Source organism: Taudactylus pleione, unplaced genomic scaffold, assembly GCF_031769625.1.
Source record: "Taudactylus pleione unplaced genomic scaffold, aTauple2 ptg000314l, whole genome shotgun sequence".
Classification (NCBI taxonomy): domain Eukaryota; kingdom Metazoa; phylum Chordata; class Amphibia; order Anura; family Myobatrachidae; genus Taudactylus; species Taudactylus pleione.
In genome coordinates this window covers 10,427,707-10,558,162 of record NW_028284715.1, presented here as the reverse complement: position 1 = coordinate 10,558,162, position 130,456 = coordinate 10,427,707, and the positions used below count along the sequence as shown (strand labels likewise).

The following is a 130,456-nucleotide window of genomic DNA, read 5'->3' as shown; positions in this document are numbered from 1 at the left end:
TGGCCCTGATGACTGTCTCTATGCCACCTTGTGGTTCGACCTGGTTAAGCTGTACCACGTGAGGACTAATTACCACCAGCCCCTCTACTGCCCAACTCACTTAACATCCTGTATACTCATGGCCCAGTGTACTCCCCGTGTACAGTCTTGGTTATATACATATATACATCATACCATTTATAAAGTTATGGACCCCAGCGTTCTTCCCTGGTCACTATGTCAATAGGTCTTGTTCCCAGACACACTCGGCTATACTCTGCTAATAGGGTATGGGCCCAGTACACCAGTCTGATAATAGATTGAGACCAGCCATAGACTCAGCCTAGCACAAGTGGGATCTGAACCAAGGCCGTCACCGTGCATGATTCCAGCTGTCAAAAGTCCATATTTCTACTTCAGGGTCCATAGGGTATCCACAGGATACCTTGGGGTATAGGTGTGACGTCAGTCGCAGGGCACCAAAGAGTTAAGCTTTCAGCCTCCCAGGATGCACTAGGTCCCCCTCCTATACCCCGCCCCCGGGCCAAGGCACCTCAGTTTAGTTTGGTGCCCGGCCGGCGTCGGGTGCACCTGTCGGAGTGGGGGCTAGAAGAGCCCCTGAAGCTTTCTTCAGTGCAGCTGTGGCTGCACATCTGGATGTACAGCATGGACAGTCAGTCCTGACGTCCATGCTGTCTTCCCTACACCCCCGCCAGTACCAGAACGCCGGTACCGATCCGGGGATGCTGGTGAGCATCTGGGGTCACAGCTAGCGGTGACCCCAGATGTTCCGGACCATGGCCGGCTCCAAGGGGGACAAAGGTAAGCAGCGGGGTCCCGCGGTGGGTCCCCGCTGGTCACATGGTCCTAAGTCCCCAGGCAGGGGGCTCCCTGGGGACTGGCTGCAGCGTGGAGCCAGGTACTGAACCTGCGCTTTCCACTACCCCCTGGGACAGCGGACCGCAGCAGAGCGGTAGCGCTGCGGCGTCCCAGGGGTTAAATGCATGTCAGGGGAGCGCGCCTTCCCTGTCTCACAGCCGGCGCCTCCCCCGCTGCACACAGCCCTCTCTGCACTGTGCTGACTGGTCCTGTGTCAGCGCTCCTCCCCCAGGCCAGCTTCTCTCTGCTCCTCGGCGGCCATCTTCTCTGCAACGCATGGTGAACGCTGCTGGAAGCCGGGAAGGAAGCATCGTGGTCTGGGTCCCCCCGCATACCTCTCCTCCGCTGTGGCTCAGGTCTGTGTATGCAGCGCTGTGTCCTACCAGGCCCTGTGTCTGTGTAGTTGAGTGATCAGCGCTGTTACTGCAGGAATTGTTATTTCTCTGCATTGTATGTGACTGTGCTAGCGCTGCTGCCTGTAACTTTATCTTCTCAAAACTGTCAGCTTTATTACTGTCCCTGTTCTTTCTGCTCGTCGCACCTTGTGGCTGCGATCCTGGAAGGTGGACGCAGATTCCAAGAAAGGTCTGGAAGCGTTGCCGTTTACCGGAGAAGTTCTCTTCGGTCCGGATCTGGATAAGATTGTGGCCATGCTGGCGGCAGCCAAATCTGCTTGTCTCCCGTCGGCCGCTGCTCCTTCTGGTTCTGGACCATCGTCCTTTCGGTCATCTAGGGCCCAGGGCAGGCCCAAACCACAGTCGTTTCCTCGACAGGCTGGCCCTAAGAAATCGGTCAAGCCCGGAAACAGGCATGGAGTACCAGACGTCCGGCCCCCAAGCCAGATGACAAGCCTGCGGCCTGCCGGTCCGGGCCTCCCTTTGGGGGATCCCAGGGTGGGAGGCCGTCTGCTGCAGTTCTCCCGGTGTTGGTCGTTCACTACGACAGACACTTGGGTTCTGGAGGTGGTCTCCCACGGGTACGCCCTCTCCTTCCGGCACAGACCCCCGGCTCGATTCTTCACCACGGGTCTACCATCAGACCGGAACAAGGCTACGGAGCTGCTGAAGGTATTGCACACTATGCTCCAGGCTGGAGTTATAGTGCCTGTTCCATTCTCCCAGAGGGGCCAGGGTTTCTATTCAAATCTATTTTTGGTACAGAAACCCAATGGGTCATATCGTCCGATTCTCAACCTCAGAGCACTCAACAAGTCTTTGCGGGTCCCGAAGTTTCGGTTGGAGACCCTACGGTCCATCATTCTGGCGCTGGAACCTGGGGACTACATGGTGTCATTGGACATACAGGACGCTTACCTGCATGTCCCTATTCTTTTGCGCCATCAAGAGTTCCTTCGGTTTGCAATCCACAGCGACCACTTCCAGTTTCGGGCGTTACCTTTTGGCCTGGCGACAGCACCACGTGTTTTCACCAAGGTGATGGCGGTCATGGCGGCTTCTCTGCGGCTGCAAGGAGTCCGCATGTTGCCGTACTTGGACGACCTGTTATTGGTGGCAGGATCTCCAGAGCTCCTGTTACACCACTTGGACCTGACCATTGCACTGCTGCAACGGCACGGCTGGCTAATCAACTGGCAGAAGTCCACTCTAATCCCGTCTCGGAGGATTCTGCATCTTGGAGCCTTATTGGACTCGGGACAGCAAAGGATCTTCGTGACGGAGGACAAGATCTCTGCTTTACAGTCAAGGGTGCGCAGTTGTCTGCACAGCCGCCGGGTGTCCTTACACTCGGCGATGAGGTTACTGGGCTCCATGGTGTCGGTGTTCGACATGGTGGAATACGCCCAGTTTCACTCCAGACCTCTGCAGCACCTGATCCTGTCCAAGTGGAACGGGCTGCCTCAGTCTCTGAAGTTCCAGACGATTGTGCTCACCCCGGAGGTTCGCCTGTCCCTTGCGTGGTGGTTAAAGACGACCCACCTCAACAAGGGACGTCCGTTCTGGGTTCCAAATTGGGTCCTGTTGACAACGGACGCCAGTCTTCGGGGCTGGGGAGCAGTTTCGGGTCCACACTTGTTCCAGGGCAGGTGGACGCCGACAGAAGCGGAGCTTCCAATAAATATCTTGGAACTCCGTGCGGTCTTCAATGCTCTCCTGCAGGCACAGCGGTTTCTCCAGGGTCACCCGGTGCAGGTCCAGTCGGACAACGCTACCACCGTGGCCTACATAAACAGGCAAGGAGGAACTCGCAGTCGGGCGGCTCTCGTAGAGGTCTCTCGGATCCTGGTTTGGGCGGAGCGCAATCTTCCGGCCATATCAGCGGTCTTCATCCCGGGAGTGCTAAATTGGGAGGCGGACTTTCTAAGTCGCCAGGACGTTCATCCAGGGGAATGGTCCCTGCACCCGGACGTTTTTCAACTACTGGTGGACAGGTGGGGTCTTCCAGAAATCGACCTCATGGCGTCCCGGCACAACAACAAGTTGCCGGTGTACGGGTCTCGCACAAGAGATGAAGGGGCGTCTCTGGTGGATGCTCTGTCCGTCCGGTGGACGTTCCGGTTCGCATACCTGTTCCTTCCGGTCTCCCTTCTTCCACGGGTAATCCGGAAATTCAAACAGGAAGGAGGGACGCTCCTGTTGATAGCTCCCGCGTGGCCCAGACGGCACTGGTTCTCAGACCTTCAGGGTCTGTCCGTGGACAGTCCTCTGCGGTTGCCGCTACAACCGGACCTTCTGTCTCAGGGTCCTTGCCTTCACCCGGACCTGACTCGGCTGTCTTTGACGGCGTGGCTGTTGAGACGGCCATGCTGAGGTCCCGGGGGTTTTCCAGCTCTGTGGTGCGTACCATGTTACGAGCTCGGAAACCGTCTTCCGCGAGGATATACCATCGCGTGTAGCATACGTTCTTCCAGTGGTGTCGACCGAGAGGTTATGCACCGCGGGAGTTTCGTCTGTCTCGGATTCTCGCCTTCCTGCAAGCGGGACTAGATCATGGGCTTCGCCTTGCTTCTTTGAAGGTACAGGTTTCGGCCCTATCTGTCTGGTTTCACCGTAGGATTGCTACAATCCCGGATGTGCGCACCTTTATGCAAGGTGTTCTCCGTATTCAGCTGCCCTTTGTTCCACCTGTGGCGCCTTCTGATTTGGATGTGGTCCGGAGGGCTCTCCAAGGACCGCCGTTTGAACCACTGGGCTCAGTGGATATTAAATGGCTAACAGCTAAGACTGTTTTCCTTCTGTCCATTGCTTCGGCCAGACGTGTTTCTGAGTTAGGGGCTCTTTCTTGTAGACCCCCTTTCTTGGTTTTTCATGGGAACAGGGCAGTGCTCCGCACTCGGCCCGAGTTTCTTCCCAAAGTTGTTTCCCAGTTTCATGTTAACGAGGAAATAGTTGTTCCGGCCTTTAACTCACCGGGTCTTTCCGTGGGTGAGGCCTCTTTGGATGTTGTGCGGGCCTTAAGGACTTATGTTGACCGCACTTCTTCGTTTAGGAAGTCGGACGCTTTGTTTGTCCTCTATGGCTTCCGTAAAAAGGGTTGGCCTGCTTCAAAGCAAACTTTGGCAGCCTGGATCCGTATGGCTATTTCTGAAGCTTATCTTCATGAAGGCCTACCGGTCCCTCCTTCTCTGAAGGCTCATTCCACTAGGTCTGTGGGTCCTTCGTGGGCAGCTCGACGTGGTGCCTCGGCAGTTCAGATCTGCAAGGCTGCTACGTGGTCTTCTGTCCATACCTTCGTGAGGTATTACAGGTTTGACACCTTCGCCTCTCAGGATGTTTCCTTCGGGCGGCGGATTCTCCTTTCTGCACAGGAGCGTCCCCACCCTTAAAGGATACTGCTTTGGGACATCCCCAAGGTATCCTGTGGATACCCTATAGACCCTGAAGTAGAAAATATGAGATATGGTAAGAACTTACCCTTGTTATCTCTATTTCTACGAAGTCCATAGGGTTCCACAGGACTCCCGCCCTGTCGCACCTGTGCTGCAGATGGGCTTTGCTCTGGTCACCGGTTTTCCGTCTCCCTCTGGTGAGAATGTGATTCTTGTATGTGTCCAGATCTTTGTTCTCTCTCTTCCTTCTCCTCCTCCGGCCTATGGCTTGGTAACTAACTGAGGTGCCTTGGCCCGGGGGCGGGGTATAGGAGGGGGACCTAGTGCATCCTGGGAGGCTGAAAGCTTAACTCTTTGGTGCCCTGCGACTGACGTCACACCTATACCCCAAGGTATCCTGTGGAACCCTATGGACTTCGTAGAAATAGAGATAACAACGGTAAGTTCTTACCATATCTCATATTATTTTTGGTGTGGAACAAGTCGATACCAAAATCAACAGGACGCAGTGACACAGAATAAGAGGGTCTGAGTGAGTACAGACAGACCCTTATTCACCTGTATGACAAATTTACAGTGCAGGGATCAGCATGAACATGTTATAGATATAGAGGTATTTTCCAGGACAAGTACCGCAACAGCATTAAGGACTGGTATACTTGATAGGCTGCGGCCGTTTAACAGCCTTGAGGGCTGATGAGGAGTAGCAGCCTTGAGGGCTGGTAAGCCTTTTGTAAGATGTGGCCTATGGGCCGTGAAGCAAGATGCGGCCTTTGGGCCATGTAGCAGCCTTGAGGGCTGGTAAGCCTTAGCAAGATGTGGCCTTTGGGCCGTGAAACAAGAGGCGGCCTTTGGGCCGTGAAGCAAGATGCGGCCTTTGGGCCGTGAACCAAGATGCGGCCTTTGGGCCGTGAAGCAAGATGCGACCTTTGGGCTGTGTCGCAGCCTTGAGGGCTGGTAAGCCTTGGCAAGATGTGGTTGTTGTGCGATTCATGCCACTGAGTTGACACAAGCGGCAGTACACTTGATTGCGTACGCTGGGGCGCTGATGTGCGACTTGTGCCGCCGGGTTGACACAAGCAGCAATACGCCTGATTGCGCACTCTGGACCCTGGAGTGCGGACCGTGCTGCCTGGATGACACAAACGGAAGGAGACTGGAAGGCGGACCGTGCTGCCTAGATGATTCAAAGAGCAGTAGACTGGAAGGCGGACCGTGCCGCCTGGAAGACACAAACGGCAAGAGACTGGAATGCGGGCCGTGCCGCTTGGATGACACAAATGGCAGGAGCAATACTAAGCTGACGGGAGAACTGGATACTCAACTGAAACAGGAGTCCAACACCAGAACCGGAAACACGTGAAACGCTGTCACCGGCATCTGAGCAGCTTTCGCACCAAAAGGAAATAGGCACAGGAGCCAATCCAGATCAGACCAGGAATGACGGACAGCTGATAGGAGGAGTTCAGTGAATAATCGCCTAGCGTTCGCATCGGCGGCTTGTGACAGAACATTGAGAAGATGACAGGTGCAGAAAATTATGCTACATGCAGTGTTGGACTGGGGCATGAAGGGTCCACAGTGTAAATGCCATGTTAGGCACCCACTGAAGGGAGGCGGTGGAAAGTTGAAGAGGTGTGGCCAGCCGATTGAGGGGAACGGCTAGTCATCAGTGGGACAGAAGTAAAGAGAATAATTTCCCAAGGACAGAGGCGGATTCAGGTCTGGCAACAGAAATCTTGGGGCCCGGCACACTTAGGCCCTGACTCAGAGCCGGACGCTCTGACAGAGCGCTCGCTCTGAATCAGGGCCATCCTTATCTTTTTTAAGAGCGGCCTCCTGGCCACTCGCATAGCTGTGGGTGACCACCCACAGCTATAGCGAGCGGCCAAATAGATGGTCGCCATGGTCAAGACCATCGCGACCATCGGGCTTGCGACGAGACCCTTGTGGTAGAGTCTTGTTGCCGCAAGCCCTGGAGTGCCTGTGATGTCAGTGGGGCCGGCTCCAGACGGTAGGCGTTCCCATGGGAACGCCTCCGTCTGGGCAGCCACGCCCCCGGCACGCCCACCAAAGGGGGCATGCTGTCACCCCCCACGACAGCACGCCCCCTTTGTAGCGAGACCCGGAGCGACGGCTTGGCCGTCGCTATCCGGGTCTCGCGCATGGCATGCGCACGACGGAGACGGCTCCCTCGTGCGCATGCGCACTGGGCTAACATCGACCCGCTGAATCAGGCCCTTAGATCTCTGGGGCCACTAACCCTCCCAGTGCCCCCTCCTCCAAACACACATACTGGGTCCATACACACATGCACATGCAATTATTACAGATAGAGAAATGCGTGCGCACACATACATATACTGTACACACACGTTAAAAATGACAATAACATAGTCACATACCTTCATGTTGAGGCAGTGGACTTTGGGTGCGATAGGGAAGTTGAAGGAAGCTGATGGTGGAGGAGATCAACAGGAAGGAAGCTGGAGGGGTGAGGTGCTGGAGCAGGGTGCAAGGGGATGAGGGCCCAGGAGGAGGAGCACCAGCCCCTGCATTCGACTTGGGAAGGTATCAGTGGGTGGGGCTTCAGCAGGACGGCTGCTGTAACAACACAGCAGCTGTTTAAAAAGTTTTATTAGGTGCCACTGCCCCGTTTTTTTCAGCCCCTGATCCTTGGGGCCCCTCTGATCGTTATGGCCCAGTATGGTTGTCCCTCCGTCCACGGCCTGGCCGGATTAAGAATATTTAAAAAAAAAAAAAAAAAGAGTTCTTGTTAGTTACATTATTGAGTACAGCAACATGTGGGGCATACTGAACTTCTATACAATAATACAGATAATATACAATAATACCGATAGTGTGGTATTCTAGTTGTAGTTTATACCCAGATAAGTAATCATTTAAGTCCAGTCCCCTGAAGGGAAAGTTAGAAGCCCCCTGATCCAACTGTCCTTGAAGTTAGGAAAAAGTCCTGAGTCATACATGCCTACACTCCCGGAAGTTGCGAGAGGCCCCCGGGCATCCCTGGAAGTGTAGGCAGATCTCCCGCATCCTGCCCACTTCCTAGTGAATCGGCACATCAAACCTGACAACGTTGCATGCAACCACGAGAGCGCGCATATCACACTCCAAAAATATACTGGTAGGTTAATTGGCTCCCAACACAAATTAACCCTAGTGTGTATGTGTGTGCGCATGTGATAGGGAATATAGATTGTAAGCTCCACTGGGGCAAGGACTGATGTGAATGGGCAATTATTCTCTGTAAAGCGCTGCGGAATATGTGTGCGCTATATAAATAACTGGTAATAAATAAATAAATATGTGCAATTTGGCCAAATCAGCATGACACCGCTCCAGTGTGTACCCAGCTTCAGACTTTTATGATATTTGCACAGATTTGCTGAAAGGATTAAAAAAAAAAAAAAAAAACAGCCACATTAACTTTAATAAATAACGTGTTTGGTTAAGAAAGACCCAATCACAAAAAGTTAAAATGCATCATTACTTATGTGAACTGCAGAAGCCAAAGTACAATCCATTACAATGTTAAGGGGACATCCATAAAAGAGTCCTTCAGCTTCCATGGAGCAATTTCATGTAGAGAATTCATTCCATCCACTCTCCAAACAAAATGTAGGATACGTTTTTGTATTATGGAATACATTTATGTTGTGAACAATGGAATCCCCCCTCCCCCATGATAGGAGCACTGGAGCAGGGCCACAGCTCCTTACTTAAGATGGTCATACACTAGACCAACTTCATCCAACTAGTTGGCTGGTTGGAATGAAATCTGGTAATTTATGGGAGCAAATGACAATCACAAATAGGTTACATTTGCTAATACATTACCAGATTTTCATTCCAACCAACCAACTAGTTGGATGGTTGGATAAAAGTTGGTCTAGTTCTAGTGTATGGCCAGCATGACACACACTTACCGAGTCCTGTTCTGTATGGTGCTACAGGGGCAGACTCTGCCTGGCTACAGATGGCTCACATCAGTCAATGTGACAGGTTGAAGCTTCTTATGGGGCCCATATATATCAACAATCACACATTTAAAAAAAAAATAATTCACAGATTCTGCTCCCCCCCCCCTCCGATCTACCAATTCTCCAATCCAGACTAGAAAAAATAAAAACAAATGTTCCCCCAGCACACTGCAAAAGACCAGAAATAAGATTTGAATGCCGCATGATTATAGAAATCCAGAGATCTTTGTTGCATATATTTGCAGAGATATGTTTAAGCCAACCGGGTCGCGTCAAGGCTTCTCTGTAGCGGAGGTCCCTAACACTACATGGTAATAGCACCCACTTTGGGTCATATAATTGCATACTGTTATGCCTCATGATAATAGCACATACATCAATATATCTAAGTTGAGAGTCAACTTACCTGGAGGTACCCCAGAATCCTCTAAATCAGGGGCAGATCTATGGGAGACAATGGAGGCGCCTGCTGTTGGGTGCCAGCACTGAAGGCGCACCTCCTCCATTGCCCATAATATAGTCACCCCGCTTAAGGCTATTTTATATTAGTGTTTTTGTGCATATGTACTACATAGATAGATATGCACAATATATATTTTCCCTTTTTTTTAGGGGGGGCACCAAATTAAAACTTGCCTCTGGGCATCTGGGATGAACTTACACCACTGCTCCAAATAGCACTATAGGAACCAGCATACCCTCCCAATGTTGGTTCAATCCATGCCTCTCAGAACTGTAATACAAAATAGTGGCTGCTCAAATCAACTTAATGGCCCTTCACATGTGCTTGAAAAGGGAGGGGTTTAATCTAGACTAGAAAAAATAAAACAAATATATGTTCCCCCACCTCCCAGCACACTGCAAAAGACCAGCAATAAGATTTGAATATTACATGATAATAGAAATCCAGAGATCTTTGTTGCATATATTTGCAAAGATATGTTTACACACCGGGCCGCATCAAGGCTTCTCTGTACCCGAGATCCTTAACGCTACATGATAGTAGCACCCACTTTGGGTCATATACTGTAATTGCATACTGTTATGCCACAAGATAATAGCAGAGGTCCCTAACGTATTTTGCAGTGTGCTGGGAGGAACATTTTATTTTTTTTGTAGTCTATATTAATCCCATCCGTTTTCAAGGGGATGCAGTCAAAAAGCCGGCGGTCGAAATGCCGACCGCCGACTACTCGACTGTGAAATCCTGGCAGGGGACTAATGACAGGTGTCGAAATCTTGACGCCTGTCATACCTACGACAGGAGCCCGATGCCCGGCATACCTAACGAAGCCGAGCGCCGGGTACGGACAGCCACGCGGGGGGAGGGGGGTTTAGGTTAAGGGCTCCTGGGGGAAGGACTTAGGGTTAGGCACCCCCCCAGGAGGGTTAGGCTAGGGGAAGGGATGATTAGGTTTAGGCACCCCCGGGGGAAGGTTAGGGTTAGGCACCCCCCCCACGAGTGTTAGGTTTAGGCTGTGGGGAGGGGGGTTAGGTTTAGGCACTTACGGGGGCAGTAGGGTTAGGCACCCCTAAGGGAAGGTTAGGTGGGGGAGGAGAGGGTTAAGGATAGTTAGAAACTTACCTTAGTCTGGATCCTGCTGTTCTGCTTTCCAGCATAGGTATAACATCCGCCGGGTTAACATCCGGCGGTATTTCATACCGATCCCATTTTCAAGCACCTGTGAAGGACTATTAAATTGATTTCAGCAGCCACTATTTTGTATTACAATTCTCCAGTCCACCAATATGTGCCCATACATTGACAATATTTTTCAGTGATTTGCAGATCTATTTTCATCCAAAGATCAGATCTGCCAATCATGAAAGTGCCCAATTTACTAGTAAAATACTAGGAACAGCCTGCAAATCGGCTGATCGTTAACATACTCTAGCAATCTACAGCCCAAAACTAAGCATAGCTCCAAACTAAGCAGCAGAGTTAAACTCACCCCCTAACCAATACCCCAAACTTAGCAGCACCCAGAGACACTCTCCTACCCAGTGGAAGCTCCAGAGGGGGTCTGCAGCACAGTTCAAAATTCAAATAGTTGAGTCACACCAACCGCCAGCGAGTCCCAGCCAGTGATGTTTTGCTTTGTTTGAAATTACAGTTGGTGTGACTCCCCTATTTGAATAATGAACTGCTCTGGAGCAGCCACTGCTCCTACCTATCAACACACCAACCTCAGCAGCACCCAGAGGGGCATGTGTATGCATACACCAACCGCCGACAAAGGTGGCTTTCTGGGTGTTAATTTACCCTTGGGGGGAAAGTAACTTTCTCGGATATAGCGGCATAAGGCATTCCATTTGAAGAGAATTTACTAACCTCTGGGGGAGATATAACAAGTGAACAATTGTACTTACAATTGCTTAAATGAAAGAAAAAGGAAGTGGATTACTTCCTTCATGGAATAACACTCTCTGACTAATACCAGGACAAACAGATCCTGAGGGGGTTCAGAATAAAGAACACCCCAACTATTGGCAAATACAATCAGGAGTTCTGCAGAAAAATGGGTGACTGTCCTTAATATATGCAGCTTTGATTTAATCCTGCTAGTAATAGAGGAATCAACTAGAGAACTGAAGGGTATTTAGGGGGAGATTTAATAAAGCTTGGAGAGAGATAAAATTGGAGATAAATAGCACCAACCAATCAGCTTCTAACGGTCATTTTCAACACAGCCTGTAGAATGACAGTTAGGAGCTGATTGGTTGGTGCTATTTATCTCCAATTGTATCTTTCTCCAAGCTTTATTAAATCTCCCCCTATAATAGAACATCTTTTGAACAGTCCCACCTGCAGCAACTGTCTGGTGACCAGTCCACTAATTGGATTGAAAAGTTACAGTCACAAAATCGACTCCTACAGAAAAGAGCTCATCGAATTAAAGAGACACAAATCAGAAACGGTTAATCGGGTCTATAGCTGGTCCACCAACAATGTCACTAAACCTCAATTCAGGAAGGCGACATCCATTAGATACAGACACATTGGGGGGTACGGATTCCTCCATCAGTGAGGCAGAATGTGCCAGGGGAGCAAAATCTTTTTCTCAGAGACCCTCTTTAGGGGTGAAAACCCGCGCTCAGTGGGACATTACAACAGAAAAAGCACCAGGCGAGGGCAGCAGTGGAAGAGGCAAAAGGGGTGGACGAGGGAAGAGAACCTAGTGTTCAATTTATCCATCAGACATTTAACTGATGATGAAATAAGTTTTCTCAACAAGGGACTCTTATGTACCAACATCCAAATTCAATAAATTTCAATGGATGATTGATAGTTCACGCCTCAATAGACAATTAAGACTCAAAGAACATTTTGGTGAACCCCTCCAACAGACCACCTTTGAAGGCCTAGTTCCATTCGCCCTACTTCTAACTTTGACCACATCTCACAAAATGCCTCCATCAAGTATTCTTCAAGAATGTTGGACACGGCTGTTGAAGAAAATCACAAAGCCACCAGCAACACCCACCCCAACTTATAAGGATAAAAGAACAACCTTATTCAAATTAAGTCACTATACAGACATTGTCATTAGACAAGCTGAAAAGGGGGGGGGGTGGCATTGTTGTACAGGATTTGGAAGCTTATAAAAGGGAAATTTATTCCCAATTTGCGGGTTACAGCAGTCGACAAACAACTCACAACAGATCCTACTACTGCCTTTAAAAAAGAATTAGATGGTGTTTTGCAAGAGGCTGCCATAAATATATTTTTTTCCATCAAAGTGCTCAAAGCTCTTCAGGAGGAGTGTCCTAAAGTACCGATATTATACACCATACCTAAATTTCATAAAAGCATCGATAAACCACCTGGACGCCCCATAATTTCAGCGAGGGGGTTCCCTATATTATAAAGTTTCAGCCTACTTGGATTATTTTTTGCAACCAGTGGTGCAGGCACAACCATCATTTCTACATAGCACTACAACTTTTTTAAACAAATTAAAAAGTGTTACCCCAGTACCTGTAGACAGCTTTCTCTGTACACTTGATGTCGCAAGTCTGTACATGAATATACCCCATGACGCAGGCTTGGAAGCGGTCAGGTGCTTCCTCACCAACAGTAATCTGTATGAAGGTCTTGTTATCACACTTTTTGTCCATCTTCTTGAACTGACTTTAAAGAGGAACTACTTCCTGTTTGATAATAAGTTTTATCTGCAATTACTGGGCTGTGCGATGGGGTCCTGTGTGGCCCCGTCATTCGCTAATATATACATGTTCGAAATGGAACAGAAATTCTTCTTCTCTGATTCACGGATTGCCAACAATATTTACCTACACCAGCGATATATTGATGATCTGGCTAGGAACTAAAGAAGAATTCATCTCAACCAGGGAATGATCAACGGATTGGATGAACACATTAAGTTCACCTGGGATATCAATCCCACGAAGATACTTAGATGTGTTAGAGACCAAAGAGGGGTCAGCTATTCACACCAGCATCTTCAAGAAACCCACCGATAGGAACACAATTCTAAGGGCGGAAAGCCACCACCCTTAATCCCTAAAACCATTCTCGCAATTATTGCGTGTTCACAGGATTACTGCTGATCCCAAGGTTGCGGACAAACTCATGGATGATATGATTCAAGAATTTGTCAATAGGGGTTACTGTCGCAAAAATGTACTTACGATTAAAATGAAGGTGTTATTGATTCCACAAGTGGAGCCCTTGACCTTTTCCAAGAAAGACACCAAACCCAAAAGATTTACCTGGGTGAACCAATTTAGTCAGTTGAGTACTGTCGAAGCCGGATGATTGGCTGAGACTATGAGACTAGATATTAAGTTAATATCGGGCGACGCCATCTTGCGTCGTTGGCATTAAACCATTGTGTGCGATGCTATATGCTATTAGCATCGTGCGTCTGCATTGCTACCGCATATTGTTCAAAGTCCTACCATACCCCATACGCACATTAAATAAAACATAAAATATACAAGACGCACAGTGCACAATTGTCAAAAGCACTGTAAACAAACGCACCACGCATATTAGCGACTATACGCAATATCCTCACACTTACACATACCAAAACTTATAAAAAGGTTCCTCCACATTAAAAGCTAAATATTAGAGGTTTTATTAGCAAATACTTATGTTGTGAAATGTAAGGTATACGATATTTAAGGTATATAAGCTAGTAGACATATCATGTTTGGTACCATTCTAAACCACTGTTTATTTGCAGATTTCCGGTTCGACCCGCAAGGATATTGCATCATGCGTTCACAAGATATGAACTATATGAAAATAGTGGTTAGAATTTGAAATTGTATGAAGTGTTTTTTTACTAGTTTAAACCAGTTCTTCGGCGGGAAAACCACACAAAGCAACATCTGAGGAACTGGGACCCCTAGTGATGCTATATGAGCTGTCCAATGACCTGCATCGTACCAGAATGTCCAGGAGCCAGACCCAATGGAAATCCGTTAACTTGTTTCTTTGTTCGGGGAGGGTATATAGCTTGCGTACTGGTTCTAGTATACAGCCATTCTCTTTGGATGACCACAGGCTTCTGGACTGATGACTGTATGCTGGGACCAGTGCGCATGCGTATGTATTGGGCTGTATCGTATATTCTGTATTTAATTGTCTTTGCGCTAATTGTGCTAGATGAAAGCATGTACTTTTCTTTTATTACAATAAGAACTTTTGTGCATTGGAACCACAATTATTGTCTGGACAGCAATCATTTCACTCTAGCAACTTAAGGGTATTCATAGTACAGAGATCAACAGATCTGCCAAAAAGCTCTGGAACATAGTGACAGAGAATCCGGCTTTACTAGCCTTAAAAGGTAAAAAATGAATGCCCTGTTACAAAAGACCATGGAACATCAAAGGACTGGGTGGTGATTAATTACATCTCTGGACCAAGTGCTAGTCACTTCTTGTCTAAAAAACCAGGATGCTATCGTGCAGCTACTTGGAAACGGGGGATACCTTTGCTCATCCACATTCTGGAAAAAGGTACCGCATCAGACATATACTTACACCTCTAAATTCGTGGTGTACATTATCTGCTGTCCGTGCGGGCTGGTGAACGTGGGTAAAACCACACGCCAGTTCAAGGAAAAAATGACGCTTTACTGTTCCGCTATCAGAGCTGCTCTGGACGGTAAAGACCAGGATCAAGCAGTTGCACACCACTTCAAAGATCTTCGCCATGGTTTGGCAACTTTGAAATATAAAATAATTGATTGTGTGCCTACGTCCATAAGAGGCGGGGATAGAGCCCAAGCTCTTTTGCGCCTTGAAGCTAAATGATCCACACCCTGAACACGGTGGCTCCTGCTGGTCTCAATGAATCATTTACACCAACATGTTGCTATTAAGGTTTGTCATGGTTCATTGTACAAGTGATCAATATATAAGGAGTATGGGTTACTCTGGATAGGTAGCCAGTACTATAGTTACAATTATGTGGAAGATATTTATCTCTTTGTATTCTAATACACCTTATATAGTTTTCTTTATTTTTTTCCACAGTTTACTCTGTGCTGAGCTATAATATCATGGTGCACATAGCACCTATGGATAGGGATGGATCTACTATAATAGCGTAACATTGTCCTTTACGAGGATGTACCTCTTGTAGTCTTTTGCGCATCAGTCTGGTTCATGTTTGCATTTGATTTTTGTTTATTTATATTTATTTTTCTCTTTCTTATAGGTTTTATTGTATATTTGTCTATGTACTTCTGTAAATTTTATGTATTGCTCTTTTTCACATTGGTTATGTACCTTCTTTTTACGTTTGTTATTTTCTTTTTGTCTTTGCACCTACATTGTTTTTATGTATATGTTTTCTTTCACATTACTTTCTCTTGATTGATTAATGTCTGGTTTACTCGCGGCAGTGCAGTACCTTGCATCCGCGATCACCAGTGTTTATGTATTGCTGTGGTTGCCGGGGGCGTGGCTGGTTGACGTCCCAGGGAGGTTGTCTCCAGCACTGGGAGTCATGGAACCTAAGCTAGTTGTCTGGTACACGGTTTACCGCTAGGTGCTTGTTAGGGTACTGGCCGGGCCGTGGGTAACGTCATAGGAGTGCGCATGACGCCGCGTGGTGCCGGGCCATCAGCTAACAGCTGAAATCAGTTCACTGGTTAAGTATATGGCTATAGAAGGTATTGTTTGTTCACATTTATTTATGCCTGATGACGGTATTGTAATAAAACTGAAACGTTGCAAGTGGTTGCAGTTTTTTCTTTGTTGATATGTACCCTTGAGTGCCAACCCTGTTCAAGACTGTATAATATATATATATATATATATATATATATATATACACATATATATATATATATATATATATAATTTTTTGATTTGTTGGATCATAAAGTGTCCGCCCCAATTTTATATCGATGCAATTCCACAGAAATTTAATTTATTGACTTGTAAAAAGAATTATTACAAAAATGCATGGATGGCCAAATCAATATATTAGAGCTTTAAAATAACAGTTTAGTCCAACAGCAAGTACAATATATGTAGCAAAGAAGGCATTAGGGAACATTTACAGACAGACCTCTATACATATAAGGTACAGTATATAATACAGCCACGGAGAAACCATTATATTAGGAGCGTGCAGAATTGACATTGGTTAAGTAATGAGAAAATCTATATTTGATTCATTTAAAGACTGTACAATCATAATCAGTGCATAACAGCAATAATATTGGTGGAAATTTTATTAAATTATCGATAACAGGTAAAAGAATAATATTAAAACACTGTTATAGGTTGAAGTCAGCCGCCTCAAACACATCGCTTTCCTTTACGTAGGATAAAAAGGAATCCCTCTTCTTGGGGACGTCATGCTATGGGAAAAAATAGAAATAAATTAAAATAAGCGGAAAACATATCCTATCAAGTATAAATCTAACACATTTAGGGCTCGATTTATTAACATTATTTTTATTAAAATAAAGTGAAAAACAGTGTTTTCACACCCTTTTCACATTATTTTAGTATCACCTAAAGTTACTAAAGGGCAATTGGAGTAGAATTTGTCCAAACAAATATAGTTCTGGAGAGATTGCCATGGCAACTGTAACTGCCCTTCGTCGAACTGTTCCCCCTGCAGTACCAGGAGTTACTTTCCTGTCTGGTGGGCAAAGTGAGGAGGAAGCCACTATTAATCTGAATGCAATCAACAGTAGAATTTGTAAAATTCTACTCCAACCCCTAAGTATCACTTATTTTTAGTAAGCAGATCGCATTTCCCATAATTGTAATGGGAAATGTGATCTGGCCAAAGTTACTAAAAATAAATTGTGAAAAAATACTGGGGAAAGCCCTGTTATAACATACCTCCCAGCATGACCCTCTCCAGGAGGGACACAATGCTCTGGTCCTGGACTTCCCTGGTAATTTATGATTGGTGGAGGCTCCAGAGGTGGGGCTGCAGCACAGTCCAAAATTCAAATAGGGGAGTCACACCAACTGCCAGTGAGTCCGAGCCAGTGATATTTGGCAGGGTGTGAAATGACAGTTGGTGTGGCTCCCCTATTTGAATTTTGAACTGTGCTGCAGCCCCACCTCTTACCAGGGAAGTATGTTATAATAACGCCACCTGGGAGGTGGTGTTATCCAGGGTCTCCCCCGGTTACCAGACTCCTGCTCCGCTCTAACAGGCAGAGCAGAGCCCAGAGCTGGCCTCAGTGATCAGCTGTGTGGTCTAAACAGACCACACGCTGATACACTGTGAAAAAAAACAAACAACTTACCAGAGTCTAGGGCCAGTGATCAGTGCTCCGGTGATGTCCTCCCTCCGGTCAGCTGGTCTCCCCATCCTGCACTGGGGCCCGGTTGTCACCTGACCGGGTCCCAGTGCAGGATGGGATGTCACAACTGACCGGAGGGAGGACATCACCGGAGCACCGATCACTGGAGGTAAGTGTAATTAAGGAAGAGGGGGTCGTGATCACGGGGGGCGGGGCTTAGCAGCAGCCGGTTGGCGCATGCACTCATCACAGTATTTTTTGCGAAAATACCGTGATAAGGCTGCGGAGGGAATTCGCAGGGACAGAGCTTTATCGCAAGCTCTGTCTCTGCAAGGGATTTTTAGTAAATCCCTGTGATATTGCCTATATTGGTAATATCACACTACAATCTGCATTCAAAATGCGGATTGTAGTAAATAGAGCCCTTAGGGTGGGATGTACTAAGCCTGAAAATGCTACCAACACTACTGTATGAAAAGTTTTTTGACATTTGGATGCATTTTCATTTGTACCAAGCTCCGTAACTTGGACCCGGTGGGTAACGTCATCTTTATTATGTACGTGCAGCACGGTTGGTGTAACGGTTAGCATTACTGCCTCACCACTGAGGTCTTGGGCAGGGTTCCTACAGGTACTCTGGTTTTCTCTCACAATCCAAAAATATACTGGTAGTAGGTTAATTGGCTCCTGACCAAAAATGAACTGTAGTGTGTATGTGGTAGGAATATAGGGCCTGATTCAGACCCGCTTGTGAGCCCTCGCAAGCGGGTCGATGTTGGCCCAGTGCACATGCGCACGACGGAGCCGGCTCTGTTTGAGCCGAAAGCTCTCTAGGGCTTGCGGCAACGAGACCCTTTCCCAAGGGTCTCGTCGCAAGCCCGATGGCTGCGATGGTCTTGACCATCGCGACCATCTTCCTGGCCGCTCGCTATAGCTGTGGGTGGTCACCCACAGCTACACGAGCGGCCAGGAGGCCGCTCTAAGAATCAAGAAGGACGGCCCTGATTCAGAGCGTGTGCTTTGTCAGAGCGTCCGGCTCTGAATCAGGGCCATAGACTGTAAACCCCACTGGGACAGGGACTGATGCAAATGGCCTAATACCTGTAAACCGCTGCAGATTGTGTGCGCTACATAAATAACTGGTAATAAATACAGATTATACAATACACAAGACTTTGTGGAATTTGTTTTGGACAGATTTGTCCATAGCAGTCAGTTAGCGGAATACCCCAGTGCCTGCAATGGCTGCTATTACTGTGGTCTGCAGCTACAGATAAAGCATTCATTTATCTTACCACGCACTCCAACTCTCAGCCACAGTCCAAATAGCCAACGGATTTCGATTGAGTTATTGTCTGGCATCAAGGTAGTTTTTAAGCCACATATAATTTGATATTGGCGACATTGGCTGGCATACTGCAGCAACAGTGGTCAGTATTATCCTGCAAGGATGTAGTCAGCATCTGACAGGATGTTGCCGGTCACAATACCAACAGTGGCATCACGACTGTCAGAATCCCGACAGATTGCAAAGGTAAGTATTAGTGTCAGGGGGGAGACTTAAGCTTATGACCAACGCGGGGAAATGATACTAATTATACCATTTGAATGTATATATCTCTCTGGAGTCAGGGAGTTTACTACTATTTCAGGGAGTCTCAGGGAGAGTTGGCAAGTATGCCCGACAGTCAGAATCCCTACAGATTTCTGTAAGTATTATAATAACCCTCCCCTCCCGCAGCCTGACCCTCCCTCTAACTCTAAAGCTGGCCACACATCTAAAGATTATCTGTCCAACCAGCCAACTAGTTGATTGGTTGGAATGAAAACCTGGTAAGGAATAGGAGTAAATGACAATCAGCAATTTGCCCCTAAATGCCAGAAAACAGATGAAAATGGTCGTCAGACAAGTTTGTTAAATGTTTGATCTAAACAATTTGTTCAAACAACAGTTTATGTCCATTTTCCGGTGTTTGGGAGCACATTGCTGATTGTCATTTGCTTTCATACCTTACCAGGTTTTCATTCCAACCAATCAACTAGTTGGCTGGTTGGACAGATAATCTTTAGATGTGTGGCCAGCTTTAGAGTTAGAGGGAGGGTCAGGCTGCGGGAGGGGAGGGTTATTATAATACTTATAGAAATCTGTTGGGATTCTGACTGTCGGGCATACTTGCCAACTTTCCCTGAGACTCCCTGAAATAGTAGTAATCTCCCTGACTACAGAGAGATATATACATTCAAATGGTATAATTTCCCTGCATTGGTTATAAGGCACAGTGATCCCTATGGCTACTAGTTTTCTGTAATATATCAGCGTGTTTTTCATCAACAAGTAGATCTTACTAATTGCTTTGGGGCTCATTTACATTTGGATGTAAGTCAGTTTTATGACACGCCTCTCATATGTAGCAGTACACGCCCACTTTACCGCCGCGCTCATACGTGCTGCTTTCACAATCTCCCTGAAATGCTTTTTAAAAAATAGGCAAGTATGCTGTCGGGATGCCGTAACCAATCCATTCTGCATTATCCAAAATTATTTTCATTTCTGTTGATCCAAATTAATCTAATTTACAGCTGGAATGTAAGGCCTGATTCAGACCAGTTTGCAAGCAACCGCTCGCTCGTTCCTGGCAGATGTTCTGCAATTGAGCATTCACCGTTATGCGCATGAGCGACTGAGTCTCTGCTTGGACTGCGAGCAGGAAGTGACTTCTGATAGTTGATTGACAGAAAGGGCCGCTTGTGGGAGGTGACAGGGGGGGTGTCTAAAACGCAGGCGTGCCACAGCGTTTGCATGCCGTTTTCGGGGCGTACATAAATTAACTGCTGCGAGAGAGAACGAAGAGCGGAAGTAGTAATACGTCACACTGCGAGCAGGCCTCAGGTCGGGATGATCATCCAGCTTGTGGTAGGGTATGGTCTACCAAAAGACCGATAGTCTTTTCATTAATACCCAATGTAACCGATGTATCTAGTGATGTTACTATTTCGGAGCCCACAATGCAATCACTTAATAGTCTGCAAATTTCTTGCTAATAACAGGGCTAATTGGATGCCCAATTGCTCAGGTGCGTTTGTAGGAGTGAATTGGCTTAATTAACCAAATAACTGTTGGTGCTTATCGAAAAATGTTCGTATAGCAAAAAATACTGAAGCTAGTAATATATTCTACTTTTGCGTAAATGTTGTTTTTAAACAATTACCTTTTAAGTGTGTTTGTTAATTTTTTTTATTTTATTTTTTAGAATTAAAAAAAAAAAAAAACCACAGGAAACATTTGGACAACACTTATATTAATTAATTATTGTATTGTATTGTAATTAAGTATTGACATAATTCGCTTAACAGATGCTGTCATAAACCGATAGACAATCAACACATCACATGTTTCCAGGGGGAAAAACCCTGCGAGCACAAACACACACAAAAAAAAGATTAACGAGTGGTTCGTTCGCTAACTTCTGTTGCTCGTTAGCTATGGGAGGAGCATTGCAGAATATTGGGGGCGTCAGTTTTGTTATGGGCGAACGCCCGTGCGAAGGCATAGATTAGCATATTCTCATTCGCCTGCCCTGTGGGCGAGCGGCTGTTTGTGAACGGGTCTGAATCAGGCCCGTAGTTTAGAAGTTGGTAATATGAATAGTTTGCAAAATCACTGTGTTATAGAACTTAATCTATGAGTTGATCTATATTTGACATATATAATAATAAGTAATGTTATATGTGTATGTCGTCAAAAATGCATAAAATATTTTAGCATAACTCAGATTAACTGTTACAGTGCACATACTGTATATAAGCAGTATATAACAGCAGTTCCTCATTTGCTCAGAACATATTTGCATTTACATATCACCTCAATATGACTCCATGTTCTGAGAAACACTTTTTACATTTATTTATTTTAAGACTGGGTCAAATAGATTTCCTCTATGTTTATCATGAATTAAACCATTTATAATACTGGCCATACACTAGTGCGATGCGATGAACTTACGATTTTCCTTGAACTCCTCGGCAGCTCCCTGGCAGTCCCGACCGCACGATTTGGTGCTTTTTTCACACACGATCTGCCTATGATTACGATTGATAATATGGGCTGCACATCTGATTATACGATAAGATAGAAGCGGGAGCGGGCATCGGATCGTATCCTACCTAAATACTACACGATTTCCACACGATTCATCGTACGATGCGTTTAAATCGGGCTATCGGCCCGAAACTGCACTAGTGTATGGTGAGCTTAAGAGTTCCTATTACTTCCATGTTATGGATGTATTAGTAATGCCTTGCATGGGTTAGCCGATTCAGCTGTCCAAAGCAATGACCCAGGCCTGTCCACAGACTGCTTACTGATATCACAATGTTTTAATGCCAGCACTTCTACTTTACGCAGACAGTTTTACAGATTGCACAGCCCAGGGGAGTATTAACGCCCATTTGGGCTGGTGTGTAGGGGACCGCCTTATCTGAGCAGCGTCCCCGTCCCACCACACATTTTACATTGCAGGTCCCTCCTCCTGCGTGGCGCCATCTTTCCAGTGACATTTATGGTAAGATGATGCTTGTGCACTAGAGATCAAAGGCTCTGCCACAGTGCCAGAATCTGTGTTGTCACTACGCAGTGCCATCTTCCAGAAGATGTCACTGGAAAGATGGCCCCATGGAGGAGGAAGGGCTCATTTTCCGAATAGAGGCAAGTATACTTTGGGTGCAGGGTGTGCAGTGCAGGGCCCCCTGGACCCATGTGCAGAGCACACCCTGCTTATGACTATGGCGGAGCTAGGGACCAGGCCAGTCCCATCACTGTACTTGCAGGCTGACAATGCGAGGACCACACTGAAGGTGGGGAGATTGGTGCCGCTGTCCAGGATGCAAGAACATGAGTGGCAAGGTTGCTGCCTCATTATTTGTGCCTGCGTTGGGCTCAGCTCCTAGAATCCTTCTACAAGGCTCTCCTCTTTCAGGTGCATGTGACATTACTTTACATGCACTGGGAGGGGGAGGGGGGGAGACACACATTAGGTGTCTGGGGCCTGCACACATACCTCCCAACATTAACAAATGCTATATCTTTAGTTCATCTCCGTTCATGGCCCACAAATCAGGTATGTGCACTGAGCCCCTTTACGGCACTGCACACTGACATCCACGGCCAAGAGATTGGGGGCAGAGGGCTGTCATGCCGGAGCATTTCCCAACTTCATTATGATATATATAAATGTCAGTCTCCAGTGTGGTACTGGCGGGTGACACTCATGAAATAAAAAATAAAAAATAAAAAAAAGAGAACCATATGTTACCATTTTTAGTATACTGACCCGTTTAAGCTTCCTGGAGAATGTATTAGCCAATGTCTTTTTCTCAGCTTCCTAAAAAGAAAAAAAAACAATTGTATTAAATTTAATATATATCATTGTAGATCTGAACCATGGTGAACAGACCTATATAGGTTCTGTATTGGCATAAGCAGAACAGCTGACATATTACTCACAATCTCCAGCTCCTCCTTCGTAAAAGTCACTGGTTGCTCACTCAGTATCTTTTCTAAACAGCTACTGAGTAGGAACGCCTGAAAGAGACAAGAGAAGTTCAGAACTTATGGGTAACGGAGATGCCCTCCCCAACGTGCCGAAGCTAGAATGGAAAGGTCTCCCAGTGCTCCCATGGGTGAGCAGTCAACTCCCCTGTCACTTCCAAGCTATATTTTTTAAAGAGATGATAAGTAAAGCAACTAAATTATGGGGGCCCATCTCCTGCCACTATCCAAGTACAGACCAGTCCTCTCATAGGGCGATATGGTTTACAAGCCGGCAAAGGAAAAAGACAGTAACTAGATCTTCTTGCAGGGAGAGCTGTACGATAACCAGCTGTTTCAGGGGTTGCAAATGTGCATACATGGCCATTTGGTACCAGAAGAATCCCTCTCTGGTGAATTTTGTGGAAAGAAGCCCAAGGCCTTCTAATAGTGGTGTTAGCTATCGGGCACAAGCTCCGGAAAGTTACACTTTCTAGAGCTTGATGCATGCGGCCATATTGCACCCCCACAGAAACCCATGGGGACTGCTGTGCCACGGGACTGCAGAAGATATTGCCCATGATCACACAAGTCACGTAGACAGTCTCCAACAAAAATGGGAGCATCCATCTCCTGCAACACACCAATGACCTGATTTGCTATTGGGTGTTCTTTGACCATCCACTAATGTTAACGGCCATGCAGAAGATAAAGACTGGACACAATAAGGTGCACTGACCTCTAGTCACAATGCATTAGAGTGGACATCTTCCTTTTATTGACTCAGCAATTGGATTGGATGTCAAAAAAATATTTGATTTAGTGAAACCATTGACTGTGATAAAAAAAAAAGTAAAGTAACTGCACTCCTTAGAGGAGCTTGATGGGAAGTGCAGACCTCATCTAGTGGCATCTAGGTCAGTAAGGACATCAGAAATGCTGGTGATGTAGGAAATATCAAGTAGAAAAAAGGGTGGGGTTTAACCCCCTATTGTTCCTCAGCACACTGAATTGTACCTGCAACAATATATGAAGACTATATGGTGATAGAAATTCAGAGATATTAGTTGCATGCATTTGCAAATCCATGGGAAGCTGCTAGGCCATGTCACGGCTTCTCTGTTACTAGCAGTCCCTAACACTAAGGGGTTCACGTCCGGGGCACAGGGCACCCCAAAAAAATGTCTAGCCCAGGGCAGCACATGAAAAAAGGAAGAAGGGTGACAGTGAAGTGTAAAGTATAAACGTCTAAGACTAGTAAGTGTTGAAAAAAGGTTAAAATATATGTGAAAAAATTACATGAATAAAAAACAAACATAAAAGGTGATATGAAAAGTGACTGATGGGCCTATTCATCATACCTAAACTTTCTCTGGAGGTAATTAGGTTTAGAACTCGCATGGAGTTCTACCTAATTACTGGAGGAATTCATCATTCCTCCTCCCCATAACTATCTATTTCGCAAAGCTGTCATTTTTGCTATGACAACTTTTCAAAGTTATCATTCTCTACTCTAACTACCGCAGCTGGAATCCGTGCTGCGCATGCACTGTTACATTCATAAAGCCAGCGCATGCGCAGCACTGCCTACAGCGGCGGTAATTTTGCATGTGTGTCCCCCCTGCCTCCTCCGCTCACCTGTAACCACTCCCCCCTCCACTCACCTCCCCCCCGTCCCCGACTTACCTGCTCGTGCAGCAGCCTCCGGCTCAGTCTGCTATGCTGTCATGTGGTCTCCCACACAGTACTGTTTAGAAATTTTTTTTTTTTTTTTTTCTAAACTTTATTGTGCTCTGCTGGGGAGAACACATGACAGCATAGCAGACGGAGCCAGAGGAGAGTTCAGAGCGATGGAAGAAGATGCCGGGGGACCTGCCCAGCTGAAAGCAGGTAAGTGTTACCTACTATATGCCACCTCACAGTGGCGGATAGTAACACCATCAAATTCCAAAAATACATAATTTTCGGAATTTGATGAATACCATAATTTCCATATCCCCATACTAATGTACTAATGTATGGGGAGTGTGGAAATTAAAGCAGGGGGACTTAGCAAGGAGATATCAGTGATATCTCCTGTGTTAAGTCTCTACATGAATACTAAAATAACGTTAATTAAGGAAAATATCCTTAAAAACGTTATTTTAGTGTTGATGAATAGGCCCCTATGAGGGGTATTCAATATGGGAGCGATAACATCATTTTTGCGTTAATATCGCACTTATGACGTCATTATCGCAGGTTTTAGTTTTACACCGTATTCAATTTCAAAGACTTATCGCAGTTTTGAAAAGTCTTTGATAAAAAACGGGGATAACTTTTCACCATTGAATAGGTGTCGAAAAAAAGTGCAGATTTGGGGTTTAGGGGTGCAGGCTTAAAAAAAATAGCCTGCACCCCTGGGAATGACATTTAAAAAAGAACTGTGTCATAAAAAGTTTAAAAAAAAAATAGGGACACCCCAAAAAATTAATTTAAAAATGGGGGTGAAAAAAAAATAAAAATGGGAAAAAAAATGATTAACAATAGGGAAATAGGTTCAGGGCTATTCTGCAAGGATGCAGCAGGTGTTTTGAAGAATAGATTTATAGCGGCAGGTGCACGATTGCAGAATTTTTACAAACTTACTTTAGGGACTTAAAAATACGCTAGTAACCATTTTCATGTACCCCAAATTGTGGGACCACTTAAAAAAACGAAAAAAAAAAATAACCTAAGTGCTCTTCTGCATCACTTCTGCATCACTTCTTCAATGTCGGGAAAAAAAACACCTGCTGCGGCTATTTAAATCCCCGACTTTCAATTAAAGGCTAAAACGGGGGTACCCATAGTGATCCCCCATGTTTTTACAACTTTAGGGGGGTCTTACAATTTTTTTAAGGAAAAATTCGTAACTTTACGCAAATCCAACTTCGGAGGTTCCAGTTTTCGTTAATTTTATATTGAATAAGGCCTCATGATAAAGGCACATATATATTTTGTCAATTGTAATGCCTCATGATAAAGGCACATACATAAATGCATCCAAATTGAAAGCCAGCTTACCTGGGAGCAGGGTTGCCTACCTTTAACATTCTCTTCCCGGGAGAAGCCCGGGTAAGAGATGCAGCAGGGGGCCAATGGGGGCGGGGCTTGATGATTCGTGTCATTAAGCCCCGCCCCCTCGCGGTAAAATTGCAGCGATTGGCCACAATTTACATAGGGGGCGGGGCCAAATGCTGTGATTCATGCAGAATCATAGCTTAAGCCCCGCCCCCTTCACGGAGACCCGCGATTGCTGCGGGTATTCTCCTAATTCTGCCCACTTCACTAGGAAGTGGGCAGAATGCGGGAGAAATGCCTACCCTTCCGGGGAAGCGGGGGGTTACCCGAAAAATCGGGAGCCTCCCGCGAAAACCGGGAGGGTAAGCATGTATGCCTGGGAGTTACTCCTAGGAACTCCAACTAGCACTACTAGAACCAGCATGCACTCCTAATGCTGGCTCATTCATGCATCTCATAACAACAAACAGAAAATGGCAGCTGCTCAAATCAATCTGGCAGTACTCTTCAGGTGCATGAAAGGGAAGGGTCATACCAAGTAGAAAAAAGGGGGGGTTTAACCCCTATTGTGACAGTAACAGAGAAGCCATGACGTGGTCTAGCAGCTTCCCACGGATTTGCAAATGCATGCAACTAATATCTCTGAATTTCTATCACCATATAGTCTTCATGTATTGTTGCAGGTACAATTCAGTGTGCTGACAAACAATAGGGGGTTAAAACCCCTTTTTTCTACTTGGTATGACCCCTCCCTTTCATGCACCTGAAGAGTACTGTCAGATTGATTTGAGCAGCTGCCATTTTCTGTTTGATGTAGGAAATATCCCATGCATGTTATGACAGTGGCTCAACTGTTTTACTAGAACTGCTCAGTCGATGGTGGTGTGTACCTATATAGGTTATGTCAATGCTAATTAAAGATGGTTGAAAAAAAAAAAAAAAAAACTTGAGCAGCTTTCAGTTACATTAGTATTGTGCCTACTAATAGAAGCATATGTGCGTCATTTCTACCTTACTCTACAGTGATTGTGTATTGTGATGTACAATCCCATGCCCCCAGCTAATCCCCTGTATTCACCCCTGACAACCAACCTGTTCTGTCCATAATGTGATCCATTTCAGCGAATGCCCTTGCATGTATTCCAACTTGAATTCTAGAGTTCTATTGTCTTTTTCTGTTTGCTAAAATAAGACAATGACATAATCTGATTTAGGATATATAGGGGAGGGGCCCTAGACTGCACACCCTAACTACAAGTAATGAGAGGTGCTACCATAATGAGACTTTTAGTACATACACAGAAATATAAAAAGTATAGGCGCACTATATAAACATTACTGTACAAAATGATAATACATTTTGCATCAAATAAGAGAGATTTTTTTTGCATGATTTTGGTTAAAGTTATCGGATTACCCACCACGTCCAGGTAACCTCATCATCGGGTAAGTCCCTAACCTTAGGGGTTCAGGTCTAGGGCATGGGAAAGATCTAACATAATGATGAGGTTACCTGGAAGTTTAGCATGAGCCTTTGTATTGTAGCAAGGTGTATGAAGCTGTGCAACAGTGTTATCCTTCAGTTATTAGAGGACTGGTCATATTCGGCACAAAATAAGAGGAACCAGTACAATTTAAAAAAATTATTTCTGAAAATGTTCCTATTCGTTGCCAGAAGTGAAGAAGTGCATCAGTGTGTGCCCCTGCTACATCACATGGAGTTTACTCTGATGTCCATCCTCTCAGAACAGGTTCCAGCATTATCAGATCACAGGCAGGGGGTTTACTACTAGCAACCAATCACATTCTAGCTGTTATTGTATAGAATGTACTAGATAAATAATAACTGGAAGCTGATTGGTTGCTATGGCAACAGCTCCACTTGTCCTCTCATTAGGCGGTTTGTTAAATCTCCCCTTTTGAGCAGTAACAGCAATAATCTGATACCAAGAAGTGAACACAGAAACTGAAAACACCAGAGGTAATTATTGTACAAACTAGATATACAAGATTAAAAATGACCTTGAATAAGGTGCTCCCCATATTGTAGCAAATAGAGGTATCAGGGAGTCAGATTGCTGGCTTTCCTGCACCATTAAATGAGCACGCCACAATTCCTCCATATAGATATTAGTGATGACCAGTTTGATTTGGACTAGAATCTTCCCATCAAGTTCAGATCTCGGCATAGATGTCCGTCACCGATGACGTTTTGCCTTGGTGGCAAGATCTGGGCCCAAAAAAAACCGCTCCCCTCATAGATATATGAATTGGCCGATCTCTGCAGTGACAAGTCAGCTCCCCGATTCCCTGGAGACTGTTATTTGCTATATGTGGGTTGTCCCCTTTTAAAGGACTCATGCAGGTGCACTGGCCTCGGCGGCTTTGAAAACAGGACCCTTATTCCCTTGACTGGTAAATATTTCCATATCCGTTTCTTTTTGTGAACCGATTATCCAATATTCCACCCCCACCTCATCCCAATTCCAGTTCGTGACGTATCTGTGCTAATTTGCCAAATGATGGGGTCATCACTGGTCTCAGAATAGAACACAATCCAGCTCCATTATATCCTGCACGTTTCCACAGTGAATTCTCATTTCCATTCATCTTCAATTAGTAAATTAACTTCATCCACATGTAACAAAGCATTTTCGAGGTGATGTAGTCAGTATCTTCACGGTTGGAATGCTGGCGGTCAGAATCCCGGCTCCAGAATACCAACCGCTGACATGCCGACGTTAAGTACTAGGTTTAGGGTAGCGGTTAGGGTTAGGCACTAGGGGGAGGGTTAGGGTTAGTCTGTGGGGCTGGAGTTAGGTTTAGGCTACGGGAAAGGGAGGTTAGGATACTTACCTGCATACATCGGTATTCTGACCACCGGGATCCCGTACGCAACCCCTTTTTGTGCGCACATGGCGGATCACTTACCGCGAGCATGGTGACGTGCCAGCTGGTGATTTTACTGACGGGGAGAAGGATTGTTTCCGTTTGGTTACTGGGTGTCTGAAAGCTGCAGTGCAAACCATTATATCCCACAGAAACTGTACAGGTGGTTTTGGCTGCAAGGTGGCTTGTGGTACAAGGGCCCAACTTCACGTAACCATAGTGCTCCACTTGCTGCATCAGCTCCAAACACTGAAACACAAAATGCAAACAAGTTTAGCAAAAGCATATTGGGGCTCATTCTGAGCAGCACGGATCTCTGTGCACAGATGCATATGGTGAGTGTTTGCACACAGCGCAGGTGCTAATCTACGCTTTTTAGCTAATGTCTGTCCTATTCTGAGTTGGACCGAACTCATGCAGATCTGTAGTTCCAAGAAATTGGGGGTTTCATGACAGGAACTGGGTGGTGGCAATGCGCCGACATGTTACCACCCTGACTTGTTTGGTGTGGTGCGTGTATCTCTAATGCTTCACGTGATTCTGAGTCGTGTGTTTGGGGGAGGGGAGCCTGTTACTGACTAATCTCTTGTACCCAGCAGGGGCTGAAGCCAGGGGCGGCACTAATAACAGCTTTCCACCTGCCGACGTACCGACCCCAGCATTAGCCCTACGGATTGTCACATTAGTATTAGGTAGTAAATCAGGCTTTGGTGGCTGCTTACAGCTCCAGCCACGTTGCTGAGACTCAGAATCAACTCCATTGGGAGGGCAGATTTATAGTCTACACCTTAATAGGACTCTGTCACTGTGTCAGTATAATAAAGTTACAATACATTTCACTCCCAACCAATCTACTACTAATAATAATTCATTAGTAAAGTTAAAATCTCAAACACCTATAAACAAAATATATAAGAGGAAGTGGGACATCCATCAGGTTGGTTTCCTAGGCACAGGTCCATGTGGTCACTAATCTGCAGGGCCGTAACTAGGATGGTGCGATCTGTGCCATGGCACAGGGCACCGCAGGGCAGGGGGCGAAGTTCAGGCCTGTCAGTTTTCCTGTTTATTATCATTCTTACATGTAGCTTCCTCTACTTTTATCCCCAGCATCTCCTGGCTGCCTCAGGAGTACCCCTATCTCTTCCCTGGCCCTTCCCCATGAAGCCATGACCTTTTTTAGGTGCACTATTTTATGTCCCTATTTAAAAAATGGGGGCCGCCAATGCTCTCTCTGGTAATCTGGGACTGTACATTGGCCAAGTTGCATTAAGATGAGTTCATAGAAGGTTACAACAGTTTATATGACCATGAATGTGCAGCTCCTGACAGCTGTTGTAACCACCAAGGGGCATATAGCAAATAATATTTGCGGTATATTCCACGAAGAACAAATTAGAAGGCATCACTTTACCTAATGCTTCAATGCCTCGGTATGAAAGTGTACTCGGTTTACAGGGTACAACTTACACACATTAGGGGGTAGTAGTTACACTTTACCAGAATATGGCAGTGGCGTCAATAGGACTAGGGTAACCCAGTGCGGTAAATTGACCACGCACGCGTCCAAAAAGGGGGTGTGGCATCGTAGGGCATTCCCACCACTGCCGGAGATGCTGGGCTTCCCCCTGAGAGTCTCCGCGTGCTTCCAGTTCCTCCTTAGTGCCCGCTCCCGGCTTCCATTTGTGTCACGGTAGAGCATATTTCCCCTTCGCGCTAGGGACCTGGAAGTGACGTCAGTGAGGGCGGAAGTGCGGATCCCTGCCCGTAGAGTCCATCTACAAGGAGAAACTTGTCCCCTCGCGGGCATGGTGGCTCGCTATGCTCGCCACAAGATTATATTCCCCTCTATGCCCACGTGGATGGTAGGGAATGACGTTGGGCAGTAACTGATGACGTCACGGTCCTCTCCATGAAGGGGATTTAGACATGACCTTTGTGTCACCCCTAATGACACCACTGTTATACGGGGGTACATGCAGCAAAAAAAAAGAAGAAATCCTGAGTCTCACTTAGGGCTCTATTTATTATCATTATTTTTACTAAAATAAAGTGAAAAAGGGTGTTTTCACACCCTTTTCACATTATTTTAGTATCACCTATAGTTATTACAGGGCAAATGGAGTAGAATTCATAACATTCTACTACAACCCCTAAGTATCACTTATTTTTAGTAATCAGATCGCATTTCCCATAATTGTAATGGGAAATACGATGTGTGTGTAACTTACTAAAAATAAATTGTGAAACAATACCTGGGAAGGCCCTGTGATAATAACGCCACCTGGAGGTGGCGTTATCCAGGGTCTCCCCCGGTTACCGGACTCGTGCTCCGCTCTAACGTGCAGAGCAGAGCCCGGAGCCGGCCCCAGTGATCAGCTGTGTGGTATAAACAAACCACATGCTGATACACTGCAAAAAAAAATAAAAATAAATAGTAAAAATAAAAATGAACATACCCGAGTCCAGGGACCGGAGTTTAGGGCTCCGGTGATGTCCTCCCTCCGGTCAGCTGGTCTCCCATACTGCACTGCGGCCCGGTCATCAGGTGACCGGGTCCCAGTGCAGTATGGGATGTCAGCTGACCGGAGTCATGGAGGACACCACCAGAGCCCGGATCATGCAGGTAAGTGCAATTAAGGGAGGTTAAGGGAGGTGCTGTCCGGGGGGCCGATCAGCGCATGCGCGGGCACTTGTCGCTGTATTTTTTGTGAAAATACCATGATAAGGCTACGGGGATTCGCAGGGACAGAGCTTTATCGCAAGCTATAGTAAATCCCTGTGATATTGCCTAAATTCGCAATGAGAAGTCAGTCGGTTATATCACACTACAATCTGCATTCCCAATGCGGATTGTAGTAAATAGAGCCCTTAGAGCTGGATAGAAGTCCAAGGGGTCTATTTACTAAGCAGTGTTAGGAGACAGAGTGAAAAGTGAAAAGGTGCCAGCCAATCAGCTCCCAACTGTCATCTCACAGGCTGTGTTTGAAATATGACAGTTGGGAGCTGATTGGCTGGTACCTTATCACTTTTCACTCAGTCTCCTAACACTTGTCGAAGCTGGATGATTGGCTGAGACCAAATCTTTAAGAATATATGTAGACGCCATTTTACGTCTTTAGCACAATGCCATACAGATGGTATACGGCGCTATTTTAGCGTTGTGTGAATGCCGTACTAACTGCACACTGTTAAAGTCCTTACATTAATATTCAGTGATGACAAGACAAGTCTTGTGGATTTGTCTGTGACAAATAATTAAGAATACACAAAGATGGTGAGTGTTTGCTCTTACAGATACAGTATGCCTATGAAAATTGAAGTATAATACAGACACTGATATACTCAGAAGGAATGTTCTGAAGGTGGATTTGGAAACAATTGTTAGACGTTTAAGGTATCGTTAGCCATTGTAGGCCTGGTATCTAATGCTGATGTGGTTAAGAAGAAATTAATTGTACCCTAAATAAACCATTGTCTTTAAGTCTGATGCCTAAACAAACTAGCATTTACATTTGTGATTTCATCAAGCATCTTCTGGCCACCTGCGAAAACCCATTGTCTGTCATTTTATAGTCCAGACAGAAATATATCAAAATATGACAATTAATGCATAAATATATATAATATATATATATATATATCTATATATATATAAATTCATGATATATACAATAATGCACATAGACAATCGCATGTGTATCCACAATGCGTACACATATATACACAGTTGGTATTGCAGATATAAACACACACACAGAGCATGTGTGCGCTGTATACAACCCCTGCACACAGCGCACCTTTTACGCTGTGCTCAGACGCACAACGCATACTTACATGTAATCATAAATATACACGCACTCATAAAAGGTTCCTGCACATTATGGTTTATATTAAAGTTATTAATTATGATGTAAAATCTATGTATTTGATATTAATGGTATAGAACATCGTAGACATATCATGTTTGGTACTATACTGATACCCTGTCTATTTCCTGATGTCCGGTTGTATCGGCAAGAGAATCGGATCATGCGTTCGGGAGTTATGGACCATAGTGAATTATTGGTTGAAATATAAAACTCTGTATGCTGAGCCTGTGGTTAATTTAAATCAATTAAAGAAAGACAATACAATCTGAAGAAGTGGGACATACCCCTAGTGAACTGCCCTATGAACTACAGTGTACTACAAAGACCAAGAGCAAGAACCAATGGAATTATGTTTGTCTGTCTGTCTACATTGCTGTTATCATGATCAGTTCGGGTATATAGCCTGTGTCTGGTCCCAGTTAGGAGCCATTCTTCTTCTTGGATGACCGCAGGCTTCTGGATTGATGATGGTAACTGGGACCGCTGCGCTGGCGTATGTATCGACTGTACTTTAATGAATGTAACCTTTGCACTCATTGTTTAGATCAAAGTGCGCAGTACCTTTTTCTTTGTGAATAATAACTTTTGTGTTTTGGAACCACAATCAAGGTCTGAAAGTGTTTATTTTTATGTGCGACTATTCATAAGGTATAGAGGTTTAGATAGGGGTCTATTTACTAAGCAGTGTATGGAATCCTAAGTGCAGCTGTGAAAATCTGCCTGCACAGTAAGACCAAGAACTTTAAGTTAAAGGTAAATGAAACTATGGCTATAAAGGCATTTTGGGGTTTAGCAAGTTATAAGAAGCGCTTATCTAGATGTTCTATTTAAAAGGTAAAAGCTTTACACAAAAAAAAAAAAAGGGGGAAAAACTTTTCTGTCCCCAAAAATAATCATTACCTAGGCTTTGGTCTGGACTAGTTATTGCTAATGCAGGGGGAGTTTGGTAGGGATTCCCCGCAGAAGCCACATCCAGCACCAGGCCATGTGTTGATTCTCATTGACGTTATGTTCGGTGAATGCCATTGTGTGTTTAATCTGTTTGTGGAAGCTTCCCCTCTGGGCCTTGTCCTGACACCACCCATGATTGCCAAGTATAGTGCTTTCTACCCTGGGGAGAGAGTAGGGAGCACATTTTTTTTGTCAACCTGATTCCTTTAGGGAATTCCACAGGGCTGGCCCGCTTACAATACGACAGCGAGACCCAATGCTGCCATTCTCCCTCCTATCATATGACCAGCCCAGGCTGGCATATCCTGGTGCTGGTTGCTGCTTTATCAGAGAGAAACCTATATTTGTCCCACCTGGTTAGTGAGATAGAGATATAGGGCCTGATTCAGATTTGGGAATAGAGGGGCCTATTCATCAACACTAAAATAACGTTTTTAAGGACATTTTCCTTAAATAACGTTATTTTTGTATTCATGATGACACTTAGCACAGGAGGTAACACTGATATCTCCTTGCTAAGTCCCCCTCCCCATACATTAGTATGGGGACATGGAAATGATGGTATTCATCAAATTCCGAAAATTATGTATTTTCGGAATTTGATGGAGGTACTATCCCGCCACTGTGAGGTGGCGAAAAGCAGGTAACACTTACCTGCGGTCAGCTGGACAGGTCCCCCGGCGTCTTCCTCCGGCAACCTTGTCCCTCCTCTGGCTCCGGTGGTTGCTCGCACACTGTGTTCTCCCAGCAGAACACAATAAAGTTTAGAAGAAAAAAAAAAAAAAGTATTTTTTTTTTCTAAACAGTACTGTGGTGTGCTGGGAGACCACGTGTCAGACCAGCAGGACGGAGCCGGTGGCTGCTGTGCGGGCAGGTATGTGCGGGACAGGGAGGAAGTGAGCGGAGGAGGGAGGGGGCACACAAACTTACCACTGCTGTAGGTATTGCTGCGCATGCGCTGGGTTTACGAATGTAACAGCGCATGCGCAGCACTGTTTCCAGCTGCGGTAAGGTAGAGCAGAGATGGAAAAGTATCTATTTCCCGAAAAGCTGTCATCGCAAAAATGACAGCTTTTCGGAATAGATACTGATGGAGAGGAGGAATGATGAATTCCTCTGGTAATTAGGTTTAACTCCATGCGAGTTCTAAACCTAATTACCTCCATCGATTTTTAAGGTATGATGAATAGGCCCCAGAGTGAGATATCTCTCTCAACTGTGAACCTGAACAAACCATGTTGCAATGCAAGGGATGTAAATACATACACTTTTTTGCATGTAGTGTAAATACTGGCTGCTTTTGTATGTAGCCCACAAACACTGCACAGCTTTATTGTTACTCTACAATTTAGGTGTCAGTTTGGAAACACTCCTCCCAAATCTAAATTTCTCTGCACATTTTAAATCTGCCCCACCTGCAGTGCAGCATGGTGTCACCAAGATGATCAGTTGAGAGAAATATCTCTCTCTGGGCCTGATTCAGAGCTGGACGGTATTTGCGGACGCTCGTTCAGAAAAAGGGGCTGGCTATTTAAATTAAATGCTCGCTCTTTGCGGTCTGTTGACGCCTTTATGTCTGAATGAGCGAACGAAACATGCGCTCACTATTTTGGAAAAAACGCCCCCTGGCCACTCGCATCTTACGTCATCTCCGCTATTTATTTGATTAATCGAGTACATCGAAAGGCGTATGAACTGCTCACAGTGCTTGTGGTAGCATTTACCTACCGCAATCTTGCGAGCAGTTCAGGCTAAAAGACAACCAAGTGACGTGGTTAATGACGCTGCTTTGTTAATTATGCACACCCTTAAAACGCCCGTTTTGACTGTTTGGCACGCCTGCGTTCGGATCTCCACTCCCCGTTTTCAAGCACCTTCCCCTGTTACCACCCACAAACACCTCATCCTGTCACTCAAATTAGCAGGCATTCGCTATTTTGCGAGCACACGATTTTCGACCGAACTGACTGGTTCGCGCATGCATACTACAAACCATACGCAGATGTGCGAACATCGCTCGGAGCGAATGAGCGGCCGCTTACGAGCGGCTCTGAATCAGGCCCATAGTGTATTCATCTCTGTGATGTTTACTTTGACCCCTTGCTGCGATTGTTAGCAATTACTATGACAACTAATGGGCGATATTACTGAGCGACTGCACGATTGCGACATCGTAATCGTGCAATCGCTCAGTAATCGTGCACAGTTATGTTGGAAGCGACCAGCGATGCGCACTACCGCTGGTCGTTTCCGACATTGTCCATCGCCTGAACATGCAGCACAATCTGCCGATAATGACAGATTGATGAATGATGGACAGTGCAGACACTACAGGGGATCAGGAACGACGGTACGATTACGATGTCGTAATCGTACTGTCTTTCCTGATCGCCCAGTGTGTACCCACCTTAACAACAATCAAGTCCAGACAGGTTTCCAAAATGCTGAACACATGTAAAATAACGTGCTTGTTATAATTTGTATGGGTATACCTCAGACAGTGGCAACACATATGACTACATGAATACTAATATCGTTGATGAATTACAGCCAGTCCAAAAGGTACCAAAATAGGCTCAGCGGAGGGGTGAGAAAAGCCTCAGTGGCGAAGGGTTTAACTAATCTGCAGGTGCAATTCCTTATTTAAAATTAGAATTCTACTATTTTTTTTAAATGTCATTACCTGTATAAAAACAGGGATTATTGTTAGGGTTTTGTCAGTGGAACCTGGGCTAATAAGGCTGACATCTTTAGTAGTGTAGCTAAATAGAAAATGTGTACGAGGTTCTTTAGCATCTTGACAAGGAAAAGTGCAGGGGCTTAATAGGTTCAGTGTCGGACTGGGGCATGAATACCCCACACAATGGAATTCACTGGTAGGAACCCCATCTTAAGGGGAGTGGCCAGCAACCAGAGGGGGTGTGGCCAGCCATCACAGAGAGACTTGACCATTCATTAGAGAGGACAGGCAAAGAATACTGTGACCACTGCTGTGTAAACGCACACCGCTGAGTATATTACCGTTACCAAATAGGGTTGAAGTTGCCTAAAGGATACATGAAAAGGGGCAGAGTAGATGGGCCAAGTGGTTCTTATCTGCCGTCAAATTCTATGTTTCTATGTAACCTGGTTATCTGGTTAAGGATCTCTCTGCGTGGGCTAACCTGCATTTCACATTCACTATATTGCAACCACCCCAGGTCATACCAATACGTTACATCAATATGTATGTTTATCTACATAGTAGCTATTATTTATTATGCTGTCATAGCCTAATTAACGTAGAGGACATATCTGAAAACATTCTTTACCTTCACTTTATTATCTATTTTTATGAAATCCTGAAGCTTCTCGGTCTGTTCTTCGGTCGGTCTGGACCATTTCATTTCAAGTTCCTGAACAGCCTTTAAAGAAAAAGGTGATATTGTACTGAAACAGGATATAATGAACGGTGAGCACTCTGTCCATCTCCTGCCCTAACCTCTTTCTCCTGGTCTTGTATGACTGTGGTTTTATATGTGGGAAACCCGCCTGCTGATTCATTTATGGATTATAATCTGTGTACTTCAATCATGGCGGAATCCTCGTGTATCATAAGCGATTGCATTTTTCTATTTAAGACAGTTTTGCATACAAGAACAAAAGTAACTGCAGTCTGCACTTAAAAAGGCATCTATATAAATATATATAAATATATATATATATATATATATTATATATACATACAGATTTTTTTTATATATATAAAAAAAAAATTGTATATATGTGTGTGTGTGTATATATTATATATATATATATAATATATACACACACACACACACACACACACACACACACACATATATATATACACACACACACACACACACACTTATACAGATTTATTTCAGTGCAGGCACATCAATCCTCTGCAAACATGTTGAACCTGATGATATCGTCAGGTTGTATAACACATTTGTACAATGATAGATGTCAAATATGTTGTTATGAAGGGGCGTGCATCGCTGGTCGTTTAAGACATTATACTTAACGATTTTTAAACTATTTTCGAACGATTATTGAATGATTGAACGATATCGTTATCGTTAAATCGCTCAATATAATCGTCTAGTGGATGCGTGCCTTGAGTATTAGGGTTAGGCACTAGGGGGAAGGGCTGCGGGAGGGGACGGTTACAGTTAAGCTGTGGGAGGGGCCGGTTAGAGTTAGGCTGCAGGAGGGGACGGTTAGGGTTAGGCACTAAGGGGATGGTTAGGGTTAGGCTGTGGGAGTGGATGGTTATGGTTAGGCACTAGGTTAGGGTTAGGCTGTGGGAGTGTTAGGTTAGGATTAAACACTAGGGGAATGGTTAGGGTTAGACACTAGGGGGATAGTTAGGCACTAGGGGGAGGGTTAGGCTGTGGGAGGGGCCATCAGGGTTAGGCACTAGAAGGAGCGGACGGTTAGGGAGGGTTAGGTTAGGATTAAACACTAGAGGAATGGTTAGGGTTAGGCACTAGGTGAGGGTTAGGCTGCGGGAGGGGAGGGTTAGGGTTAGACACTAGGGGAATGGTTAGAGTAAGGCACTAGGGGGGAGGATTAAGGTTAGACATTAGGGAGATGGTTAGGCACTAGGGGGAGGGTTAGGCTGCAGGAGGGGACAGTTAGGGTTAGGCACTAGGGGGAAGGTTAGGGTTAGGCTGCGGGAGAGGACGGTTAGGTTTAGGCACTAGGGGGTGGGTTAGGGATAGGCTGCAAAAGGGGATGGTTAGGATTGGTGTTAGAATACTTACTAAAATCTGTCTGGATTTTGACAATCAGGATGCCGCTGTCGGTATTCTGACTGTCGGCATTGTGACCATCTGGATCCTGTACCCAACCCATAACAGGTTATAGAGAAGACACATTTCTGGTTTTCTGAAGGGTAGTGTTAGATCCGAGCGCAAAGGGACCTTAGGGCCTGACTCTGAGATGGACGCTATAGCGCAGCCGTTGTTTGTTTGTACACAGCGGCTGTGCTGAAATATGCTAAATATGCTTTGGATTCGCCCAAAACTCCATCTCATCAAAGAATAACATTTTAAAAAACGTACATTGAAAAGAAGTGAATGCAAAGAATAAGTGATTCTGGCAATTTTTGTCCTGGTATCTCTGCTTAGTATTACATGTCTAACTTCTCAAGGGCAGTAGTTCTTGCAGCTGTGTTTAATGTACAGACAGGACAATGTCATTGTCTGTGAACTTGGGCTGATTTTTCACAAAAACATGGTAATGTGTAGTTAGCAACTGATTTTTTTTAAAAACAAAAAAAAATCTAAATTCAGTGAAAATACATTAGAGCTCCTTTTTTATATATATATATATATATATATATATATATATATATATAATACAAAAAGTGGAAATAAGTGCCCAATAGTGTGATATTGCTATAATAATTGTGACACGCACCACACAAATATGTTCTGCGTAACGTATAAACCTAATAGATAGGCATGTAGTATGGGATCTTTTATGAACCTCACTCCTAGTCTCCCTTTGCTGTACAGTCCTCAGAGCACATGAAGAATACAGAAATGGAAACAAACGCCCAATAGTGTGATACTGTTATGATAATTGTGACACGCACCACACAAAAATGTTCTGCGTACCGTATTAACCTAATACATAGGCATGTAATATGGGATTTTTTAGGAGCCTCACTTCTCTTCTCTCATATGATTTGGTGAGATGATGATAACCGATTGTTACCAGGCCCAATTTGTTATATACGGAGACAAGATAACACTCTCATGGTGTAATACTACACAAATTTTTAATACACACACACGAAACACATATAAAAAAGAATAATTACATTAAAAAGAAATATCAGAAGCTTATCTGGTATCTGACTCAGTCAGAAAGCAGATAAGCTTTTCACCTCTGATGCTACGCGTTTCACCTCTGATGCTCAAAATAGCACAGATTTAAAGATCAATTAGTGATGTATGCAAGATATATAGATGATATTCTGGTTATATGGAATGGTACAGAGGGGGATTTTGCTGAATTCATTGAATACCTGAGTGTTAATGAATACAATCTAGCATTTACATCCAAATTCAGTCATAGTGAGATTGAGTATTTGGATTTAGTGATTAGCAGTGCCAATGGAGGCATTGTCAGCCGTAACTACATTAAGCATGTGGATTCTAATAGCTACGTGCATTACAATAGTGGCCATGCCAAACATTGGAAGACGAATATTCCGTTTTCACAATTTTGCCGCATTCGGAGAAACTGTACCAGTGACACCGATTGTCAACAACAAATAGAGGTGCTTGCAGAGAGGTTCAGAGAAAACAGTATCCAGAAGAATGTATACAGAAAGTGAGAGAAAAAGTCCATACAGTGGAAAGAGAAACACTATTACAGTATAAGAAATAGGAAAATAGGGAAAGGAATATTGTTTTTGTTACACAATATAACAAAGAGAGAGAAATAAGAAGGATCCTCAATAAACACTGGGATATTTTAAAAACTGACCCTATTCTGAATAAAGTCCTACCAATGAAACCGGCCATAGCCTTTAGAAAAGCAAGAAACCTGAAAAACCACTTGGCTCCCAGTACTTTGAGGCCCCTGGGTAAGGCCGCAACACATTTCTTGAATAATAAAGGGTTTTTTAAATGTAATAGTTGTAATATGTGCAATTATGTTAGTGGCTGTCATACCTCTTTTTTTAATCATAACAACACTGTATCTCATAAGATTAATAGTAAAATGAATTGCCTCACCACTTGGGTGATTTACATGTTAGAATGCCCATGTAATCTTAAATATGTGGGGAAAATGAAAAGAAATGTTAAACTCAGGATACAGGAACATGTTAGGGCTATTAAAAACAAAGTGGACAATCATTCTGTACCAAAGCATTTCCTCAAACACCACAATGGAGATCCAAAAGGGTTAAAGTACAAAGCCATTGAATGTGTACAGTTGAGTGATAGAGGGGGTGACAGAGAGAAAAGACTATCGCAATGGGAGATGTTCTGGATTTTCACTTTGAATACGATGGTCCCCAGTGGTTTAAACGAAAGTTATGAGTTTACATTCTTCTTATGATTTTATGGTATTTATATTAAGATACTCTTTTTAATTATGTATTTTTAACAATGTATTTTTAATTATGTATTTTTAATAATGTATATCTAGGTTACTTATATTTATTATTATTATTGCCATTCACTTATTTATTTATATTATGTATATTTATTATTCTTAATATTTAAGTAATAGCATATAATTTATTAATATTTTATTTGTAATTGTTATATCTATATATCTATTAATCATGGACATTAGAATGAGTATTCTGATGATTATATCCTTGCCATTTAAGCTATACCCTTCTAGTTATGCATACTGGACTCACACAAAATGGCGACGCCCAGGTAAAAGTAATGTGCTTTGAGAAAATGGCCGCAGATGTCTTAGCAACATATGGATGGTCAGCCAGGAGCGTGCAGAGCCCCTGGTAGAGTCGGGCGTGACATGCAGAGTGAGGACGCTCTGTATAGGGGAGTTTCATTGAAAGGCTTCCCACGAAACTCCCGCGATACCTGGGAGTCTCGCGCATGCGCAATGAGTCCCAAAATGGCGGCGCCCACCGGACATCCGATCCGGCCTTTTTTGGGCATCTTCTAATTATGTAATTAGGTTTTAGGGTATATAGGTAGGGATAAACCCTCTCATAATATCCTCCTGACGAAGCCCAGCTATTTTGAGCATCGGAGGTGAAACGCGTTGAGGACAGTGTGGCCAATGCTTTCTGACTGAGGGCCTGATTCAGAGCCGGAGGCTCTGACCAGAGCGCTCGCTCTGAATCAGGGCCCTCCTACCTCATTTTGGAGCGGCCTCATGGACGCTCGCATAGCTGTGGGTTACCACCCACAGCTATAGCGAGCGTCAATGATGATGGTCGCGATGGTCAAGACCATCGCGACCATCGGGCTTGCGATGAGACCCTGCGGTAGGGTCTCGCTACCGCAAGCCCTGGAGTGATTTTGGCTCTATCATAGCCAAAATCACTCCCACTGACATCACTACTCCAGCGCTCGCGAGCGGGTCAGAATCAGGCCCAGAGTCAGATACCAGATAAGCTTCTGATATTTCTTTTTAATGTAATTATTCTTTTTTATATGTGTTTCGTGTGTGTGTATTAAAAATTTGTGTAGTATTACACCATGAGAGTGTTATCTTGTCTCCGTATATAACAAATTGGGCCTGGTAACAATCGGTTATCACCATCTCACCAAATGATATGAGAGAAGAGAAGTGAGGCTCCTAAAAGATCCCATATTACATGCCTATGTATTAGGTTAATACGGTACGCAGAACATTTTTGTGTGGTGCGTGTCACAATTATCATAACAGTATCACACTATTGGGCGCTTGTTTCCACTTTTTGTATTATAATATATTATATATATATATATATATATATATATAGGAGCTCTAATGTATTTTCACTGAATTTAGATTTTTTTTGTTTTTAAAAAAAATCAGTTGCTAACTACACATTACCATGTTTTTGTGAAAAATCAGCCCAAGTTCACAGACAATGACATTGTCCTGTCAATACATTAAACACAGCTGCAAGAACTACTGCCCTCGAGAAGTTAGACATGTAATACTAAGCAGAGATACCAGGACAAAAATTGCCAGAATCACTTATTCTTTGCATTCATTTCTTTTCAATGTACATTTTTTAAAATGTTATTCTTTGATGAGATGGAGTTTTGGGCGAATCCAAAGCATATTTAGCATATTTCAGCACAGCCGCTGTGTACAAAGACACAACGGCTGCGCTATAGCGTCCATCTCAGAGTCAGGCCCTAAGGTCCCTTTGCGCTCGGATCTAGCACTACCCTTCAGAAAACCAGAAATGTGTCTTCTCTATAACCTGTTATGGGTTGGGTACAGGATCCAGATGGTCACAATGCCGACAGTCAGAATACAGACAGCGGCATCCTGATGGTCAAAATCCAGACAGATTTTAGTAAGTATTCTAACACCAATCCTAACCATCCCCTTTTGCAGCCTATCCCTAACCCACCCCCTAGTGCCTAAACCTAACCGTCCTCTCCCGCAGCCTAACCCTAACCTTCCCCCTAGTGCCTAACCCTAACCGTCCTCTCCTGCAGCCTAACCCTCCCCCTAGTGCCTAACCCTAACCATCTCCCTAATGTCTAACCTTAATCCTCCCCCCTAGTGCCTTACTCTAACCATTCCCCTAGTGTCTAACCCTAACCCTCCCCTCCCGCAGCCTAACCCTCGCCTAGTGCCTAACCCTAACCATTCCTCTAGTGTTTAATCCTAACTAGGGGTGAGCGGGTTCGGATTTCTGAAATCCGAACCCCCCCGAGCCCCCCCGATCCGAGTCCGATCCGAGTCAGGCTCGACTTTTCCCACCTGACTCGGATCTGACATCGAGGCAAAACGTCATCATCCCGCCTTCCGAGTCTCGCGGGTTTTGGATCCTATATAAGGTACCCGCGTCGGCGCCATTTTCTCACTCGGCTGTGGACAGTGAAGAGGGAGGGTGGGAGTTAGTGCTGTGTAGTGTAGTGTAGTGTAGTGCTGCTGTTGTCCACTACTTCAAAGTCCATAGGGGCTGGCTGGACTGTGTTGTGCAGTCAGTTCTCCATAGGGGCTGTGTCCACTCCAAAGTCCTGTGCAGTGTCCCAGTCCTAAAGGGGTGCTGTAGTGTTGTCCAGGGGGTGCTCTGTCCATCAGGGGTGCTCCCCCCAAGTGCTAAAAAAATAATATATTTTCTGTGTTTGTGAATTGTGTGCGCAGTAGCCGCACGTGCATCAACAAAGTAGTGCCAAGCGTGCGCCTGTGTCATAAGTAAAGGGCCGGCTGGCTTGACCGTTAAAGGGTGCTGTAACCCCCGAAAGTACACTCCAGTCCAAACCAAAAAAAAATTATTTTCTGTGTTTGTGAATTGTGTGCGCAGTAGCCGCACGTGCATCAACAAAGTAGTGCCAAGCGTGCGCCTGTGTCATAAGTAAAGGGCCGGCTGGCTTGACCGTTAAGGGTGCTGTAACCCCCGAAAGTACACTCCAGTCCAAACCAAAAAAAAAATTATTTTCTGTGTTTGTGAATTGTGTGCGCAGTAGCCGCACGTGCATCAACAAAGTAGTGCCAAGCGTGCGCCTGTGTCATAAGTAAAGGGCCGGCTGGCTTGATCGTTAAGGGTGCTGTAACCCCCGAAAGTACACTCCAGTCCAAACCAAAAAAAAAATTATTTTCTGTGTTTGTGAATTGTGTGCGCAGTAGCCGCACGTGCATCAACAAAGTAGTGCCAAACGTGCGCCTGTGTCATAAGTAAAGGGCCGGCTGGCTTGACCGTTAAGGGTGCTGTAACCCCCGAAAGTACACTCCAGTCCAAACCAAAAAAAAAATTATTTTCTGTGTTTGTGAATTGAGTGCGCAGTAGCCGCACGTGCATCAACAAAGTAGTGCCAAACGTGCGCCTGTGTCATAAGTAAAGGGCCGGCTGGCTTGACCGTTAAGGGTGCTGTAACCCCCGAAAGTACACTCCAGTCCAAACCCAAAAAAAAATTATTTTCTGTGTTTGTGAATTGTGTGCGCAGTAGCCGCACGTGCATCAACAAAGTAGTGCCAAGCGTGCGCCTGTGTCATAAGTAAAGGGCCGGCTGGCTTGACCGTTAAGGGTGCTGTAACCCCCGAAAGTACACTCCAGTCCAAACCAAAAAAAAAATTATTTTCTGTGTTTGTGAATTGTGTGCGCAGTAGCCGCACGTGCATCAACAAAGTAGTGCCAAGCGTGCGCCTGTGTCATAAGTAAAGGGCCGGCTGGCTTGACCGTTAAGGGTGCTGTAACCCCCGAAAGTACACTCCAGTCCAAACCTAAAAAAAAATTATTTTCTGTGTTTGTGAATTGTGTGCGCAGTAGCCGCACGTGCATCAACAAAGTAGTGCCAAGCGTGCGCCTGTGTCATAAGTAAAGGGCCAGCTGGCTTGACCGTTAAAGGGTGCTGTAACCCCCGAAAGTACACTCCAGTCCAAACCAAAAAAAAATTATTTTCTGTGTTTGTGAATTGTGTGCGCAGTAGCCGCACGTGCATCAACAAAGTAGTGCCAAGCGTGCGCCTGTGTCATAAGTAAAGGGCCGGCTGGCTTGACCGTTAAGGGTGCTGTAACCCCTGAAAGTACACTCCAGTCCAAACCTAAAAAAAAATTATTTTCTGTGTTTGTGAATTGTGTGCGCAGTAGCCGCACGTGCATCAACAAAGTAGTGCCAAGCGTGCGCCTGTGTCATAAGTAAAGGGCCGGCTGGATTGACCGTTAAGGGTGCTGTAACCCCCGAAAGTACACTCCAGTCCAAACCAAAAAAAAAATTATTTTCTGTGTTTGTGAATTGTGTGCGCAGTAGCCGCACGTGCATCAACAAAGTAGTGCCAAGCGTGCGCCTGTGTCATAAGTAAAGGGCCGGCTGGCTTGACCGTTAAGGGTGCTGTAACCCCCGAAAGTACACTCCAGTCCAAACCAAAAAAAAAATTATTTTCTGTGTTTGTGAATTGTGTGCGCAGTAGCCGCACGTGCATCAACAAAGTAGTGCCAAACGTGCGCCTGTGTCATAAGTAAAGGGCCGGCTGGCTTGACCGTTAAGGGTGCTGTAACCCCCGAAAGTACACTCCAGTCCAAACCAAAAAAAAAATTATTTTCTGTGTTTGTGAATTGTGTGCGCAGTAGCCGCACGTGCATCAACAAAGTAGTGCCAAACGTGCGCCTGTGTCATAAGTAAAGGGCCGGCTGGCTTGACCGTTAAGGGTGCTGTAACCCCCGAAAGTACACTCCAGTCCAAACCAAAAAAAAAATTATTTTCTGTGTTTGTGAATTGTGTGCGCAGTAGCCGCACGTGCATCAACAAAGTAGTGCCAAGCGTGCGCCTGTGTCATAAGTAAAGGGCCGGCTGGCTTGACCGTTAAGGGTGCTGTAACCCCCGAAAGTACACTCCAGTCCAAACCAAAAAAAAAATTATTTTCTGTGTTTGTGAATTGTGTGCGCAGTAGCCGCACGTGCATCAACAAAGTAGTGCCAAGCGTGCGCCTGTGTCATAAGTAAAGGGCCGGCTGGCTTAACCGTTAAGGGTGCTGTAACCCCCGAAAGTACACTCCAGTCCAAACCTAAAAAAAAATTATTTTCTGTGTTTGTGAATTGTGTGCGCAGTAGCCGCACGTGCATCAACAAAGTAGTGCCAAGCGTGCGCCTGTGTCATAAGTAAAGGGCCGGCTGGCTTGACTGTTAAAGGGTGCTGTAACCTCCGAAAGTACACTCCAGTCCAAACCAAAAAAAAATTATTTTCTGTGTTTGTGAATTGTGTGCGCAGTAGCCGCACGTGCATCAACAAAGTAGTGCCAAGCGTGCGCCTGTGTCATAAGTAAAGGGCCGGCTGGCTTGACCGTTAAGGGTGCTGTAACCCCCGAAAGTACACTCCAGTCCAAACCTAAAAAAAAATTATTTTCTGTGTTTGTGAATTGTGTGCGCAGTAGCCGCACGTGCATCAACAAAGTAGTGCCAAGAGTGCGCCTGTGTCATAAGTAAAGGGCCGGCTGGCTTGACCGTTAAAGGGTGCTGTAACCCACAAAGTACACTCCAGTCCAAACCAAAAAAAAAATTATTTTCTGTGTTTAGCCGCACGTATATATCAAATCGATATAACATAAATGGAGGACCAAACTTTCTCCGATAAAAATAAAATAGAGAAAGATCAAGAACCACTTCCTCCTAGTGCTGAAGCTGCTGCCACTAGTCATGACATAGACGATAACATGCCATCAACGTCGTCTGCCAAGGCCGATGCCCAATGTCATAGTAGAGGGCACATACAATCCCAAATGGCAAAGTTCAGGAAAATGACCTTGAAAAAGACATTTAAATCAGCTGAAGAGAAACGTAAACTTGCCAATATGCCATTTACGACACGGAGTGGCAAGGAACGGCTAAGGTCGATCCCTAGTATGTTCATGACTAGTGGTTCAGCTTCACATGACGATGGAAGCACTCCTCCCACTAAAAAAATCAAAAGAGTTAAGCTGGCAAAAGCACAGCGAAGAACTGTGCTTTCTAAGAAGATATCACAAATCCCCAAGGAGAGTCCAAGTGTGGTGGTGGTTGCGATGCCTGACCTTCCCAGCACTGGACGGGAAGAGGTGGCTCTTTCCACCATTTGCACGCCCCCTGCAAGTGCTGAAAGGAGCACCCACAGTCCACTTGCTGATATGCAAATTGAAGATGTCACTGTTGAAGTACAACAGGATGAGGATACTGGTGTAGCTGGCGCTGAGGAGGAAGTTGGCGAGGAGGATTCTGATGGTGATGTGGTTTGTTTAAATCAGGCTCCGGGGGAGACAGTTGTTGTCCGTGGGATGAAAAAGCCCATCACGGTCATGCCTGGGCAGAAGACCAAACATTCCACCTCTTTGGTCTGGCAATATTTCTATCCAAATCCGGACAACAACTGTCTTGCCATATGTACCATATGTAAAGGTGAAATAAGTAGGGGTAGGGACGTCAACCACCTAGGAACATCCTCCCTTATACGGCACCTGCAGCGCGTTCATAAAAAGTTACTGTCAAGTTCAGAAACTTTGGCTCAGACCGTAAGCAGTCCAGGGACACCTAAATCCCGTTGTCCTGTTGTATCCAAGCGCCTGCAAACCACACCGTCAACTCCCTCCTCGTCAATTTCCTCCTTAGTCAGGATCGGAAGTAGTCCTGCAGGCCATATCACTGGCATGACTGACTCTCCTATCCGGGATTCCTCCGGAGGATCCTGCATTGCTACGCCTACTGCTGCCGCTGCTGCTGTTGCTGCTGCTGCTGGGAGTCGTTCATCATCCCAGAGAGGAATTAGGAACACCACTACTTTTACTAAACAATTGACCCTCCAACAGTCCTTAGCGAGGAGGATGAAGTACGACAGCAGTCATCCTGAAGCAAAACGTATAACTGAGGCCTTGACTGCTATGTTGGTGTTAGACGTGCGTCCGGTATCCGCCATTAGTGCAGTGGGATTTAGACAATTGATGGAGGTAGTGTGTCCCCGGTTCCAAATCCCGTCTAGATTCCACTTCACTAGGCAGGCGATACCGAGACTGTACAGAAACGTCAGAAAAAGTGTCCTCAGTGTCCTGAAAAATGCCGTTGTACACAATGTCCACTTAACCACGGACATGTGGACAAGTGGAACAGGGCAGACTAAGGACTATATGACTGTGACAGCCCACTGGGTAGATGTATCACCTTACGCAGCAACAGCAGCAGCGTCACCAGTAGCAGCATCTCAGAAACGCCAGCTCGTTACAAGGCAGGCTACGCTGTGTATCACCGGTTTCAGTAAGAGGCACACCGCCGACAACCTCTTAGAGAAACTGAGGGAAATCATCGCCCAGTGGCTTACCCCACTTAGACTCTCCTGGGGATTTGTGATATCTGACAACGCCACCAATATTGTGCGGGCATTACATCTGGGCAAATTCCAGCACGTCCCATGTTTTGCTCACACAATAAACTTGGTGGTGCAGAATTTTCTGAAAAGCGACAGGGGCGTGCAGGAGACGCTTTGGGTGGCCCGAAAAATTTCTGGCCACTTTCGCCATTCAGCGACTGCGTGCCGAAGACTGGAGCGCCAGCAAACACTCTTGAACCTGCCCCGCCATCACCTGAAGCAAGAGGTTGTGACGCGGTGGAACTCAACCCTCTATATGCTTCAGAGGATGGAGGAGCAGCAAAAGGCCATACAAGCCTATACATCCACCTATGACATAGGCAAAGGAGGGGGTATGCACCTGACTCAAGCGCAGTGGAGAATGATTTCCGTGTTGTGCAAGGTTCTTCAGCCCTTCGAACTTGCCACACGTGAAGTCAGTTCAGACACAGCCAGCTTGAGTCAGGTCATTCCCCTCATCAGGCTTTTGCAGAAGCAGCTGGAGAAAGTGAAGGAGGAGCTAAGACGGAGCGATTCCGCTCGGCATGTGGGACTTGTGGATGAAGCCCTTCATTCGCTTTGCCAGGATTCCAGGGTGGTCAATCTGTTGAAATCAGACCACTACATTTTGGCCACCGTGCTCGATCCTAGGTTTAAAGCCTATGTGGTGTCTCTCTTTCCGGCCGACACAAGCCTGCAGAGGTGCAAAGACCTGCTGGTGAACACACTGTCAGCTGAAGCGGAACGTGACACGTCAACGGCTCCTTCTTCATTTTCTCCCGCAACTGGGGCTGCCAGGAAAAAACTTAGGTATCCTAAGCAACCCGCTGGCGGTGATGCAGGGCAGGCAGGACCAAGTTTGGACATCTGGTCCAGACTGAAGGACCTGGCAACAATTTCTGACATGTCTACTGTCACTGCATATGATACTGTCACCATTGACAGAATGGTGGAGGATTACATCGGTGACAGCATCCAAGTAGGCATGTCAGACAGTCCATACCTGTACTGGCAGGAAAAAGAGGCAATTTGGAGGCCCCTGTACAAACTGGCTCTATTTTACCTGAGTTGCCCCCCCTCCAGTGTGTACTCCGAAAGAGTGTTTAGTGCAGCCGGGAACCTTGTCAGCGAAAGGCGTAGGAGGTTGCTTCCACAGAATGTGGAGAAGATGATGTTCATCAAAATGAATTATCAGCTCTTCCAGGGAGACCAGCCTCCAGAACGTACAGAGGGACCTGTGGTGGTGGATTCAAGTGGGGACGAGTTAATACTTTGTGAGGATGAGGATGTACACACTGAAGAGGGTGAGGAATCGGTGGATGAGGAGGATGAGGATGACATCTTGCCTCCGTAGAGCCAGTTTGTGCAGGGACACATTAATTGCCAGCTTGTTTTGTGGGGGCCCAAACGAACCAATCATTTCAGCCACAGTTGTGTGGCAGACCCTGGCGCTGAAATGATTGATTTGTTAAAGTGTGCATGTCCTGTTTATACAACATAAGGGTGGGTGGGAGGGCCCAAGGACAATTCCATCTTGCACCTCTTTTTTTCTTTGCATTATGTACAGTTTGGGGCCTAGTTTTTCTAACTGCCATCCTGTCTGCCACTGCAGTGTCACTCCTAGATGGGTCACGTGTTTGTGCCGCCCACTCGTGTCGCTTAGCATAGTCATCCAGCTACCTCGGTGCAACCTTTTGGACATAAAAACACTATTGTGAGGTGTGAGGTGTTCAGAATAGACTGGAAATGAGTGGAAATTAAGGTTATTGAGGTTAATAATAGCATAGGAGCAGAAAAACCTACAAATTCTGTGATTTTAGCTGTTTTTATGCTTTTTTTCAAAAAAATACAGATCCAAAACACAAAACCCAGAACCCAAAACACGGAAGGGTGGTTTTGGCAAAACCAATCCAGATCCAAAACACGAAGAAAGATCCAGATCCAAAACCAAAACACAAAACACGAAAAGTGGCCGGTGCACACCCCTAATCCTAACCTAACCCTCCCTAACCGTCCGCTCCTTCTAGTGCCTAACCCTGATGGCCCCTCCCACAGACTAACCCTCCCCCTAGTGCCTAACTATCCCCCTAGTGTCTAACCCTAACCATTCCCCTAGTGTTTAATCCTAACCTAACACTCCAGCAGCCTAACCCTAACCTAGTGCCTAACCATAACCATCCACTCCCACAGCCTAACCCTAACCATCCCCTTAGTGCCTAACCCTAACCGTCCCCTCCTGCAGCTTAACTCTAACCGGCCCCTCCCACAGCTTTAACCGTCCCCTCCCGCAGCCCTTCCCCCTAGTGCCTAACCCTAATACTCAAGGCACGCATCCACTAGACGATTATATTGAGCGATTTAACGATAACGATATCGTTCAATCATTCAATAATCGTTCGAAAATAGTTTAAAAATCATTAAGAATAATGTCTTAAACGACCAGCGATGCACGCCCCTTCATAACATATTTGACATCTATCATTGTACAAATGTGTTATACAACCTGACGATATCGTCAGGTTCAACATGTTTGCAGAGGATTGATGTGCCTGCACTGAACAACTGCTCGTTCATTGCTGGCACATCACAGACTGACAAACGACTGCACGATTACAATGTCATAATCGTGCAGTCTTTTGCCTGTCGTCTAGTGGAATGTTTGCCTTCACTTTTGGAATCTGTTGGGATTGTGACCATCGGGATCCTGATTATATCACCCTATTATACTCTGTGGTTGTAAAGCTTTAATTTCTTGGCCTTATAATAACAGTGACCACCGGGATACACTACACATTACGTCAGGACTAGTTTGCTGGCATCAGTTATTGGCTCTAAAACTATAAACCAGTCTGTTCATAGAGCAGAGAATAGCCCAGTTTTGCAGTGAACAGGGCTTTTCTCTGCTTACTGCTATTCACAGAGCGGGTTACCGTGAAGTAGTTAATTACTTCTCCAGTAGCACCCCCGCTAAGTGGCTGAATCGCATCGCCACACTGCAGTATGGCGAGTGCTAGCCATTAAAGGATGGAAGCTCAGCTTTCCGCGTCTCCCGTGTTCAGATCCGCCATCTCAGGATAGCATAATCTGAACACCGGGACGTAACAGACAGGGAAATTGATTACTTCCCTGTGTTTCTGTCACTCTCCGGGACCTAGCTCCACCCCTTATTTCCCAGCTGCCCCTGCTGTGGCTTGTGCTCGTTCACACAGCACTTCAGGCAGATATCAGGCAAACACACAGAAGCCGCGATAAGGAGCCAGATAATGGGTGCAAGGTGTGCAGTCCAGGGGGGCCCCACACACCACAGACCCTGCACCCAATTAAATATACTTACCTCTCCGTCTGCCTGGCGCTGGCTGCATAGCTGCAGAAATCGCCAGGAAAATGGCCACCTTGGCCATTTTCCCGGTGATTCGCGCATGTGCAGCAGAGATTTCCCGGAAACGCGGAGCTGGCACCATGTTCCCTGGGACCTGCGCAGTTGACTCTGGCACAATGACAGTCTACTGCACCGCCGGAGAGGAGGGGGCCTGATCTGAGTTTGCACACGGCCCCCTCCTCTCTTAAAGCGCATCTGCATGAATAGAAAAATTAAAAAAATAAAAATAAAAACACGCAGTAATAGAACTTCTACATGAATAGACTCCTCTGGGGTAATTTGTGAAGAAGTCTTACCTGTGCATATAGGAGATCAACAGCACCTATGCACCCCATTAACATAACATCAGTATAGGGATTCATATACCTAGAGGACACAAAGAGAGCTCTAATTACATTATTATATGAACATTCTACAGATTGATGACTCTAATATGGGAATATATACTTTTACGTAGCGCTGTAAAACACTTGTTCTAACACAAGTATCTCAACCAGTCCATTTTACAGAATGATTTTCCTGTGAAAAGTGACTTGGTCCAGGTTTCATTGTTATGGAGTCGGTGCCCATAACTGTGTAGCTATCCGTTCTTCTGTCTCCTGCTCAGTCTTCCCTATAGTGCAGCGACTGTCATTATTACTGCAATTTAGCAAGATGATTACTCTGCGCAAATTAGCTCCTTATATATGTTTCATTTATGGGTCCTTCCTAAGTTTAATGGACTACAAATGGAGAACACTTGGTGGCTGAGTCACGAGCTGATATATACACTTTTGTGTCTCTTTTGTTGTAGTTAAGCCTGTGACCTTATGCTAGTGCTAGTATCAGCCCGTCCCCTGTTGTACGGCCGTGCGTCTGACTGTGCAAGGACTGAGACGCCCACTTTGTGCATCTTTAGGCATTTGTAATACCCCTTGGTGCGTCTTTAGATACAACCAACGGTCGCACCACCGAAACTTGCACCAGCCCCATGCTAGGAGCAGATTCTCTGTCAACGTATGGCCTCCATTTTGAGCGATAAAGGGTCTAAATTCAAATGCCAGTTCAGCGACACACCCGCGGCACTCCCATAACACACCCATAAGAAGGACCATCTCTGTGTGCCTGAATAGTCACCTCCCAGTTACTCCCCCAGGAGCACCCAGCACTTTTCCAATCAACTTTGGACACCGCGCCTCTCAAGTGCAACTGCACTGGGACGCAAGTGCAGTTGAAAACCATTGAACATTTGCGCGAATGTCAGCAGTACATGCGACTGAATCAGCCCCTTATGCTGGGTACACACTGAACGATATATAATTTGTACAGCCAGTGAATGATATATCGCCCCGACCATCGGCTGGTGTGTACACACGATATATCTGTGAACCACGTCATTCATGGATACATTGTGCCGGCCATGCACACATCATATGTCATATCTGAAATCTATATCGTGCAAATCTACCTGTACGTACGGGCGACCCATCTATATCCTGGCGGAAGGAACCCGCGACAATGACGTCACAAATGGTTCCTGCGGCCAGACATACTGGTCAGCCGATTGGTAAGTGAGTATGCTTACCAAATCAGATGGTTGGTTGACCAGCCGATCCGTTGGCCAAGTGTGTACCTCACATTAAGACTTGTAAAAAAAAAAATAATAATGAAAAACTATTATATTAAAGCAATCAGGTATCATAGTGATTTCCATGAAGTTTTACTGTATGTCTTAAATTGGTGGATTGGACTTAAGAATGTATAAAAATAAATGTCCTGTCATACTCACCACTTCCGTATGTCCATCTGAAACAGGTCATCTTTTATGTTCCAAATAGTTATAAATGGGATTTCGAAGTGTGCAATCTGCTTCACCACTGCAGAGAAAAGGCATGACTAACATATAACACCTGTATTTATAATAAGAAACAAACAGCTTAATTAGGACTCAAACCGGCCGACGTCTCACTCTGTACCAGCACCAGTGTATTCATCTGCTACACACCGCAGATAACTGGCTGCATCTTTAACTAGCAACACTTTCCATCCGCAAGGTTGGTAACAGGTCAGAGACAGATACCTGTGAAGTCACTGTCGCTCGCTTTGTGTGTTATAAAGAGACAGAAATATTCCATTAGCTCCCTGGACACATGCAATTTATACAATGCAGCCTAAAAAAAAAAAACAAGAAAAAAAATATATTTTACAGACGTACAGACTTTTCTGTTCAAGATATACAAGTGCTAGGTCATTGGTTTTCTATGCAGTTTTGACAAGCGATTGAGGACCTAAAATTTGTATTGTACGGTTTATTTTTGTCTTCATGATTAGTCAGTATAAAGGGATTCTATGAGGTCACTAGAATCAGGTCACATTAAGCTACACCCTGATCTCAGCGTTATATCCACTTTAGGCCCCACGATTTTGTCTGGGGTAAAGGGATTTGTGATGCATCTATGGTGGTCTAGGATTTATGATAAATATGTTCTATTGCAATAAGTCCAGCCATATATAGAGCAGTGTATGTAATACATCAGACATATACAGGGCCAGTGTTCACAGTAACCTATTATATGTGGCAGTAAGACCAGCCATACATAGTGCAGTGTATGTAATACATCATACATCATATACAGGGCCAGTGATCACAGTAACCTGTTATATGCGGCAGTAAGACCAGCCATACATAGTGCAGTGTATGTAATACATCAGCCATATACAGGACCAGTGATCACAGTAACCTGTTATATGCGGCAGTAAGACCAGCCATACATAGTGCAGTGTATGTAATACATCAGACATATACAGGGCCAGTGATCACAGTAACCTGTTATATGTGGCAGTAGGACCAGCCATACATAGTGCAGTGTATGTAATACATCAGACATATACAGGACCAGTGATCACACTAACCTGTTATATGCGGCAGTAGGACCAGCCATACATAGTGCAGTGTATGTAATACATCAGACATATACAGGGCCAGTGATCACAGTAACATGTTATATGCGGCAGTAGGACCAGCCATACATAGTGCAGTGTATGTAATACATCAGACATATACAGGGCCAGTGATCACAGTAACCTGTTATATGCGGCAGTAGGACCAGCCATACATAGTGCAGTGTATGTACTACATCAGACATATACAGGACCAGTGATCACAGTAACACGTTATATGCGGCAGTAGGACCAGCCATACATAGTATAGTGTATGTAATACATCAGATATATACAGGGCCAGTGATCACAGTAACCTGTTATATGCGGCAGTAGGACCAGCCATACATAGTGTAGTGTATGTAATTCATCAGACATATACAGGGCCAGTGATCACAGTAACATGTTATATACAACGGTAAGACCAGCCATACATAGTGCAGTGTATGTAATACATCAGACATATACAGGGCCAGTGATCACAGTAACCCGTTACATGAAGCAGTAGGACCAGCCATACATAGTGCAGTGTATGTAATACATCAGACATATACAGGACCAGTGATCAGATCACAGTAACATGTTATATACAACGGTAAGACCAGCCATACTTAGTGCAGTGTATGTAATACATCAGACATATACAGGGCCAGTGATCACAGTAACATATTATATACAACGGTAAGACCAGCCATACATAGTGCAGTGTATGTACTACATCAGACATATACAGGGCCAGTGATCACAGTAACCCGTTATATGAAGCAGTAGGACCAGCCATACTTAGTGCAGTGTATGTAATACATCAGACATATACAGGGCCAGCGATCACAGTAACCTGTTATATGTGGCAGTAGGACCAGCCATACATAGTGCAGTGTATGTACTACATCAGACATATACAGGGCCAGTGATCACAGTAACCTGTTATATGCGGCAGTAAGACCAGCCATACATAGTGCAGTGTATGTAATACATCAGACATATACAGGGCCAGTGATCACAGTAACATGTTATATACAACGGTAAGACCAGCCATACATAGTGCAGTGTATGTAATACATCAGACATATACAGGACCAGTGATCACAGTAACATGTTATATACGGCAGTAAGACCAGCCATACATAGTGCAGTGTATGTAATACATCAGACATATACAGGGCCAGTGATCACAGTAACATGTTATATACAACGGTAAGACCAGCCATACATAGTGCAGTGTATGTAATACATCAGACATATACAGGGCCAGTGATCACAGTAACCCGTTATATGAAGCAGTAGGACCAGCCATACTTAGTGCAGTGTATGTAATACATCAGACATATACAGGGCCAGCGATCACAGTAACCTGTTCTATGCGGCAGTAAGACCAGCCATACATAGTGCAGTGTATGTAATATATCAGACATATACAGGACCAGTGATCACAGTAACCCATTATATGAGGCAGTAGGGTCAGCCATATATAGTGCAGTGTATGTAATACATCAGACATATACAGGGCCAGTGATCACAGTAAGCTGGTATATGTGGCAGTAGGACCAGCCATACATAGTGCAGTGTATGTAATACATCAGACATATACAGGACCAGTGATCACAGTAACATGTTATATACGGCAGTAAGACCAGCCATACATAGTGCAGTGTATGTAATACATCAGACATATACAGGGCCAGTGATCACAGTAACATGTTATATACAACGGTAAGACCAGCCATACATAGTGCTGTGTATGTAATACATCAGACATATACAGGGCCAGTGATCACAGTAACCCGTTATATGAAGCAGTAGGACCAGCCATACATAGTGCAGTGTATGTAATACATCAGACATATACAGGGCCAGTGATCACAGTAACCTGTTATATGCGGCAGTAGGACCAGCCATACATAGTGTAGTGTATGTAATACATCATACATATACAGGGCCAGTGATCACAGTAAGCTGGTATATGCGGCAGTAGGACCAGCCATACATAGTGCAGTGTATGTAATACATCAGATATATACAGGACCAGTGATCACAGTAACATGTTATATACGGCAGTAAGACCAGCCATACATAGTGCAGTGTATGTAATACATCAGACATATACAGGGCCAGTGATCACAGTAACATGTTATATACGGCAGTAAGACCAGCCATACATAGTGCAGTGTATGTAATACATCAGACATATACAGGGCCAGTGATCACAGTAACCCGTTATATGAAGCAGTAGGACCAGCCATACATAGTGCAGTGTATGTAATACATCAGACATATACAGGGCCAGTGATCACAGTAACCTGTTATATGCGGCAGTAAGACCAGCCATACATAGTGCAGTGTATGTAATATATCAGACATATACAGGACCAGTGATCACAGTAACCCATTATATGAGGCAGTAGGGTCAGCCATATATAGTGCAGTGTATGTAATACATCAGACATATGCAAGGCCAGTGATCACAGTAACCCATTATATGAGGCAGTAGGGCCAGCCAGTCTGAGCTGAATTATTTTTGTGTTTGTGAGTGCTATATCACAATCTAAGGCCCTGATTCAGACCCACTCGCGAGCGGCTGTCCGCTCTCAAGTGGGTCGATGTTCTGCACTGAGCATGCGCACGATGGAGGGAGCTCCGTCGTGTGCATGCGCCAGACGCGACGAGCGAAGGAAAGTCCTTCGCTCGTTGTGTCTGATCAAAGGGGGCGTGCTGTCGATGTTGATTGACAGCACGCCCCCTTTGGTGGGCGTGCCGGGGGCGTGCCTCCCTGACGGGGACGTTCCCACGGGAACGCCTCCCGTCAGAAGCCGGCCCACTGACATCACTAGTGATGTCAGTGGGAGTGATTTTGGCTCTGATAGAGCCAAAATCACTCCGGAGCTTGCGGTTGAAAACCTCAACCGCAGGCTCCGGCTCGCAGTTTCGATGGTCGCGATGGTCAAGACCCACAGCTATACGAGTGTCCAGGAGGACGCTCCATTTTTTAGGAGGGCGGCCCTCATTCAGAGCGTACGGCTCTGAATGAGGGCCTAAGTCCTCTGTTTCTGAGAACCATTGGACCAAGTCTAAGAGTCTTGAGGAGCGGCAGAAGAACCTAGCACTGGCCCTGGATATTTATGTACACATTGGTCTTCTTTGCAATGAATACTGTATGTAATACAGTATTAATAATAATATTATAGATGGTCTATAGTATATGCTGTAGGGGAGAGAGTTCCAAAAATGAGCTCCCTGTATCAAACATATGCATCTCATTCTCATATAAATAAAATAAATGGCCAGGAAATGTTAAACATCCCATAATAAATGTACATACATAATATAACTAGTAAAAGAGAGAACTGAGCTTTCTAAGCACACATTCTCTCACCTCATATTAAGATGCCTATTGCTTCTTGCTGGCAGCTGCTCTCTGGTTTCTCTGGTCTGATATGTTGAATGAGTGTTCACATCCACACACACAGCAGACTTGGCAGGAGGAGCCACTGGGCATGTGCATAAGCTATGTTCTGTCCCTTATTCCATACATGCCTACTCTCCCGGGAATTGCGGGAGGCTCCAGATTTTTTGGGTAACCCCCCGCACACCCCTGGAAGAGTAGGCATATCTCCCGCATCCCGTCCACTTCCTAGTGAAGTAGGCAGGATAGGGAGATTTTACCTAGAATTTTCGGGTCCGTAGGGAAGGGGCAGGGCTAAATGGCACAAATGCCGTCTATCGTCTGGCCCCGCCCCCGAAGAGGAGAGCAGCAGGTCCCCTCCTGCTGCTCCCGGAAAGCCGCCCAGGAATGTCGGCAAGTATGCCTTATTTAGCATTTTGTGGCCATAGCTTTAGTAAAATCATATCATATACTACTGCTATTCTCGTTATGATTTCAGCCACTGGCCAGGGGGAGGAGGGTTTTCCAGGCAATTGAAAACCATCCCTGGAGTTTGCCTATGTGTCTGATGATTATACCAATTTCCATTGGATTATTATCAGACATGGGGGGTGGGCTTTGTATAACATACCCCAACTGCTGAATAAGATATCATGTAACCAGTATTAGACCTAATACACACAATGTGTTTTTACCATTCTGGTACTCAACTTCTTGTAATCTTGGACAGCCTTACATCAAATTATATGGCAGAATACAATGAGTTAAACTGAGTACACACGGAGTTTGATTCAGAGATGAATGACAGGTTGTCAGCATTTGGGGGTGGTGACGGGGGATGTGGCAGGGCAAGCGTGCATGTCCGTTTAAACGCTGTTACATGGGCGTGCATAAATTAGCCACTGCGAGTGCATACGCAGCATGAGAGGAGAGCTCCCGAGTCTGCGGCTGGTCAGACTTGCCGCAAGGGCAAGATGGCCGCTGATGTACGTCGATATTACAGGTATTTATGCAGGTATGAGTCGTCGCACGCAGGTAAGAAGGCAGCAGCGGGCGTATTTATGCTTAGGTGATCTAAATCCACCATTGGGTGCTCGCATCTTCCCATCTCATATGCTGCATGCAATGATATATTGTGTCGTTGTACGGCGGATCGTGCAGGTAAGGCGAAGCAATATATCGATACCGCATCGCCGGGTCAGCACATCGCTGAAATGTGCACCCAGCTTTACCAGAGCAGCTTTAACATTCACTGAAGGGCAAAATAGTTGAACTGTATAATGAATTAAAAGGAGTTTTTCTTGTTCTGATTTTTGTTTAATTTTAATCTATGTTTTAATTATGGAGCAACACAAATAGGGCCGGTCGGCCAAGTAAAAGATAGCGCCCAGCTTACCTCCAGCACCCTCTCCGCGGTGTCAGACGTCTGAGCATCTACTTTCACCTGTCTGCCATCTGGCAAGTAAATTTTGAAGATCAATTTTCTTGTGGGCACCTTAATGGTTTCCTAAAAACACATTAAAGATTCCCAAGTCAGTCTTCATGTGACCAACTTAATACACATTTCTATTTGATTAAATATTTATAAAGACATAAGATAAGTCAGCAGTACCATAATACAAATATAACAAGTGGATATATTATATATGATAGTTTATTATTAAATAAGCATAGAAAACAAACGAACAAACAAGCAGACACTTTGGGCCTGATTCAGAGCCGGTCGCTATTTGCGCTCGCTCGTCCAGAAAATAGGGGTGGCTATTCAAATGAACCGTTTGCTGTTTGCGGTCTGTTCACGCCTCTAGGTCTGAACGAGTGAACAAAACTTGCGGTCGTTTTTTGGGAAACTACGCCCCCTGTCCGCTCGCATCCTACGTCATGTCCGCTATTTATTAGATTAATCGAGTACATCGACCAGGGTATGAGCTGCTCGATGTTCTTGTGGTTGGTTTTTGCTACCACAATTTTGCGAGCAGTTCTGGCTATAAAATAACCCAGTGACGTGGTCAATGACGCTGCTGTTTTAAATATGCACACCCATAAAACGCCCGTTTTGACCTTTAAGCACGCCTGCGATTGGATCTCCACTCCCCGTTTTCAAGCACCTTCCCCTGTTACCACCCACATATGCCTCATTCTGTCACTCAAATTAGCAGGCATTCGCTATTTTGCGAGCACATGAATTTCGGCCCCACTGACTGGTTCGCGCATGCGTATAACGATCCGTACGCATGCGCAGTTGGGCAAACATCGCTCGGAGCGAACGAGCTGCCACTTACGAGTGGCTCTGAATCAGGCCCTTTGTCCTTTGCGCAGTTAAGTTATGTTTGCAATAACACAAACATTTATGCTGGCCTTACACTAGTACGACCAGCATAAGATGCGATTCATCATACGATTTCCCATCAACTCCCCGGCAGCTCCCTGGCAGTCCCGGCCGCTCGATTTGGTGCTTTTTGACACACGATCTCACGTACGATCATGCGCCCCTATACGACGGGTTGTGATACGATCGATCGTGTGTCTCATAAAAACATGCAATCATAATAGATTTAAATAGGAAAATGTCACTCAAATGACGCCACTCGGATGCATCGCGTGCGCAAATACAAGGCACGATCTGCATACGATTACGACAGGCAATATGGGCTGTACGTCTGATCATAAGATACGATATAATAGTGTCGGGAGCACACATTCCTACCTAAATACTGCAAGATTTGCACACAATCCATTGTACTAGGCGTCTAATGTAGTGCAATCGGCCTGAAATCACGCTAGTGTAGGGCCAGTATTACACACAGACTAACTTTCTATTTGATTGTAACAATCTGTTGACAGATGTAAAAGAAACAACTTAAACAGAGCAGTAGAGTTGGCGATTATTATAATGTAAAACTTATTTATCTCATAATAACTATTCAGAAATTAGCTTGGAGTCATCTAGAGAACATGGTAATCTGATTAAAGCAAATTATTGCTTACTAATTTTACAGCCTCATGCACAAACCCTGCACTCTTACTAGCATCAATGTTCCCCATGTTGATGTTCTGTATATGTTGCATTCAACACACTTGGGGCCTGATGCAGAGATGGACGGTATAGCACAGCCACAGGAAAGCAGCGGTGCCATAGCGTCCAACAAAAGGCAAATAGACACCTCCTGCATTTGCGTTTCTAGTGCAACGTCCGTAGACACTGCCTCGGATCACTATAGCAACCAATTGTCGCTTTAGTTGATCCTTTGGCCAGGCTGCATAAGATGAACCTTACCTGGTCACTTGCGAGGCCAGGAAATCTGCTTCCACAGACAGATTTCCTGGCCTAGTCCCACCAGGGCGACAACCACCCGTTTCTGGGAACAGTGGCCAGCCACGCCCCTGCTCTGCTCCTCATACATCGCAGCACTCATGACGGTGAGTGAGATTGCAGACCCTTAACATCAAAGTAGTACGCCAACCATTGGGTTAGCTTATATCTCTAAATCAGGCCTTTAGGACGGATTTGTGTAAGTAAAATGAATTATTTCCGGTGAGCAAACACCTATCATAGCATTTTGTTTTTAGAAAATAACAACAAGTTTAACGTACACTGGCACCACCTACCAACTGTAATTTCTTGAAAAACGCGATGAATATCTCGCTGCCTGAGATCACTGGATCTGAAACAACTAGAGAAAAAAAAAAAAAGTCAAATATGTTAAAAATATAAAAATGATGATACAGTGAATATAGTTGTTTTTAGATTCCAGTATGGAATTTCATAATGAACAGTTATTTACATAAAGCGCACATATTTCACAAAGGAGCTGGAAGCCTAGCGCCGGTCCTGTGTAAATGTGTAGCGCTGACCGCACTCATTGCGGTCGGCGCTACACTGGCTAACTAGGACTGGCTAACTAGGGCGGGTGGGCCGGTACCGTGGCCGGCGGCGCCCCCCCGCGCCGCCGGTCCAACGGCCGTACCCCGCTCGCCCTGCCCTAGTTACGCCACTGCTCAGAAGTCTGATAATAAGCTACTGATCTGCGACCGAGCTGTGTCTTTGTACGTAGTCGCTTAGATTGGTGAAGCCGGCAGTTAGCGTCTCAATGCAAATTCCGGCAGCTATGACATTTCCATAGTTTCGCACAGCACCCGCATATAAATTTGCAGCAGCACTACCGTACATCTGTGAATAAAGCCAAGAATCCAATTGACATGTTTGTTTTCAGAGTGTGGGAATCAGTCAAAACACCCAGAGGGGAATCGGTATGATTTACCGCCGGACCCATGCCCGGCGGTTGTAATCCCGACAGCGGCATCCCGGCAGAGGAGGAAATCCCGCCGTCCAAGGTAAGCATTGTCTAACCAAATTCTACCCCCTAACCTTAACCCTTCCTTAGGGGTGCCTAACCCTAACCCCCCCTTCCCCTAGCCTAAACCTAACCTCCCGGGGGGGGGTTGCCTAACCCTAAATCCCCCCCGGGAACCCTAAACCTAACCCTCCCCCCCCCACGGCTATCCGCGCTCGGTGTCCCTTCAGTCGGGATGCTGGACACCAGTCTCCGGTCTCCCGGCATCGGTAAAATGACAGGCGTCTACATTTAGACGCCTGTCATTTAACCCTCGCCGGGATTAAGCAGTCGGGAAGCCGGCTGTCGGGATTAGGTCCGCCGGCTTCCCGACTGCATACCCCCAGAGGAAACCTGCACAAACATGATGAGCACATACAATCTCCACACAGAGGAGCCTTAGTGGGATGGAGGGGAGCATTGGAACGTATAAATAGTTTGCTTGCTATGTAAAAAATAAACTATCAAAAATATGCATAACAGCTTTTTGTCATTCATAGGGCAACTCGAAAGTTATTATGAAAAATAAAAATAGTTATTAAAGGTTGAAGGAGAACATGTACAAATCAATAACAAAGTAATGTGAAGAACTGCAGATGTCCAAGAGATTTCTAATTTCGGAACACGGTCAGCAATTACAATTATATTACAATGTCAACAGTTATGATATCAATATCGTTGAAATGTTGACAACTAACATGTCGACAATGGAAATCTATACAATTAAAATGTAGACATTTTGCAGGCAGTGCATAAGGGGCACTACTGAGAGCACTGTATAAGGGGCACTGCATAAGTGACACTACTGAGAGCACTGTATAAGGGGCACTGCATAAGTGACACTACTGAGAGCACTGTATAAGGGGCACTGCATAAGTGACACTACTGAGAGCACTGTATAAGGGGCACTGCATAAGTGACACTACTGAGAGCACTGTATAAGGGGCACTGCATAAGTGACACTACTGAGAGCACTGTATAAGGGGCACTGCATAAGTGACACTACTGAGAGCACTGTATAAGGGGCACTGTATAAGTGACACTACTGAGAGCACTGTATAAGGGGCACTGCATAAGTGACACTACTGAGAGCACTGTATAAGGGGCACTGCATAAGTGACACTACTGAAAGCACTGTATAAGGGGCACTAATGGAGGCACTGCATAAGGGGCACTGCATAAGTGACACTACTGAGAGCACTGTATAAGGGGCACTGCATAAGTGACACTACTGAGAGCACTGTATAAGGGGCACTGTATAAGGGGCACTAATGGAGGCACTGCATAAGGGGCACTGCATAAGTGACACTACTGAGAGCACTGTATAAGGGGCACTGCATAAGTGACACTACTGAGAGCACTGTATAAGGGGCACTGCATAAGTGACACTACTGAGAGCACTGTATAAGGGGCACTGCATAAGTGACACTACTGAGAGCACTGTATAAGGGGCACTACATAAGTGACACTACTGAGAGCACTGTATAAGGGGCACTGCATAAGTGACACTACTGAGAGCACTGTATAAGGGGCACTGTATAAGGGGCACTAATGGAGGCACTGCATAAGGGGCAATGGAAAGGAATGTTCCCAGAGTGACGATAAACGGTGGTGTGTCATGTTGGGGTTAGGTTAGGGGCTCCCGGGGGGGACTTGGGGTTAGGCACCCCCGGAGGGAGGTTAGGGTTAGGCACCCCCGGGGGGACGGTTAGGTTTAGGCAGAGGAGAAGGGGGGGTTAAGTTTAGGCACTTAGAGGGGGGTTAGAGTCTAGGAAGGGAGGTTAGGGTTAGGCACCCCTAAAGGAGGGTTAGGGTTATGGGGGGTTAGGTTAGTTAGTACTTACCTTTAGCGCAGTCGGGATGTTCACTGGTCCCGGGCTTGCAGCGTCGGGATTTGAACCACCGGATTTTATACCGATCCCTTCCAAAGACCCTAGTTATGCCACTGTACACATAACTTTGGTTTGAAGTTGCACACAAAAAGCCAATAGAGGACATCTGTTGCCATCTTCTGGCCAAATGTAGCAACAGGTCAGATCCAGTCATATTACCAGGGATAACGGATATTTTTGGGACTTACACATTGCTTTCAAGACAAAACACAGGGGCTGATCTGAGTTGCATGCTGCTGCGACTGCATTCGTTTCTTTTGCCATAGTCACGCCTGCGACTTTATGCTAATGCTAGTATCATCCCTTCCCCTTGTGTACAGCCGTGCATCTGACTGTGCGAGGACTGAGCCACCCACTGACTGAGCCACCCACTGACTATCTAGCATAATACCGCTTGGTACATCTTTAGACGTCACAATCAGTTGTACCATCGAAACTTGCACCAGCCACATGGTAGTTGCAGATTTTCTATCTGAGTATGGCCTCCAATGTCAGCAATTAAGCATCAACATATGCAAACAGATCAACAACAAGATCCGCTATACTCCAAGAACACACCCATAAGACGGACCATCGCTGCGCATCTGAATAGCCTCCTGCCTATCACCCAAGAACGCTCAGCATATTTCCAATACTGTGCGGATCAATTGCTGCTGCGACTCTGTACGTACACACAGGGAAATGCATGTGCTGTAGAAGTTTTTAGGTATTCGTGCAGTAGCAGAAAATAAACCTGCTAAACTCTGAACGTAGCCCATAAGGTGATATTAAGCAGATTGTCTCATAATACTGCAGATATCATCGCCACATGTGAAATAAATGATTCATTCATTTTTGACACATCTGTAAACTCACCTAGAACAACGATGCAGGAAAACTGACCAATCTGGCAGATTAAGAATGTAACTGTTCTATCAAAACGTGATCCAAAATAAATTTTATATATTGTATTATAATACACATTTCTAATAGGGATGCGCGCTGGACCATTTTTGCTGGATTTGGTTCTAATTCGTCGTCTGGCTTTGGATTTAGATTTGCCAAACTGCGGTGGCTGGCTTTGGATTTTTTTACAAAAATTGTCAAAAAAAGCTATAATCAAAATTTGTTTTTCTTTTTTTCCTGGAGTGTTATTAACCTCAATAATATTAATATCCAGTCATTTACAGTCAATTTAGACCACCTCACAGCTAAAATTATAGTTTTCACCATTATTGGCCAAAGGTTGCAGTGAGCTGACTGGTTACCAAGCGTCAGAGCAGTGGCACTGACACCACAGTTTAAAGCACATCTATGAAACATTGCCACACAGCAGTGGCAGGAATGAAAGGTAGTGCAAGATGGAATTGTCCTTGGGCCCTCCCACCCACCCTCATGTTGGATATTAAAAGGGACATGCACACTTTAACAAACCAAGCATTTCAGCGACAGGGACTGCCACTTTGTGGCTGAAGTGCTTGGTTTGTTTGGGCCCCCACAAAAAAATCTATCAATCGGCTAAAGGTAACAGGTCTACAGTGGCAAGATGTCACCATCATTGCCATCCTCACCCTCATCAGTGTGTACATCATCCGATTCCTCACACAATATTAATTCATCCCCGCTGGAATCTACCATTACAGAAGTATCTGTACTGTGATGTGATTGGCGGGAAAGGTTTTCCTTGTGAAATTTCCAGTTCATTTTAATGAACATAATTTTTTTCTACATTTTGTGGAAGTAGCCTCCTACGTCATTTGCTCACAAGGTTCCCGGCTGTTCTGAAAACTCTCTCCGAGTACACACTGGAGGGTGGGCAGCTTAAGCAATGCAAAGCCAGTTTATACAAGGGTCTCCAAATTGCCTTTTTTTTCTTCCAATATTTGAAGGGAATCTGTGACATGTCTACTTGTACGGTGTCCTGAAAATAATCCTCCGCCATTCTTTGGATGCTAATCGTATTAGATGGAGTTACGGTAGAGTGGTCACTGGTGTTGGGCAATTCTTTTAGACCCGACCAGATGTCAAAATGTTGACTTGACTTATCTGCATCACCACTGGGTCTTTTGGAAAAGGTGAATTTTTTTCTGGCTGCTGCTGGAGAAACTGAAGGAGGTGACGTCATTGTAGTTCCATGTGTCACTTCAACTGCCAACTTGCTCACCAGGAGCGCTTTGGATCTCTTAAGATCTGGGTCAGTTGTAAAGAAAGACACAGCATACGACTTGAACCTAGGATCAAGCATGGTTGCTAAAATATAATGATCAGATTTCAAGATCTTGGCCTCCTGTGGATCCTGGCGAAGCGAACAAAGGACTTTATCTATCAGGCCCAGCATACTTTGCATAATCACTTTGTTTAATCTCATCCTTCAATTTCTCCAGCTGCTTTTCCAAAAGCCTAATCAGGGGAATCACCTTACTCAAGCTAGCAGTGTCAGCACTCACTTCACATGTGGCAACTTCAAATGGTTTGAACACCTTGCACAAGACAGAAAGTACTCTCCACTGTGCTGGGCTAAGGTACATTCCCCCTCCTCTCCCAATGTCATGGCTTGTCATATAGCTATGGATGGCTTTTTGCTGCTCCTCCATCTGCTGAAGCATATAAAGGGTGGAGTTCCACCTCGTTACCACTTCTTGCTTCAGTTGATGGCAGGGCAAATTAAACTGCTCTTGCAGGTGCTGCAATCTCCTGCACGCTGTTACTGAATGCCGAAAATGTCCCAAAATTTTTCGGGCCAAAGACAGCATCTCCTGCACGCCCCTGACGTTTTTAAAAAAACCCTGCACCACTAAGTTGATTGTGTGAGCAAAACAGGGGATGTGTTGAAATTCACCCAGCTGTAATGCTTTCACAATATTTGTAGTGTTGTCAGAAATCACAAATCCTGAGGAGAGTCCAAGTGGGGTAAGCCATGTTTCTATGACATCTCTTTTCTAAGAGGTTGTCAGCGGTATGCCTCTTATTGAATCCGGTGATGCACAGAGTTGCCTGCCTCTGAATGAGCTGGTGTTGTTTGTTAGATACTGCTGCTGCTGAAGGCGATTCACCCACCCAGTGGGCCGTCACAGTCATGTAATCTTTGGTTTGTCCACTACCGCTTGTCCACATATCTGTGGTTAAGTGGACAGTGGGTACAATAGCATTTTGCAGGCCAATAATTAGGTTCTGTTTAACATCCTGGTACAGCAGAGGAATGGCTTTTCGGGTGAAATGAAACAGAGATGGAATTTGGTACCGGCGGCATAAGAACCTCAATTAACTGTGTAAATCCCACTGCATTAATTGCGGATATTGGACGCAGATCTAATATTAGCATAGCTGTCATGGCGTCAGTGATCTGCTGTGCGACAGGGTGAGAGCTGTCAAACTTGCTTCCCCTTGTCGAAGCCGGATAACTAGCTGAGACAGAATCTGTTTAAAATCAAGATCTGCAAGATGCCATTTTGCTACTGGTCGCAAAACGCCATTTTAGCTACAACTAAAAAAAATTCTTACATTAAATATTCAGTGATGACAAGACAGGTTTTGATTTGTCTGTGATGAATAATTAAAGAATACACAAAGATATGGTGAGTGTTTGCTCTGCATACAGAACAGTATGCCTATGAAAACTGAAGTATAATACAGACACTAATATACTCAGACAGAGTGAATTTGGAAACAATTGTTAGGCATTTAAGCTATCGTTAGCCATTGTAGGCCTTGTATCTAATGTGATGTGGTTAAGGAGAAATGAATTGTATTCTGGGTAAGCCATTGTCTTTGAGTCTGATGCTTAAACAGATTAGTCTTGCCTTTATGATCTCATCAGGCATCTTTTGATCACCTGTGTAAACCCCCATTGCCTGTCATTTTTGTAGTCCAGACAAGTAATATGAAAACCAAGTAAAGCATAGAGAAATATATATATATATATATATATATTCATGAAAAATACATGCATGCACATAGACAATCGCATGTGTATTCACAATGCGTGCAAATATACACACAATAACATTAAAAGGTTCCGCAGTATGTTAGGTTAATATCCAGGGTTTTATTTATATCAGCAATGTTGTGAAATGTATGTATTTGATATTAATGGTATAGAACATCGTAGACATTTCATGTTTGGTACTGTACTGATACCCTGTCTGTTTCCAGATACCCGGTTATATCGGCAAGGAATCGGATCATGCGTTCGGGAGTTATGGACCATAGTGAATTATTGGTTGAAATATAAAACTCTGTATGCTGAGCCTGTGGTTAATTTAAATCAATTAAAGAAAGACAATACAATCTGGAGAAGTGGGACATACCCCTAGTGAACTGCCCTATGAACTATAGTGTACTACAAAGACCAAGAGCAAGAACCAATGGAATTATGTTTGTCTGTCTGTCTACATTGCTGTTATCATGATCAGTTCGGGTATATAGCTTGTGTACTGGTCCCAGTTAGGAGCCATTCTTCTTCTTGGATGACCGCAGGCTTCTGGATTGATGACTGTAACTGGGACCGGTGCGCTGGCATATGTATATCGACTGTACCTATATTGAATGTAACCTTTGCACGTATTGTCTAGATCATGTGCGTTTAAGTACCTTTTTCTTTTATGCTGAATAATAACTTTTTGTGCTTCGGAACCACAACCAAAGTCTGAAAGTGTTTATTGCTGTGTGCGACTATTCATAACGCTAATTAGCATCATCTAAGGTTTAGAGGTTATAGGCAGGATTCCATAGAGGTTATAGGCAGGTTTGCATAGAGGTTTTAAATAGAGAGATTCTTTAACAGTCAATTGTTTTTTGGTTAACTACTACTAGTAGTCTTCTTGGTCCACTTTTGGGATGAAGATCCACCCCAGCAGCAGCAGGCCTAGCTCTCAAAGATTCAGTTTCTTCTGAGGTATCCTGGAAAGTAGAGGAGTCACTGTGAATTAGTATTAACAAATTGGATGCTGGACTACCACTGATCATTCCTGAGGATATTGAGGATGAAGGTGTTGTTGGCAGAAATTGCAGGTGCTGGGATTTAGTAGAGAGACGGCATCTAGCTAATGCTGGACTGCTTCTTGTTTATTTTTTTTTGCAGTAGTTTCTGTTATCAAAGACCTGTCATGAGCTCGCTGCAGATGATGTAATAGCGTGGAGGTTCCTAGATGCTTAACGTCCCTACCTCTACTAACCGTGGTCCCACAACGGCTACAAATGACTTGACAAACGTCAGGGTTTGGGTAAAAATAATTCCACACAAAATATGTGGACTTGTTGGTTCTATGCCCAGGCATGGCAATGGCCTTCTTATATTGGCCAAGAGCTGCTTCCACTGGTGCCTGACTTATACAAACAATATCCTCAACATCCTCATTAGTGCGAGCGTCAGCTGCACATATATTGCCCTCATCCTCTTGCAATTCCACGTTGGCATCCTCAATTTCTATGTCCTCGGCAATACTGCTGATCCCCACAACTACAGATGGAACAGAAACTGTGGAGGGCGGCTTCTCTGAAAGGTCAGGCTTAAACATAGCAATACCACTCATGGACCCACTTAGACTCTCCTCAGGGATTTCTGACATTTGTGTTTCTGAAAAGTCAGTTTGATCTACTGCCATATTGGTTTTAATTTTTTTTTAGACTTCTTCTATAGTCAGATTGAAAAGGTCTTTTATTGTCATGAGAGGCACAAGATGTCTCACTGACAGTTGCAGAACCACCACTCAGAAATAAAGGCCAAGGCCTGAGCCTTTCCTTGCCATTACGTGTGGTGAATGGTATGTTGCCAATTTTCTATTTTTCTGCACTAGTAGTAGTCTTTAGAGGTTATTTTTTTGTATTTACCCCTCTGAAATCTAGATTTTTTGATTTCAGATTCCCTAATTTTTTAAAGCCTCTACGCCCTTGAGCATCAGCTTTAGATGATAGTGATGGACTTCCAGCAGCTGCAGTGCTAGCAGTTGCTTGCTGCTTCTGCTCTCCTCTCGGTTCATTCCCGTGATCCATATTAATTTATCACTGTGAACTGGAGTCACGGAGCTTGTATACACACAGTGGGTTTATGCCCGTTCACTGAGCTTGTATACACACAGTGGGCTAATGCCCAGTCATGGAGCTTGTATACACACAGTGGGCTAATGCCCAGTCACGAAGCTTGTATACACACAGTGGGCTTATGCCCAGTAAAGTCATGGAGCTTGTATACACACTGTGGGCTAATGCCCAGTCACGGAGCTTGTATACACACAGTGGGCTAATGCCCAGTAAAGTCACGGAGCTTGTATACACACAGTAGGTTAATGCCCAGTCATGGAGCTTGTATACACACAGTGGGCTTATGCTCTTTCACGGAGCTTGTATACACACAGTGGGCTAATGCCCAGTCACGAAGCTTGTATACACACAGTGGGCTTATGCCCAGTAAGGTCATGGAGCTTGTATACACACTGTGGGCTAATGCCCAGTCACGGAGCTTGTATACACACAGTGGGCTAATGCCCAGTAAAGTCACGGAGCTTGTATACACACAGTAGGTTAATGCCCAGTCATGGAGCTTGTATACACACAGTGGGCTTATGCTCTTTCACGGAGCTTGTATACACACAGTGGGCTAATGCCCAGTCACGAAGCTTGTATACACACAGTGGGCTTATGCCCAGTAAGGTCATGGAGCTTGTATACACACTGTGGGCTAATGCCCAGTAAAGTCACGGAGCTTGTATACACAAAGTGAGCTAATGCCCAGTCACGGAGTTTGTATAAACACAGTGGGCTAATGCCCAGTCACGGAGCTTGTATACACACTGTGGGCTATATACACTGTTGGCTTATGCCCAGTCACGGAGCTTGTATACACACTGTGGGCTAATGCCCAGTCACGGAGCTTGTATACACACTGTGGGCTTATGCCATGAAAAGTCACAGAGTTATATGCCCAGCCACGGAGCTTTTATATAGCCCAGTCACGGAGCAGTGGGAGCACACACAGTGGGCTTATGCCCAGTAAAGTGGGCTTACGCCAAGTAGCTTGTATACACACTGTGGGGTTATGCCCAGTAAAGTCACAGAGTTATGCCCAGTCACGGAGCTTTTATATAGCCCGGGTGCCCCAGTCACGGAGCAATGGGAGACCAGCGAGCGGGAGAACTACTACACTGTCTAACACTAACTAAGTGCGTCCTCTGCTCTGTCTGACTCTCTCTGTGATATGGCGCAGAGTCCGGGACGCCGCGCCTTTTATAGAGGGCGAATGTCACCCGAGTCTCGCGAGAATCCGACGCCGGCCGGGTGACGTTCGGCCTCGAGGTGGAATCCGAGTCAGGCGGGTGGACTCGGATTCCACCTGTCCGGAGCGGCTCGGATTCCTCAGAATCTGAGCCGCTCATCTCTAATTTCTAAACTAGTCCGCCAGCTCTCCCATCAGCATTATTTAACAAGACCTGCAAAGGTACGCTATAAGGATTTTGCATTTGTGGGCCAACGCCATCTTCAGATGGCGCCGGCCCATTAACTGCAATGGAGATCTCTCTGTGCATCGCAGCCTTTTTCTCACTGCGCATGCACAGCTGGAAAGCCGCACATGCGCAGTGACCCGCCAGGTGTCTGTAGGTGGAAGTGATCGCATATGCCAAGTCAATTTACTTCATAGGTGGGTACAAACTAGTACGATGTTGGCCGATATGTCTTTTCCGTCCGAATCGGAACGTCATATCGGCCAGATCATCCAGTGTGTATGGACTATCTGCGCGTTCCCGCAGTCGCATGGTGCTGCATTGCCAAGTGAACGATATCGTATGCGGCACTGCTGCACGTAGTAAAGGGCGGAACAAGGGATCATTCCATCATTTATTACATTGCTCACTGTGTACCCGTGGTACGATATTACGATATGTTGGCCTGTCGGGCCAACATATCGTCTGGGTACACATCGCTAAGTGTGTACCCAGCATTACTGGTCACCCCTGGGATGGGCCTTTATTGAAACCCATGTCCCAGCAATTTAAAATGATACAACTGAATGGAAAAATAATCCTTACTGCAGCGATAAGGATTCTTTGCATTCACGGGCTGGCCATAATATATATATGCCCCGAAGACTATACTTACCAATTTTCTGGGCAGCAGGGTGGGCGTGGCATGGTAACGGTGGGCAGTGTGGGGGCATGGCGACTCAATTGTGTCATCATGGCCCCGCCCCCTGCTGTACAGAGCTGATATTACAGGCACTGTAAAGCAGGTGTAGAGGCTACGAGAACATCATTGTGAATCGCGCCATCGGCCTCCCCAGACTGACCACGTTTGCTCAGTAAGTTGGCGTCTACAGTGAGGTGCGGGCCGGTTCCGGGAGACTTGTCTAGTCTACCAAGTGACCAGGAGTAACCACCCAATTTTCTATGGCTACCGGCCATTTCGGGAGAGTAGGCAATTACGCCCTAAGACATATATATATCAACACAAACCAATAATACATTACTTTTTTGCAAATACTTCTCCAGTGTTAATCTTCTTTCTTCAACCATGGACTTGGTCATTGCCAGGAAGTATTTTGGTGGGAATTCCGGCAGTCTGTTTCCAAATACTCTGTGCATCTATAATGAGAATTAAAGCACAAACTGAGCTCAGCACTCTATACATAAATATATACAGTGGTCAAAATAAACTGTTATGACATACTGCAACTTCTCAGTGCTATGAGTTACACGTATACTGGTAACAAAGCAGCACCAGGTAAAAGCTGTGGTCTTTTTTTCTTGTTTGGGGGAGCAATGTGAGCTTTATGCACTTTCCTTCTCACATCTTACCCCATCACACTGCTCTTCTGCCTGCTGCTCCTTGGAGACTGTCACAAGTATATCTACAGTATGTGTCCTGTATATTGGATCAGCGGTAACATTACTGTGTGTGTATATGCGTTGGGACAATGTATGTGTTAAGGGGCCTATCCATTAGCAGATAAATTTGAATGATGAACGATTTATCGTTCAGTCGTTCAATTTATCTGCTAATGGATAGGCTCTGAACGATGACAGTTGCGCACTCCCGCGGCCGACAAATTTTGTCTTTTGTCTCTCCAACATGTTGGTCAATTATCGTTTATTGCTGACAGATATTAGAAATATCTGTCACGGTAAACGACGAACGATATTTTTAAATGAAAATGAATAGAAACATGAAAAAAAATCCACTCCCAGAATGATGTCATGCGATATCGTTCGTCGTTTGCAAAAATCTGTCATGTACAGGACGGATATCTATCACCGCAGCCCCAGGAATTTTCAAGTGTTAATCTTGTGTCTTTCATCTTTTGAAAAAGATCTGTTAATGGATAGGCCCCTGTAAAGTGTCAAAAAATGAGCAGATAAGGGAAAGTATAAGGGACACATTCGTTAGATGTGAAGAAACACAGGACAGACATTAACGAAAGTTAAAAGCTCAGGCAAATTTGCAACTGAAACGCAAGCGCAGAATGCACCCTAATAAAAGCTCCTTTTGCTTAGCTTGCAGAATTGTTCATATACAGTACACAAGGTCCCTCCAGCTTGGCAAGTGTAGCTGTTTTACACCTGTAGCCACCTTGTGGCTTTCAAGCTTTGTGACTTCTGCAGCAAAGGGGCAGATTTATCAGAGCTTGGAGAGAGATAAAGTACCAACCGATCAGCTTTTAACTGTCATTTTACAGGTTGTGGTCCTGCGGACGCTCGCTGGATGCGTATGCAAATTTGTCAAAGTGACGCCACGGGAAGCGATCGATCGCCAAGGCATAAGCACGCCCACCATGTCTTAGTGAGCGGCCACTTTGTGTATGCGTACGCCCAATCGCACAGGCAGAGCTGCCCACCAGCACATGTCATCTCCAGGAAGTGTATTAAAACATTGGTACATCGAGCACCATCGGATGTGAACGCAGTGCTTGAGGTTGCGCTACCCTACCGCAAGCATTGCCAGGAAATCTGTGTAAAAAAAATCTCCAACCCCCCGTTTTTAGTGTCCTACCCCTGTTGCCACCCACAAACGGCCTCTCCTGTCACTCATTACCCTGGGCTGCCTTTGCTGGGCGAGCGAGAGGGATGTGATCGCAGTGTGTAGTTCGCGCACGCACAGAACGAAGTGTGCGCATGTGCGTACGCAGAACATCGGGCTGCTTGCGAACGCACAGCGCGAGCGGCTCTAAATCAGGCCCTATGTTTGATAAATTAAAGTTAGGAGCTGATTGGGTACTTTATCTCTCTCCAAGCTTTAATAACCATACTTGCCTGCTTTTTGTTGCTCCTCTCCGGGAGATGCTTGTAGAGGAAATGCGGCTGCCCATTTTGGTGGGGGGTGGGGGGCTCTCACGTCTTTAGGCCCCACCCCCGGTGCATGAATATGCAGCGAATCGCAGATCCTCAGGAAAGGGGTGGGGCTAAAATGATGCGATTTGTGTTATGTTAGCCCCGCACCCATCCATGCAAACCCGCGATTACCAGGATCATCTTCCCACCCTGCCCACTTTACAAGGAAATGGGCGGAAGCGGGAGATCCAAGCACATTTCTGGGGGTGCGGGGGACTACCTAAACAACCAGGAGTCTCTCACACCTCACGGGAGAGTATGTATGAATCTCCCCATATGCGTCCAGAGCACTGCTTTATAATTACAGGCTGAGGTTCCCATGGAGGTAGTTCTGAGGTACCTCACGGTAAAAGAAATCCATGTGGTGAGAGGGAGGCAGAGTGTGTGGAAGGTCAACTGAGGTGACAGCCTGGAGTGGAGTCTGAGCTGTCAGTGGTAACTAGATGGTGCAGTGAAGAAGCAGCCAATACTGCAAGCACTACTGTCATTAGGGGATACAGAGGAAGCAGAACTGAAGGGAGAACGGTGGAATGAGGTGGGGGCACTGGGAGAGGTAGAACTGTGGCACATGCCCCCTAAGCTCCCAAATTATTCCTGCTCTGGGGTGCATAAAGCAGAACCTGGAGCAATGGAGGAGGTCAGTGTGCCCCTGTGTATGTACTATTTGGTGGTGATAAGCAGAGTAAATCGTATACATCAGCAGATTCACCAGATGCAAACACTGCAGCTCAGGAATGCTACTACTCCACCTTCAGTTCAACCCCCCTGAGGCTGGGTTTGGGGGCAGTCTCATGCTGCAGCCCAATCGCACTCAACAAACTGCTGGATTCAGTAAGATCTCACACTACAACGAGGGAAACATCAGGTGCAGTCATGTTACCTGTTACAGTTTACACCATTATTTTTAATTTCTGATTAACTTTAACATGGTTTTTATCTTATACAGTAATCCTGTCACTATTCTTTTAATGTGGCCTTTTATACAGTTGTATTCAGCTTCTCATTCATTATTTTTATTTTCTTTCTGCCTGGATGTTATACTTCTGCTACTTGCACACCATGCCAGATCACAGACGGTGTAATGGTTAGCATTACTGCCTCACAGCACTGAGGTCATGGGTTCAATTCCCACCACAGCCCTAACTGTGTGGAGTTTGTATATTCTCCCTGTGCTGGCATGGGTTTCCTCTGGTTACTCCGGTTTCTTCCCACACTCCAAAAATATACTGGTAGGTTAATAGGGTTCCCAACAAAAATTAACCCTAGTTTGTATGTGTGTACATGTGGTAGGGAATATAGATTGTAAGCTCCACTGGGGCAGGGACTGATGTGAATGGCCAAATATGCTCTGTAAAGAGCTGCGGTATATGTGTGCGCTATATAAATAACTGGCAATAAATAAATACGCAGAGTGCCCCAGATGGCTGCCTCAGATGGTTATTTATTGGGCAGGATGAACAAATACGTGGATCTATTCATTCCGGGCGTATTATATAACAAATGGGAATGGGAATTGAATACCGATGCTGGAAGCCCGAAGACTAAACATCCTGACTGGGGCTGGTAAGTATGCCAACCCTCTCCTGTCCCCCTCTAACCCTCCCTTAGTGGTGCCTAATCTTAACCCCCCCCCCTTTCCGAACCCTAAACCCAACTCTCCCAAGGTGGTGCCTACCCTAACCTCCACCCAGTGGTGCCTTACCCCCCCTCTCGTAGCCTGACCCTAACCCTCCCGGGAAGGCGGGGCTGACCCTAATCTACCCCCCCCCCAGGGTGCCTAACCATAACCCCCTCCTGGTGTCCTTCGAGATATGGGCGTCAGCATTATGCCGGCATTGGTATATTGGCGGCCACCATCCCGTCCACCGGCACTTTAACTACATCCCGTTTCAGTCACCCATATATGTCATTCAAAAACTGCATCACTGTTTGCTGTCCTTGGAATTCCCTGTTTTGTACCATGTACCCCACTGTATGATATGCCTGCATGCTATACCTCCAATGAAGTGCATCCTCCATGGGCAGGATGTACTTCACATGGGTCTATTCATACTGGGTAGATTATACGGAATCAGTATGAGAAGCGGACGCTGGAATGCCGAACAGTGGAGAATCCTGACAGGCGCAGGTATGGAGTGGACCCTAACCCTCATAACCCTCCCTTAGTGGTGCCTAACTCTAGCCTAACCCCGGTGGTGGTGCCTAATCCTAAACCACCTTCCAGCACCCTAAACCTAACGCTAACCTCCCCCCAATGGTGCCTAACACAAACCCCCCCTTCCCTAATCCTAACCTAACATACTCACCGCCTCCTGGACGTTCGGTGTTCCAGCATTCAGGATGCCGACGCCGGTATTCTGATGTACTTCGGAGTATCGGCGTCGTCATTATCCCGGGTGGCGGGATTATGGCGTCATCATAGGAACTGCATATCTATCATACTGCCATACATGTGAGTTTTCCCATATATGCCTTGGGTCCTTGTACGGCTTATCTCCCACAGTGTACCTTCGTAGTGCTGCCTCACCTGGTACACTCGTGGATGGGATGAAAAGTACATGGACCTGATGATTATGGTGGGACCCTACTCCTAGAGTTAGGACACTGCAACCACCCATTTTAGGGATGACCTATTCCAGTGGTCTCCAACGTTAATTGAGGTGTGAGCTACTTTGGAAAAATGAAACCTCCTGAGCTACTAAAATTGTAGAAAAAAAAAATCTGGCTAATAACTGAACAATTGAAGGAAATTTAATGAAAATAAAAAAAATAAAAAAATGTTTCATAGAAAATAAAAATGCATTTAATTATTACAGTGATATTGTTGTAGCTTGTAAATAAAATGTAAGCACAGGCACATTTCACTGTTAATTACCGGCTCCAAGGAGGAACGTGCAGTAGAAGAGCAAAAGATATAGGCAGGGCTGCCGTGTGATTTTCCCGCCGGGCTGGGCAGGAGAAACTTCCTTCGCCGTAGCATAGACGCCGTGCGTGGAACCACAGGGAAGCATGTCAAGTGATTGCTGTAGAGGCTGCAAAATCAGGACGCACTTCCCTGTGGCTCCACCCATGGCGTCCATGCCAGGGGGGAGCACACGTCAGAGGTCACTTCCTCCTAGTTGACTCAGCAGTACTGCAGCTAGGTGAGCTACCAAAATGAAGACCACGAGCTACAGGTTGGAGACCACTGACCTATTCCACCCAGGGTAATCCTACGTAGTGTGCCCAAGATGGCTGCCTCTTCTGCTACCTTTTGTTGGTAGAATATATAACCCGTGAAAGTTATTTCCCAAAAATATCTGCACTAACCCTGAAATATACTTATTGTGCTCTCTAGGTATTGGTTGTTTTTAATTATCTCTGTGTGGTTTTCTATTTTCTGCACTACCAAATCTTTGAACAATGTACCAGGTTTTCTGATGTCTATAAAGCGACTGAGGGCCTGATTCAGCAAGGAACCTTAGAGCCAATTCATGTGTTGTCACAGTTATACTGTATGTAAAAATGGCCAGCTCATCTGTCTATGAGGCATCCACCCCTTATGGAAGGAGAATGGAGCCCGCTGCCCACCCTGGACACAGAGAGTCAGTGGGCACGCGGCCAGAACAGGACAGACCAACCGCTACAGAGGGGAATCCTTTCCCCCCTCCTTAGACTTACATAGGTGGCCTGTAAATAGAGTGGGGTGTGCGGTCGGCGGGAAGCGGACCCAAACGCGACTGCTGATATAAAAAGGGAGAACCCGTGGGGCCCGCTGGGTTAGAGATCCTGAGGTGACAGGACGGGGGAAGGTCCATCATAGGTGAGGAGACTGGGTCTTACCGGCGGGCATTGTGAGGAGCTGCTGCTACCGTGAGATTGGTGGAGCACACAGAAGGCTGCTTCCTCCTCTCCCGTGACCTGGAGAGGAGGAAGCAGCATCTACAGTGGAGCCGCCCTGCTTCCTCCCCCTTCTTGTTGACTGACAGCCGGGAGCTTAAGGAGCAACCCCGGGGAGGAGATCAGAGCCATCGCTTGTGGCTGAGCCAGCCTTGGGGGCAGAGCAGTGAGTACTATCACCTCCCCTGTCTGGACATACACACCTCTCTACTACCAAGTTCAGGGATAAACCGTAGTCAGCATTTGGGATGCACCACAGCTCACCCCTAGAGAACTAGTTCACGTAGACTGTTAAAATAGCACTTATAGCAGTTATAGACTGATATATTAATTAAGTTCATAATTGCAAGATTTGCAGCACCAGTGAGGAGTCAGCCTGAATAGATACTGTATATCCTTTCAGCACAGTAAAATTCTCCAGGTGACAACAACCTCAGTGTTATAGCTAAAATTCGCAGAGGTCAAAAGTGAAAATAGTCAGCAGTGAATTTCCTTATCTCCTGCGTGCGTTCCCCGTTAACTCTGTACATTTAACAAAGTGGCCACAGTATCGAACGCTAAAGCAAGAGAGCCAGGATATATAACCAAGAGGAATTGCATTCTAATAATCATCCGACTAGGATACATGTAATCTGCTAGATGGTAAGCTCCTAGGAGCAGGGTCCTCCTGCCCACTGTCTCACAGCCTTCTTCTCTAGCACTTCTATGACAGCCTTCACCTTCAGAGCTGTATTGTGTATGGAGAATTGTGTTGCTAACTGTTACTTGTGTTCTGTTTATATTTTGGTTACTGCATTGTACTGTAATGTTCTGTGTACCCTGTACTGTATGTACGGTGCTGCGGACCTCTTGTGGCGCCCTATAAATAAAATGTAATAATAATAATAATAATAATAATAATAATAGATAACATCTGACAGCTGCAAGCACAAGGTCAGGAAAATAAAGACAAGAAGCAATACACTTGTTCTTCAAACTCAAATAAACTTTAATGCAGCCTGCAGTACCATTAGGATTCTAACTACTGTGACTCATAACCGGGGCACCTTTTGCAAACATTTCATCTACTAGTAGTCACTCACTTGCATGCATAAGTGACGAGAAACTATTATTTTGTTTGTGCACAAAATAATAGTTATATTTTATCTAGTATTGATATTTGCCAGTTTGCATATCTATTGATTAACCCTTCTTCTAGTATTCGGATCCGAGATTCCAGAGTTCCAGTCATAATAAAATATACGGATCTCAGCGTACTTTCCGGTCTTAAAGTGTGTATACAAATTGCATTGTACATTGTTGAAGTAATATTTCTGATGTAGAAGTTGTCATTTCGCCTCATTAATATTGTTGAATAAATGTACCTACCAACTGTTTTGCCCATTATTGCCTGTATCCATTTGGTAAGGAAGCACCCTAACACATCACTAACTGAGAATAGTACACCCTAATTGGGGTGTTACAAATATGCCAATGAATTCATACGCAAGGCAATCGCAGCAGCATAAGCAGAGCCCAGCATTACATAATACCACCTACTTCCCTTTACTTGCGTCCTCTATACCTGGCAAGACAGCGGAAACATCGAGAACCGTCGGACCCATACGCACAACAGTGGTTGACCTGACCCTCCCGCAGGCATAGCGAGACTTCCGATGTGCAATTAGACCTCAGGCTGCGTCCGCCACCGCAAGGGCTTAATTATGCAAGCCCCTGAAATGCCGTCCAAATGCACGGGCACGACTGCTTGCCCGACCACCCCCCTGTCACTACCCTCAAATGGCACTTCCTGTCAATTACTGTGCTGTGGGTCTGCGTTGCCTCAGCAGGTTCGTGCATTGCGAGGCATACGCATTCACAGGGCCGCCATCAAGGGGGGACTGCCGGGACTGTAGTACCGGGCTCGGACACTGGCAGAACAGGGGGGGTCCCGCCCGCTATTACTGCCAATGCACAGCCCGCAACTCCCTTAAATGAAAAAGGTGGGTCCGTCTGCTGCTAACACCCGCCGCTGACCCGGACCGCACTACCTGGTCCCCATAAAGTAAAAGGAGGAGGCTGCTCTAAACTATATGGCACGCCGCGCTGAGGTCTGCCAGCCTCTATATTCAATAAAGTTTATCCTGGAGTCGGCGCCCGTGACGTCACGCCGCGCCTCTGTCTGGATGGGAGATGTCGCAGGAGCCACGGAGCAGTGCCAGCGTCTGCCGGAGAAGAAGCAAAAGAAAGGACGGAGTAAGGTAATAAGATTTTGTCAGTCCCGGGCCCCACCTTTAGTGATTCACAAATAGAGCGCTTTTCTATACATTTGGTTTGTTGATAAGCACTATACTTATATATATATATATATATATATATATATATCCCACCAGATGCTAAGCATTATCTAGCGTGGAACATAACAGGATATAAGGATAAACATCATGCAGATTGATAGAAGTCTCTCTTCTTTTGTGTGTGTCCCTTTTTGCTACAAATCTTAATATGTTTAATTGGTAATTGATTCTTACTGAGATTCATCTCAACAGGATAGGCCTCTCTATACATATGAGCCTTATAAACCTGATACACATACTTTGCAATATCTCTCATAAATGTGGTTCTGGTAAAATTAAGGAGATATATATTTTCACCCTATATCATTAATGGATGGAACGCATGATCAATTTATGCTCATGTAAATGGCTCCATTCCACACCTATTTGATTTAATAAAGTTTTATTTCAACGATTCATTATATCTAAGTGTGCGGTTTGTAGTTTGTATAATTATACATAACATAGGCTTGTCTTTCTATTTCAATTTTATTATAATAAAAGTTATATTTTAAATTTATACATTATACATGGGCCATATTCAATTAGGCTGCGAAAAGCCGTTATCGGCGATACTTTTTCGCCAGTGACGTCATTTTTGCCGATTTCACTTTTTCGCGTATTCAATGTGTCCGGCTTTTCGCCGGTGCGAAAAGTGAATGCATTGGGACCAGTGAAAAAGTATCACCTATGAATAGGTGGCGAGAACAAGTGCAGACTTCCAAAAACCACCCTGCACCCCTTGGACAGTCCCCCAAAGGCATTCTGTGTCAAAAAATTTTAAAAAAAGTACCACAGGAAACCCCAAAAGAGGTACTATCATTTTGGTGGCAAAAAAAAGGGGGACAAACTTCTAAACTAGCGAAATAGATGCAGGGGGGGTCCCCAAGTATGCGCCAGGTGTTTTTTTATTGCATGTGGTTACGGCAGGTGGATTTTTCAAGGTTTTTAAAAATTCACATTAGCCACTTTAAAATATGCTAGTACCCATTTTCAAGTACCCCAAATTTGATGGGACACCTTACTGTTCCAAAATAAGTTGCTAAATGCTATTCTTCACCACTTTACCAAAGACGCTATATAGCACCTATTGAGACCATTTAAAGACCCCAAATACCTTTAGCAGGGCTATTCAGGGGTACCCATAGTGAACCCCCATGTCAGTGCATCTTTTGGAGGGTGTCAGGTTGATTTCCCCAAATATGACAGGACTTTTGCCGGGTCCTGTTTATGACGATTTGAAGTCCTATCCTATCTTTCCCCCTTTTTTTGCTCTTCTGCGCCTCTTTAATACAATATAGAACAGAACATTCCTCTCTACATGGAGACAAACTGGACAGAGATAACATAGCAACCAACCAGCTCCTAACTGTCATTTTTCAAACACAGCCTGCGGCATGGCAGTTAGGAGCTGATCGGCTGGTACTTTATCTCCGTTCACTTTATCTCCCTCCAAGACTTAGTAAATAGACCCCTTGGGGGCAGATGAGAGAGAGAAGGCACCCCCCCATGTGTGCTTCTGAACCACCCTCCCCAGGTGTGTCTCTGAACCCACTTCCCATGTGTGCCTCTGAGCCCCTTCCCTTCTCTTACTGTGACCCCTCCACCATCCTCAACTGTGCCTTTGCCTCCTACCCGAGGATGGTGGCTGATGACCAATAGTAGCATGGGTGAACAGAGACAAGACTGTGTTTGACACTACATAACTGAATATAAACATGGCAAATAAGCACAATTTTCTTTCTTCCCAAAAGCATTGGGGTCCGTTCAAAATGTATTTTACATTTTCAATGTTTTTTTTCCTTTATGTGTATGTGGCTTCTTCCATGTATTTTATGTGTACTGTATGTGGCTTCTTCCATGTATTTTATGTGTACTGTATGTGGCTTCTTCCATGTATTTTATGTGTACTGTATGTGGTTTCTTCCATGTATTTTATGTGTATGTGGCTTCTTCCATGTATTTTATGTGTATGCGGCTTCTTCCATGTATTTTATGTGTATGTGGCTTCTTCCATGTATTTTATGTGTACTGTATGTGGCTTCTTCCATGTATTTTATGTGTATGCGGCTTCTTCCATGTATTTTATGTGTATGTGGCTTCTTCCATGTATTTTACATGGATCTGGCTTTCTTATACATGTAGATTCAATGTGTCTTTCCCTATATATTTTAGGGGTGTGCACCGGCCACTTTTCGTGTTTTGTGTTTTGGTTTTGGATCTGGATCTTTCTTCGTGTTTTGGATCTGGATTGGTTTTGCCAAAACCACCCTTCCGTGTTTTGGGTTCTGGGTTTTGTGTTTTGGATCTGTATTTTTTATGTATATGGTATGAACAATACCAATTATTAAGGGGTAACATCAAATTACCCGATATAATATCTATATGTGGTAATTCATATGATTGATTAAAAATAAGTAGCCTTATAAAGGGAAGTAGAACATCTATGGTGATTTAATACAACTCATCTGGTATGGAATATCAGTAACTATACCCACTGTTAATACAACATATGAGTGGAAAACTTGTTATTAACCCAGTACGTTATGTAACATCTATATAGCCAGAATTAATTATGTGAACTGCATGTGCTAGCGATTATTAGAACATCTGTTAAATTACCATCAGATATCCTGATATAATTACACACCCCTACAGGGGTGTTGTAACATTGCATTTTGGTGATGATTTTTTATCCTTGCAATTATATGATTGACCATACTCTAATCAAATAGGGAAAGTCAAAACTTTGAAATGAGATATGGATACATGTTCCCATGTGGCATAACCCCAAATTGAAGAAGTACTTCTCCCCATAGAGGGCGCTGTAATTATTACAGTGGTAATAGTTATTGGTTTATAGACTCAGGGCTCTATTTATTAACATTATTTTTACTAAAATAAAGTGAAAAAGGGTGTTTTCACACCCTTTTCACATTATTTTAGTTTCACCTGTATTTATTACAGGGCAATTGGAGTAGAATTAGTAAAATTCTACTCCAACCCCCAGTATCACTTATTTTTAGTAAAGCAGATCGCATTTCCCATAATTGTAATGGGAAATGTGATCTGTGTGCAAGTTACTAAAAATAAATTGTAAAAAAATACCGGGGGAAGCCCTGTGATAATAACGCCACCTGGAGGTGGCGTTATCCAGGGTCTCCCCCGGTTACCGGGCTCCCACTCTGCTCTAACGGGGAGAGCAGAGGCGGGAGCTGGTACCAGTAATCAGCTATGTGGTCTAAATAGACCGCAAGCTGATTGCTGTAAAAAAAAGAAAAAAAAAATTAAACATTTTTTTTTTTACTTACCTGAATCCAGGGACCGGTGATCGGGCCTCCGGTGATGGCTCCTCTCCGGTCAGCTGGTCTCCCACAGTGCACTGGGGCCCGGTCATCAGGTGATCGGGCCCCAGTGCTGTATGGGAGATCACCTGATCGGGAAGCCCGGAGAAGACCACCGGAGGCCAGGAGGATGCAGGTAAGTGTAATGAAGGGAGGGGGGGTCGCGGGGGGGGGGGAGGGGGGGGTCTCGGGGGGTCCGCGATCGCGGGGGGTGGGGCTTAGCGCCGGGGGGCGGGGCTTAGCATCGGTGGGGGGGTAGTAGCGGTGGTCGGTCGGCGCATGCGCGGGCTCTTAGTCGCTGTGTTTTTTCCGAAAATACCGCGACTAGAGTGCGGATGGGATCCGCAGGGACAGAGCTTTATCGCAAGCTCTGTCCCTGCAAGGGATTTATAGTAAATCCCTGTGATATTACCTGAATTCGCAATGCGAATTCACTCGGTAATATCACACTACAATCCGCATTCAATATGCGGATTGTAGTAAATAGAGCCCTCAATCACCAATTTAATATAACTGATGGTAGTACGAGACTGGTAAAACGTATATGTCGCATGAATGCACTATTAGTTTGAGAAATCCGACAACCTTACCACTCATCCACAGCTGTAGGTTTGCAATAGGCACAATTCACTTGAGAATGAATTATCAATAAAGAAATTCCCATAATTCAATTAATAATACTGTATGTTTCAATACACATAACAGAATAAGGACATAGAGACAAACACACTATTTATTATGTTATTGTTTAATACTGACAAAGTAATACTTGATTAATACATATTTATGTGTTAGTTTCATGATTTTTATTTCTACGGAATATTTCACTAGTGAGGCAAGGTTATTTTAAATATTTAAAATTAAAAGTTATATTTTAATCGACTTTTCTCTTCGTGCGCCAACAAAGAGACAGTGCTTTTTCTCTCTTTTCTTGTGTATCAGGTAAAATAGAGCCAGTTTGTACAGGGGCCTCCAAATTGCCTCTTTTTCCTGCCAGTACAGGTACGGACTGTCTGACATGCCTACTTGGATGCTGCCACCGATTTAATCCTTTAACAGACAGCCCACACAATTCACAAAGAGAAAAAAAAGAAGAATTTTTTATTTTTTGTGGAGCGCACTTTGAGGGTTACACCACCCTTTAACAGACAAACGCACGCTTGTCGCTGCTGCTTTGAGGATGCAGGTGGAATCTAGACGGGATTTGGAACCGGGGACACACTACCTCCATCAATTGTCTAAATCCCACTGCACTAATGGCGGATACCGGACGCACGTCTAACACCAACATAGCAGTCAAGGCCTCAGTTATACGTTTTGCTTCAGATTGACTGCTGTCGTACTTCATCCTCCTCGCTAGGGACTGTTAGAGGGTCAATTGTTTAGTAAAAGTAGTGGTGTTCCTACTTCCTCTCTGGGATGATGAACAATTCCCAGCAGCAGCAACAGCACTAGGAGGAAGTGGTTCTTGATCTTTCCCTATTTTATTTTTATCGGAGAAAGTTTGGTCCTCCATTTATGTTATATTGATATATACGTGCGGTTAAGGCGCACACAAACGCAGAAAATATTTTTTTATTTTGTTTGGAGTGTACTTTGGGGGTTACAGCACCCTTTAACGGTCCAGCCAGCCGGCCTTTTACTTATGACACAGGCGCACGCTTGGCACTACTTTGTTGATGCACGTGCGGCTACTGTGCACACAATTCACAAACACAGAAAAAATATATTTTTTTTATTTTGTTTGGAGTGCCCTTTGGGGGTTACAGCACCCTTTAACGAACAAGCCAGCCGGCCTTTTACTTATGGGACACAGGCGCACGCTTGGCGCTGCTCCTTTGTTGATGCACGTGCAGCCACAGTGCACACAATTCACAAACACAGAAAAAATATATTTTTTTTAGCACTTGGGGGGAGCACCCCTGACGGACAGAGCACCCCCTGGACAACACTACAGCACCCCTTTAGGACTGGGACACTGCACAGGACTTTGGAGTGGACACAGCCCCTATGGACAACTGACTGCACAACACAGTCCAGCCAGCCCCTATGGACTTTGAAGTTGTGGACACAGCCCCTATGGACAACAGCAGCACAGCGCAGCACAGCACAGCACAACACTACACTGCACTACACTACACTACACAGCCCAGCTAGCCCTAACTCCCACCCTCCCTCTTCACTGTCCACAGCAGAGTGAGAAAATGGCGCCGACGCGGGTACCTTATATAGGATCCAAAACCCGCGAGACCCGGAAGGTGGGATGATGACGTTTTGCCTCGATTTCAGATCCGAGTCAGGCGGGAAAAGTCGAGCCTGACTCGGATCGGCCTCGGATCGGGGGGGGGTTCGGATTTCAGAAATCCAAACCCGCTCACCCCTAATATATTTAGTATGGATTCTGGTTTTCTATAGGTGTGTGTATGAATTTACAGCAGTTTTCTCTCCAATATTTCTGTATTTGTATAGTTTTATATATTATTATATAATAGTTTGACATTTTATAACACACACCCTCACAGCTCACACTTTGACAGTTTTTTAAAAATTACTTTACGCACCAATTAATGTTCCGCCCACATCTGCAAACCTTGCTCAATAGACCCCTATTTAATATACATTATGGGCTCAATCCAATTAGGTGCGAATTGCGAGTAGCGAGTTTGTTTCTTGAAACGCGCACACTTTGCAGCGAATCACGCTCCGGAGAATTCTCCAATCCAATTAAAAATGTCTATTCGCACTACACGCAGCGGAGGGGTGCGAATTGACTGCCAAATGCGATTTGCGAGAAAAGCATGAAAATGTGGGGAGACCATCCTGGACCCCCAGTATGGATAATTCCGTTAGCAGGACCGTATAGAAGGCTGTTTGTGGGCATTAGGAAGGTACTGTAGATTTTTCAATGGTGTCAAATGGCTGATTTGTGTGGGGGGGTGGGGGTTTAAATGCAAGAAAATTATAAAAAATAGAATTTTCATTTAATCTCAAACTAATTAAATGAAAAATGCAAATAAAAGTAGGAAAAAGGGTGATTTTGGGGAACTTTGAGGGCACCTTGTAAACAAAAATAAAAACAATTATTTTTCAACTTAAAAATTATTGTAATTAAATTTGGGGTGCCTAAACTGACGAAAAAGTAGATTTTGGGGTAATTTGAGGACATTTTTTTTTACCCCCCAAAAATAACATGTAATTATTGGACTAGTTAAGCTAATTGGAAACTTCCAAATGCCTAATTAGTCATTAGGGGGGTGTCCAAGGGGTTCAGCACAGTGTCCCGACATTTTAACCTTAGGGAGGTGCGAATGGAAAGATGCAAATTCAGTCTGACTGATTCAGTGCGAGTTGCTAATTGGATTGCAAACTGAATTCACTATGCGAATTCGAAGTGAAAATAGCAACTTACACCTAATAGGATTGACCTCTATGTGATAGCACTATATGAATTTGGGGTTTTAATTTTGTATTCATTCATTTTATAATAATTGTATATTTAGGATTGACTCATTTGTAGAGATTAACAGGAATATTTAACAATATTATTTTACTTAAATAATGTGAAAATGGGTGTTTTCACGCCCTTTTCCCATTATTTTAGTATCACCTAAATGTATTAAAGGGCTTTTGGAACAGTTTTCATAAAAAAACTACTCTAAGCCCTTAAAATTGCATTCATTTAGTAAGCAGATCGTATTTCCTATACTTGTATTGGGAAATTTGATCAGCTCAAATTTACTAAAAGAAAATTGTAAAAAATAATGGGGAAACCCCCCGGTATTAACGCCACCTGGAGATGGCGTTTCCCCCATTTCACCGACTCCTGCTCAAACTCCCCCCCAGCCGCTAAATTATGTATTTTCGGAATTTGATGGAGTTACTATACGCCACTGCCAGGTGGCATATAGCAGGTTACACTTACCTGCTGTCAGCTGGGCAGGTCATCCTCGGCTCCCTCCGTCACTCTGGTCGCTTCTCTGGCTCAGTCTGTTGTGCTGACATTGTTCTTCTGGCAGAACACAGTAAAGTTTAGAAAAAAAAAAAATATATATTTTTTTTAAAACTTTACTGTGCTCTGCCGGGAGAACACAGCGTGAGCACAGCAGACGGAGCCGCAGGTGGTTGCAGTGGCCAGGTACGTGGGGGACAGGAGGGAGGTGAGCGGAGGGGGAGGGGGTTGCGGGGGGGGGGGTGGAATTATCGCAGCTGTAGGTAGTGCTGCGCATGCGTTTCTCTGACGGATGTAACGGCGCATGCGCAGCACTGAATCCAGCTGCGGTAAGTTAGAGCAGGCAGGGAAAAGTATCTATTTTTTCGAAAAGCTGTCATCGCAAAAATGACAGCTTTTCGGAATAGATACTTATGGGGAGGAGGAATGATGAATTCCTCCAGTAATTAGGTAGAACTCCATGCAAGTTCTAAACCTAATTACCTCCAGAGAATTTTGTGTGTTAATGAATAGGCCCCTTAGACCTTTAAAAGGAGACCGCGAAGTACTACACATATTTTGTTTATACTGTTGAAATCAAACGTGGTTGCAGTTCTTCTCTAGAAATTGGACAGACCACAAACACTCTTTGTAATCTAGAGTCAGGGGCGTTTCTAGAGAGGAGGGGGCCCATGTGCAGTCTCCGACATGGGCCCCTCTCTGTCTGGGAGCCGGCAGCGCACTGAGGTGTGCGCGGCCAGCAACAGAGTTATAGACTATGGGCACTAGTGTGTGCCCAGAGTCTATAGAGTATGCGCAGGTGACTGGGAAAATGGCCACTTCCCCTGTACTGCACATGCGCAAACGACGGGAAAATGGTGGCCATTTTGCAGTGGTTTTTACAGCGCCAATGTGGGACTCCGGAGAGGTAAGTAATACTATGGGTGCAGGGTATGCGGTGCGGGGCCCCCCTGGACCCAGGCGCTCTTGTGCCAGGCACACCCTGCACCCATTATAGATACGCCCCTGTTTAGAGTCATAGTGAACTCCTATAATAGCCAAACACAAACTAACTGGGGACTTTCCTAAATATACTTTTTTTATATTTTACTTCCTGGCACTTCAGGATTGTGTTCCGCGTGTTACATTACAAAGGGCATGTGATCATGCAACGTCTTGAGAATTTCCAACCAGTACAAAAACAAGTTCACACTTCACCACATTACTTTGTGATACTTTAAAAAAACTCTGCAGTACCGATAAATAATGTGTTATTGTAATACAAGCACTGTCTGTGTTTATTCTTGTAAACTAGTAACTAAACTCTAATAACACACAGGACCTTATTTCAGAGGCACACGGGCAATTCTGATGTACACGTAGTTGTGTGATTATTTTCAACTGCGCATACGTGAACATTTCTGAAGACCCCTAGGGCGCATGTATTACATAGTGTGTGTTCATTCTAGCACCTGTCACAATCTGTGCAGGTTCTCTTTCCTGCCTGGGGTGTCGCTCTCTGCTGATCCAACTAACTGCTGAGATACAGACCAGAGTGTGCTAGAAGCACCAGAGCAGAGAGCGACACCCCAGGCAGGAAAGTGGAACTGCACGGGTTGTGACAGGTGCAGGGTGCTAGAATGAACACTACAGAGTGTATGCAGAAAGGGGCTGTTGCGATTGATTCAGATGGTATCAGAAATGTGGCACAAAAGTGACAGGAGTTCCTGGGCAGTGACAGGAAGGTTGCTAGCAGTGCATGCAAAAAAGGTCTATGGGTGTATTATGGGAGCGTCGAGGGCGTATCAATGCAAGCGACTACGTTCCCAGACACACAGCCGCAGGCATAGGAGGCCGGGGTCAGACGGAGAAGCTGCACCTGCCATTGGACTGATGCAAGTTTTGATGGTGAGACCAGGAGCACAGAGAGGGGTGAGAGGGGGTACTAATTACCCTGGTCCGGGCTTCCTGGAGGGGCCAGTTGCCGCCCCCTCCCTCATTCATTACAGCAGCCCAGCACACACTGCTGTGTGCTGGGCTGCACTGAGAGACTGCTCGCAGCTGCTAAGTAGCAGCCACAAGAGTCTCCTATGCCTGTGGGAGGAGCAATCACACTGATCGCGGCCCCCACTGACTATGCGCCGTGCTCTGGGGGCACACAGCGCTCCCCTCCAAATAGATTCTTTTATTATTTTTTCCCCTAAGGGGGCATGGCCACACCCCGCACAATTAGGGCACTCCCCCTTCACGAACCAATTGGTATTACAGCGTGCACGGGCACTAAAAGTGGGCATCTCAGTCCTTGCACATTCGGGACGTACACAAGGAAAGGAGTTTGAAAGGACAGATGCATACAGTCACAGATGGGAGACCACCAATACATGCTGCTGCATGCGAGTCAGATACATAAAGCCACCATTTGAGCCAGTACTTGAGATTAAATGCAGTTTATTACTGAGCGGAATGGTGTACCTGAAAATGCTAAATATTTCTACGTAAATAAATACTCATGCACGATTTCACTTCTATGCAAGAGGCTGCCGTTATGTAGAAAGAAATGGAGGTTCTCTAACAGAGCAGTGACTGACAGACTTGCACACTTGTTTTGCAGAAATACACAATGTAGATTGGTTCATTGTACACAGTGGCAAAGCCAGTGACGTCACAATGGTTGAGGTGACTGCAGTCTCAACTTTTTGACCTGTACTAGATCTAAAAAGGCAATTAAATGGAGATTAGAGCAGAGGTTTTACTGGTACAGGTCAAAAAGTTGAGACTGCTGTTGGAGATTGCCCCCAGAGGCTAGTGCCTACACGTTCGGCTCCTCCTCTATGACAGAAGTCGCGTGCTGCAGGAGAATGTCACACTGCAGCACCCGGCTCCTGTCACTGAGAAGGAGCTGGCATTTTGGTGTCGTCCCCTCTGAGAGTGACAGCCGGTGCGGCCCGCCCCCCCATAGCATGTCCACTGAATGGGATGTAAAATGATCATATTTTTCAATAACATATTTCAATAAAAAGGTGCATGTCAACACTCCTTAGGTATCATATGAAAAATTATATTTTAGGATTTATTGATCCTTTACCTAAAATTACCAATCTAAATAGTACTTCTTTGTACTACATTTGTCCACTGTTATTATGTGTGTGCTATTTGGCAGTGGTATGCAGAGTAAAAAAACTCCTCTTGCGGAATGGCAGACACAACAAATAGTCCAAATACATAACCAGGTGTCAGGTTTATTGAAATGTAGTGGTAGTTACTGGTACAGCCGTACTCACAGTTACACACTGGTTGATCTAGATCAGTGGTCTCCAACGTTAATTGAGGTTTGAGCTACTTTAGAAAAATTAAACCTCCTGAAGAGCTACTAAAATTGTAAAAAAAAAAAATCTGGCAAATGACTGAACAGTAAGTAGAAGGTAATTTAATGAAAAAAGAAAAAAAAAAAAAATTTCATAGAAAATAAAAATGCATTACATTATTACAATAATATTGTTGTAGTTTGTAAATAACATTTAAGAACAGGCACATTTCACTGTTAATTACTGGCTCCAAGGAGGTACGTGCAGTAAAGGAGCAAAAGATATAGGGGTCTATTTGCTAAGCAGTGTTAGGAGACAGGGTGAAAAGTGATAAGGTGCCAGCCAATCAGCTCCTAATTGCCATCTCACAGGTTGTGTTGAACAAATGACAGTTGGGAGTTGATTGGCTGGTACCTTATCACTTTTTCACTCTGTCTCCTAACACTGCTTAGTAAATAGACCACTTAGGGAGGGCTGCTGTGTGCTATTTTCCGGCAGGGCTGGATGGGAGTCACTCACTACGCCGTAGTGTAGATGGGTGGAACCATGGGGAAGCATGTCAGGTGATTGCTGTAGAAGCTGCGGCAATAACCTGACGTGCTTCCCTGTGGCTCCACCCATGGCATCGATGCCACAGGGAAGCACACTTTAGAGGTCACTTTCTCCTAGTTGACTTAGCTCATCTAGCTGCAGTACTGCCAAGTCTGAGGAAGACCCTCCAAATTCACATTATTTAATCAGGGTCCAGTAGACCCTATGTAAAATGCACCATGTTATATATTCTATCCTTTCTAACAAGCAGACCTTGTTTTAAATATCTTTATTCAGATTTTCTCAATAAAACATACAAAGCAATCAAAAGAAAAAGCTGAGTCAGAACATATTCAAACAGTAGAACAATATTGTTAGCAAGGAACAGAGCCATAACTAGACTTTTTGGTGCCCTGCGCCAGAGAGAGCATTGGCACCCCCCCTCCCCCTCCATTTTTGAAATAGAAACATAAGATAGTGCACCTGAAAAAGGGTCATGGCTTCATGGGGAAGGGCCAGGGAAGAGATAGGGATACTCCTTGGGCAGTCAGGAGATGCTGGGGATAAAAGAAGAGGAAGCTACAAGTAAGAACGATAATAAACAGGACAGGCATAAACAGTCCCCCTGCCCTGCAGTGCCCTGGCACAGGTTGTACTACCCTAGTTATGGCCCTGGCAAGGAACACAGCGTATATAGATAATATTCACAACTAGTATAACGTGAACACACAAATCAGTGATTTCCTCTACAAACAATAATAAACCAACCTCACCAAAAGGAAAAGAAATGGGAGGAGAGGATGGGGAGGGAGGGGTAAGAGTAGATTTATAGCTGCTAAACAAAGTCCGATCTGAGGTTCCATATACAGTCATGGCCAAAAGTTTTGAGAATGACACAAGTATTGGTTTTCACAAAGTTTGCTGCTTCAGTGTTTTTAGACTTTTTTGTCAGATGTTACTATGGTATACTGAAGTAAAATTACAAGCATTTCATAAGTGTCAAATACTTTTATTGACAATCACATTAAGTTTATGCAAAGAGTCAATATTTGCAATGTTGACCCTTCCTTTTTTAAGACCTCTGCAATTCGCCCTGGCATGCTGTCAATCAACTTCTGGGCCACATACTGACTGATGGCCGCCCATTCTTGCCAAATCAATGCTTGGAGTTTGTCAGAATTTGTGGGCTTTTGTTTGTCCACCCGCCTCTTGTGGATTGACCACAAGTTCTCAGTGGGATTAAGTTCTGGGGAGTTTCCTGGCCATGGACCCAAAATTTCGATGTTTTGTTCCCCGAGCCACTTAGTTATCACTTTTGCCTTATGACAAGGTGCTCCATCATGCTGGGAAAGGCATTGTTCATCACCAAACTGTTCTTGGATGGTTGGGAGAAGTTGCTCTTGGAGGATGTTTTGGTACCATTCTTTATTCATGGCTGTGTTCTTAGACAAAATTGTGAGTGAGCCCACTCCCTTGGCTGAGAAGCAACCTCACATATGAATGGTCTCAGGATGCTTTTTTGAAACATTATATAAAGTTTTTTTAATACCTGGCTTTGAAATACTAATAGCAATCATTTGCATGGTAAGGGCTAATTTCGGAAAAATTATAGTTTTAATAACAGTTATCCTTCCTAAAAGAGATAAAGGCAATAACTCCCAGCTGTCTAATAATTTAGAGATGGCTGAGATCAATGGTTTGAAGTTGACAGAGTATAATTTGGAAAGACAAAATGGAATATGAATTCCCAAATATTTAAATTGGGTGTTTACAATCCGCATTTCATTAAAGTGAGGTGATAATTGAAGGATAGATACATTACTACCTAGTGGCATCAGCTCAGATTTATTTATATTGATTTTATATCCCGACAATTACCCAAATTGTGAGATAATATGTAAAACTATCAGAAGCGATGCAACGGGATCAGTTAAGAAAAGCAACATAGCATCTGCAAATAGTGCAATACGAAGATCTAGGTTATTAATCAGAATGCCTTGATACTGGGGGGATTGTTGTAATGCAATAGCAAGTGGTTGAATGCTACTGCAAATAATAGGGGCGACAGGGTGCATCCCTGTCTTGTCCCTCGTTGAATTAAAAAGGAATCTGAAAGGAAACCATTACACAAAATGTTAGATGAGGGCTGTAAATAAAGTAATTTGAGGAACGCTATACATTTTTCTGGTATGCCAAATCTCTGAAGTGAGTTAAACAAATGATCCCAATGTACCATAGCAAATGCTTTCTGCGCATCTAAAGATAAAATTGCCTTAGGCGAGAATTACTGGAAGGATGGGTTCCCCGTATAGTAGCTAACACTCCCCGAGTGCTAACAGTAGCATTTCTGCTGAGTATGAAACCGGTATGATCAGGGTGGATTATGACCGGTAGAACATGTTTTAATCTATCTGCGTCAACATTTTATAATATTCAGTAACGAGATTGGATGATAAGATCCTGGGTCAGACAGCTCCCTACCTGGCTTAGGAAGTACATATAGGGGCCTATTCATCATTACATAATTATCACTTGTGATAATTATGTTTTAAACTCGGTGCAAGTTTAAAAAATGTTTTGGAGGAATTCATCAATCATGCTTCTGTAACAAAGGAATTGGTATGATTTACCGCCGGACCCATGCCCAGTGGTTCAAATCCCGACAAGGATGAAAATCCCGATCGTCCACAGGTAAGTATTCACTAACCTATTCTACCCCCTAACCCAACCCTCCCTTAGGGGTGCCTAACCCTAATCCCCCTCTAAATGCCTAAACCTAACCCCCCCTTCCCCGCCGCCTAAACCCAACCTTCTGGGGGGGGTGCCTAACCCCAAGTCCCCCCACGGGAACCCTAAACCGAACACTCCTCCCCCCCCCCCCCCCACAGCGGCGCCCGGCATCCCTTCGATCGGGATGCTGGGCGCCGGTCTCCCGGCATCGGTAAAATGACGGGCGTCTAGATTTAGACACCTGTCATTTAACCCTCGCTGGGATTAAGCTGTTGTGAAGCTGGCTGTCGGGATTAGGTCTGCCGGCTTCCCGACTGCATACCGTAACAAAAGTATCACTCCCGAAAAGATGCTCCTTTTGCAGAGTCAGCTTTTCGGAAAAGTGATATTTCTACTTCAGGGTCCATAGGGTATCCACAGGATACCTTGGGGTATAGGTGTGACGTCAGTCATCGGGCACCATAGAGTCAAGCTTTCAGCCTCCCAGGATGCACTAGGGTCCCCCTCCTATACTATACCCCGCCCCCGAGCCAAGGCACCTCAGTTTAGTTTGGTGCCCGGCCGGAGTCGGGTGCACCTGTTGGAGTGGGGGCTAAGAAGAGCCCCTGAAGTTTTCCTGCATGCAGCTGTGGCTGCACATCTGGATGTACAGCATGGACAGTCAGTCCTGACGTCCATGCTGTCTTCCCTACACCCCCGCCGGTACCAGAACGCCGGTACCGATCCGGGGATGCTGGTGAGCATCTGGGGTCATAGCTAGCGGTGACCCCAGATGTTCCGAACCATGGCCGGAATCAAGGGGGACAGCAAGGTAAGCAGCGGGGTCCCGCGGTGGGTCCCCGCTGTTACATGGTCCAAAGTCCCCAGGCAGGGGGCTCCCTGGGGACAGGCTGCAGCGTGGAGCCAGGTATATAACCTGCGCTTCCACTACCCCCCTGGGACAGCGGACCGCAGCAGAGCGGTAGCGCTGCGGCATCCCGGGGGTTAAATGCATGCCAGGGGAGTGCGCCTTCCCTGTCTCACAGCCGGCGCCTCCCTTCGCTGCACACAGCCCTCTCTGCAGCACGCCGACTGGCCCTGTGGCAGCGCTCCTCCCCCAGGCCAGCCTCCTCTCTGGTCCTCGGCGGCCATCTTCCTGAACGCATGGTGAACGCTGCTGGAAGCCTGGACGGAGGCATCGTGGTCTGGGTCCCCCCGCATACCTCTCCTCCGCTGTGGTCAGGTCTGTGTATGCAGCGCTGTGTCCTACCAGACTCTGTGTCTGTGTAGTTGATTTATCAGCGAGGTTAGTGCAGGAATTGATTTTCTTTGCATTGTATGTGACTGTGCTAGCGCTGCTGCCTGTATCTTCTATTCTGACTGTCAGCTTTATTACTGTCCCTGTTCTTTCTGCTAAGCCCTTGCGGTGCGGTGCTGCAGGGTGGTCTCTCGCCTCTTTAAAAAACAATTGGTGAGAGGGGTCACATACTTTGTACCATCATGTCTGAAAGTGATTTTCCTCTCCGGCTACAGTGTACTACGTGTAAAGTACCTTTAGCAGAGGGGGAGGGTAGCGCGGAGGGCCTCTGCCGGCAGTGTTTGTCAATGGCGCAGCCTATTACGGTTACAGCACCGGTACAGGAGCTGCCCTGGGCTTGTTTCGCTCAGGCGCTTACAACCCTAGTGGGCCAGTTAGCTCCGTAGCCCGCGTTTACGCAGATGGGTTTGTCCCAGCAATCAGTGGTGTCGTCACCCATGCAGGGTTTCCCAAGACAATTGGTGGTACCCCGCAGTCTCACTATTTCCCCTCTCCCGGTTTCTCAGGAGCCGGCGTGGGTTAACTCCCTGACGAGTTCTGTACAGCACTTGTCGGATGTGTTGCAGGGGGAGGCTGTGATGCGGCCACATAAACGGCCGGTGGCATCTCTGTCGGCTCATTATGAGGATGACGAAGGGACGTCTGATGATGGGGAGATTCTGGATCCTTACGATCAGGAACCTCTCCATACTAAGGACGCTGACGCTAGGTCCAAGGTGTATATTCCTGGACTTATTCGGGCAGTCCGCACAGCCTTGGTGATTGAGGACAAAGTTCCCCCAGTGGCTAAATCCAAGTATGCCTTTTTTAAGGATGTGAAGGGTGACGCCACAGTCTTTCCTCTTTCGGGTCAGTTGGTGGACCATTTAGAGGAGGCGTGGAAACAGCCTGGCAAGCGATACCAGCCGCAGAGGCGCCTGGCAGTGGCTTATCCGTTCGCGGATATTTATTTTGCTAAGTGGGAATCCCCTCCACAGGTGGATTCTCATGTGACACGTCTTGTCCGTAGTGCCACATTGCCGATGCCATCCATGTCCTCCCTTAAGGATGCTATGGACCGCAAGGTGGAGATCTGCCTGAAGTCTGCTTATTCCCTTGCGGGGGGGGGCAGCGCGGCCGGCTATGGCCATTTGCTGGGTTGCCAGAGCGATAGAGCGTGGGGCGGATTCATTGGAGGCGTCCTTTGATTCCGACTGTCCGGCCGAACAGACGGAGTTGATTGATAATCTCCGTGATTCGGCCACTTATATCAACGAGGCAGCCTTAGACATTAGTACCCTGGTGTCTCGAATTTCTTCGGCAGCGGTGGCTGCTCGTCGCACCTTGTGGTTACGATCCTGGAAGGTGGACGCTGCTTCCAAAAAGGGTTTGGAGGCGTTGCCCTTTAACGGAGAAGTTCTCTTCGGTCCAGATCTGGACAAGATTGTGGCCACGCTGGCGGCAGCCAAATCGGCATGTCTCCCGTCGGCCGCTGTTCCTTCTGGTTCAGGACCATCGTCCTTTAGGTCTTATAGGGCCCAGGGCAGGCCCAAACTACAGTCTTTTCTCCGACAGGCTGGTCCCAAGAAATTGGCCAAGCCCCGGAAGCAGGCATGGAGTACCAGACGTCCGGCCCCTAAGCCAGATGACAAGCCTGTGGCCTGACGGTCCGGGCCTCCCTTTGGGGGATCCCAAAGTGGGAGGCCACCTGCTGCAGTTCGCCCGGTGTTGGTCGGTCACCACGACAGACACTTGGGTTCTCGAGGTGGTCTCCCACGGGTACGCCCTCTTTCCGGCACAGACCCCCGGCTCGATTTTTCACCACGGGTCTACCATCAGACCGGAACAAGGCCACGGAGCTGCGGAAGGTCTTGCACACTATGCTCCAGGCTGGAGTTATAGTGCCTGTTCCATTCTCCCAGAGGGGCCAGGGTTTCTATTCCAATCTCTTTTTGGTGCAGAAGCCCAATGGGTCGTGTCGTCCGATTCTCAACCTCAAAGCTCTCAACAAGTCTTTGCGGGTGCCGAAGTTTCGGATGGAGACCCTATGGTCCATCATTCTGGCGCTGGAACCTGCGGACTACATGGTGTCATTGGACATACAGGACGCTTACCTGCATGTCCCTATTCTTTTGCGCCATCAACAATTCCTCAGGTTTGCAATCCGCTGCGACCACTTTCAGTTTCGGGCGTTACCTTTTGGCCTGGCAACAGCACCGCGTGTGTTCACCAAGGTGATGGCGGTCATGGCGGCTTCTCTGCGGCTGCAGGGAGTCCGCATGTTGCCGTACTTGGACGACCTTTTATTAGTGGCAGGATCTCCGGAGCTCCTTCTGCGCCACTTGGACCTGACCATTGCGCTACTGCAACGGCACGGCTGGTTAATAAACTGGCAGAAGTCCACTCTAATCCCGTCTCGGCGGATTCTGCACCTCGGAGCCTTATTGGACTCGGGACAGCAAAGGATCTTTGTGACGGGGGAAAAGATCTCTGCTTTACAGTCGAGGGTGCGCAGTTGTCTGCACAGCCGCCGGGTGTCTCTACACTCGGCGATGAGGTTACTGGGCTCCATGGTGTCGGTGTTCGACATGGTGGAATATGCCCAGTTTCACTCCAGACCTCTGCAGCACCTGATCCTGTCCAAGTGGAACGGGCTGCCTCAGTCTCTAAAGTCCCGGACGATGGTGCTCACCCCGGAGGTTCGCCTGTCCCTTGCCTGGTGGTTGCAGACGACCCATCTCAGCAAGGGACGTCCGTTCTGGGTACCAAATTGGGTCCTGTTGACAACGGACGCCAATCTTCGGGGCTGGGGAGCAGTTTCGGGTCCACACTTGTTCCAGGGCAGGTGGACTCCGACAGAAGCGGAGCTTCCAATAAATATCTTGGAACTCCGTGCGGTCTTCAATGCCCTCCAGGAGGCACATCGGGTTCTCCAGGGTCGCCCAGTGCAGGTCCAGTCGGACAACGCTACCACCGTGGCCTACATAAACCGGCAAGGAGGAACCCGAAGTCGGGCGGCTCTCGTAGAGGTGTCTCGGATCCTGTTATGGGCGGAGCGCAATCTTCCGGCCATATCAGCTGTCTTCATCCCGGGAGTGCTAAATTGGGAGGCAGACTTTCTAAGTCGCCAGGACGTTCATCCGGGGGAATGGTCCCTGCACCCTGACGTTTTTCAACTACTGGTGGACAAGTGGGGTCTTCCAGAGATCGACCTCATGGCGTCCCGGCACAACAACAAGTTGCCGGTGTACGGGTCTCGCACAAGAGACGAAGAGGCGTCTCTGGTGGATGCTCTGTCCGTCCGGTGGACGTTCCGGTTCGCTTACCTGTTTCCTCCGGTTTCCCTTCTTCCACGGGTAATCCGGAAATTCAAACAGGAAGGAGGGACGCTCCTGTTGATAGCTCCCGCGTGGCCCAGACGGCACTGGTTCTCAGACCTTCAGGGTCTGTCCGTGGACAGTCCTCTGCGGTTGCCGCTACGACCGGACCTTCTGTCTCAGGGTCCTTGTCTTCACCCGGACCTGACTCGGCTGTCTTTGACGGCGTGGCTGTTGAGACAGCCATGCTGAGGTCCAGGGGGTTTTCCAGCTCTGTAGTGCGTACCATGTTACGAGCTCGGAAACAGTCTTCCACGAGGATATACCATCGCGTGTGGCATACGTTCTTCCAGTGGTGTCGACCGAGAGGTTATGCACCGCGGGAGTTTCGTCTGTTCCGGATACTCGCCTTCCTACAAGCAGGACTAGATCATGGGCTTCGCCTTGCTTCTTTGAAGGTACAGGTTTCGTCCCTGTCTGTCTGGTTTCACCGTAGGATTGCTACAATCTGGATGTGCGCACCTTTATGCAAGGTGTCCTCCGCATTCAGCCACCCTTTGTTCCACCTGTGGCACCTTGGGATTTGGCTGTGGTCCTGAGGGCTCTCCAGGGACCGCCGTTTGAACCACTGGGCTCAGTGGATCTTAAATGGCTAACAGCGAAGACTGTTTTCCTTCTGGCCATTGCTTCGGCCAGACGTGTTTCTGATTTAGGGGATCTTTCTTGTAGACCTCCTTTCTTGATTTTTCATGGGAACAGGGCAGTGCTCCGCACTCGGCCTGAATTTCTTCCCAAAGTTGTTTCCCAGTTTCATGTTAACGAGGAAATAGTTGTTCCGGCCTTTAACTTACCTGGCCTTTCAGTGAGTGAGGCCACTTTGGATGTTGTGCGGGCCTTAAGGACTTATGTTGACTGCACTTCTTCGTTTAGGAAGTCGGACGCCTTGTTTGTCCTCTATGGCTTCCGTAAAAAGGGTTGGCCTGCTTCAAAGCAAACTTTGGCAGCCGGGATCCGTATGGCTATTTCTGAAGCTTATCTTCATGAAGGTCTGCCGGCTCCTCCTTCTTTGAAGGCTCATTCCACTAGGTCTGTGGGTCCTTCGTGGGCAGCTCGACGTGGTGCCTCTGCAGTCCAGATCTGCAAGGCTGCTACGTGGTCCTCTGTCCATACCTTCGTGAGGTATTACAGGTTTGACACCTTCGCCTCTCAGGATGCTTCCTTCGGGCGGCGGATTCTCCTTTCAGCACAGGAGCGTCCCCACCCTTGAAGGATACTGCTTTGGGACATCCCCAAGGTATCCTGTGGATACCCTATGGACCCTGAAGTAGAAAATATGAGATATGGTAAGAACTTACCTTTGTTATCTCTATTTCTACAAAGTCCATAGGGTTCCACAGGACTCCCGCCCTGTCGCACCTGTGCAGCAGATGGGCTTTATTCTGGTCACCGGTTTTTGCGTCTCCCTCTGGTGAGAGTGTGATTCTTGTGTGTATCCAGATCTTCTTTCTCTCTCTTCCTTCTCCTCCTCCGGCCTATGGCTTGGTAACTAACTGAGGTGCCTTGGCTCGGGGGCGGGGTATAGGAGGGGGACCCTAGTGCATCCTGGGAGGCTGAAAGCTTAACTCTGTGGTGCCCGATGACTGACGTCACACCTATACCCCAAGGTATCCTGTGGAACCCTATGGACTTCGTAGAAATAGAGATAACAAAGGTAAGTTCTTACCATATCTCATATTTTTCCCCCCTACACCTGCAGTGTTCCTATGGATCTCCCCGCAGCCTAACCCCGCTGCTGTGTGTAACCCCCCCTCCATCTCCCACATGCCCTCTCCACTTCCCCTGCTGCTGTCTCCCATTAACCCCCACCGCTGCATCCTCTCTCCCCTCTGGGAGCTCTCCCCCCGCTCTCTCACTCTCTCACCAGCTGGGAGCCTGGACGCGAGCATCCCCCCTGCCAGTGATTGCTGCAGCCGCGGATGCTGGATGTCCACTGCCGGGTCTGCCCGGCTGTCAGGCGGCTTCTGTCCTGCTTGGCCGGGAGGGAAGGCAGCTGCGGAGTCCCTAATATTGCGGGTGTCTAATCCTCCCCCCACCGCCAAACATCCCGGCCACCGCCGCATCCTCTACCCTATGGGGGATGCGGTGCTGCCAAATTTACCAATACCCGGAATGCGAAGCATTCCAGATATTGGCGCCCGCAGCTAATGCAATCTGAAGATGGCATTGGCCGCTGTTGCCTATGGGCTACACCATGCACTATTAGCTGGCGGAGGGATCCGCCGGAACCCTCCCTGGCTATGGCGGATGTGCAGTTCATGGTACTGTGTATGCGCACCACCCCCTGCACTGGCCGGCAGCTCTCTGGAGACATCGCAGGGACGGGCTCGTGTCCCTGCATGTCCCGGATGATACATCCGGCCGATAGGATCGCTGTTTGCAATCATGGGCGGTACTGGCATGCCCTGATCGCATTGCAAAAGCGATCATTGATAAATGGACCCTATAGTCTATTTTTGACATCGTTCCATATGCTGCAGAGAAACATGAAAAATATTTTTCGGTGAGATGAAAAAAAGTCTCCACATGTCTAATAGATGTAATCGTCGAGCAAATGTTGGGACACCTTTTCCTCTTGGGGGGGGTTGGGGTGATAACACAATAGGGGATAGGCATACAGGGAGAACAAAACACATATAACAGAACCATATAGGCTTTCAAAGCAATGTGAAAAAGTAAAAGTATATTTCCACAATGTACTTGCGATCATATATTAATTGTCAAATACACAATATAAACCAATATGTAGACATGCCCCTTATCTAACAGCCTCAACAACCACATAACATATCACATTACCGCCAGGCACATTGAAACAGATGTGTTCTAACAAAAAAACACAAAAAAATTCAAGGAGAATTAAAAATATATCTTTTTATTAGTACCCATAATAGGAGTAAATTGCCCGAAATAAATCACCGGTAAAAAAGACAGCAAGGTTTCTTGCAAAGTCACAATGTCCAGAATCTCAAAAATTCCTCAAAGAGGTAAGCAGCATTTCACATACAGGATACCTCAATCTACAGCAGTATGGGAGGCATGAGAGGCCTCTTCCTTCTCTTCTAAGTACCCCTGAGCGTCCTCAACAGCAGGGCCGACACTAGGATTTCTGTCACCCTGGGCAAGACAGTAATTGTGCGCCACCCCCCCCTCAATAAAAAAAAAAATGCAACATAGAGCACAAAAAGGATGTGTGGTATTGTGACACAGTAATGTCCCTTATAACACATTATGCAACACAGTAATGCCCCTTACAACACATTCTACCACAGTAATGCCCCTTACAACACATTATGCCACAGTAATGCCCTTTACAACACATTATGTCACAGTAATGCCCCTTAAGGGTACACATTATGTCACAGTAATGCCCCTTAAGGGTACACATTATGTCACAGTAATGCCCCTTACTACACATTATGCCACAGTAATGCCTCCAATGACAGCAGCCCCCCCAGAACTGACAGATGAGAAACTATTAAAATCGGATTTCCACATTAAAATGGGATCACCCAGTAATGGTGTATATACATGGTCAGATTTTCCTTCAGATCTGAACGATAACTATTTTAAAAATCGTTCATATCCGAAAGAAAAATCTGACATGTGTGCAAGGATGAGCGATGCGCGTTCCCGATTGTCAGATAACGATATCTGGCATCTGATTGCTGTCAGTTTTGGACGATTTCCATTCATTTTAATGCAGTCAAAAATCGTTCAATCGTTTGCAAATCATTCATCTGACATATCTGACCGTTTGTATGCACCTTAAGGGAGCTCCCTCCTTTTACCTGCCGGGTGAGCTTGGACGGCGCGGGATGGGACAAAGATTCTACATCCCGGGGATCGGTCAGCGCCACTGTCGCCGGTGACGAACTAATTCGAGCTCGCGTGCCGACAGCCACCGCTGATTGGCTGCCGGTCCGCAAGCTCTGATTGGCTTGTGACCGGTGTCACATTAGACTGATGGCTGCACTGTGTCTCTCAAGGCCGGGCTGCAGGCGGCTGCCTTCAGGTCCCGGCGTGCGGCCCAAACCCACACGTGTAACTACCTGGAGCCGCCCCACCTTGGCAGACTCTCCTCGACACCCCCTCAAGTCCAGCGCCCAGGGCACATGCCCCCTTAGTCCCCCTTAGTTACGGCCCTGTCAATAGAAGTGAAATCCACAAACAAGGAACCATTGTAGATGCGTAGACGCGCAGGGTAAAGAAGTGAACATTTTCTACTTTGCTTGATTAATTGCGCACAATTTGGGGAGAATGCCTTCCTGGCTTTAGAGAACTCCGCAGAATAATCCTGAAATAGAAATATCTTATGTCCGTCCCAGACAAGATTACGATGGCGACGTGATGCTCTCCACAACATTTCCTTGTGTAAGTAATCTTCTGATCCCTCCCTGGTGGGACGCGCATTTGTTTTGGTTTGCACTTCCGTGGCCTGTGGTTTGAGCATGCTCAGTCACATGGCAGGGTCAGAGCCTGTAAGTAAAGTGATCATGGCCATAGTAGCAGGGTGTTTGCACCCTGGGCCTGTCCGGTCCCCATATAAGTGACATCATGACATCACAGTGAGGAGGTGGGGCCACCATGAAGAAACCGAGTGCTTAGAGCATACTGAGGATGCGCAAGGACATCACAATGAGGGGGGAGCGGAAAGAAACTGAGCGCTTGAGAATGCGCCAGGTGGCTCTGTGCTACTGTCCACTCTGCATGGTGTAATTCCAGGCAGGGGCGTATTAAGAGAGGGGGGAGCCAGTGTTTACTCCCCGTTCCGGAGCCCCCTCCTCTCCGGCAGCCGCTGCACCGTTGACAGCCTCAGTAGACTCCGGGCACTCTGTGCCTGGTCTCTACTGCACATTCGCAGGTCACCAGGAAAATGGCGCGCCAGCCATTTTCCCAGCGATGTCCCTACTGCACATGCGCAGAATGCCAGGAAAATGGACGCTGCGGCCATTTTCCAGGTGTTTTGTGTAGCGCCTCTCCAGCCGATGTGGCACATCGGAGAGGTAAGTATTAAAGAGTATGGGTGCAGGGTGTGCAGTGTGGGCCTCACACCCTACCCCCATTATAGATACTCCCCTGGTTCCAGGCACACAGCAAGCCAAATACAGGTGGGATCCGAACAGTGATGGCGCCGCCCTCTAGGTTCTGCATTTGCATATTTTTCATAAAGAAGTCCTTTTTGGGGGAGATGTACTATGTTCCGGAAAGTGATAAATTGGAAAGTGATAAACTACCAACCACTCGGCTTCTAACTGTCGTCTTGCAGGCTGTTGGAGTCTATATACTAAGCCTTGGATGGAGATAAAGTGAATTGAGATAAAGTCCCAACCAATCAGTTCCTAACTGCCATGTTACAGGCTGTGTTTGAAAAATGACAGTTAGGAGCTGATTGGTTGGTCGTTTATCACTTTCCAGAGCTTAGTACATCTGCCCCTCAGTCTCTTACTACTGCATATTGCTCCTGTCCAAATCCTGAATCTGAACTTCGAGGTTAAATAAAAGCAAAATACAAGTAAAGTTTAAATACATGTTATCATATAATATAGAAGTTCTCCAGATTATGGGAAAATTACCTTATATAGAATGTTTGGTACAAAGGACCTGATTCAGACCCGCTCGCAAAATGCGATCGCTCGCTGGTAAAAAGGGGCCGGATATTAAGCACTCGCACTGTGTGTTAGCGAGCTATGGCAAAGTGCGCTCACTCAAAGCAGTGACCTGATAGTGGCTTACGAGCAACCAAAATCAGATCGCAACGAATGGCTTGCGCACACGCACTGTGAATTCTATGCATGCGCAGATGGGCGAAAATCACTCACAGCAGGCGATCGCGCCTTAGCAAGTGGGTCTGAATCAGGGCCAAAGTGTTTTATGGCGAATACAAATCCTAATAATGAACCAACCTGCTCATCCCAATAATGAAGGTCACTGTAGCGGACCTTGAAAAGGAGGAAGCCGTCCAGATACACAGAGTACAGCTGAAAAGACACAAAAGAAAGAGAAAGTTAATAAATTAGGACTGTCCCCATCTACTAAACTACATTGAGGTGTCCATTAGCTTTGTAACAACCTACAGTAGCGTGGGCTCTAAGGACGATATCCATTATTGGCAGAGGCTGGGCTGTACTTGCATTACCTTGTGATATAATACTGCATCCGGAGCGGTTATCTTTGGTATTCCATCATCCAAAGAAATCCAAGGAGGGAATTCGCGTACATGCTGTTGCTGTGCCATGCTGTATGGATTTCTACATGTTCGTTTTTGACTTGTCATTTGTGAGTGTAACCTTTAATTAAAAGTATATTTTATTTTATTTGGATCTACACTATGTTTGTATTTTTTATCCCCATATGTGATATCCTGCTGTGATCAGCGCATTTAAGCTTTGGAGGATAAGAAAATTCAGATCCTATTGTAACCAGAGACTGCAAGACTCATTTATATCTATATGGTCCCATAACAAGTGAAGTTGTTTTATGGTGATTATAAGTCCTCTTTTTTTGCCTTATCACCTTTTTGCATGTGGTGTTGGGGAAGCGCTAGGGGTGGAATACACCTTTTAACCTACAGTAGATCACTGGCCATTAATAATGCTCTCCATGTCCACAAGTATTATTAGGAGCTTGCAGTACCGTATAGCGCTGAGAAGGATGTAAATGAATTACGGGTCTGTTTATCCCAAAAACTGAGGTTTTCTCCCTATTTATTAAGTCCTGCAGGACGTGATGGCCATTGCTGGTGGTGGCCATTGATAGATTAATGCAAATCAATTTACAGCTCAGCCTTCCATGTCATTTTTTGTTGACTGCTGAAGACTGATCAACAGTTGTATTAGATCCTGTGATAGCTAACAGAATACTCTTTTTTATTTAAAGACCTTTGTTTCATAAATGTTAAATTTACCTAGTGCTTAATGGATATCTGGTAATGTTTTGTGTTTCACAAACACCCCCTCCCCAGAAAAAGCAAACTCTTTTCTCAATTAGGTGATTATAAAGAGAAGTCACATGATATGTCCTGCTAAGAGGCGTGTCCTGCTAGCTAGCACCTGACAGTTCTGCTGCTTTTTGACTACAGCTGACAATGTGATATTGCCAGGGCGCATGTGTGAATCCTTGACACTGGGCTAAATCAAACCAGTAGGCTTTAAATAAACCAGGGGCGTTTTAAAAGTGGAGGGGGCCCGTGTTCAGCCTCCGTTTGGGCCCCCTTCTCTCTGTCAGCGCAGTAGATTCTGGCTTCATGCCAGAAGCTATTGCACACGTGTGGGTCTCCGGGAAAATGGCCGCTGTGATTTTTTTTTGCTCTGCAAGGCCGGTACAGAGCTGCAGAGCAGGAGACCGGAATCTGCGGAAAGGTAAGTATAACTAACTATGGGTGCAGGGTGTGTGGTGTGCTTTACCTATATGCCAGATGTTCAGAAACTCCGCCCTTACAGTACAGGTTTTAAGGATATCCATGCTTGACTCCAGATGGTTAAATCAAATTGACTGAGGTTCTAATTAAGTCACCTGTGCTCAAACATTTCCTTAAAACCAGGACTGTAATTGGCGGGGTTTGGGAGCCTCTGCTATATGCAATAAGACACTAGTAAACTCGGGAAATACATTTAAAAGAAAGAAGGGGAGATGTATTAAGCCCTGGAGAGTGATAAAGTACCAGTCAATCAGCTCGTAAGTGTCACTTTACAGGCTGTGTTTGAAAAAAATGGCAGGAGCCGATTGGTTGGTACTTTATCTCTCTCCAAAATGTAGTACATCCCCTTCCCCCAACTTAGAATGATTAATATGTTAGGACACATTTGTAAAATAAATAATAAATACATTCAAGAAATGTATCCATAATAGCACAGCAAGAAATAAATGGCCGTAAATGTCCAATATTTAGAAATGTCATAACACAGATCTGCCAATAAACCCCACTACTCTTTATCCACAAGTCTTGTTAGTGTCATAACTGGATTCCATATGAAAAATACTTCTATATATTCAAATAGTGCTTTTGAAGACAAACTGCTATAAATTGCATCTTTCATAGGGGGATGTAGTTGAAATACCGAGGGCCGGAAGCCATCTGTCTAAATCCCGACTCGGGACTGAAGATAGGCATCTAAATCCCGATGCCCGTCTAGATTCATACACTGGAATCTTGACAGATAGCTTCCAAATGAAGGTAAGTCAGCATGTCTTAGCTCTTAGCCCAGGGGGGGAACTGGGATGGGAGGGTTAGGTTTAGGCACCCCCCAAGGGAGGGTTATGGTTAGACTGTGGGGAGGGGGGGTTAGGGTTAGGCACCACCAAGGGAGGGTTAGGAAGGGGGAGAGGGGTAGAGTTAGTATACTTACATTGCCCTGTCGGGATCTCTCATGATCGGGCTTCTGGGGTCGGTATTTCACCCGGAGGGATATCATACCCAACCCCTTTCATAGATGTGACTAAAATGTGAATTTGAGTAGAACGGTGTTCAGACTACTTGGTTCTTGCTTTTAGCATGGTCGAGACAACACATAAAAGATTATGGGGCTAATTCAGCAGTGCACGCAAGTGTAATGCCGAACGCAGATTCCTAATTATTGGGAATCTGCGAGCGCACATGACCCATTCTGTGAGTGTGCAGAGTGGGTCCTGTGTGATCGCATGCAGCCCTTTCTATACCTCTGCCTAATTGACAGGCAGAGGCATTTAAGGGGTGGTACAGGGGTGGAGTTGGCCAACGTTCACATTTTCTGGGAGTGGCAAGACCAGGGACTGCATCCATGGACGCAGTTTCCTGGCCCCGTTATCCAGATTAAGCTGATGCTTACTCAGCTGACTGGCAGCCTAGTGTCGATGGTTATCCCAGCCTGCGACCTCAGTCGCAGTGCTGTGTTTGCAAATGCAGCAGGGGGTGTCATACCGGGGGTGTCAGACAGGGGGTGTAATACAGGGGGTGTCAGACACCTCCTGCGGCATTTGCATATTAGCAAGGAATGAATTGCAAAACTGCTTGTGTGCGCATGTGCAATGCCGTACTAAGCTGAATCACCCCCTACGTTCGGGAGGGACTGCCAAACACATGCAGCATATAAAGTAAATAAGAGACAATTCATCTTTAATCTCAGTAGAAAAAAAGGTTGTGAAGTTGCAGGATTCCCTAAATGTGCTTATACAGAACAGCATAAATACATCAGTCTGCAAGGGTTATACACAGGCATTGCATTCAAATTATTATGTGCAGTAAAGAGCAGCTACTAATTATATATTTGCTTCCTTTGTCTAATCTGCTCTACACAGATGAAATATAACTTCTATATTTGGTTGCTATGGGTTATTGCAAATTGCAACTATACTGTTCCTTCACAGTGTAAGAGGACCCAGTAACAAACCATAGTTCAAGTCCTGTAGTGTCTGCACCTTATGTCCTTGGACAAATCCTTGTATCCCAAGTAATACATAAAATAAGTTGTCAGCCATAGGATGCAATGAATGGAGAAAATAGATATATTATTACAATTGTAGTTACAAATAAAGTATTATGTTGCAATTAGAATTGATGCACGCTGCCTGCCTGCAAATGATATTACACCTATGCTGCATAATGCCTAATCAGACACACTGGCTGACATATAATAAGAAATAACACGTAAAAGATATGTTTAGTCTAAATGTGTAGATGCAAAATTACTTAACCACATAACTTCCTCCAAGACTGGCCACAAGTTCTTCTGTAACAGGGATGCAGATATCCATAACTCCAGCAGCATATGAGTAGGTGTCAGATGTGGGAAAGGGAGCTGTGCTGTTGCAGGTGTAGAGGGTGTATACAGGTGCTGCCTCACCTCACCTTGGGGGCGTGTCCTGCAGACAGAAACACCTGGGACATCACATAGTACATAGCAGGAAGGACATACTGCACAGAAATACGTGGGTACTATAATAACATGTGGGTTACAGTTAGTAACATAACATTCCGATTCCAGATAGACTGAACATTCACATGTATAAACTTCCTCATATGATAAGTGTTTAGTTTTAGTTACCATTTATCAAGACCCAGTTAACACTCTGGTCTGTATCACAGCAGTTTGTTGCATCAGCTGAGTGTGCTAGAAGCACCAGAACAGAAAGCGACACCCCAGGCAGGAAAAAGGAACTGCACAGGTTGTGATAGTTGCAGGGTGTGAATGAACAAGAATAAGTTAGCAGTATAGTCAGGAACAGCTCTAGGCACGGGCAAGCCGGGCCGTCGCGCCACTGTATCCAGTGGGCGCAAGAAACGCCCACCCTTCCACTCATTGCTATTGAAAATATGTAAGCTCGGGGGGAGGGAGCGGAGGAGGGAAGGGGCGGCAACACAGGATGGCGGAGGGCGCAGCAAAGCCTAGCGCCGGCCCTGAGTATAGTAATGCTTAAGCAATAGGCAATGGTCCTCTTTAGTAGTTAAATAGGCTTCTTTATCCTAACTCCTGCTGCACCTCTTTAGCTATGGCTATAGGCTGTGGCATCACAAAGGGGGTGTGGTCTGCACCCGGGTGTAACTCCCCCTCGCTGACAGGAGCTGGGTGCTGCACCGTAGCAATAAGTGCATCACACAGGTCCTGTCACTATGGGAGCCGGCTAGCACTCCACACAGGGACCTCCTGCACCCCCCCCCCTTCCCCCCCAAATAATAGGCACGGGGATTCGGGCTGTATAACCACACCCCTTCCTGTGAGACCACACCCACTTCCACATAATCACGCTCCTTTTCAACGATGTATGGTGGCGCCGTGCACACAGCGTCCCTCCCTGCACTGGGTGACACCGCGGGGAGGGACGCCACTGGCTATAGGAAATGCAATTTCTCTACTACTTCAACACACTAGATTCTAAACACAATACATTTCTCAAAAGCAGATATATAAAGAAATGGCAAAATTGATCATTGATTATCAAGCTAGCAAAACCCCAGACTGATCCGTCATTTACTGTAAGTGAACACAAAGTTATTTTGTTGGAGTATTCTTGCTAGGTGGTGTCCTATTACATACATGTACTTGTAATCCACAATAGGCAAAGTTAGTAGATGTAGCATCTAATGCTGGCCATACACGCTACAATTATCGGGGTGATCCGCCTGATATCTGCGGATCGCCCCGATAATTGTAAACCTAAACCAAACCCTAATCCTAAAAAAATAAATAAAAAAAAAATATCTCGACCATTTTTGTGTCGACCATTTTCATGTCGAACTTTTGACCCTGTCAACCTTTTGTACCTGTCGAACTTATTACATGTCTAAAGGCCCCCATACATCAGCAATCGATTGTGGCAATCCTGCAATTTGCAATTGATTGTGTATAAAAATCTGCAATGTATGGGCTTCACAGATCGCAGATTGCAACCAAAAAGTGATTGGAATTGTTAAATCAGATTGTCCAACATGTTGGATTTCACAGATGGATTGGGGCTGTAAATTGCTAGTGTATGGACATGATCAGCATATTTGCAGACTGTTACTAGTAAAATGATGGGCCTTTCAAGATCTGTGTTTGCTGCAATCGATCTGCAAATCACTGAAACAGACCTGTAGTGTATGGGCAAGAATTGCTCGATTGGGAAATCCTAAGATCGGGCAATAAATCTTCAAATTGTTCAATTGTGGTTTTCAGATTGCTGATGTATGAGGGCTTTAACTTTAGTGTGTCTGACACCCATGTCCTTACTTCACTTTCTCCATAAACAAAATCCCCTCCATATGTGTCTGCCACAACTTAAACACACAAATCATCTAATGGCAAGATACAAGTTCCAAGTATTAGTAGGATGGATATGCATTACAGAGGCAATAACCAGATTTAATAGTAGGCAAAAGTTTCCAAAGCTCATGGAAAAGGGGTTTAAGTTTTGGCAGACACATTTGGAGGCGATTTTGTTTATGGAGGAAGTGAAGTAAGGACATTTGGTGGTACCACAGTTGTCACACATCTGCAAGTGTGTACCCCTTCCAAATTCTTCCAAAAAATCATGTATCTGAAATTGTCCTTTTTTTTCTCCTGTATTATTATAATTTATTGTGTTTGTTTGTGAACTCTTAGGGGGCAATTCAATTCAACGTGCTATTGAATAGCGATGGGAGGGACTCCTGAAGCTATTCAATACACCGCGCTGTTTGGGCGCGCTAAGGATTTCTTATCGCACCCCCCTGGGGATGCGAAGAGAAATCCAACCAAAGTGCCGGGTGCGCGACTTTTTTTCTGCATAGCGCGGCGCTAACAGCCGTGCGCACAGCACTTTGGTCAGAGAATGCCGGTTACCGTGCCTTAACACCCTTGTTAAGGCGTGATAACCAGCATTCTCCGACCACACAGCGCACTGAATTGAATAGCTCCGGGTACTCGCTCCCAGCGCTTTTCAATACGCGTTGAATTGAAATGCCCCTTAATTTGTTGACATCAGGTTTGTTTTTTTAGTGATAAATAATTCCTAACTTGTTATTTTAACCCCCCCCCCGAAAAAATTCAATACTGTATTTATTAAGAGTGGCCCTATAGCTGCTGTGGAACTACACATCCAAGCATGGCCTACCACAGTATTGCTATTAAGGCATTTAATTACTGAGGAACAGCATGCTGGGATGTGCAGTTTCACAGCAGCAGGAGGGGAGCACAATAATACCCCTTGTTTAGGGCACTGATATTTATTTGCAAAATGTAAACACATCACATTATGAAACACTTTACACTACATACAGATAAAGTTAAATGTCATTGCACTCATGCCTGAGAAACAAAATTGCATTGAGCGAATATACACACCTATACTGGACTGTGCAATCACTCAATGCAATGGAGAGTACCTGCTACTTAATTGTGTGTATGCATCGACAACCATCTAAACCACAGGTTCTCAATCTCGGTCCTCAGGACCCCAAACAGGTCATGTTTTCCAGATCTCCTCACAGAATCACAAGTGAAATAATTAGCTCCACCTGTGGATCTTTTAAAATGTGTCAGTGAGTAATGAACACTCCTGTGCACCTGCTGGGTGACCTGGAAAACGTGAACTGTGTGGGGTCCTGAGGACCAAGTTTGAGAATCACTGATCTAAACCATTCGCACAGTAGTGGGTGACCTGACCCTCCCGCAGACTTTGCTACACCTCCTGCATGCAGTGACAGCTCAGGCTGCATAGGGTTTCTCAATGCCTAATTTATGCACGCCTCTTCGTTGAAATGCACTGACATGCCTGCGTTCGCATGACCACACCCCATCACCACCCACAAACGGTATTTCCTGTCAATCACTGGGTGATAGGTGTGCGTGCTGTCTGTGCTCGCATTCCCTTTTGCAGAACCTGGTTCGCGCACACACACTGCGTGTTATATGCATGCGCAGAGCACAAACATCGGCCGAGTGTGTGCAAACGCAGCATTGTGTTGCTTGCTGAATCAGGCCCACTGTTCACTGTATTTATCACACAAAATACAGTGACAGTGCCTCCGTGCATGCGCAGATGCCGGCTAGCGCTAGAAACCCGTGCCTGCCCCTCCTCATCCCCAACGGGTGCCCCCCTATGACCCCACTTGTCCACCTCCCCCTCTCCTCCAACTGACACCTGGGTGATCAGTAAGATTTATCCTCCGGTCAGGCCCGCCAAGACCCGAGCCGGGCCCGGGTTAAAATGGGGCGTGACCTAATTGCAGGAGGCGTGGCCACGCCCTCTTAGGTAAGAAAAAAAGAACAGAAAAATTTTACAGCGCTGCTTTGTGGTGCTGTGCGCTGATGAGGGGGGCGCAGTGAGCCCCCTCAGCCTGGCGCATAACCAGTGGGGGGTGCGAACATCTTGATTGCTCCCCCCCATAGGCATAGGAGACTGCTGTGGCTGCTTCTTAGCAGCCGCGAGCAGTCTCCCAGTGCAGCCCAGCACACAGCAGCGTGTGCTGGGCTGCTGTGATGTAAGAGGGGGAAGAGCAGTGCTGGACCTGGGCCCCTCCAGCAAGCCCAGGCCCGGGTAATTAGTACCCGCTCCCCCCCTCTCAGCGCCCCTGCCTCCGGTCAGCTGGTCGCCAGGGCTCCTGGTCCGTGATCCCGGTCAGCTGTGCTGTAAACTAAGATGCCGGATTACAGCACAGCTGACCAGGGTCACAGTGCAGGAGCCCTGGTGACCAGCTGACCGGAGGAGAGAGGTCACCGATCAGAGGACCCCCGGCTGCAGGTAAGTGTCTGAGGTATTTTTTCTAACACTATTATTTTTAACAGTAATCAGCTTGTGGTCTATTTAGACCACAAAGCTGATCATTGGCGGGCCAGCTCCCGGCTCTGTTCTGTCTGTCAGAGTGGAGTAGGAGCCGGGGATCCAGGGGGAACCCAGCTTAACTCCAGATGGCGATGTTATAGCAGGTCTCCAATCCGGTATTTTTTCACAATTCCCCCATAGTAAATTTCAGGCAGATTGCATTTCCCATTACAAGTATAGGGAATGCGATTTGCTTGCTAAAGAAATGAGAATGAAAGGGCTTGGAGTAGTTTTTGTTAAAAACTACTCTAATTGCCCTTTAATACAGTTCTAAAGGTCTTGTCATCTCTCTACGGGTACTGCCCTAACATAAACCTTATGAAAGAATACAGTAAAATAAGGATACGATAAAATTCAATTGTGAAATGTAATGAATGGAAACCAGTAAAATCACAAATGATGTTTATGTAATTGGTAAGATGTTTATTTAATAGGTGGCCGATGGTGTTAGCGGACAATGCAGCAAGGTGACTGCTTCAGCCCAAGCGGATCTTTTCATCACCTTCTAGGGGCACATTCCAGATGGATGACAGAACGTGCGCTACAACGAGCTGTAGTCTTGATCTAAAGGGAATTCAATTAAAGTTTCAGATCATCAATTCATAGGAAGAATTAATCATTTATGTTTTAACAATAGTGAGAATACTCTAAAAATAACAGCAATGACAGGGAAATTGTACCCAGAATACAATTCCCAAAGAATTCTTATGGAAAAAAATAAATAAATTCATTACAAAGTTTAAGCAATCAGAGTTTTAGTTATGTAAAAAAAAGTGTTTTTTTTTTTTTTTTTTAACCCAACTCTTAAATTGTAATCCAATGGGATTGTGTTATACAGTATAAGGGATCCACAGGAAAATATTTTTAATTTGTCATCCAGTCCTACACTAGCCACTATACACTAATGATGGCTATACACTAGCCACTATACACTAATGATGGCTATACACTAGCCACTATACAGTAATGATGGCTAAACATTAGCCACTATACACTATTGATGGCTATACACTAGCCACTATACACTAATGATGGCTATACACTAGCCACTATACACTATTGATGGCTATACACTAGCCACTATACACTAATGATGGCTATACACTAATGATGGCTAGACACTAGCCACTATACACTAATGATGGCTATACACTAGCCACTATACACTAATGATGGCTATACACTAGCCACTATACACTAATGATGGCTAGACACTAGCCACTATACACTAATGATGGCTAGACACTAGCCACTATACACTAATGATGGCTATACACTAGCCACTATACACTAATGATGGCTATACACTAGCCATCAGATTATGGAACTGTTTTATACAACAGATACATAATTGAGTATCTGCTTTATATGCTAGCCACCAGATTGGGGTCGCTTAAGCTGGCCATACACGCTACAATTATCGGGGCGATCCACCCGATATCCGCAGGGTCGCCCCGATAATTGTAGCGTGTGTGCGGCCGACCGAGGGTTAAATATTGCTCGGTCGGGCATGCCGGATTGTCCAGCATGCCCGTCCGATGTGATATTTGAGGGGTAACCTGTCGGCCGCATCAGGCAGTGTATGCCCAGCCGCGGCCGACAGACAGACATTTCCTGTGTTCCTTCCCATGGAAGGAACAGGGAAATGTCTCCTCCCCCGGGGGCGGAGCGCGGATGTCGGGCTGATACACTGTGAGAGTAATCTCACAGTGTATGCCACGCGACATCTGCGGCTGGCAGGCTACCAGATAAAATGTCTGTCGGTCTGACAGGCATTTCATCTGGCCGTGTATGCCCAGCTTTAGTGTACAGGTCACCAGACTGGATAACTTGTTTGAACACAGAATTTTTTTTTTTTTACAAATTGAGAAAAATTTGTTTTTGCTTTGCTGAGATGACAAGAGAACAGGACTGAGGACTAGTGAGCTCATCACTACATCTGGAAGTTCTCATGAGTATTTGGGACACAGGGCATGATTCAGACCCGGTCGCTATGAGAGTATGCTCGCTCGATGCGTATGCAAATATTTGAAAGTGATGCGGCGAGGAGCAATCACTCGCCAAGGTATAAATATGCCCATCTTACCTGTATGAGTGTTCGCTTTGTGTATGCAGACTCCCCTTAGTGAATGCAGAGACGCCCGCTGCCCCACGTCATCTCCTGGAAGTTTGTGAAAACATTGGTACATCGACCACTATCGGATGTGAACGCAGTGCTTGTGGTAGCTTTTTTCTACCGCAAGCATTGCGAGGAAAACAGAGTAAAAAAATGGCAGGTGACGTGTACTGTGACGCTGCCTGTTAATTATTCACGCCTCTAAAATGGCGTTGAAACGCTCAGGCACGCCTGTGTTCGCACCTCCACTCCCCCGTTTTTACTGGACTGCCCCTGTTACCACCCACAAACGGCCACTCCTGTCACTCACTCTGCTGGGCTGGCTTTGCTGTGTGAGCGAGGGATCTGCGAATGCACTATGTAGGTTGCGCAAGCACACTGCGATGCATGCGCAGATTAGCAACCATCGGCAATAGCGAGCGCACTGCGGATAGCATCCGGGTCTGAATCAGGCCCACAATCCCTAATAGACCTTGCTCTATAAAACTGTCTCTTAAACCCCAATGTGGATATGGTGTACTAATTTACATATTATATAACTACACCTGCATGTACTGATGGATTTTTATTCATACACTAAGATCTCCTTTTATATATATACATATATATATATATATATATATATATATATATGCTCATTTATATATACACACACACATATATATATATATAAATATATATATACAGTCAGGTCCATAAATATTGGGACATTGATAGAATTTTTAGATTTTGGCCTCTATTCATCACTACAATGGTATTGAAATGAAACAAACAAGATTTGCTTTAACTGCAGACTTTCAGATTTAATTTGAGGGTAATTACATCCAAATTGGGTGAACGGTGTAGAAATTACAACGGTTTCAATATGTGCCTCCCACTTTTTAAGGGGCCAAAAGTAATGGGACTATCAACTCAAAAGCTATTTCACGGACAGGTGTGGGCTATTCCCTCATTATTTAATTATCAATTAAGCAGGTAAAAGGTCTGGAGTTGATTCTAGGTGTGACATTTGCATTTGGAATCAGTTGCTGTAAACTCTCAATATGAGATCCAAAGAGCTGTCACTATCAGTGAAGCAAGTCATCATTAGGCTGAAAAATCAAAACAAACCCATCAGAGAGATAGCAAAAACATTAGGAGTGGCCAAATCAACTGTTTGGAACATTCTTAAAAAGAAAGAACGCATCGGAGAGCTCAGCAACCCCAAAAGACCCAGAAGAGCATGGAAAACAACTGTGGTGGATGACAAAAGAATTATTTCCCTGGTGAAGAAAAACCCCTTCACAACAGTTGGCCAAATCAAGAACACTCTCCAGGAGGTAGATGTATATGTGTCAAAGTCAACAATCAAGAGAAGACTTCACAAGAGTGAATATAGAGGGTTCACCACAAGATGCAAACCATTGGTGAGCCACAAAAACAGGAAGACCAGATTAGAGTTTGCCAAACAACATCTAAAAGAGCTGGAACAACATCCTATTGACAGATGAGACAAAGATCAACTTGTACCAGAGTGATGGGAAGAGAAGAGAAGGAAAGGAACTGCTCATGATTCAAAACATACCACATCAGTGAAGCATGGTGGTGGTAGTGACATGGCGTGGGCATGTATGGCTGCCAATGGAACTGGTTCCCTTGTATTTATTGATGATGTGACTGCTGACAAAAGCAGCAGAATGAATTCTGAAGTGTTTCGGGCAATATTATATGCTCATATTCAGTCAAATGCTTCAGAACTCATTGGACGGCGCTTCACAGTGCAGATGGACAATGACCCGAAGCATACTGCAAAAGCAACCAAAGAGTTTTTTAAGGCTAAAAAGTGGAATGTTATGCAATGGCCAAGTCAATCCCCTGACCTGAATCCGATTGAGCATGCATTTCACTTGATGAAGACAAAACTGAAGGGAAAATGCCCCAAGAACAAGCAGGAACTGAAGACATTTGCAGTAGAGGCCTGGCAGAGCATCACCAAGGATGAAACCCAGCGTCTGGTGATGTCTATGCATTCCAGACTTCAGGCTGTAATTGCCTGCAAAGGATTTGCAACAAAGTATTAAAGAGTGAAAGTTAGATTTAGGATTGTTTAGTTTGTCCCATTACTTTTGGCCCTTTAAAAGTGGGGGGCACATATAGAAACTGTTGTAATTCCTACACCGTTGACCTGATTTGGATGTAATTACCCTCAAATTAAATCTGAAAGTCTGCAGTTAAAGCACATCTTGTTTATTTAATTTCAAAGCCATTGTGGTGGCGAAGAGGCCAAAATATGAAAATTCTGTCAATGTCCCAATATTTATGCACCTGACTGTATGTGACTGACATTTTTTAAATCTAAGTGCCGTGTCTGGGTATCATGCAGCCAGTGAGAGCTGTGAGGGACGTGGGGCCTCCCTTCAACTCTCGCTGCACAGAGTTTTATCAGTGAGGTATGTGGGAGACTTAACTGTTGAGGAGTGGACCTAAAATTTATATTTAATTTACATATATATATATATATATATATATATATATATATATATCGTAGGTCTGTTTTTTTTTTTACCAGAAAGGATTCCATCCTGCCTAGTATTCACCAGAATGAACTCCTTTTAGTATAGTAGCCAAAATGAAAGAGGGCCCTGCTCGTGAAAGCTTATATTTATAAGGTAAAAACTGAAGTGGTGGCACAAGGAGGTGACATGAAGTAGGTAAGTATATGGGGAGGAGGTGGGAAGGGTAACAAGGGCAGTATTGATTAAATAGAAATAAAGGACCATATTTTACTACATGGATAGCTTCCTTCTCAAAAAATGATAATGAATGACTAGATAATAGATATATTATATATGATTGGAATTTATCAGTTTTTACAGGTTTATCTCTTAGTTTTATTATTTTTATGTAATTTACATTTATAATGAACTATGGGCCCAATTCAGACCCGCTCGCTAGGCTACGTTCACACCCAGCTGATCGATTTTCGCTATCTGCGCATGCGTATAAGATGCCGTGCGTGTGCACTAACCAGTCACTGTGATCGGGAAGCGATCGCATGTTGAACATAGATGGCTCGCTAGAATGAGTGAGAGGATGAGCCATTTGTGGATGGTGACAGGGGAAGGTCAATGAAAACGGGGTGTGGTGGTGCAAACGCAGGCGTGTCTGAGCGTTATAATGCTGTTGCAGGGGCGTGCATAATTTAGATGACGCATCATAGTACACATCACCTGGCTGTGTTACTCACTGCAGCGATCGCAGTGTTTGCGGTAGGGTATGGGCAACCACAAGTGTATGGCTCTGATGATACTCGACGTTACTGAATATTGAATACACTTCCTGGAGATGACATGTGTTGCGAAGGGAAAGTGGGCATCTTAAGACAGGCTGCTGGGTGTCTTACATACAGAGCACGATTGCACGCTATGACATAGTGGGCGTGCTAATGTCTTGCCGTGCGATCGCAGGATTTGCAGACTTTAGCAGCTTAGGGCTGCATGCGAACGCATCTAGCGAGTGGGTCTGAAACAGGTCCTATGTTCCTGCAAGATCATTTCAATTACAAGAAACTAATTTTTCCTTTCTCCAAATTGTGTATTCTACAGAGGGTTCCTGACCTCGAGGATGTTAGAGATGTCGAGTTCCCCTGTCTCCTCGCCTTTTGATTGCCCTGTATGGTAATTAGAGATGTGCGGGTTCGGTTTTACTCATATGTGTACGGATCTCAAAAACAGCACCTTATTGGCTATTGGCTATCACGTGGTTTGGATAGCCAATAAAATAAATCTGAACTAATCCGAACTTGCGATAATTTTGGTGAAAAGAAGCGAGTAAAACCGAACCCGCACATCTCTAATTGTAATGTCAATTTGTCTTTTCTTGCTTTAGTTAAATTATTATTTATTTTTATTCTGGTTGTGACTAATGGCGCTCATGGTTTAGATCATTCTATATTGTGCCTGAACCCCCACCCTTATAGTTTACCTTTTCCCCTTTTTTTTGTACCCCATGTTCTTTTTCTGAAAAACCAATAAAGACTACAATTAAAAATAAATAAATTACATTGTTATGACAAGGAGATGTATAAATACTAGAACATTAGGAAAAATTAAGTAGCCACAATAACACTGAAAGCACTTACCTCAGGTATTGCCAGGTGTTTTCTTGGCATAGGGACCATGAGGGGCAATTTATGCAGCGTACCCCTAAAAAGAGAAAACAGACCCCATTGTACCTAAATGACTCCATGAGAACATCAATTATACAACCTTCCTAGGCTGATTCACTTCAGTGGGACATTATCCTCCTTATTTTATACTCATCAGTTATTCTATATTATTATACAGAAAACAAATATATTACAGTGACATTTTAAGTAAAATGTAATATGCTATATGTTACTGAGATGCAAAATTAGCTAAGCTTAGTATATGAATGGGATCCATAACTATATATAATGGTATATGATTAACATTTAAATAGAATTAGCTAAAATATTCTATTCGTATCTATAAATTACACTATTTTCATTATGTTACATTATTACATATTGTTCATGTGATATCTGCAAAAAGTACGTACGTGCATCTCATAAGCACAATGTCCCTGGAACTGAGGCTGTTGTCGTTCCGGTTCGGCCCTATGGAAAAGAATACAGAAATAGTACAGTTACTATTGTGTCCAGTATATGTTTTGCATCAGTTAGTCAATGGATTACAGTTTGTAAGTATAAACCACTATTAGTTCCTTTTGTTCCCAGGTCAGTCACTTCCTTTGCCTAATCTGCAATCTAGTCCTGTGCAATAGACACTATTCCATTACAGCATACCCCAAGGCAGCCTTTTTTTCACTTTTTTGAAAATATATTTTCGATTAACCACTGAAGTTTTTTATTTTTATGATCACAAAATATACCATAGATAAAATATTGGACAACTGTAAAGACCAGCATATGTACACACCTCCCAACCATCCAAGCATGGTAACTTTTGGGGCAACTACAATTTGTATGGCTGTGTAAAGCCGTGATGCAGATTGTTAGTCCACAACTATGATAAACAAAACCCTCTAACTTTTAATTGCACGGTACAAGAATACCTGGAGGACGAGTCTCAGCTGAGCATTGATTTTTCTTCCGCCCTCAGGGATCTTGTGGGCCAGACACACATGGTGCGCCATCACCTGCAGGAGGAAGAGTGGACAGCAGAGAGTCACTGACACTGGCACACTCAGAGTACACAGGGAGACAGGAGAATATGGAGTAGTAACAAGAATGACCAGGATACAATGGTGGAGTATTCACCAAAGAGGTGGAGCAAAGAGTATATAATGATAAAGGTTAAACAATCACAGTTTCACACCCTGCACCCATATGCTTTAATACTTACCCCTCAGAAGTTCCGCGTCAGGCTGTAGCACTGGACAAAACACCCGGAAAATGGCCACCACTGCTATTTTCTGCCATTTTATGCATTCGCACTAGGGGAATCACGGGGAAAATGGCGGGCGCAACATTTTTTCGGTGACCTGCGCACACTCTAGTGCCCAGAGTGTACAGGTGCAGCGCTGAACGCTGTTGGCCGCCAGAGAGAGAGGACGGGGCCCAGACAGAGACCACACATGGGCCCCCTCCTCTCTAAAAATGCCCCTGCTAAAAGCACTTACCTCAGGTACTGCCAGGTCTTTTCTAGGCATAGGAACCACGGCCTTAGGTACTCCCAGGTGTTTTCTTGGCTTAGGGACCACAACCTCAGGTACTGCCAGGTGTTTTCTTGGCTTAGGGACCACAAACTCAGGTACTGCCAGGAGTCTCAGCTGAACATTGATTTTTCTTGCACCCTCAGGGATCTTGTGGGCCAGACTCACATGGTGCGCCATCACCTGCAGGAGGAAGGGTGGACAGCAGAGAGTCACTAACACTGGCACACTCAGAGGACACAGGGAGATAAGAGAACAAGGAGTAGTAACAAGAATGACCAGGAAACAATGGTGGAGTATTCCCCAAAGAGGTGGAGCAAAGAGTATATAATGATAAAGCTTAAACAATCACAGTTTCACACCCTGCACCCATATGCTTTAATACTTACCCCTCCGAAGTCCCACGTCAGGCTGTAGTGCTCGACAAAACACCTGAAAAATGTCCACCAAGGCAATTTTTCTGGCATTTTACACATGCGCACTAGGGGAATCATGGGGAATATAGCGTGCGTAACATTTTTCTGGTGTCCTGCGCACACTGTAGTGCCCAGAGTCTACAGGTGCAGCGCTGAGTGCTGCTGGCCGCCGGAGAGAGAGGAGGGGGCCTGGACAGAAACCACACATGGGCCCCTCCTTTCTAAACAAGCCCATGGTGAAAGCACTTACCTCAGGTACTGCCAGGTGTTTTCTAGGCATAGGAACCATGGCCTCAGGTACTGCCAGGTGTTTTCTTGGCTTAGGGACCACGGCCTCAGGTACTGCCAGGAGTCTTAGCTGAACATTGATTTTTCTGGCGCCCTCAGGGATCTTGTGGGCCAGACTCACATGGTGCGCCATCACCTGCAGGAGGAAGGGTGGACAGCAGAGAGTCACTGACACTGGCACACTCAGAGTACACAAGGAGACAAGAGAACAAGGAGTAGTAACAACAATGACCAGGAAACAATGGTGGAGTATTCCCCAAAGAGGTGGAGCAAAGAGTATATAATGATAAAGCTTAAACAATCACAGCTTCATATATAAAAAACTCCCCAAACCCTAGTTCATGTATATTATTCTAGAAAATGTTATTAAAATTTACATGCTGAGAATGTTTAAGAAGGGAGGTTATGAGGGATATGTATAAAGCCTCGGAGATAAAGTACCAACCAATCAGCTTCTAACTGTCATGTTACAGGCTGTGTTTGCAATGTTTAGAATCTGATTGGTTGGTACTGTATCTCTCTCCTATTTATATCTCCAAAGTTTGATACATCTCCCCCTATGTCTGACATGAAGAGGGTAAGAATATGGGGAGAAGGTGGGAAGGGTAACTACTTTCATATCCTCAAGGGCAGTATAAATTAAAAATAAATAAATGGTGATATTTTATTACAAGAATAGCTTCATTCTAAAATACTACAATAAATGACTAGATATGTTATATATATAATTGGAATATATCTGTTTTACTAATTTTATCTGGAGGTTTTTCATGCCTTTGTTCACATTTCTTAGTTATATATATTTAGCTTATCTTATGGACCTGTCCACAACCAATTATCTTTATTTCATTTACAATTATAATGGACTATGGCCCTCATTCAGAGCTGTACGCTCTGAGCAGAGCGCATGCTCTGAATGAGGGCCGCCCTCCATAATTATGGAGCGTCCTCCTGGATGCTCGTATAGCTGTGGGTCACCACCCACAGCCTATACGAGCGTGCAGTTTGATGGCCGCGATGGTCTTGACCATCGCGACCATCACCACTGCGAGCCGGAGCCTGCGGTTGAGTTTTTCAACCGCAAGGCCCGGAGTGATTTTGGCTCTATCAGAGCCAAAATCACTCCCACTGACATCACTAGTGATGTCAGTGGGCCGGCTTCTGACGGTAGGCGTTCCCTTGGGAACGCCCCCGTCAGGGAGGCACGCCCCCAGCACGCCCACCAAAGGAAAGTCCTTCGCTCGTCGGATCTCGCGCATGCGCACGACGGAGCTCCCGCCGTCGTGCGCATGCGCAGTGCACAACATCGATCCACTTGCGAGCGGACAGCCGCTTGCGAGTGTGTCTGAATCAGGCCCTATGTTTCTGAAAGGCAATTTGTACTACAAGAAACCTATTTTTCCTTTCTCCATATTGTGTAGATTTTGTGACACTTGAGGAGTAATATAATATATAATTGTCAGTGTAATAAGCATTACTTTGGTATGACAAAGAGATCTATATATACTAGGACATAAGGAAAATGTAAGGAGCCACAATAACACTGAAAGCACTTACCTCAGGTACTGCCAGGTGCTTTATTGGCTTATGGCCAACGGCCTCAGGTACTGCCAGGTGTTTACTTGTCATAGGAACCATGGTGTCAGGTACTGCCAGGTGTTTTCTTGTCATAGGGACCACGGTCTCAGGTACTGCCAGGTGTTTACTTGTCATAGGGACCATGGCGTCAGGTACTGCCAGGTGTTTTCTTGTCAAAGGGACCACGGCCCCAGGTACTGCCAGGTGATTTCTTGGCATAGGGACCATGGTGTCAGGTACTGCCAGGTGTTTTTTTGGCATAGGGACTTTGTCCTCAGGTACTGCCAGGTGTTCTCTTGGCATAGGGACCATGGCCTCAGGTACTGCCAGGTGTTTCCTTGGCATAGGGACCACGATCTCCGGTATTGCCAGGTGTTCTCTTGGCATAGGGACCACAACCTCTGGTACTGCCAGGTGTTCTCTTTGTATAGGGACCACGACCTCAGGTACTGCCAGGTGTTCTCTTGGCATAGGGACCACGGGGGGCAATTTATACAGTGAAGCCCTAAAATGAGAAAACAGACATATTTGCACTTAAAGGACTCCATGAGAATGTAACAATAGCTAAGGTTAATACAATATAATAATGTACCTATTGCTAGATATTATGGTGTGTAATATGGTTAACATTTCAATAATGATAGCTAAAAAAATACTTCAGAATAATCTATTCTTATCTATAAATGACATTAATTTTCATTATTTTACATTTATATCCATAAATCACATTGTTACATATTGTTCATGTAATATCTGCACAAAGTACGTACGCATTCGAGCGTCTCTTAGGACCAGTGTTACTGGAACTGGAGGCTTAGGCCCTCATTCAGAGCCGCTCGTTAGCGGCAGTACGCTCGTTCCGAGCGATGTTTGCACATCTGCGCATGCGTACGGATTTTAGTACGCATGCGCGAACCAGTCAGTGCGGCCGAAAATCGTTGGTACGCAATATAGCGAGGGCCTGCTATTTTGAGTGACAGAATGAGGCGTATGTGGGTGGTAACAGGGGAAGGTGCTTGAAAACGGGGAGTGGAGATCCGATCGCAGGCGTGCTTAAAGGTCAAAACGGGCGTTTTAAGGGAGTGCATAATTAATACAGCAGCGTCATTGACCACGTCACTGGGTTATTTTATAGCCAGAACTGCTCGCAAATTTGTGGTAGCAAAAACCAACCACAAGCATAGCGAGCAGTTCATACGCTGGTCGATGTACTCGATTAATCTAATAAATAGCGGACATGACGTATGGTGCGAGCGGCCAGGGGGCGTTTTTAACAAATAAACGAGCGTATGTTTTGCACGCTCATTCAGACTTAGAGGTGTGAACAGACTGCAATGTGCGTACGGATCATTTGAATAGCCACCCCTTGTTTTTGAACGAACGAACGCAAATAGCGTACGGCTCTGAATGAGGGCCTTTGTCCTTATGGTCCTTATGGGCTGGCTCTATGGAAAAGAATACAGAAATAGTACAGTTACTACTATGTCTGGTATATGTTTTGCTTCAGTTAGGCAATGGAGTATAGTTTGGAAGTGTAAACCCCTATTTGTTCCTATTGAAACTGTGTCAGTCGCTTCCTTTGCCTAACCTGCAACTGTAAAGACCAGCATATGTACATATCTAACAACCATCCCAGCACTGTAAATTGTGGCACAACTACAATTTGTATTGCTGAGATAAGAGGTGATGCAGATTGTTAGCGCACAACTATGATAAACAGATCCCTCAATCTTTTCATAAACAAAAAACCACAAGAATACCTGGAGGACGAGGGTCTTTCAGCTGCACTTTGTCTTCTCTTGCAGCCTCAGGGATTTTGTGGGGGGCACAAACACGGTTCCTCTCCACCTGCAGGAGGAAGGGTAAACAGCAGAGAGTTAGTTACTGGGCACTGGCACACCCAGAGAAAGCAGGGAGACAGGAGATTATGGATGGGTAACCTACGTGTCCTCACACAGACATGTAATACCACAGATGTAGCTTTTATCACTGATTGAGCCTGTAGTATATCTTTTTAACATATTTTAATTGGCAGCTGAATTTCTAATAGAAGGTAAAAGATCACATTCCAACCAATCTTCTAATAAAACTGATTTTGAATGTTCCTAATGTTTGTTTTAATTAATAATAAATCCCTTGTTCCACCACAGTTATACCCAGTAGCATAGATAAATATGCCATTACCCCTTGGGGGCTGCTCACCAGTGTTTTGATGTGCTTGGCCTTGCTCCCGTAGGTGAGTGTGCTGCGAGAGTCTTCATAGGCAGCATCCGCAGGGCTGACATGTGTGATCATCACCATTCTGCTCCTGCCACTCAGTGCTCCCTGTGATAGATAAAGCTCTGGTTATAGGAGAGATCACTGAGGAATCCTTACACAGTGTAATGAGCAGCCTAAAGATCTACTATTGTTTTATACTATGTTTGTGAGAAACAAATGATTGCACTAATTAATTATATAATATCATGATTAATTGCAGCCATTGTGTGAGATAAAACAACACAACAAGGAGCAATATTCCTGATGACTGAGGTTCTGGCTTGGATGCTATAGCCACTTTCCTTTTACCCAGGGACTTAGCATTTTCAAAGGGGACCACACACCCCTTTAGTACCAGGGCATAAAGTGCCTCATTCAGAGGTGGTTGTTATATGCAAGCGGTTGCTCTGAATCAGGGCGGCCACTTGCATCCTGAACGGCCGCCTCCATGTCGGTTGTTAGGCTGTGGATTAACACCCACAGCTCTAACGTCCGACAAGGGTGATGGTCGCAATGGTCAAGACCATCACGAACATCGAGGCTTTCCTCAGCGTCTCGTCAACCTTAAGCCCCTGGGAGCTTCCTGCTCTGATCGAGCAGGAAGCTCCACACTGACATCACTGATGATGTCAGTGGGGCCGCCCCCAAACGGCAAGTGTTCCTACTGGAACGCCTCCGTTTGGCCAGGCACGCCCCCGGCCCGCCCAGCAAACGGAGCGAGCTGTCACTCAACATCGACAGCTCGCCCCGTCTGCAATGAGACCCCTAACGACGGAGCACCCATCGTTAGCCGGGTCTCGCGCATGCGCACGACGGAACCGGCTCACGACCGACTCGATGTTGCCCCACAGCGCATGCGCACGATGCGCATGCGCTGTAGGGCAACATCGAGTCGGTCGTGAGCGCTCAGCACTCACGACCGACTCTGATTGAGCTCCAAAGTCTCTTAATGGCCCTGTTTGAAAACTCCCATTCATAATCCTAAATGCTCGTATCCCCAAAAATATCTAAGTGACTAATGCTACTTATTCATCAGTCTTGGGTGTATCTATGGGATGGGTATAAAATACCGGCGGCTCAATTGCAGCGGGTTCAAATCTTGACGCCGGAACCCTGCACAGTCAAGATCTGACAAGGGTGGTAAGTATGCTATCCCTAACCTTCTCCCCCCCAACCCTAACCCTCCCTTAGTGGTGCCTAACTCTAACCTCCCCCCTAGTGCCTAACCCTAACCTCCCCTTCTGCACCCTAAACCTAACCCTCCCGGGGGGGTGCCTAAACCTAACCCCCCATCACCGGGGACAGTGCGGGACACTGCGCTACTTACCTCTGTCCGGACGTTCTGCATTTTGCCTCTGGTCGGGATTCTGGCATCAGTATATCAGTGGCCGATATCCCATCCACCAGCATTTTAACTGCATCCCATCTCTACAATGGCTGCAGGGTATGTGGTGCACATGTCCAGTGGTCTCACACCACACTCCCTGCACCAATAACCTATATGTAACACACTGTCACTGCTGCTGTAATCACCAATGTAGTCACTGGGGAAGTGGACATGGGTGCAGTGCCAGAGCCTAATTAGCACATGTGCCTGCGAGAGAAGGGGTAGGCTTGTATGGAGACTGTACAAGGGGCCCTTCTCTCTTATCACTGTCCCTGACATCATATGTGTGTAGGAAATCTCATAGTAATAACATACCTTTAGCAGCCAGGTCAATTTGCTGTCCCGATAATTGATATGGCTGCCTGGTCTCTTGCGTAGCGCCGTGAGGCAATTCCTTAGGGCCAGAAGGGAGCGGTTTATATAGCCACTTTCTCTCAGGGTTTGGCCAGTGTTCTTAGTCTGACATAGACACAGAAAAGATTATGAGAACACATCTGGCTTCAGTCACGGTGTGGATGTAGTACAAACACATAAACTATGATTAAACTATTTACATAATTTACTTCAATTGTGTCCCAAGACAGTGACTCCCATTCACCTTTTATTTTTTTGTTAGTGATATTGGCCGAAATGTTTTTCTTATTGCATGTAATTTATCCCAAGCTGCTAAATAAAACATATATAATTACATTATCATCATTGCTTTGATGATATTGGTTTATGTTATTTATAAAAAAATTACTTTAATCAAAATTGTATATAACTTGTTATGAGTAAGATCTCAGTGAGTGTCGGGGGGGGCACTGAAATAAATGTATGTAACCAGGGGGTGGTGTCCTGTAACAGATTGGGAATCACTGCTCTATAGGGAGTAAGACTACACTTAGGGAGGATTACACACACAAGAAAATAGATTTATAAACATGAATGACCCTGGTATAACCCACTAACAAGGAGCTAATTTCACTACAAAAAGATGCAAAAACAAACTACAATGTCCACAAGAGCTTTAATCAAAGAAAAGAGCTTATAGTACTTTTCATGCCACCTCAGAATACAGAACAACAACTACCCAAGGACCACTTAGCTCTCTGATAATTATACACATAATGAATATCATTTACGTTGCACAATGCAAAAGCAGCTTTGGCCTCGCCGTGCACCTCACTGTGTGCGAGCAGGGCCGTAAGTAGCTATGGCCCACTAGTACCACCCCACGGCCTTTGATTCTAGCTGGCAGGGTGCCTGGAACCCTACAGCCAGGATTGCTGCTGCAGAACCCACATGGGCACCCTGCACAATATATGCAGCCTGCTGAGCTTACTGGAGCTGTCGATCATGGCCTGTCTGCGTGATGTGATGACGTAATGCGTGCAACATCATGACATGGCATGCTCAGGGGACAGGGGCTGGGACAAAGTACAATTATGCCCTGTTATGTCTTTGTGTGAGAGTGCACCTAGATTTCCATCAGGGTTTAACTTTACCAAGCAAGGTGGCTCCATCTGCAGAGGAGCAGAAGAATATAAAGGCAAAGGGGAGGAGTTAGGAGGAGTGAAGGTGTCTCTAGCTGCCTAGCCTAGTATGTATGGTGTTGGCACACCACAGCTCCTTGTTATACAGAGCAGAACTGGAACAAAATCTTGCACAATGCACATCTGGAGATTGTTCTCTAGTTTGCAGAGACGTAGAGCAGATAGCAGGCACACACCCAGACATGCTCTGAGGGGACTATCTGTGTTCACTGGTCCAAAACCAAAGCATTTAGCATAGTGCAGTTTTAGTGACCTTCTATATTCCTGATAATACATTGCATGTTCCTCTTTGTGATTCCGTGGGTTCTCTCTGGTTGCTCTGATTTCCTCCAAAATCATATTGGCAGGTGAATTGGCAGCTGGACAAAAATGGACCCCTGTATGGGACTGATGTGAATGACAAATATTCTCTCTGTAGAGTAGACAGTGACGACTAGTGGTAAATTATGAACACTGCAACAGGACAGCAAACTAACAATATTCACCTATTTCCATTACCGTATTTATAATGGGTGCAAGGTGTGCAGTGCACACGGGCCCCTGAGTCCAGGGGGGCCCACACCCTGCATCAATATTTAGTTAATGCTTTCCTTTCTGTAGTCTTAGAGTACTGCAAAAATCACAGGGATAATAGCAGTGACCATTTTCCCGGTGACTTGTGAATGTGCAGAAAAGATGTCCCTGAAATAAGTCACAGGCACCCTCCTCTCTTAAAATGCCTCTACGTCTTTGGCATTGCAAGGGAAATACAAAGAAATGATTATGATATGTAAAACGCAAGTGATACCTGAAATGCTCGCTCTGATCCCGCCAGGTCTACCATGTAAAGCTTGCCGGTGCACACTCCATCATTGCTCGCCTGCTTTATGGTGACTTGTAGCACAGCATGGGAGCGGGATGAGTTCTTATTGGCAGCTGTGGCTGCCTTAGAGCGGCGCTTGTTCCCTTTCATCAGTAAAGCTATGGCCTGAAAAAGAGAGAGTAATATAGATGCACCAACACTCTTATGGTTACACAAAACAACTCAAAAAGTTACACCATGTGTTATATCTACAATGGGGTCATTACACCAGCGATCACATTATCATGGGCCCTCTTATTAATTCACACATTAATAGGTTCTTTGCAGACAGCAAACCTGTTTGTATTAGTTTGTACTTATATAACATTGTTATTTATACCCCCTTGTTCAGTGCTGCAGAACCCTTAGGGTGCCTTATAAATAAAGGTGATAATAATAATAATAATAATAATAATAATAATAATAATAATAATAATAATAATAATAATAATAATATAGACAGGAATGACTAGTGGTGAAGCATGGACGCTGCATAAGAGTAGCACAGACTAATGATAGTCACCTCTTCAGGGCTGCTGGGGAAGAACTCAGTGATCCCTTCTATCCTGGTGTTGCCGTAGGGATCCTCTCTGAGGGTCAAACATCCAGAGGACGGTCTTAGTAGATCCTGAACGGTTTCATTGTAGACCTGAAAATGTAATAAAGGAATAATCACTCTCCACAATACAAGCACGACAAGTGTGTAATCCACATTTAATCTCTAGATAGGACTTGGGATACTTGTGGTTCTCCAGATGCTGTATATCAAGGTTTTTCGGGGCCAGTACATACATGGCAGGGGCCCATCTGAGCTTTCAGTGCTGCACCAGTCCCTTTGAATTCTCAAAAAAGCAGAGTAGGGGTCCCCCTCAAACTTTGCTAGGGGGCCTGGTGAATGCTAGTTATGCCCCTGATTACACATGTAGAGGGGTCATTTACATCATGTGTAGTTGCATCCGGCCCTACAGCACCGGTAATAGATGCACATCCCAAAATCTACCTATGCATCATGTCTAAATGTGCTGCAATATACTTGGCCTATGCAGGTTTGCC

The 130,456-nt window shown here is 45.4% G+C and overlaps 1 protein-coding gene across 5 annotated transcripts; it reads right to left on the bottom strand.

Moving 5' to 3' along the window:
- Positions 1 to 16,043: 16,043 nt before the first annotated feature.
- SNX31 (sorting nexin 31) lies at positions 16,044 to 111,920 on the bottom strand. Of its 5 annotated transcripts, XM_088442674.1 has the most exons (16): positions 111,869 to 111,920; positions 108,721 to 108,888; positions 105,188 to 105,338; positions 104,955 to 105,029; positions 72,509 to 72,623; positions 61,455 to 61,519; positions 59,242 to 59,352; positions 53,604 to 53,694; positions 53,313 to 53,400; positions 51,841 to 51,910; positions 36,995 to 37,087; positions 28,903 to 29,109; positions 27,064 to 27,153; positions 22,906 to 22,983; positions 22,733 to 22,783; positions 16,044 to 16,496 (listed from the first exon to the last, which is right to left on the bottom strand). In XM_088442674.1, exons 1-16 carry the CDS (start codon positions 111,901 to 111,903, stop codon positions 16,413 to 16,415), a joined length of 1,572 nt encoding a protein of 523 aa, XP_088298800.1. In that variant the 5' UTR covers positions 111,904 to 111,920; the 3' UTR covers positions 16,044 to 16,412. The 5 variants fall into 5 exon arrangements, with proteins under 5 accessions (XP_088298800.1, XP_088298801.1, XP_088298804.1 ...); XM_088442675.1 differs by lacking the exon at positions 27,064 to 27,153; XM_088442678.1 differs by lacking the exons at positions 105,188 to 105,338; positions 111,869 to 111,920 and having other exon boundaries at positions 108,721 to 108,852.
- Between the last annotated feature and the right edge of the window lie 18,536 nt (positions 111,921 to 130,456).

Bases quoted from the DNA above. Each gene is read 5' to 3' on its own strand.
- SNX31 (XM_088442674.1), bottom strand. From the start codon at position 111,903: ATGGTTGTCGATGCATACACACAATTAAGTAGCAG. The intron at 29,110-36,994 runs GTAAAGAATGTT...TTTGTGTTTCAG, and splicing joins AAATAGATAATAAAGTGAAG to TGTTTGGAGCTGATGCAGCA. The intron at 22,784-22,905 runs GTGAGTAATATG...TTTTCTTTTTAG, and splicing joins CGAAGGAGGAGCTGGAGATT to GAAGCTGAGAAAAAGACATT.